The following is a 143,215-nucleotide window of genomic DNA, read 5'->3' on the forward strand; positions in this document are numbered from 1 at the left end:
AAAGGAGTTCTGGAGAGCAACATTCCCTCTCCCTTTCAGAACCTACTCACCCAACAGACAATACCTCTATTAAGAAGATAAACCATTTTAACAGGTATAACTTGAGTATTTTTGTGAAAAAAGATTCAACAATTAAAAAGATAAATGCTTTCTGTTATATTTAAACTTGGAAGAATTAGATTTTTTGGTACATGTTGGTTTCATGATTAAAACATGACCATTTAGATCATTAATATTGCTACTATTGGACAATTGCAACAAATCTTGTACAAAAGTATGTCATATAGCGTGTCAATGGAAAAGTTACAATCTATCAAATATAATTATCCTATTTGTATTCATGTACATGCTTGTGTCTAAAGTTATGAATATTAACTATGTACCAGTATTTCAAATGTTTGCTCACTCCTGGGGTAACATTCCCAAGGTAATTTACATCCAGTCTGGCCAGCACATTGTGAATGGACTATTCAAGTTGATGACCCGTTAAAGGACACTTAGCTCACACAACAGACTATAGAAGAAGCTTATCCCTGCCCAGTGAGCCTTCCTGTGGACGTTTTAGCGGAATATGGGTAATGACTGCTCCTACAACTCAAAGCACGCAAGGGCATATGACCTGTTCATGTGACTCTGGACTACATTTTATCCCTGTAATTTTCCACAAACTAAGACTGAGACCATCCCTCTACATGGGAGAAGGCATAAAAAACCCTGGAAGCATCTCTATTTTGCCTGTTTCCTGCTCTGATTTTTCTGGACTATGGACTTATACTAAAAGGAGCATTCCAGCCACTGACCCGATGACCTCCCAATCTTTTGAAAGTTACCAAAATTTACAGGCCAGCAGTTTATTCCATCACTGCTGCAAACCTAGTACAAGAACTTTGCACAGAGTGTATGTATTTGTTTCCCTTGACCATTTAACTCTCTTCTTTCTTTTCTCTTATAAACAAACATTTAGATATTAGATACTAAAGGATTAGCAACAGAGTGATTATTGGGTAAGATATGAGTTGTATATTGACCTGACTCCGTGGCTGATATCTTGGGATTAAAAGAACCCTTTGTTTGATTAGATTAGTTTTAAAAAAAACACTCATAGAATCTAGGTTTCAGAGTAGCAGCAATGTTCATCTGTATCCACAAAAAGAACTGGAGTACTTGTGGCACCTTAAGACTAACAAATTTATTTGAGCATAAGCTTTCATGGGCTACAGCCCACTTCATCGGATGCATGCAGTGGAAAATACAGGAGGACAATTTTATATACACAGAGAACATGAAACAATGGGTGTAACCATGCACACTATAATGAGAGTGATCACTTAAGGTGAGCTATTACCAGCAGGAGAGGAAAAAAAACCTTTTGTAGTGATAATCAACATGGGCCATTTCCAGCCACTGAGGAACAGTAAGGGGGGAAAAATAAACATGGGGAAATAGTTTTACTTTGTGTAATGACACATCCACTCCCAGTCTTTATTCAAGCCTAATTTAATGGTGTCCAGTTTGCAAATTAATTCCAATTCAGCAGTCTCTCATTGGAGTCTGTTTTTGAAGGTTTTTTTGTTGTAATATTGCAACTTTTAGGTCTGTAATCAAGTGACTGGAGAGACTGAAGTGTTCTCCAACTGGTTTTTGAATGTTATAATTCCTGACATCTGATTTGTGTCTATTTATTCTTTCACGTAGAGACTGTCCAGTTTGGTCAATGTACAAGGCATTGCTGGCATATATCACATTGGTAGATGTGCAGGTGAACGAGCCTCTGATAGTGTGGCTGATATGATTAGGTCCTATGATGGTGTCCCCTGAATAGATATGTGGGCACAGTTGGCAATGGGCTTTGTTGCAAGGATAAGTTCCTGGGTTAGTGTTTTTGTTGTGTGGTGTGTGGCTGCTGGTGAGTATTTGCTTCAAGTTGGGGGGGCTGACTGTAGGCAAGGACTGGCCTGTCTCCCAAGATCTGTGAGAGTGATGGGTCATCCTTTAGGATAGGCTGTAGATCCTTGATGATTCACTGGAGAGATTTTAGTTGGGGGATGAAGGTGACAGCTAGTGGCGTTCTGTTATTTTCTTTGTTGGGCCTGTCCTGTAGTAGGTAACTTCTAGGTACTCTTCTGGCTCCGTCAATCTGTTTCTTCACTTCTGCAGGTGGATACTGTAGTTGTAAGAACGCTTGATAGAGATCTTGAAGGTGTTTGTCTCTGTCTGAGGGGGTGGAGCAAATGTGGTTCTATCTTAGAGCTTGGCTGTAGACAATGGATCGTGTGGTGTGGTGAAACAAGGGCTAAGGAAACTGCATTTCTGACTTTTTGCTAACCAATGTGATGAGACAGAAGAAGTTTACTTTTGTTACTGTTTTTGGATATCTTAGACTAATCACTAGTTTGGGTGGGTCTGCCCCGTTTCTCAGCAGTTAGTCCTGAATCTGGTATTCTCAGCTGTGACCCACGGAGGCATCGTGACACCAATGAAAAAATATTTCCATTAATAATTGAAATTTACAGATAGGCAAAGTAAGAAAAATGCTTCTTGAGAACTTAGAGTTTGATTAAAGAATATTTACTTGGTGTAATTTAATATATTATGTTGACAATTTGTGTTTTAATGGCTATAAATCTTAACCTTTTGAATTTCAACATCTGTTTTCATTAAATAGTCTGAACCCCGCATAATTTCCACATGTGAAAATTTCAAAATGAATACAAATTGTAAAAAAGTTTAAAAACATCAATATCTGTCAATAGTATAAAAAATAAAATTCTATCAAACCCATTTATATTATTTGCCATTTAATGTATGAGATTTGTTGACTGAACAGAGCAGACATCTTGTCTTAGTATCTTTAATTAGGCCTGAGAAACACAGAAAAACAGGAAATGCCAAATACCAAGTTTCTTTATTTGCATGGGAAACAATGTACTACGCAACTCCACATTTCTACTCTTCCTTAAGCAATATTCTTGGTGCTGAAACACAGCATGAACAACACAATCCCTGAACTAATTTCATCTCTAGCTTTTTTCCTTGCGTTCAGGGGTAAAGTTAGAGGTTTTTCCCACACTGAAAATTTCAATTCAAATGAAGAAAATTGTCTTTTTTTGTTGAAATTTTCCATGAAAAAAATATGACTTTTAATTTAAAAATCACAATCCTGAAAACCAAACATTTTAGCCAGAAACCAAACATTTTTGTTTTTTCAATGAAAACTCAAAACTTTCCACAGAAAAACATGCTCTGCTGAACATTTAATTTAGTCACAACTCCTTGTTCTGTTGAAAGAACCAGTATAGATGGAAAAATTTCAACCAGCCCTAGTTAAAACTAACCTTTTCATTGGTCAAAACAGATAAAAATTCAGTCCATGGATGCAAATTGCTATATAGGACATGTTATTGCATTGGTAGCATACCATGGGTACAATATAACAACAAAAGTTGGTTCCCAGGAGGAGTAAAGTTACATTGTGACTTTTAAGCCACAGTCCTTCATAAGGTGCCACATGATTCATAGATACTAAGGTTCAGAAGGGACCATTATGATCATCTAGTCTGACCTCCTGCAAAATGCAGGCCACAGAATCTCACCCACCCACTCCTGCAAAAAACCTCTCACCTATGACTGAGCTATTGAAGTCCTCAAATCGTGGTTTAAAGACTTGAAGGAGCAGAGAATCCTCCAGCAAGTGACCCGTGCTCCATGCTACAGAGGAAGGCGAAAAACCCCCAGGGCCTCTTCCAATCTGCCCTGGAGGAAAATTCCTTCCCGACCCCAAATATGGCGATCAGCTAAACCCTGAGCATGTGGGCAAGATTCACCAGCCAGATACTACAGAAAACATAAATCCTGTAGAAAAGTGAACTTACTGAACAGAGTGCTAAAGTGGAAATCAGGCTGCTCAGTTAAATTTCATCACTGCCCTCATATGTGACATTGGACAAATCACTGACCCTCTGGTTGCTTCTTACAGACTTTAAGGCCAGAAGGGACCATTATGATCATCTAGTCTGACTTCCAGCACATTGTAGGCCACAGAACCTCACCAACCCATTCCTGTAATAGACCCCTAATCTCTGGCTGACTTACTGAAGGCCTCAAATCATGATTTAAAGACTTCAAGTTACAGAGAAACCACCATTAACACTAGTGTAAACCTGCAAGTGATCCGGGCCCCATGCTGCAGAGGAAGGCAATATACATCCAGGGTCTCTTTCCCCAATCTGACCTGGAGAAAAATTCATTCCCAACCCCAAATATCGTGATCAGTTATATCCTGAGCATGTGAGCAAGACCCATCAGCCAGACACCTGGGAAAGAATTCACTACTTAAACTGGCAAGAAAAAGCTAAATTTAGGTAAAATGATGTGTCTTTTGGCTTTTGTTAAAAGTAATGCTCTTCTCTGCTTGCAATGTTCCTTTGGATAACATTCCATTTCTGTTTTCTGTTATTTTGCTGTTCAAAACTCCCAGAGAAGATTCCATAACAAGTTGGACCTAATGGAGGTGCGTATGGTTGGCAAACAGGGCATACAAAATGGCCTGATGATCCAGCATAAAAGTGGGATGAAGCGCAGAGTTCCATTCTGGGAGAAGTGCTAGTGTAGGCATATCACTTGAACAACGCGCCAATGCAGAGATTGAAAGGGAGATCACAGGTGTAGCTCAACCCTGAACCATAACAGAAGGAAAGGTAGTGCATGTAATCATGAATGGGAGAGGAGGTTATGGAGAAGACTCTCTCTCTATTATGCTGTGGTCCATATGATGAAAAAGTTGTAAACCCTTGCCCGAGATACAGAACAACAGGCTTGCACAGGTCAATGAAACTGACCGCATAATTGGCCTGTAGAAAATTGATTGCTAAATTAATCTAAATTGACTTTCAGATCTCAGGGATGGCAAGTAGAAAAAAAACAAACATCATTTCAGTTGTGCTGTGAACTAATCTGAGTTAGCAGCCATAGAGATAATAAATATACAACCCCACAATATCCTTTTTAGCATCCTTTTCCAGAATATAACAGTATTTCAGTGTTCACTTAATTTCAGTTGTTAATGGTTAAAAAAGGTTGTTTTTTTTACACTAGGAAACATGGACAATTTTTTGCCACTCAAACTCTTTTGTTCAAACTATCCCCCTTCCTCCTCCTCCTCCTCTCCTTCCCCTCCCCCCCCATCACCCTCAAGTCACCTTCCTGCAGAGAGAAAGCATGGAACTTTTCAACATAAAGAGTGAAAGTTTCGAAAAGTTATGAACAACTGGAAATAGAAATACAACTTTAACTACAGTGGGTCATGGACAGCAATCTTCTACAATATGGAATGATACATAAGAAAATCAAACAGAACACATTATATTGCCACTTATCAGCTACTTATTATTATTTGAGATGCATAATTGGAAAGTTGTATTGCTTTTCAATGGGCCATGACAACTGAAAGCAACCATGGGTGAGTGTACATACTGAAACTTGCAACTACCAGACCTCTGCAACTTTTCCTAGATTCTCCAGACTAAAAGGAGATGAAGACATAAATGGGCTCAACTACTTTTCTTTATATGTCTTTGAAAAGTCTACACAATACACATACCTAGAAAAATCAACATATTTTACAAAAGCTACTGACAACTCACTTAGGCTATGTCTACACTACACTTTCAAAAAACACCCCTGACCGACAAAAGTTTTACCAATGAAAAGCACCAGTGTGGACAGTTAGCTCTTCCACCGACAAAGCTACTGCCTCTCATTGAGGGGTGGTTTCATTTTGTAGTCACGGGAACAGCTAAACTGCGTATCTTACAGCGGTACTGCTGTAGCAGCACAGCTATGCGGTTGTAAGGTGCGCAGTTTAGACATAGCCTTAGAAGAAACCTTAGAATAGATCAGTGTGCATTAGAGAGAAATATGGAAAGGATGCTTCACTACATTCCAACACTACCCAGATCGTTGAGTGGCATAAGTGCTCTTCTGCCTTCCTGCCCAACTCTCCACCTCAAACAAAGAACACACACAAAGCTCTAAATCTTCCTAGGTTGTTGTTGCTGTTTGAAGGAAGACAACCTGTAGCAGCAACCAGTCTTCTGTTTTAGCCCCTTCTCCCCCACCCCTGCCCAATTTTTAACACTGTAATTAACGTCAGCCATCTGGAGGAGTCTTCCTTCTTGAAACAGGAAGGAGAAAATATAATTAGTCAGGGCTCCCAAAGAGAATACAAGGCTTATATTGTCAAAAGAAATTAGTGATTTGGGGCATGTCAGCACTTGGGTGTTTAAAATGAGCTATCACAAAAGGCCCTGATTTTCAAAAGAAGGGGTTCGCACTTTCTGAAAGCCACCTTTAAGATGTCTGAAGTTGGGCAATCAAAGTGAGAGACCTAAAATCATTAGTCACTTCTGAAAGTTTAGGCCAGGTCATCAAATAAAGGAGTCGATTCTGTCCTTTTTAAAAAGTTCTAGTCAGCAGATAATTTATTCCAACGATCTAATTCAGGAGTTCTCAAATTTCATTGCACGGTGACCCCCTTCTGACAACAAAAATTACTACACGACCCTAGGGGGGAGGACCGAAGCCTGAGCCCTCCCAAACCCCACTACCCCAAGCAGGGAGGGCAAAGCCGAAGCCCAAGAAGTTCAGCCCTAAGTGGGAGGCCTGTAACCTGAGCCTTACTGCCCAGGGCTGAAGCCCCTGGCCCCAGGCCTCGGCCCCAGGCGGTGTGGCTCAGGATTCAGCCCCAGGCAGTCTAAGCCAGCCTTGGTGACTCCATTAAAATGGGGTCATGACCCACAGTTTGAGAACCACCTTTGGATTGTGAAATATTTCCTATTCTGAGGTTGTTCAGCGACACAACATGGTCACGCTAATGTTTGACATCAAAATATTGTAACGTTTCTGTTGTATTTTCAACAAGTACCAGCTACTCTATTACACAATACTGTTAGGATCACTCTATTTATGAAATAACATTGTGGCAACTTGAAGTGTTCTAGTGCTTGTGGGAAGGCTCCTCATTTTCTAGACAATTACATTGACTAGTAAAAAAGAAAAAAAAAGATTTTATTTTTATTCCAAACAATATCTTGTTGAACATGAATATTATCTTGAAAGTTTAACATAACCACAACTTGCATTTTTCTGTTAGTAGCAGGTTTTGACATCAACAAGAACCCAGTTCTGCCATCCTTACTCTCATTGAGTAATTCCTTACTCCTTGAGTAGTCCTACTGGACTGTCCAATACAAGCCAGGGTGACAGAATCAAATACTACATGTGCACATTCTCTTACAATTTTACCTCTCAAGAGAATATTTAATTTTTAAAACTTGTAAAATATGTATTTGGTCTAAAACTTCAGTGTCACCAGGGAAACGCCATTAGTGTGAGGTTGTTTCTTTTGCTTCAGTTAACCAGATCATCCAATTTAGCAGCCAGCAAATATTTCCCTGTGGATGTGATCTTGTTAAAGTTTCTAGAAATATTTCTTGCATCCTCACCTGTACTAATTTTGTATTCCACTTCTAAAATTCTCTTATCTTTTTGATCCATGTATTCAAATATTTCCTCCTGTGCTTTTTAAATTAACTCTGTGGATTATGCATATTAGGTTTTTTTATTGCCCTAGATAATTAGTTTTAACTGCAGGCTTCTGTTGTTTTCCCAAGAGTCCAATTTCTTGAGATTACCATTTTTCTAGGTAGTGCTGCCAGTTAAAATGGATGAACATGAACATTTATCACTTCGCGGTCCTTGAAAAGTTAGAATATGAAAGATGAACTCTGATTATTTCAGTGTATTTCCATCACTACTTTAAAGATAATCAGTCATTATCTCCCCTTATTATTGAGATTGGTATCAAGTCTTGCAGAGAAAAAATGATATTGTGCTGATGGATTAATTAGGATTGGAATCAATTGTTTCAAAAACAACAGGTAAGTCTTCAAATTTTGCAATGAGCCTCATTTAAGGAGCATTTTTGTATGCAATGTTCATAAGCCACTTTTCCTTTACCTTCCACATTGTTCAATCTGTTTTTAATAAAGTAACTGTCTTCTGCAAATTAGATAAGTTTTCTGCACATTCCTCATTAAGATCTAACACCATTCTGCTCACCATCAGCTCATTAAACACTATGTGTAAATCAATGACTCTGGTATTTACTGTGAAAAATGTTCTGTGGGTTTACAGAAGGATATGCTACATAGTCATGAAAGCCTTTATGTAAGGGAATATGGATGCCAGAAGATGGGCACACTACTATTATATCAATTGTCCTGTCTCATCCTTGTCAATCAACATTTCTCTCTGTATCATATCTATTTAGTGGCAGCACTTACAGAATTACGTCTTTCCAGTAAGTAATGAAGATAAAGTTACTATGAGGGTGAAAGGGACTGTATTCCTCTGGGGTCAGTGGCCCACAGATCACTAGTTGGCTAATTAGACCCACCCGCTGCAACTGGGAAAAGTCCAGCAACTTAACTGGCTGACCCTTATAAAAGGAGCAGCAGGAAATGGAAGAGGAGGGCTACAAAACCTACCTGAGGCTGTTGGACAAAAGGAGACTGGGGAATGTCCTGTTATCATAAAAAAGGCTCTGAGGTAAGAGACAGGAACTTTGGTTGATGAACTCATGGCATGATGGAAAGACTTGAAGAAAGGGACTTAACCTATACAGACTTTGCAGGGAAAGGTTATGAAGTGTTGATCCTGGTTTTTGTTAAGTCTTGAAACGAAATCCACAGCAATTCATCTGACCGGAAACTACCCTCCCTGTATTCTGTGAAAAGGCCGTAGGCAAGATTTTCCCAGGGAGGGGGCTGGCTCTGCAGGCACAAGCCTAGGTCCAGCCAGAAGAGAGCACTATAAGGTAGGCCACAATCCCTTACAGTTACATACAGTTAAATTGTATCCTTGTTTCATAAGCAGAACTCCCATTGAACTCAGTAGGAGAGTCATGCAAAAATCAAGGCTATATCCAACCCATTTGTGTCTATGTATCTCAGGAGACCTCCTTCTTGCTTAGATAGAAAAGCTTCCTTTGGTTGCTTTCTTTTTCTGAATGCTACTCCAGAAGGGTGTTTTCTTCTTTCACTCAGGACTGCTGTTCTGTGCCAGTTATAGTGGTAGCAGGGCCTGAGTGAGGGAAGAGATCAGCGTCTTAAGGGCCTAACTGGCTCCTACTACTTCAGTCGATTGCCTGTTCTCCTCAAGTGGGTTCAGGGAAACAGCAAGAAACAGGAAGCTCCTTGAGAAGCTGGTGTTAATCAATCCAAGCTCCTGGGGGTGCTAGAGAGGTACATAAGAGGCTCCTCCTCCTCTCTCTCCCTGCAGCTCCTGCTGCTGTTATTCCCTCTCACCTTTTCTCCTGCCTGCCTGTTATGTCTCTTGTGCCCTCCTTCCTCCAGCACATCACTCCACCATCTCTCGGCATCTAGAGTAGAGAGAATACATATGCATCAGCAGCAGACACAATTTTCTACACTCTGGGTCACTGTGGCGTCCCCACACAGTCTGGCACCTGAGGTGGCCGCCTCAGTTTGCCTCATGGTAAGGCCAGCCCTGATGCATGAATGTGGAAGTAACTTGTATAAAAATACGAAAAGCCAGTCTAGCGCACCCAAGAATGTATTGTAGATGCCACACAGGGTGTTCCACACTTTAAAGAGATTTTACAACTGCTACTATAGCTCATTAAGTCCCAGTCCCAATCACACTGAAGTCTATTGGTGACTTGCTATTGACTTCATTAGGGAACGGGATCAGGCTCCAAAAATATAATAATATAAGTTGGCTAAAGGTGGAGAGGAAGCATGTTTTTCTCACTGTTTTCCTGTTCTCCATTTACAGAAGACACTTGCACTGTATAATTCACTCCTTTCATAAAAATCTCTGGAAAGAAATATCAAAATATTGTCAAAGGGTTGTTCAAATATTTACTAATTTTACATGTCATTTGATTTTTTCTGTGCATGCATTTTTAAACATGTTTAAAATATTAAATCTGTAATAACTGAGATCAGTAATTTGAATCCTAACTTAATAATGAAAGCAATAGAAACATAGTATTTAGCAAGGGGTTTCCTTTTCCTACCTGTTAGGAAATTTGAAATAAGGTGGTAGTGGTTTTTTACATAATATTGGAGCTATGCCTGGGGAATGTTTAATATGCCACATCTTCAGATTTGAGTGATGCAATATAAAATGTATATTATTCAATTACAGTAAAAGACTGAATTATTTCTTGCCACAGAAATACAAAGTTTGTTTTAAAACATAAAATATCAGCTTAGACTACAGAAAAAAAAGAGTATTAAAATTGATAGTTAGATATTGCTGATTGTGATTGAAAATTACTTCATTAAATTAGAGTACAGAGGAATGAAGGACATCTTGTAGAAATGGTTGCAGATTTAATTAAAACATTAAATTATTGTTTGAATAAAGGTCATAATCATAAATGTAATTGAAGGGAGTACATTAGCATGTACCCTAAGGTATCCTTTCTATTTCAAAATATATATTACATATTTGACATTTAAAGAGGAAATGGGTACCATTTTATCTGGATGGATGAACTAAGATGATAAGAATGGTTATACAATTTAAGAGCCCAATTTTTCAAAAATTAATTTGCTCTTTGCATAGGTGCAACATACTAAGTTTATGTCTCCAAATAAGAACATTCAGCTTCTTATTTATTGAACATCATGGACCTGCACAAAGAGCATGGCATTGTACTGTATACGAAGACTCTCTCTCTCTGGCAAATGTATAACTTATGCCCCTGACTTAAGAGTACTGTATTGTTGTCAGCACATAGCATTTATCACTGCACTTCTCTCCCTTACTGCAGATTAAGGGAAGCAAACAGTACATAGTAATGACAAGACAGAAAGCTGCAACAGAATATATATCCAGGCACTGTTGCTCACCAGACTGATAATGCTGCCACAAGATCTCTGGCACCACTGGTGCTCTTACTATGGATTTCTTTTTTAAGCAGATATAGAAGTGAAAGAACTTTGAAGGTTTCTTCTCTCCTCTTTTCCAAATAGACAGCTATATTCAATATAGTTGGGAACTTAGACTTCATACATTAGGCTAAATTTTTATTTGGAGGTGGAGAGGATGCTTTTGTGCTGAATCATCTCTTGGGGAAAAATCAGAGATTAATACATGCTGGAAATTTGAAAAACAGGAGATTCGGGTTTCAGTAACAGATATGTTGATGAATTAATAATAAGGGGTGAAAGGCTTCATTCATGTGTCTATACTAATTCAGTTGATTTCTGCTGTTCTCTGACTACATGAGAAATGGTGTAATGGGAAGGGTTAGTTTTTACAGGACACGCCCTGTCCAGAAGAAAACATCCATAGCTTTCCAGAAGAGGCCATTATGGATGCTTGATTTGTGGAAGCTACAGATGTGTGATGTGCTACAGACTATGTGTGCACGCACGCACGCACACACACACGAGCTTCTAAAGAGACCGTCTTTTTATCATTACAATTCAATCTTCCCGGTATCTATAAATAGCATACATGTAACTGCAATATCTTTTCTATACATTAAAAGTCATTATTCCTTTACTCATTAAAAATACTTATCACATCATATTTATAATATACATATGTTAAGTCTGCATGCCAGGGAGTTTCATATCAGCTGGAGTGAGTGGAGAAAGTAAATTCTCTACCTTTCCCCTTCTCCCACAGCAGTTGCTACTGGTTCCATGCAGCAATGGAATTTCCTACCTCCTTTAAGCAGAATTTACACCAGTGACAGAGGTCCTGACTGGCCTGTGGACCAGTTTAAAAAAAATTTCCTGGGGCCAAATCTTTTACCTAGGACACATATAAATGAACAGGATGTGCAATATGGAGATCTGTAGAGGCTGGAGACAGGACAACAAAAGAATACTCACAGGCTGCAAAGTGGCTAAAGAACCATTCTATGGCAATTCTCTCTCTCCCTGCCTTCATACACACACACAAAACCTGGATGGGTTCTATTTCATATTGGGCCTTCTTCAGCCCTGATTTGGGCAACAGAATGTAACCATGGGCATAGGGGGACAGCTGTAGAACGTGTGAGAACCTCCTTTGTGCAACCCTAACTTTAACACCTCAACAGCTCTATTTTCTTTATCTAATATCAAGTCATGAGCGTTTGAGGGCTACTAGCTCAGCACATCTAAGTTGCTAGTCTGATGTTAGATCTGGAGCTTCTTTGAGATTGCTTGCTTAGACTCTGGCTTATTGGTTTAATGGAAAGGAACAGTTCTCTGATCATGTTTTTGCAGCTCTAGTTTGCTAAGCTGACATCAAAACTCAGGCTCAATACATCTCTTGGTAGGCTGATGTCAAGGGACAGGTTTGCCTGATGTCACTAACTCAGATGCTCTACCTTGCTGACCAGATGCCTACATACAGGTTTCTGGGGTTTCTCAGTTTAGGTTAGCAGGCCTCTGGGGTCACTGCTTAGTATCTCCAGCTTACAGACCTGATGTGAGGACAGAGGCCCCTGATGTTAATGGCTCAGCAGGATTTTGCATTAACATCACACCAGTTCAAATTACAGCTTCCAAGGTACCCTGTTAATTAGGATGTTTTTATATTGAATAGCTGATGTTTCTATATTTTGTAAAGGATGTTTGAGTAAAATGTTTTTGTTCTGTTAGTAATTTTGTAGTATTTATTAGTGGTCATAGTAGTTGCATAAATACTTGCTCTGTGTAAAGCATGGATATTCTACTAAGTGCAAAACTGTCCCTTTTGTTTAGCATATATGCAGAGTTATGTCTTCTTTGGGGGGGCTTCAGATGAATAAATTCCCCCCACACATACATCCAAGATAAAACTGTAGCATGGATCCCAGGAGCATCCATACATGGGCAATTTTGTGCAATATAGCATGCAAGATGGTGCATTCCAACAGCACGTTCTGTCAGAATGATCTTTAAGAAGTAGGGAGAAAAGCTATTCTTGGCAACATTCAGAAAAGAGTTAGCTCTGTCAGGGTAGGGTGGGAAAGGTTGGGAAATCCCTCTCCTCTTGCCCTGTTAATTAATTTGCTGTTTTAGCTATGGACGATTGATTTGTGTTAGCAAATGGAATCCTATTCTTTAAATACACCTTAGTAAAAATTTTGTCAACAGTTCTTTTTCCTTTCAAGTGCAGTACAATGAAAAAATGACTTTAGACACAACATTGAGAGGTTCCAAGTTTATTAGGTCTCACTGGTCCTATACCAAATTTGCTCATTTAATCTTCTCAGGCTAACTTCACACTTGAGGGTAAGTATTTTGTCCTAGTGATGGAGACAGCAGGGGGATTCACTCAGCTCCGCACCGTGGGTGGTGGGGGCCCCAGAACTCCCAGCTACCCTGCAACTGCCCAGGCCCTTCCCATTTTATAATGGATATTTTTAGTAAAAAAAGTCAGGGAGAGATCACGGGCGATAAAGAAAAATTCACCGAAGCCTGTGACCTGTTTAACTTTGACTAAAAATATCCATGACAAAATCTTAGCTTAATTATGACTGAGTATAGGAACGGTTTTATAGTAATAGATAAATTAATGATGGCTAAATGAATTAAGTTGGACACTTTTCAAGACATTCTTTCAGGAGTTTCAGGTATCATGGTTACTTTCTGTAAATGTGTGTTGAAAATTCAGACAATTTCTTACAATGCATAAGTAGGTCTTGCCAGATCAATGTATTATACATACTGTGATGTTTATTGATTCACATTTGCATCATTTAAAGATCCTATCTTCTTGTCTTGTAATTCATTGCATAGCCTGCTATTCTTCTTTTGGTATAACGTGTTTTCCTGTTAGTCTTCCATTTGAAAACAGTTCTTTAGTTTACTAAGAAAATTAAATAAATAAATGCAAATTTTTTAGAAAGGAAAAAGGAAGACTAAACAGATATTCAGAATGGTAGAAATTAGAGTACTTCATCTAACAAATTGTCAGATGGACTAATGGAGGTGCTCAGACAATAGATTTCAAGATCCATACTGCACCCTGGCCATCATTTTCATATACATGCCTCCTGAAACTATCAACATCCCTCAAAACCTCAGTACTTTGTGTCAAGAGCATCATAAAACCTAGATTTCACACAGCTTGATGCAGGGTCTCTGACAACACATCTGAATGCCCATAAGAGACCCTTCTCTTTTACAGGGTGAGGATCTTCAAGAATGAGGATGTAAAACTTAGAAGTCTGGCAATTATGGTAAATGGCTCTTTTCTCAAAAGCATCTGTAGGTGTCAGTAATAACCCATTGATTTACTGGGGAGATAAATCTAAGACCAGGACACCTTTTCTAGGATGGTCTTTCATCTCAGCTGTCCTACAAGTAGTGCCTCTTTTAAATATATTTTCAGCACTACTGGTGTTACGATGAAGGGCAACAGAATATCCTTACTGTCAAAAGAAAAATCCCACAACCTGTTTCTGTATTCTTACAAAAAAAAAGCTATGGGATGAGACCTAGAGGGTAAGGAGGACACAACACTGATCTTGTCTTAAACTCCAGAGATGAAAGCAATGTTTGCTGAGCCTTCTCTTATACCTGTTATAGAGGACTGGTGCTCACAAAAGGTTTCATCTTGCAGTATATTATAGTAATGTTCTAAATTAACATACTTTGGGAAAAGGTTCTTTATAAACATTGAAAAAATGTGATATTGGAAAAATAATTTAAAATATTCTTTACAAAAGTAGATGTCCTTTATCTGTTAAACACAATTATTACCAGATGTTACTTTAAACTTATAGTTTTTTGCAGAAGATAGACATTGGCCAAAATGGCCAAACATTTAGGTTTTAAGAATACATTATCTTGAACTAGTGCATTGATGTTATTCCTCCTGAGATAAGAAGGGAACGAACCTTGTTATAATAAATAAGTTATCTGATGGTCCCATACTCTAGCTTTTCACAGGCACTGCCTTATGAAAAGCCAGAGAATGGGACCATCAGATAAACCTTATTGGTTTATTACTAATAAGATTTATCACCTTCCACTGCTTTTCTTAAGTTGCTTAAGACACTCCAGCAGAAAACATCTAATTAAATAAAGAGAAAGCTCTGATCATTCATTCTAGCTTCATTTTGAGAAAATACCTCAATCTGCAGTGGTTCCTAAGAACTTATGGAAATTTGAAGTCCTTTTGCATTTTCAGAAGACATCTCCCACAAACTACTGCTTCAGGAAGCTGTTCTAGAAATTGTGGGAAAGTTACCCAGATTATTATATATGACTGAAATGGCGGGGAGGGGAAAATGCACTGAAAGTGAATGGCTATCGTATCAATGGCACAGTGTTTTTTTTAACTTATCCTGATGCAATACCAATGATTAAATTACTAACAGGTCAATGTTCAAGTCCAGGTAGAGCCTCTCTGATACTTAGTCCACTAAACCAAGATGCCTTTCATGCTACCCACCTTTCCCATTTGTAAAATGGGACTATGTTGTTTCTCAGTAGAGTGGAATAGTTGGTTCAGTTATTAGAATTTACCTAAAATGTTTGTAGAAGTGCTAGCACCAATAGTGGCAATTGGTGGAAATTTATCACAGGTGTCTTGTGAACTTGTGGAAAGGGAGTTTCACGGGTCCAAAGGGTAGTAGTTCTTAATAGCTGTAGGGCCAGGGGATGGACTATCAGTAACCTGTGATCTTTTTGGAAGAATTAGTGACAAATGGGTACTTCACTATTTCTATTTCCAAGCTCTCTTTGGAGGGAAATGGCTAGAAACATTTTTAAAAAATCTTGAAACATATTTGTGCCCCAAATTCGGGACTCAATGGCAATGAATTTTGTGGACTGCAAAAATTAGCTATGTTTACTCCAGTGGATTTGAGTTCTAGCTACATTATCATACCTAGACACACTGCAGTCTAATGAAAAGCAGTGGGAGATCCAAGGGAAAACCTGTACATGTTTGTGGGGACTTGCATACAAGTCACTGAAAGTGAATGAATGAATAATGCATTCCTCCAAATCTCACCATGTGTTCTGTTGGGAGGAGGCACTCTAAAGAAGCCCCACCAGTGAAAGATTCCAGGGGATATTCTGCTAAAGCTGCAGCACATTACTTACCTAGCCTCCCACAACCCATGTGGGTCAATCTCTCATTCTGGAGCCTGTCCAGACTAGCTTTTGGCACCTCAGAGATGCTGGAATTATAGGCAGCTTGCACACCCTCTGCTCTGAACCTGACTGATTCAAGGTCATCTTTTGGAATCCAAGTGGCATATCTAGACCAATAACTAAAGTAAATGGACCAAAGCCTGCTGTCTTAATACATATAAGCAGTCTTACCAAAGTGACTAACACAAGATTTACTCTTCATTTTAACTGAAACAAACTCCTGCTTATTTTAAAATGTTAAGAAATATTTTTAAAACAACAGATGTAAATTGTAACTTTATAAATTGATACTTCTGTATTTAGATTTGAAACTACAATTGCCTGACTTAATTAGAGTTGACCAAGCTTCTGTTACAAAGTGGATAAGGAACCATCCACTTCCTTCTAATCACTGGACTGACCCTAATGTTAATAAAGTAGAGAGTTTTGATATCAATCCCTTGATTAGTATTCTAAATTCAGCCCCTAGGTCAGAAGGTTGATGTTGGTCAGGACAGAGATTGCTGCTTGATTTTTCCCAGTCATAACCATGCCCAGACTGTCTCATCATACCCTTAACCTTAGCTTAAGCACAGATTTCACCACTTTTCCTACAGAGATAAAGCATCTGCATATGTAGACATAATCTCCAATTACTGCACTAATTAGGATAGGTTTGTTTCCTGTATTAGTAGATAAGAATATTGATGTTTGTTTCAAATCACAGATTCCCTGAAATGCTCTCTCTGAATTGGTCCTTACAATTACTACTTCCCCGCTTCAAATCCAATGATTTATCTCTGACCCCACACCTGCAAAAACAAACATTTTTTTTTAAATCTGCCCATTAAAGATTGTAAGCCTGAAGTGCAGAGGGAGGTAGCAGATGATTACTGTCTGTTTACAATATTTTTTTAAAATGCACAAACATTGTATATGTTTGATTGTATCCTCTTCCCCCAGCCTTCATGTGACATTTTTCTTTTTAGATTCTCTTTTGGCAGGGACGATGTATTTGAACATGTTTGTACAGCACCTAGCACAATCAGTCCCATTCCTTGTTAGGGTTTCTGGGTGCTACCGCAACATAACTAAGTGTAAAAAAGTGTTAGAAATATGTTGGAAAGCAAGGTAAGTGGACAGAAAAAATTTCTTACTAGTGACCTTCTATGGGCTGCAACCACCAATCACCCTGCCACCCCAAAAACATGTACTAAGTTAAATTAAAGCGACAGTAGAAAACTATCCTTTTTGGATGATCCATAATTCAAATTCTGCTTATTGTCACCATAGGCCATGACTTGAGTGCAGGATTTTGCTGGGTAAATCAGGGCAGGATTTAAACCGTTCAATATGATTTTCATTTTTATGATCATGCCTATGGTCTGTAATGCTGTCACCTCAAGGAACGTGTACCTCTTATATTTTACAAATGCTGCTGCCTATACTATTGGCATTTAAGCATGGAACATACACTAGAAAGGAAAAATGAAGGAGCAAAAATTGTGAGTGCTAGGATATCACAAGCAAAAATGATGTCCACTAAAGTGAGAGAGAGTATTTTTATATATATATAAAAAATTGTTTATTTATATATATATATATATATATATATACACACACATATAGCAACCTTGTTAGAAGTCAGCCTCTTTTCCCTTCTTGTTCGTGAAGGAAGAGGGGTACTTTAAATAATTATTTTGTTGAGTACCCTTGTAAAGATGAGACAGATTTGGATAACTAGGTAGTTAAAGTTAAAATAATATTCCTTATTATTTGAATCAGCATTTCTCAAACCGGGGGTCCCGACCAAAAAGAGGGTCGCACAGCTATTGTAGTGGAGTCACAAGATCAAAAAATTATTGCTGGAGCAAGGGAGAGCTGGAGCCAACGCTCCTTGCTCACCAGGCTCTGAAGGCGGTGCCACCACCACCAGTAACGCAGAAGTATTGGTGGCAATACCGTGAGTAGGCACAATAATTTGCTATCACCTTTTTAAAGGGGGGAGTCATCACAGCCTGAAATATTTTTAAGGGGGGGGTGCAGCAAAAAAAGTTTGATGGTTCAAATCAGGGGTTCTTGTACACAAGTAGTGTAGGAAAGCGGATATTAGTAATAGGCCATTTCTGAGCATCGCTAAATGGATGAACATGCAAACCATACTGAAATGATACTTTTGAAGCCCAGTTTGAAGATCCATTCAGAGGCATGGCCACTGGAGTAAAGAGGAAGTTGAAAGAGAAACAAACATGACAGAACAAAGAGGGTAAGAAGAAGAAAAATATGACAAATTAAGGATTGAAACAGCTAAAGGAGCATTGTATAAATCAGAGTATAGCAGGAAAATCAGAAGAGCATCAGAGAAGGTTATAGGTACCTCAGAAAGGGTTCTCAATTTGGGTCTTCATCAAATGTGAAACAAACAAGGATCTATATACTATTTTAATAGGTAATTAAATTATTTCTTAACTGTTTGGTATATCTCTAGTTTCTTCTTCACTAGATTTCTCAGTTACTAGCTCATTCATGACAGTGGTAATACATAGTATCCCTATCCCAGAGAGCTACAACAGAAATAGATGTATTCACAGATTCTAACCTCCTGTATAACTCAGGCCATGAAATTTCCCCAAAATAATTCAAAGAGCATATCTTTTAGAAAAAAGATCTACTCATGACTTGGGAGCCCATTTCCTGTTTGACCAGCGTGGCGAGCTTATCAGCACAGGTGACCATGCAGTCCCAGAATCGCAAAAGAGCTCCAGCATGGACCAAACGAGAGGTACTGGATCGGATTACTGTATGGGGATATGAATCCGCGCTATCAGAACTCCATTCCAAAAGATGAAATGCCAATATTTTTGAAAAAAATCTCCTAGGGCATGATGGACAGAGGCTATAACAGGGACCCACAGCAGTGCCGTGTGAAAATTAAGGAGCTAAGGCAAGCCTACCAAAGAGGCAAACGGCCGCTCCGGGTCAGGGCCCCAGACATGCCGCTTTTGTGATGAGCTGCATGCAATTCTAAGGGGTGCCCCTACCACTACTCCACCCCTGTCTGGACACCCATAAAGGGGAAGTCTCACACAACAGGAATGAGGATTTTGGGGATAAGGAAAATGAGGAGGAGGAGGATAGCGCACAACAGGCAAGCGGAGAAAACATTCTCCCCAATAGCCAGGAACTGTTTATCACCCTGGAGCCAATACCCTCCCAAGGCGGGCTCCTGGACCACGAAGCTGGAGAAAGCACCTCTAGTGATTGTACCTTTGTAAATATAATACATGGTTTAAAAGCAAGCGTGTTTAATGATTAATTTGCCCTGAAGACTTGGGGTGCATTTGCGGCCAATAGTTCCATTTTCCAACTACTAGAAAAGTCTGTTAACGTGTCTGGGGATGGAGCGGAAATCCTCCAGGGACATTATTAAGGGGACATTCAGAGGTGGCCGTTCCTGCTGGGCTGTTTGCCTGTGGCTAAAAAGAAATCATCCCCGCTTTTAGCCATACAGTGCGGGAGGGGTTGCGTTCACGCTGAGCTGTTAGCGTTTGGCTGGCAGGGATCTTCCTGGATAAGTCACACAGTGGGAAGAGGGGTGAAGTGATCATCCCAGAGAATTGGGGGGGGGGTAGTTGGGTTTGTGCTGCACGTTAACCCAAAAGACGCAGCCCCTCCTTTTAAATGGCCAACCCAATGGATGCTTCGTATGGGAAAGGAGGGTGCTGCTATTTGAAACCATTCCCACATTATGAAGATTGAAGAAGCCAAAAGACTGGCTTACCATGGCTGCCTGCAAGCAGAAATCTGTTGCCCAGCCCTGCACGTGTGATCTCTCATACCAAACCGGCAGGCCCTCAATATAAGAGGCAAAATGCGACCTTGTACTGAAAGCACATGTGCTATGTAATGTTAACAGCTTGGTTCACCATGAAAGAGTCTACCCATTGTTCTCTAACGTGTCTTTTTAAATACTACTCTCCCTCTTTTTCCCTCCCACAGGTGCAAATGTTTCAATGCCCCCTATCATCTCCGTCCCAGAGGCTAGAGCAGATAAAGCAGAAAAAACACACTCACGATAAAATGTTCTCTGAGCTCATGCAGTCCTCCCGCAGTGAAAGAGCTCAGCAGAATGCATGGAGACAAACAATGGCAGAGTCCAGGAAAGCAGAAAACAAACGCAAGGACGAGCAAGATGAGGTTGCGGGAGCAAGAGGAGAGGTGTCAGCAGCACGATGAGAGGAGGCAGGATGCAACGCTGTGGCTACTGGGGGATCAAACTGATATGCTCCGGCATCCAGTGGAGCTGCAGAAAAGGCAGCAGGAACACAAACCACTGCTGCAGCCCCTGTGTAACCACCCGCCCTCCTCCCCAAGTTCCATAGCCTTCTCACCCAGATGCCCAAGAACGAGAGTGGGGGCACTCCAGGCACCCAACCACTCCACCCCAGAGGACTGCCCAAGCAACAGAAGGCTGACATTCAGTAAGTTTTGAAGTGCAGTATGGCCTTGTCTTTCCCTTCTCCACCAGCCCACCCGGTGCTTCCCTCCTCCCCACCCCTCCCGGGCTACCTTGGCAGCTATCCCCCTATTTGTATGATGAATTAATAAAGAATGCATGGTTTTGAAACAACAATGACTTTATTGCCTCTGCAAGCAGTGATCGAAGGCGGGAGGGCGGTTGGCTTACAGGGAAGTAGAGTGAACCAAGGGGGCGAGTTTTCATCAAGGAGAAACAAACAAACAGAACTCTCACACCATAGCCTGGCCAGTCATGAAACTGGTTTTCAAAGCTTCTCTGATGTGCAGCACGCCCTGCTGCACTCTAACTGCCCTGGTGTCTGGCTGCTTGTAATCAGCGGCCAGGCAATTTGCCTCAACTTCCCACCCCGCCATAAGCTTCTCCCCTTTACTCTCACAGATATCATGGAGCACACAGCAAGTAGCAATAACAATGGAAATATTGGTTTCACTGTGGTCTAACCGAGTCAGTAAACTGCACCAGCACGCTTTTAAACGTCCAAATACACATTTTGCCACCATTCTGCACTTGCTCACCATATAGTTCAACAGCTCCTTACTACTGTGCAGGGTGCCTGTGTATGGCTTCATGAGCCATGTCATTAAGGGATAGGCTGGATCCCCAAGGATATCTATAGGCATTTCAACATTCCCAACAGTTATTTTCTGGTCTGGGAAGTAACTCCCTTCCTGCAGCTGTTTAAACAGACCAGAGTTCCTGAAGATGCGATTGTCATGTACCTTTCCTGACCATCCCACGTTGATGTTGGTGAAATGTCCCTTGCAATCCACCAGTACTTGCAGCACCATTGAAAAGTACCCCTTGCGGTTTATATACTGGCTGCCAAGGTGCTCCGGTCCCAAGATAGGGCTATGCATTCTATCGCCCACCACAGTTAGGGAATCCCATTGCAGCAAAGCTATCCACTATGACCTGTACATTTTCCAGAGCCACTACCCTTGAGAGCAGCAGCTCAGTGATTGCGTTGGCTACTTGGATCACAGCAGCCCCCACAGTAGATTTGCCCACTCCAAATTGATTCCCGACTGACCGGTAGCTGTCTGGCATTGCAAGCTTCCAGAGGGCTATCGCCACTCGTTTGTGAGCTGTGAGGGCTGCACTTATCTTGGTATTCTTGCGCTTCAGGGCAGGGGAAAGCAAGTCACAAAGTTCCATGCATCCAAAAGTTTCGCAGCCACTGGAAATCATCCCAGACCTGCAACACTATGCGATCCAACCAGTCTGTGCTGGTTTCCCGGGCCCAGAATCGGTGTTCCATGGCATGAGCCTGCCCCATTGCCACCAGGATGTCCAAATTGCCAGGGCCCGTACTTTGAGAGAAGTCTGTGTCCATATCCTCATCACCACACTGCCAGCGCCGCCTTGCCTGCTTTTGCGGGTTCTGGTTCTGCACATACTGCACGATAAAGTGCAAGGTGTTTACAATGCTCGTAACTGCCGTGGTGAGCTGAGTGGGCTTCATGCTTGCCATGGTATGGCGTCTGCAGGAGAGCAGAGTTGAAATGGCTGACGACGGATGCCACGAGAATAGATATTTATAGATAATGAGAGGACCTGCAAGGTGGATTCATGAGAGCAGGAGACCAGAATTGCAGCAGAAGCAGTGGAGGACGACAGTTAGCACCAGGCACATTTCCTGAGGAAGAACACACGTACCCGGGAGCCCATGACACACAACATGGAGAAATTTGCTATTGAGACAATAGCAACAGAGCAGAGTTGCAGCGGAAGTGATGGATGACAACAGTTAGCAGTCCTACTGCACAGTCTGCTGCAAGCAGTATGGCATCCGGATGGAAAAAAGGCGCGAAATGATTGTCTGCCATTGCTTTCATGGAGGGAGGGGCAACTGACTACATGTACGACACCTGTAAACCACCTGCAACAATGGTTTTGCCCCATCAGGCATTGGGAGCTTAACCCAGAATTCCAGTGGGTGGCAGAGACTGCGGGAACGGTGGGATAGCTACCCACAGTGAACCGCTCCATAAGTCGATGCGAGCCACAGTAGTGAGGACGCACTCTGCCGACTTAATGCACTTAGTGTGGACATATGCAATTGACTGTATAAAATTGATTTCTAAAAATAGACTTCTATAATATCGACCTAATTTCGTAGTGTAGACATACCCTTAGGTACTCAGGAACCTAAGTTTCATTAAAAGTCAACAGGATTTAGGCACTTTTGAAAATGTTACCCTTAAACTTCTTTAACTCAGTTTTCCAGCTGTTGGACAGGGATAACAATTTCTCTCCCTCCCTTTGATTGTTTTGTCCACTTCAATTCCAAGCTTTGCAGAGCAGGGAATGTATCTTTCCATATATTTAGATAGCGTTGGGCACAATAGGGCCCTGATTTGGAGCCTCAGGGCAGTACTATGATATACATAATGTAGGTTTGACCGTTTATAAAAGTGCTTTCATTGATTTTTTTTAAACATGCATAGAAACATTCATATATTATTCTTATGCTGATTGTTGGATGAAACTTTGCTGAGGCTTCTGGGCTTAACAGGCATCCTTTGTTCAAAATAAATGTAAAGAGCAATTTCTTTATGGAACAGATTGTTGAAACAACAGGAGCCATCATCCAAACACAGGCCACATGCACAGTCGGAGAAGGAGTTGAGCCTCTAGTCTGAGGGGATATTCCCTGGGTCTGAATGCAAACTCTTGGGGGACTGATATTGTTTGAGGGAGCTATGTGCCTGAGAAGAGCAGAAACACCACAGAAGCTCATGGAGAAGGCAGCAAAGAACTCCCAAGAATAGCCAGACAACATGACCCTAAAAACAATTCAAGCTTTTTTGGCCCAGAGTGCTAGCTGAAAAGAACTGTGCTGAAAAGAAAAGTTTCAGTGTGCTGGAACTGTGAGCAAAGAAAGAAACTGTCTTCTGTTGTTTCATTCATACTGCATTCTGAGAAACAGGACTTTGTATAGTCTTTACAAATAAACAGGGTTCTATCAAAGAAATACCTGAATTCATTAGTTTCTCTTTCTCAAAGAAACAACCTGCAAGACCCCAAATATTGGCTAACTGCTCAGTCCAAAACCTAAATAAACCTAAACCTAGCCTATCTTTACAAAACATTAATTTTGGTTACACTATCCCTTTTAGTGAATGTCTTACCAACTCGGTGAGGTGTCATTTGTACATAAAAGTAACAGGATTCTAGGTGGAGTGAATTTCACCCTAAATGCAGTCACTTGGGTTCAGGACTCAGCACAAGACCCTCTGCATCATTTGACTAGAGTCCTGCCCAGATACAAAATTTGTATCCGCATCTGAGCCAGGATCTGCAAACGTGGTCCACAGATACCCATGGATATAAAGCAGATATCTGCAGATTTGCAGGGCTCTACACTTGACTCTGAATATGGACCTTGCACGGCATCTGCTTGCCGAAAGGACCCTTGCTTAGGCTAATCTCGGAGATCACAACAGAGGCTGGTGCAGGATTCATGTTTATGAGGATCCCAATAATCCGCACAATGGGATGTAAAGGCTGCGATCACTATTACAGACCTGAACTATGGCCCCAGGTTTGGAAGTAGATTCCAGCTACCTAAGGCTATGCCTACATTAGCACTTTTGTTGGTATGACTTAAGTTGCTCGAGGGTGTGAAAAAATACCCCTCTGAGCAACATAAATTGCACCGACAAAAGCGCCGGTATGGAAAGCGCTACGTCGGCAGGAGATGCTCTCTTGCTGATGTAGCTACCACTGTTCATTAGGGGTGGTTTAATTATTGGTACAGCTTTGCCACTAAGTTTGCCAGTATAAAAATGGCCTTAAAAAGCCTTGCACTTTTATCCACATAAAGCCTTATTACCCAGGTTTAAGAAGACACAGTGAATTTCACCCTTAGTGCAACAGTTTAATGTAATTTTCTAGACCATATTTTCCTTTTTACACTTTTCTGTGGAACGATAGTACATTATATTCTGACTGACAGATGGAGCAGATGGTTTACACAGAATTAAATTAAATCTGTTTTCTTCCTACATTTTATAGATTCTGCATTCCTATAGATCCGAGGTTAGAGGATGGTAAAAATGGGTGGTGTTTGAAAATCATGTTTTACGGTTTTGGTTCCAAACAAAGTTTACTTATTCTTATGGAAAAGGGAAAAAATAGTTTCTGAGGGAATGCAGTACCTATTATTTTAGTTCTATTCTCTTATAAATTGCTTACTATTAATTATAACCTTGCCTGTTACTTTGAAAACAATAAAAAATGCTACTTTTTGTATTCTGTTTTGAAACCAGGGATGCCCACTTAGAAGAAATGTACAATCACATTCTGCTTTCCAGCCCCAATTCAGTAAGGTGCTTAAGGACATGCCAAACTTTAAGTCCATGAGTAGTCTCACTTTTGGGATTGGCTTGCTTAAGCACTTCGCTGAATTAGTGTCTGAAACATTACTGCCAGTTGATCATACTGCCTGTCAAATAAGGGACACACCTGATTTAATAAAGGGTGAAGCTAGCACCTCTGAAAATCAGGCCTCTTCTTATTTGGATGGCTAAAGATACATTTAAATGCATAGGTTTAGACATCCACATTTGGGAGTGTTGCCCATAGTTAAATTAAATGCCAAATTTCACCTTAGGGTCTCAATGAAATCAATGGCAAAATTCCCACTGACGTTAATGGAATGAGACTTTTATTTCTAAATATTTAGCCTCATTTAGCCTTTATTCTATCTTTTAAGATAGCTTGCTAAAAGCATAAACAGTCAAAGCATATCCGATATGAATCTTAATCAGCTTCTTTTGTTACCTTCTGGTGACTGGGCAACAAAATGGCAGATGAAATTCAAAACTGATAACTGAAAAGTAATGCACATTAGAAAAAAAGAATCCCAACTACACGTATATACTGATGGATTCTAAAACAGCTGTTACCATTCAAGAAAGAGAACTTGGAGTCACCATGGATAGTTCTGGAAAAACTTCAGCTCAATGCACAGCAGCAATCAAATATGCTTAGATGTGTTAGGAACTATTAGGCTAAAGATAGAAAATATCATAATGCCACTATACAAATCCATGGTGTGCTCTACAGTTCTGGTCACCTCATCTGAAAAAGGTGGTAGAAGAACTGGTAAAGGTTGAGAAAAGGGCATCAAAGATGATCAAAGGTATGGAATGGCTTCCATATGAGGAGAGACTAGAAAGATGAGGGCTGTTCTGCTTAGAAAAGAGATGATTAAGGGGGAATATGATAGAAGTATAAAAGATCATGAATGGTGTGGAAAGAGTGAAGAGAAAAGTGTTATTTACCCTTTCTCACAATACAAAAAAACAAGGGGTCACACAATGAAATGAATAGGCAGCAGGTGAAATACAAACAAGAAGTACTTTAACACCACACAGAATTAACCCGTGGAACTCATTGCCATGGGATTTTGTGATAGTTGAAAGTATACTAGGTTCAAAAGAGAACTAGATAAGTTAATGGAGTAGATACCTGTCAAGGTTCCTTTCCCCTCTGAACTCTAGGGTACAGATGTGGGGACCTGCATGAAAGACCCCCTAAGCTTATTCTTACCAGCTTAGGTTAAAAATTTCCCCAAGATACAAACTTTGCCTTGTCCTTGAACCCTATGCGGCCACCACCAAGCGTATTAAACAAAGAACAGGGAAAGAGCCCACTTGGAGATGTCTTCCCCCCCCAAAAAAAAACCCCAAGCCCTACCCCCCCTTTCCTGGGGAAGGCTTGATAAAAATCCTCACCAATTTGAATAGGTGAGCACAGACTCAAACCCTTGGATCTTAAGAACAATGAAAAAACAATAAGGTTCCTAAAAGAAAAGAAAAAGTAAAAAAATCACCTCTGTAAAATCAGGATGGTAAATACCTTACAGGGTAATCAGATTCAAAACAGAGAATCCCTCTAGGCAAAACCTTAAGTTACAAAGAGACACAAAAACAGGAATATACATTCCATTCAGCACAGCTATTTTACCAGCCATTAAACAAAAGAAAATCTAACGCATTTATAGCTAGATTATTTACTAACTTTTTACAGGAGTTCTGAAGAGCATTCCTGATCTGTTCCCAGCAAGAGCATCACACAGACAGACAGACCCTTTGTTTCCCCCGCCCCAGCTTTGAAAGCATCTTGTCGTCTCATTGGTCATTTTGCTCAAGTGCCAGCAAGGTTATCTTAGCTTCTTAACCCTTTACAGGTGAAGGGCTTTTGCCTCTGGCCAGGAGGGATTTTATAGTTCTGTATACAGTTTCCTTTATATTTATGACAAGACCCATCAATGGCTATCAGCCAAGATGGATAAGGATACCCCTAAACCTCTGACTCCAAAAGCTGGGAGGGGAAGAGAGGGGTGAATCTCTCCAAAATTGCCCAATTCTGCACACTCCCACTGAAGCTCTGGTACTGCCCACTCCTGGAGACAGATATTGGGCTGGACAGACTAGACATAAGAACTGCCATACTGGGTCAGACCTATGTTTAATAGTCCAAACAGCATTGAAAGAATAGCAATGGGTAGCAGAAGAATATGTATCACTACCATGAAATAAACAGTGTTTTTTTCTCCACGTACCCAGGAATTCAAGCAGCAACCTAAGGATGTTTTTAAAAGAAAAAAAAAAAACACAACCTACCACTGTATTATAACCCCCTCTGAAATCTTAAAAACAAATAAGCTCCTTCTAGCACATTATTAATGCTTCCTCCTCATTTGGGAGAGACCAAAAAAAAAAATCAATAGACTGCTGCTACCAAGTTCTAAAGTGCAAAGTTATCAAAGATATTATGTGTTGCCAGGTGAACCTGTAAAGTAATATGACCTTACAGGTTGCTAGGATTTTATTCCTTCCTGCATATAACTGTCAGCAAAACTATTGGCATATGAATAAAGTTACATTCAAAATGTAATTCAAAACTCATTTTAAGCAGCCTGATATTATAATGGAAACATTTACAGCCCTACAGTAAAATCTTTAGTCAGCATTTCCATTATGAACTCTGGCCTCTGGGTTTATAATGTGGTCCCGAGTATTTGTGCAGAGCTCAAGCAGTTGAAATAAAATACAGAATATATTTAACTTAGCCAAAAAGCTGGAGAGCAAAGCAAACAGTTTTCTGGTTTCCAATGCATTTGTGTACACACACACGCACACAAACACACATGTAACTAAAACATAGCTCTTCTATTTGAATAAAATGTTGAAGGCAGTTTGTTCAGAATAAAGACAAATCTCTAATATAAACCAAATATGATGTTTGTGTATTGCCATTGTAATAGGTCTATATAAAATTAATGCTTTTATTTATGGTCATTGAGAATAAAATAGCTTTACTGAACAAGATCTGTACAGGGAACTTCTCCCCCATCCCCCAAGCATTTCTGCATGGAATATATATGGTAAGAGAGCCTGCAAAGCAGTCCATGATCTTTAGGTGGTGAAAATAAGTACAGCTCCACTGACTCCCACGGAACTATGCCAATTTATAGCAATCAAGGATCAGTCCCTAACTTAATTTTTTGTAATACTTATCACCATATTACAGCACAGAGAGAAGTACTGAGGAGAGCTGATAGAGATGCCACTAGATCAATCCCTATATGGATGCAATGTCTGAGGACCCCCAAGCAGAACGAAAAGGTCACCATTCTAACCCATTAATTGAATTAGCAATCACAAGGCCACAGAAGAACAGTGTCCCATTGTCTGGTTTGTGAGTGATGAATTTTACTTGGATATACACCATAAAAATCAAGAGGAATAAAAACTCAACCCAAATGATCCATTTGGCAAAACATGCTGAGATAAAAATACATGCCATGTCTCCACTCATCCAGCCTCTATAAAAGATGATGTTAAGCTGTTTTTAAGGGAAAATTCAGATGCTTTTCCAAAATTTTTCTGAACATTTCCAGAGCAAAGAGGTTTGGAAATATCACAAGAACAGGGGCTTGTAAATTTTCCTGTAACAACCTCTGCAATTACAGCTTAGTTATGATATTTCCAGTTTCACTCCTTGCTAAAACAAAAAAAATTTCAATGGTGAATGGAGATATTCTATGAAATGACACTGTCTTCACAATAGACATAATATTTTCAGTATTGTCAACTCTCACAATTTGGTGTATTTCTAAAAGCCCCTACTCCTGGAGACATGAGAACTCAGATTCTCACAATCACATTGAAAAGAAAAAGGTTGCTAGCCCTCATGGTTGCAGAGAAAAGCTTGAAAATGTGACCTTTCAATCCTCAATAACAGAAAGAATCCAACTTTTTTTTTTTTTTTTTAAGAGCCTCATGATTTTCATCCCATCTTGTAATTTGTGTGTGTGAGAGAGAGAGAGAGAGGCTGGCAATATTTTCATCAAAGAATTATCAGTATAAGAAAGGCTCACCCTGCACACCCAATCCTTGCGCTGGTATCCATACAGGAACAGTGCAAGTACAATGTATGTATAAACAAGGCTTCAGTTGTACTTAATTATCCATATGCGCTGTGTAATTTAACTTTCAATAATTTTCCTTATCATTTTAATGGAATAAAAGGACCCTGATTCTTAGTCTACATAAGACCTCTACTTGTGAGAACAAGTTTCCCAGTGTAGGATTCTTTAGGAGCAATTTTCTTTTTAGTTGAATGCACAGATACAATACATTTGTCAGAACATCAGAGCAGCATATACTGTAGAATTTTCAGGCTGCACAGTAATATGGAAAACTACATAAAAGTGGGCTTGAATTATGCAGATTACACTGACAAGGAAGGGAAGGCACCAGGGCCTGTAGGTAACTGTGCCCATAAATTTACATAGCAAAATTAAATTAATGGCACCCACAATGATATTCCAAAGGCTAAAGTTACGATTTCTGGTCACAAAGGCCTTCATGACAGAATTTAGAAATCACATAAGGTCAGCTCTAGCCTTAAAAATTTATAGCAATGTACTATTTCAATAGTAATTGAGAATGAAATCTTACAGACACAGACAACCCAACCCAAGACAAGACAATTCTGCTTATGCTACATAGGAAGCAGTCAGGAATTAAGGCTGTTTCTGTGGAAAGCATGTAGGGAAATATTTGAGGGCGAACATCATTGTGGTGAAGGTGTGGTTAGTGGGTCTGTGAAATGAGTATATTCACTGCCCATTGGCTACAAAACCATGGTTTTGGGTTGGCAAAACACACTGTTGTCATTGCTATCACTATGGAATGCAGTAGTGGCATATCCCAGCTAACCAGTTTTCCCACACCCTACTTCAAAGTTGTGGGGGGAGGATTCTTCCTTTAGCTACCCCTGCATTGTAAGCAGGAGTGCCCGGAGATCTTTAGGAGATCAGCTGATAAAAGCTAAGCCACATAATAAAAAAAAGAAAAAGAATGTGGGGATAACTTTAATATAAAGCGTGAACAGTTCCATCTCAATTAGCGTGTGCTTTTACGAAACAAGATGCGTGCTCAGAAATTACATACTGACCACAGTTTGCAAAGCTGTATTTCTGCCCTGCTGATCCTTATTTAAATTTTTTCCCTGTCATTTAGGCCCTATGTTGGCCTTGCCCGAGCATTCTGATAGTCTTAGGTGTCAGTTAAGTCCTTGGGACCAAATTGTGGTCCCACTAAACTCAATGGGAATTTTGCTATAGACTTCGATGGGACCACAATTAGTCTTCTATGGCAAGATTTATGTGGTTTTAGGCAGTGCAGAGAGTATATGGCATGTCCCAGCTCCCAGTGAAGAAAATGGAAAGGCTCCCACTGACTCAAGGAGAGTTGGATCAGCCATCTAGAAGTACTGTCTGTAGGTGAGTTTTTACCCTTTGTGCCTTCTCTATCACTTTTCCTTAATTCATGCTCTTCTCCAGCTCCTCCAATCCTCTCTGCAATGACCTTCTGCCACTTTCCTCTCTGTAGGCAGTGTAGTTGTAGCCATGTCAGTCCCAGGATATTAGACGGACAAGGTGGGTGAGGTAAAATCTTTTATTGGACCAATTTCTGTTGGTCAGAGACAAGCTTTTGGGCCACACAGAGCTGACCTTGTCCCTTTCCTCTCTCCTCAGTACTATACTTTGTATTTGTGGATTGTTCACTCTCTTTTCACCGTGCTACCGATTCTTCACTTGTTCTCTGGCGATGAACATGTTGAGAGGACAGTGAGAAGCTTCAAAGGAAAAAAATGGTAACTCTGCTTACCCTGACAGAATACTATAGGTCAATCAAAATGTAAAAGAAAATATCTTCTGTTTTCAGATCAATCCACAATCAGATCCTCTATATTATAATATGAGCAAAGATGTAAACCCCAAGGGAAGTGTTGACATAATGTAATCTATTCCTCACTTTGTTTAACAGGCAGAAAATCATTATGTATACTGTGTTCTCCAACTCATGAAGAAACAGCACACTGAATACAGCTGTAGGATGGGACAACAATAATTTTCTTGCTCACAAATAAAAATGATTTGTTTTTTTACATTCTGCCTATCCAATGTGCATCTTAGAATTTAATTTTCAGCAGTGCTAATAAATATGCAACATGCAATCAAGTTCTTCCTGTAGCAAAATCTTGAAGTTCCTCATCACTCAGAACTCCCACTGATTTAGCATTCCTTACCAGTTCTCTACAATCAGGTGTTCGACGTGCAAGAATCAGAAAGCATGTAAAACTCTTCCACATTCTATCTTTAGTGTTTTTGAAATCCATTCGTAGTTACTGAAAATTGCGGATGAAGCACTGCTTGACGTTAGAGAATTTATCCAGCTTATTGTATTATTATGGTGGTTATTTGAGAAACCACTAGGGAAAACAAGAATTCTGTGTGTGCGCGCAAGATTGTGGCCTAAGAAATCACCTCTTAAGAGTATATAAGAAGAAAGCAGTGGCCAATTTAGCACTATGTACCCAGTGTCTCTGACAAGCAATTGGGGGACTAGCCCCTCCTGCCACTTGTGCTGCCATAGCTACACTTTATTTTTAGCTTGCTAGATCAATCTGAGTTAGCACAAGTTATGTCTTTTCGAGCTGGCAATCACACCCCCAGGTCCAAATGTAGACATACACACTCTGTGATGAATGATTTTTTTCCGACAGGAGAAAATGATCTGAGGCTCTGTGTGTCTGTTCCCTAAAAAAAAAAAAAATAAAATAAAATAAAATAAAATAAAAAATCGGGCTGATAATACTTACCTATTTGCTTCGTCGGTTTGTGAGTGTGTTTTTAATGGAATTTTCAATGATTTTATTTATAATTTCAAAGTGTTAAAAATCAATTACTGTGACTAAAAAAACCTCTGACACGTATATTCTATGAATTGTCAAGTCAATAATTAAAACAACAAATAAATAAAATAAACTTGTTTCCAAAGGCCTGATCCAAAGTCCACGAGAATCACTGGAAGATTCCCACTGACAGTCAATGGCTTTAAATCAGGGTTAAAGCCCTTAGAAACCTGAAGTAATTAGTACCTATTATATAGGACAACTACAATAATTTTATTTCAGCCTATAAGACTTTTAACACACACTAAGGTGAAACTGTATTTTTAATCAAATTCCAGCTCAATTGGATGCGAATGGAGAACAAAACAAAACAAAAACAAACACCAACAACAGAGGCCTACAAAATGAAGGTGGAGCTCCCATAAAATTATATGATCTGGAGAATTTTTTATTTAATTAACACACACGAATATCAATAAGGAAATAAGTCAACATTTCTTTTCTAGTCACCAAATTATTAAGTGAAAATACGACAAAATGAGGACCCTACTGACATAAGTAAATACAACAGTATTGCTTGCTAAATTAAAACATTTTAAAACAAATATCAGTAGAAAACTAAGTTGCATCTATTTCTGACAGTTAAATTCAAAATCATTGCATCAGGTTATTCACCAAGAAAGAGAAACATGCCACATTCCAGATCAGAGTTTCAATGCAAAAATCAACTGAATAAAAATAAATTTCATTCAGTTTTGGAAAAAAAAAATCAAATCAACTACTTGATTTTCATCTGAATAATTTGACTGATCAGCAGACACCTCCCACCATGACTATTCAAAAGTTGTACCAGTTTTGCATAAATCATAAAAGCAATACTTTTTTGAATGCTTAACAAGAGAAAGATTCGCTTGCAAAGTAGTTGAAAGCAAGTAGTCATGGAGGAAACTTCTCGGAGAACAAGAATTGTAATTCTTTTTAGCTTGTCAGATTGAAGCCTTTTTTCAGCAAAGCAGTTAAGCATACAACTTTAAGCATATGAACAGTACTACTAGAGTTAATAAGACTATCCCTGTGCTTGAAGTTATTAATGTGCTTAAGTGCCTTGCCAAATAAGGATCATATCTGAGAAACTAAACATAGAATCACTTACTATTATAAAATTATAGGAAATCATCTTTTTTATTATCCAGTCTGTGTTGATCATGATTATGGATGATTTATTTTGCCCAGAGAGTTGAGCATTGTACTAGCTTCTGGACAAACAGACAATCCCTCCTGACATTCAGCTTCTACTGCTAGAGATTGCCATGTGTCAGGTTCTGACAATAATAAACACACTGGGATTAACAGCTCAATTGCACCATGAAAGGAAAATGTATAACTATCTGTGTACATACCTGCATAACATTTCTACTCAGGGCTGCCACCAGCCTGTCTGCAAATTTGTGCCCCTCTCTTGTGCACAAAGTCTTCAACATTTTGTACTCCAAAATGTATAAGAAGGTTGCTCCAAGGAAAGGCAGGGAAAAATATAGTTTAGTCTATGTGGGTTTCTTTCCAACCCAAATCTGGTTATCAGTTTAACCCTGAGTGAGTTGAATATCAGTTTGAATGACCTTGAGGCCTCAATAGTAATTACCACACAAAACTGCATAAAAGCTCTGCTTATGTTCACACAGGAAAAAAAAAAAGATCCCTCTGCAAGCTAGTGGATGGGCAGTACTTCAGGACACCATCAAGAATGGCTCCTTCTCCCAGTGATAGCTAATTTTAACCCTTGCTACAATACAGATGGGCTATGTGAGTTTCAGTGCCAACTCCTCCATGACCACGGAAGTCCAGGCCAGTCACAAAAGTCAACCTCCCTCTCATGGCAAAATGAACATGACATAAGAGAGGAAGACAGGTCAGGTACAACTATTCAATTTGGGCTTCCCAGATCAATTCATGGGTTACAGGAAAGTTAAAGATAAGGATTCTTATGTAAGTAAGAAAATGAGTAGGATTCTTGCTTGATGATGATGACGATAATGTTCAGTAGTCAAACAATTTTACTGATCTCTTCTCAAGAGGCACAATTTCATAACAGAATTTGGTGGGAGAGGGAATAGGAGAATAAATGATTTACTCATCAGTATTTTCTTTCACTGAATACTAAAGGAACTTTATAATGGAAGGTTCAAGCTTGCCAGATTTCACATTCCCTGAGCTGTTGAGCTTCTTTCTATTGTTTGGTTTCAGAGTAACAGCCGTGTTAGTCTGTATTCGCAAAAAGAAAAAGGAGTACTTGTGGCACCTTAGAGACTAACCAATTTGAGCATAAGCTTTCGTGAGCTACACGATGAAGTGAGCTCATGAAAGTTTATGCTCAAATAAATTGGTTAGTCTCTAAGGTGCCACAAGTCCTCCTTTTCTTTTTTCTATTGTTTGTGTATGTTTAGCTTTTGTAAGTCAGAAACACATCCTTTGTGCATATAGCCACTATATGTAATTAAACATTCAATGGCATTTTTGTATGAAAAGTACTGGAAATTACACTCTTTAGGAATCATAGTCGTTTCAGATGCTGCACACTGCTCCAAAGTTTACAACTTTTAAAACATCATCACTGAAAAATATAAGACTATTCAAGCAATAGCATATTCTATTTCAGTGGTAACCAAACTTGTTGCACTGCTTGTGCAGGGAAAGCCCCTGGCAGGCCTGCCGGTTTGTTTACCTGCCGCGTCTGCAAGTTTGGCCAATCACGGCTCCCACTGGCCGCAGTTCGCTGTTCCAGGCCAATGGGAGCTGCTAGAAGCGGCAGCCAGTACATCACTCGACCCGCGCCACTTCTAGCAGCTCCCATTGACCTGGAGCAGCGAACCGCGGCCAGTGCGAGCCGCGACTGGCCAAACCTGCAGACGTGGAAGGTAAACAAACCAGCAGGCCCGCCAGGGGCTTTCCCTGCACAAGCAGTGCAACAAGTTTGGTTACCACTGAAATAGAATATGCTATTGTTGCAACGTCACAGTTTTCTCTAAGCTGATTGTAAGGCCAAACAATTTTGATGCTTCAATTAAGTGATCTATGATGCACTAGAGATTTCCCTGTGCGTGTGCTAGGAGGGCACAATCATCTGCAAAGAATGCTTCTTTGAGTAGTTCTGATACTTTTGTTTTTGCTTTAAGCCTTATAAGATTGAAGACTGAGCCATCGTCTCTGTATCTGATGTATATGCCTCTGTTGAGCCCATTTATGGCATGGTTGAGAACTTGGGTGAAGAAGAGGTTGAACAGTACAGGGGAAAGGATACAGCCTTGTTTGACTCCATTTGAAATGGGAAAGGAGTCAGTGAGATCTCTATTAAAAAGTGTCTGACCTTGCATCCCCTCATGAAATAAACGAATGATCTTTACCATTTTGGTTTTGGTGGGCAACCAAGTTTGCTGATGATCATCCATAATCCTTCTCTATTGACGGTATCAAATGTTTTTGTCAGATCAATGAAGACACTAAACAGATCCATGTTTTGTTCGATACCTTTTTTTTTGTATTTGCTGGATATTAAAAATCATGTCTATGGTGCTACAACCAGGTCTGAATCCACACCGAGTCTCAGTGGACTTGGCTTTTGAGACAGATGAAATCAGACGGTTCAGGAGGACATGAACAAAGATTTTTCCCAGTGACAGATAGGAGCGAGATCCCACAGTAGATATCACAGACCATTTTGCTGCCTTTATTTTTAAATAAAGGAATAATTGTGGCATCTTTGAAGTCCTGTGGCATTTCTTCTTTGCCCCAGATGGCATTAAGGATCTTCTGGAGTGCTGTTACCACCTTTGGACCTGCAGATTTATATATTTCTGCCAGTATTCCACCTCTGCCCGAGGACTTTCCTGAGCTCATCATACTGATTGCCTTTTCTATTTCTTCAAGTGAGAGGGGCAAGTCAAGGTGGTGCTGAATAGACTTTTGAGGTATCTGATTAATAGCACTTGTTTCAATTGAGGATGGTCCATTCAGAACGTGGCTGAAATGTTCAGCCCATCTCTGTTCCATGCGATATTTGTCTTTGATGACTGTCCTGCCATTCAGCCATCATGAGTGAACCTGTGTCCACCTTTGAAGGTCCATAGACTAGCATCAAGGAATCAAAGAACTTCTTTGTCTCCGAATACATTCTGAATACATTTGAATGTCTTCTGATACCTTCTCCCACCATTTCTCTTGTATTACGTGTAGTTGTCTTTGTGCCTTGCTTTGCAGGTGTTTGAATCGGTCTCTCTCTGAGGTGGACTGAATATCATGTTGCCAGATTTGGAAAGCCTCATTTTTTTTCTTTCAAGTGTACTGGGATTTCCTCATCATTTTCATCAAACCAGTCATGGTGAGCCTTTTTCTTCCGTCCGAGGACATCAGTTGCAGTTTTTTGTACTGGATCTCTGAATTCCTCCCATGAGACAGGGTTATCACCAAGACTGGTTTCTAGTGCACTTTGTAGCTTGTCTCGATAGGATGCATGGTTTAGTTTAGCAATATCGGGGGACATCTTGATTGTTTTGGGGCATTTCTGGTGCATGGGTACAATGTATAAATGCTGGTAAACTGTAGATGCTGGTATAAATCATAGTCATGCATATTCAATATTGCTTGATGGATCTACAAGTCAGGTTGGAAGGTCTGGAGTTTAGACTATGACTCCTAGGATCTGATCCTGCAGTCTTTACTCACACATTAATTCAATGGATTACTGTCATGAGTAAGAGTTGTAAAATCAAGCCACGTTGGTATCTTCCTCAGTGAATATTGCTGTTACTAATTCATATTTACCTACTGAAAATCATCATAAAGGACAAACTTACCTTTTTATGGGTCTTCATGGCCTATCACTTATAAACCATCAAGATGCCCATCCCTACAAACACTCTTCTAATGAAGCCAACATTGATTGCCATTTGCAAATTTTTCAACAAGCATCTTTGCATTTTTTCCTGTACTATACCTACTGGACAGGGCCTACCCGGTGTAAAAATCCCAAAAGCTATTCACTATCCTCTTAAAATAATTTAAATCCTACCTATGCCACGTTAATTTGTTAGATCAAGTGGCAGAGTTCTGGGTGGTGGAGCTAAAGGTTCTAACCTTGCTGATACCCTTGTCGATGTCAGCAAAGGGGCCACATGGTGGAATTTCCATATTTTCAGTCACTTTTTTTTAAAACCTAGTCAATTATGTACACTAAAATATGTTAAAAGAACATTACAGTTGCAAAGGGAAGCAGTGAAAAGTTAGGAAATGCCACTATTAAGTTTGCATGTGCAACCTTATTTCAGCCCCTTTGTGCATATGCATTATGATACAGCCATTAATTACATGATGACATACTATTTTTATTACAGGACCCCTGACTAATCCAGTGTACAGATGATGCCCAATTTTTTCTCATTAGTTCATTGTGTGGACCCATGCCTTATTTACTAAATAAAATTCAAACCCTAACCTTAAGAAAGAATTTCCTCATGGGCATTTCTATGGTACTCATCACTATAGTATTTGAATACTTCACACACATTAGTTAATTTATTTCCACAACAGCCCTGTTGTCACAGGAAGGCTGTGTACCCAAAACATGAACACAAAATTAATGGCTATCTGTGAAAAGTTTGGTTTAAGCGACTTGCCCAACATCACAATTCTGTGGCCAAGTCCAATTTCCAGGGCAGCATTCAACTAACATAACATGAGACCATCCTTTCTCTTCCTGCAATCCTGCCTCATTCATTAAATTCACCTCATTCATCACCTTTCAACTTCTGCAACAAATGAGGTAGGGGATCCTTCAGACAACACTGATTCTCCCCAGAGTAGGTCTATTCTGTGCACAGAATAAAGAAAGGGGCCTCATTGCAGTAGGGTGAGAACTGGATTTTATTTTCAGCTTCTTTTCCCATTTCAAAATGTAATGAAAACAAAACACTTCAAAATTTCCCAGAAAAATTAAATTAAAAAAAATTGTTCTGGGCTGATCAAAATATTTTAATACAATTTAAATATTTTTTCTGATTTTGAATTTTTAAGCTTCAAAAAAGCATATATAAAACCAATTTTTTTGAAAAGTTGTTTCAAAACAAAAAAGTGAGATGTTACATTCTGAAAATGTTGAAAGGGATAGTTTGATATTAAAGTATTTCATTTTTTCTGAATTAAATTTTGTGAAATCAACATTGCTAAACATCAATTTTGACATAAACAGCATTTCTCATTGAGAAACTATTTCAACAAAAAAAATTCCAGCCAGCTCTAGTCCTGAGGAAAATAAGTAGTATATGATCAGCTAATTAAAAACTGTATCATAATACATACTTATACAAAAAGAGGGCCAAATTAAGCTTGCATAGGTACTGGTAGTTTAATTTACTTCCATTTTGCTTTCTTTAACCTATTCTATTGTTTTCTCATTCTGTTTTAGTATTTTTACTTCTCTTCCGCTCTCTTCCCCCCTTCACTTTCTCCAGAACCAATTCCTCTGTCTGTTGCTCACATATCCTTCTGTCCGGCTCCTTCCTCGTCCTTGTCTGGGTTTTCCTCTTATTTCTTCCCCGGGAGACACCATAACCTCTCTCTCTTTCTGATTCACTTAGCTTAGGGAGGCAAACTGTGACAGCGTTTGAGAACCCCTGCCCTCGAAGAACAGCCATAAAGTGTAGGTAGTAACAAGAAGCTACACCAAAATGGTTGCAACGTGGCCAAGCCACTGTTTCTGGTGAGAGAATAGGAGCACAGAGGTAGAGGCTGCCTGTAGGAAAGTCTCAAACTCCACAGGGCTGTGATTCCTACTAGGTTCCTGATCCTATATGGAGAACTGTGACAGCATGGAAGTACAGGATGCATTAGCTTGAAGACCCACTGATTTCATTGGGGTTCCATGAAGGCATGTGCCTGGAGGGTCCTCAATTCAGGATTGGGGCCTGACTTTCCAGGCCCACCCTTTTCTATACTGCATTCCCACTGATAAGTTGGTGACAATGCGATAGGGGTAGAATAACCCATCAAGTATGTTTGACTTCATGGGACTACTGACATGGGTAAAGTTAAAGCACATTTGTGTTTGCAGGCTCAGGGCTATAAAATTCTCAACCAAATCACCTCTTCCTTCCAGTTTACACATCTGTAATACATACATAATAAATACTTTAGTCCAAACCCTGAAATCAATTAGAGTTAGATACCTAAATACCTTTGAGGATCTGGGCCTTCCTTCCTTCCACTGATTGTTTGCTCAATTTTTTTTTGATCTCTGAATGAGAGCTGCTCTTAAATTGTAAAGTATTGTTATTACTCAGGTTGTGATATTAGTAAATCATTTAGATCTATCCCTTACAACTGATATAAATGTTTAGCTGACATTTACTCAGCTATTTATATCTTTCAAAGATACTGTTTGTAACAGACAATGAAAAGGGTTGCATGTTATAAGGCTTCTGAAATATATTTTTCTGCTCATTTCCACAGCAATGAAAGTATAAAATTCCATTATGCAAACTCAATTTAACTAAAGAGGCTCAAAGGAGAAAAGTACTTAACTGAGCATGCAGGTGATATAAAATCATGGAAGATTAGGGTGGGAAGACACCTCAGGAGGTCATCTAGTCCAATCCCCTGCTCAAAGCAGGGCCAACCCCAACTAAATCATCCCAGCAAAGGTTGTGTCAAGTCGGGCCTTAAAAACCTCTAAGGATGGAGATTCCACCACCTCCCTAGATAACCCATTCCAGTACTTCACTACCCTCCTGGTGAAAGACTGTTTTCTAATATCCAACCTAGACCTCCCCCACTGCAACTTGAGACCATTGCTTCTTGTTTGGTCATCTGCCACCACTAAGAACAGCCGAGCTACAACCTCTTTGGACCCCCCCTTCAGGTAGTTGAAGGCTGCTATCAAATGCCCCCTCGTTCTTCTCTTCTGCAGACTAAACCAGCCCAGTCCCCTCAGCCTCTTCTTGCAAGTCATGTGCCCAAGCCCCCTGATCATTTCCATTGCCCTTCGCTGGACTCTCTCCAATTTGTCCACATCCTTTCTGTATTGAGGGGACCAAAACTGGATGCAATACTCCAGATGTGGCCTCACCAGTGCCAAACAGAGGGGAATAATCACTTCCCTAGATCTGCTAGCAATGCTCCTACTAATACAGCCCAATATGCCATTAGCCTTCTTGGCAACAAGGGCACACTGCTGACTCATATCCAGCTTCTCGTTCCCTGTAATTCCCATGTTGCCGGCACCCAGTGCCGAGAGGCTGAACAACAGCTTGAGTGGTTCGTTACCCGGTGTGCTACACCCAATAATCACAACGGGGTGGAGAAGCAGAAAAGTTTATTTGCAGCTGCAAAAAGGTACAGGGAGAATAAAATCTCAAATCCTGCACAACAGAGCAGGAAGTTACACAGGCTTTTATACATCCTTTTTCCCAGCATACTTATCCAATAGCAAGCTGCTCCAAGTATCCATATAGCCAGCCAATCCAGTTCCCAGCTAGTTCCCTGATTCTCTGTATCATTTGTTAAACTATACATAAAGCTGCTTTATTCAGCATTGTTCTTCCATATCTGTCCTGTTTGGCCTTGCTTAGTTTCAGGCAGTCTGACTCTGCAACATACTGTTGCAGATTCTCAGCATAACTGCTGTGTGCGCCTCCAGGCGGGGGGGCCAAGGACACTTGGGCCTAGTACGCAGAGCTGCTGCGAGTGCCTCCAGGCAGGAGGGGGGGCCAAGGACACCGGGGCCTAGTGCGAGGGGGCTTCATCGACACTCGTGGTCTTCCATCCCCTCGAGTTACCTAGTGGCCATACCCCAGTGTTCCCAACAACTCCCCCCTTTGAGAACACTCAACAGCCTTGGCTCTGAGTTTTCTCACTTGGGCTTGCTACATTGGAGATATTAACTGGACGGCAAGTTACATTTTCAAGCCCCTTTTTTGTGGTAAGATTATTTGTAAGTGTTTCCCTAAAAGGGGAGGAACCATTACACCCACATTGCTGGCCTCGCCTTTTGGTCTTTATCCAATACCCATCAGCCCACTGTGTAATAACACAGGAGCTCTTTCCCACAAGATGCCCATAGGGATCAGATTGGTTTCGGGTAAAACATAACACTCCCTCAGTGAGTACTGCAACTGAATACTCCTGGTCCTGATAGGTGGCCTGCTGTAAAGAGGTCTTGTTCCAGAACGGTGAATCCGTTCTTTCCTGCTCTTTGGTGGTGGCTAATTCTGCTAGGGTCAAGGGCAGCATGTCAAGGGGCATTCCCGTTTTGGGGGATAGTGGAGTTGGAGCACACACCCAGCAATCAGTCTGGTTTGTTAAAGTAGCACCATGGTGCGCAAGCAAAACAAAGGAGTTATGCTCCCGATATGCACCATTTGGAAATACCAATACAAAGAATAACAATGTTACCCAATTAATTATTACCAGAGTCTTCCCAACCCAGGGTCTCCAGTACCTGGGTGGGCCCATTTTAGCATTAAGGTGCCCGCTATTTGTGTCTTTTAAACAGTAGCTTTAGCCCGAGATCGTCACTAGATGAGGAGTCAGCAGGTTGGACGGTCCACTGTTCTGCTGACGAGGGGGCGGGTACTGCCTTCAGACGAGAGTGATGGATCCAGTTCTTCTGTCCCTCGATCTTTGCCGCTGTATGGGAGATCAGCAGGACGGTATAGGGTCCTTTCCACTTTTCCTGGAGAGGCTCGTCTTTCCAGGTGCGAACAAGCACGGAGTCACCAGGCTGTAAGGAGTGAACGGGAGAGTCCAAGGGGAGAGGCTGGGAATCCTTGGTATACCTGTGAAGAGACAAGAGAACAGCAGACAGGGAACACATATACTGTGACAAAAAACCATTACCCAACTCCCATTCCCCTGACAGAACCGGGGTGCCATTCATGGGCCATGCCCTTCCAAACATAATTTCAAAGGGACTGAGCCCTAATCTACCCTTTGGGAGAACGCGGATACGGAGTAGGACGAGGGGCAAAGCATCAGGCCATCGCAGTGAGGCTTCTTGGCACACTTTTGAGAGATGCCGTTTAAGGGTCTGATTGGTACGCTCCACTACACCACTGGCTTGCGGTCTCCAGGGCGTATGGAGTTTCCAGGGGATCTGTGAGGCATGTGAGATGCTTTGAATGATTTTTGACGTGAAGTGTGTCCCGTTGTCAGATTCCATCCACAGGGGGAGTCCAAAGCGAGGAATGAGCTCCTTAACAAACTTAAGGGCCACTGTCCTGGCAGTGCAGTTACGGCATGGGATGGCTTCTGGCCATCCGCTGAACCGATCCACTATAACAAGGAGATATTTGAACCCTTGGGTTCGGGGAAACTCAGTAAAGTCTATTTGCCACACTTGTCCGGGGCCCGGAGTGGGTTCTAGGGCAGCTGGTGGCACAGGATGTCCCGGTCGGGGGTTATTCTTTTGGCAGACTAAGCAGTCCGCTTGTACCTGGGCAGCCAGGGGTCGGAGTCCGGAAGTGATAAAGTATTTTCCCATTAGTTGGATAAGTGCTTCCCTGCCAGCATGAGTGGTTTGATGTAGTTTCTGCAGCACTGGCCGGATTAGGCCCTTTGGTAAGAGGACCTTCCCTTCTGGGGAATGGAGCCATCCCTCCTTTTCCCGGAGACTGAGTTTGTCAGTTAGCTGTCTCTCCTCCCCAGAGTACTGAGGGGTTGGAAGCTCCCCTACTGATGGGATAAGGGCATGCATATGGGCGTTCTCAGCCTGAGGGGATGGCAGGGTGGCAGCATGCTTAGCCTCTCTATCTGCCCGGGCGTTACCTCTGGCCACATCTTGATCCTCCCTTTGATGGGCTTTACAGTGTACCACCGCCACTTCCGAGGGGAGTTGTACAGCTTCTAGGAGCTGGAGGATTTGGGGCCCGTACTTGACTGGGGAGCCTTGGGCTGTCAGCATTCCCCTTTGCTTCCATAGGCCAGCAGGAGCATGCAGCACACCAAAAGCATACTTTGAATCAGTAAAAATGTTGACCCGCTTTCCTTTTGACAGTTCAAGTGCACGGGTCAGGGCTATTAGTTCGGCAAGCTGGGCAGAGGTCCCAGCAGGCAAACCTTCAGCTTCCACAGTGTCATGGAGGGTCACAACAGCATAACCCGCCCTCCTTTGCCCATCTATTACAGTACTGCTACCATCAGTGTACCACTCATAATCTGCATTTGGGAGAGGTACATCCTTTAAATCCGGACGGCTGGAGTACTGGACATCTATGATCTCTAAACAGTCATGTTTCTGTTCCTCTGTTTCTGGCAAGAGAGTGGCTGGGTTAAGGGAGGGGCAAGGCTGTAGGGTGACTTCAGAGTTCTCTAACAGCTTAGCCTGGTACCGAGCAATCCGAGCCTGGGTGAGCCAAAGCCCTCCCTTTGCATCCAATAAGGCTCGGACCATATGGGGAGTATAGATTTGCATAACCCCTCCCAATGTTAGCTTCTCGGCTTCCTCAAGCAATAGGGCAGTAGCTGCGACCGCCCGTAAACATGCCGGCCAACCCTTTGCAACCTGATCCAGTTGCTTAGAAAAATAAGCCACAGGACGCTTCCATGCTCCTAACAGCTGTGTAAGCACTCCTAGCGCCACCCCCCTTCGTTCATGTACATACAACTGAAACGGCTGAGAGAGATCTGGCAGGCCCAGAGCCGGGGCTTCCATCAATTTTCTTTTCAGGATTTTAAATGCCCTATCAGCCTCTGGGGTCCAATAGAAGGGGTCATGATCTGCTCCTTTTACACAGTCGTACAGGGGTTTAGCCCACAGTCCAAACTCTGGGATCCATATCCTGCAAAAGCCTGCCATACCCAGAAATGCCCTGAGCCGCTTACGGTTACTTGGGGTAGGAACTTGACAGATAGCTTCCTTTCTTTTGCTTGAAAGCTGACGCTCCCCTTGCCTTAGCTGTAACCTGATCCCTCTCCACCTCAGACAACAGGGTTCTCAGGAGGACGTTACAATCATCCCAGTCCGGCTTGTGACTACTGAGGCACCCCTCAAAGACTGATATAAACCTGCTTGGGTTGGTGGAAAACTCTCCTGCCTGTGCTTTGAAAGCTGCTAAATCTATTGGATTGAATGGCACATGGATGTAAACTTGCATAGTGGTAGCCTGACGTCCATCTGCCCCTGGGCAAGCCACAACAGTCTCGGTAAGCAAAGGATAGAGTCCCACCGAGGGGGCAATCTCTGTAACCCGAGGCATCCTACCCTTATAAGGTGGGGGTGTGGGGGCCGAAGGGGACACCGGCTCTGCCATTACAGTGGGGGTGGGGGTCTGGGGACTAACATTAGCTGCTACCGAACCAGTTGGAGTCAGATTACAGCGCTGTAAAATATCTGGTCGAGTACATAAAGTCAGAAACAAATGCGCATACATATGTTCATTCCATTTCCTTGTTCTCTGACAGAACAGGAGTAACTGAAGGATCGTGTTGTAATTAATTGACCCTCCTGGTGGCCACCACTCCTGGTCCTCTAGTTGATATTGAGGCCAGTCAACTGTACAGAATCGTTTTAATTGGCTCTTAGTCATCGGATCCGCACCAAATACCTTCCAGTTTGCTAGAATGCACTCTAGGGGCGTACACCGTGCCCTAACCTCTGAGCTCTGTCCCTGTCCCATACCTACAGGGTAACTCTGGGCGTCCCCAGGTTCCAACAGAGCATATAATCCGGATTTTAAAAGGATCCTACCTTATCCAAGGGACCGGTTCTTCACCGCCGTCCTGTAGCTGCTGCTCCCCCACGTCTAAGGGACCGGTTCTTCACCGCCGTCCACAACAGCTTCTCCACTATATGAGTGCGTTGCACCGTTGTGCCCTCTGGGGTCGATCAAATCGCGTCTCCTCCGAGGCCCCCGATGAACTCACCGGTGCGCGCTGGGCGTCGGTTCTTGTCGCAATCCTCGACCTCCAGGAGGTGTCCGGGCAAGGCTAAATTGCAGCCTCGTCGCCCACCCAGGGACGCCAAAAGCTGTTGCCGGCACCCAGTGCCGAGAGGCTGAACAACAGCTTGAGTGGTTCGTTACCCGGTGTGCTACACCCAATAATCACAACGGGGTGGAGAAGCAGAAAAGTTTATTTGCAGCTGCAAAAAGGTACAGGGAGAATAAAATCTCAAATCCTGCACAACAGAGTAGGAAGTTACACAGGCTTTTATACATCCTTTTTCCCAGCATACTTATCCAATAGCAAGCTGCTCCAAGTATCCATATAGCCAGCCAATCCAGTTCCCAGCTAGTTCCCTGATTCTCTGTATCATTTGTGAAACTATACATAAAGCTGCTTTATTCAGCATTGTTCTTCCATATCTGTCCTGTTTGGCCTTGCTTAGTTTCAGGCAGTCTGACTCTGCAACATACTGTTGCAGATTCTCAGCATAACTGCTGTGTGTGCCTCCAGGCAGGGGGGCCAAGGACACTTGGGCCTAGTACGCAGAGCTGCTGCGAGTGCCTCCAGGCAGGAGGGGGGCCAAGGACACCGGGGCCTAGTGCGAGGGGGCTTCATCGACACTCGTGGTCTTCCATCCCCTCGAGTTACCTAGTGGCCATGCCCCAGTGTTCCCAACAACTCCCCCCTTTGAGAACACTCAACAGCCTTGGCTCTGAGTTTTCTCACTTGGGCTTGCTACATTGGAGATATTAACTGGACGGCAAGTTACATTTTCAAACCCCTTTTTTGTGGTAAGATTATTTGTAAGTGTTTCCCTAAAAGGGGAGGAACCATTACACCCACATTGCTGGCCTCGCCTTTTGGTCTTTATCCAATACCCATCAGCCCACTGTGTAATAACACAGGAGCTCTTTCCCACAGGATGCCCATAGGGATCAGATTGGTTTCGGGTAAAACATAACACTCCCTCAGTGAGTACTGCAACTGAATACTCCTGGTCCTGATAGGTGGCCTGCTGTAAAGAGGTCTTGTTCCAGAACGGTGAGTCCGTTCTTTCCTGCTCTTTGGTGGTGGCTCATTCTGCTAGGGTCAAGGGCAGCATGTCAAGGGGCATTCCCGTTTTGGGGGATAGTGGAGTTGGAGCACACACCCAGCAATCAGTCTGGTTTGTTAAAGTAGCACCATGGTGCGCAAGCAAAACAAAGGAGTTATGCTCCCGATATGCACCATTTGGAAATACCAATACAAAGAATAACAATGTTACCCAATTAATTATTACCAGAGTCTTCCCAACCCAGGGTCTCCAGTACCTGGGTGGGCCCATTTTAGCATTAAGGTGCCCGCTATTTGTGTCTTTTAAACAGTAGCTTTAGCCCGAGATCGTCACTAGATGAGGAGTCAGCAGGTTGGACGGTCCACTGTTCTGCTGACGAGGGGGCGGGTACTGCCTTCAGACGAGAGTGATGGATCCAGTTCTTCTGTCCCTCGATCTTTGCCGCTGTATGGGAGATCAGCAGGACGGTATAGGGTCCTTTCCACTTTTCCTGGAGAGGCTCGTCTTTCCAGGTGCGAACAAGCACGGAGTCACCAGGCTGTAAGGAGTGAACGGGAGAGTCCAAGGGGAGAGGCTGGGAATCCTTGGTATACCTGTGAAGAGACAAGAGAACAGCAGACAGGGAACACATATACTGTGACAAAAAACCATTACCCAACTCCCATTCCCCTGACAGAACCGGGGTGCCATTCATGGGCCATGCCCTTCCAAACATAATTTCAAAGGGACTGAGCCCTAATCTACCCTTTGGGAGAACGCGGATACGGAGTAGGACGAGGGGCAAAGCATCAGGCCATCGCAGTGAGGCTTCTTGGCACACTTTTGAGAGATGCCGTTTAAGGGTCTGATTGGTACGCTCCACTACACCACTGGCTTGCGGTCTCCAGGGCGTATGGAGTTTCCAGGGGATCTGTAAGGCATGTGAGATGCTTTGAATGATTTTTGACGTGAAGTGTGTCCCGTTGTCAGATTCCATCCACAGGGGGAGTCCAAAGCGAGGAATGAGCTCCTTAACAAACTTAAGGGCCACTGTCCTGGCAGTGCAGTTACGGCATGGGATGGCTTCTGGCCATCCGCTGAACCGATCCACTATAACAAGGAGATATTTGAACCCTTGGGTTCGGGGAAACTCAGTAAAGTCTATTTGCCACACTTGTCCGGGGCCCGGAGTGGGTTCTAGGGCAGCTGGTGGCACAGGATGTCCCGGTCGGGGGTTATTCTTTTGGCAGACTAAGCAGTCCGCTTGTACCTGGGCAGCCAGGGGTCGGAGTCCGGAAGTGATAAAGTATTTTCCCATTAGTTGGATAAGTGCTTCCCTGCCAGCATGAGTGGTTTGATGTAGTTTCTGCAGCACTGGCCGGATTAGGCCCTTTGGTAAGAGGACCTTCCCTTCTGGGGAATGGAGCCATCCCTCCTTTTCCCGGAGACTGAGTTTGTCAGTTAGCTGTCTCTCCTCCCCAGAGTACTGAGGGGTTGGAAGCTCCCCTACTGATGGGATAAGGGCATGCATATGGGCGTTCTCAGCCTGAGGGGATGGCAGGGTGGCAGCATGCTTAGCCTCTCTATCTGCCCGGGCGTTACCTCTGGCCACATCTTGATCCTCCCTTTGATGGGCTTTACAGTGTACCACCGCCACTTCCGAGGGGAGTTGTACAGCTTCTAGGAGCTGGAGGATTTGGGGCCCGTACTTGACTGGGGAGCCTTGGGCTGTCAGCATTCCCCTTTGCTTCCATAGGCCAGCAGGAGCATGCAGCACACCAAAAGCATACTTTGAATCAGTAAAAATGTTGACCCGCTTTCCTTTTGACAGTTCAAGTGCACGGGTCAGGGCTATTAGTTCGGCAAGCTGGGCAGAGGTCCCAGCAGGCAAACCTTCAGCTTCCACAGTGTCATGGAGGGTCACAACAGCATAACCCGCCCTCCTTTGCCCATCTATTACAGTACTGCTACCATCAGTGTACCACTCATAATCTGCATTTGGGAGAGGTACATCCTTTAAATCCGGACGGCTGGAGTACTGGACATCTATGATCTCTAAACAGTCATGTTTCTGTTCCTCTGTTTCTGGCAAGAGAGTGGCTGGGTTAAGGGAGGGGCAAGGCTGTAGGGTGACTTCAGAGTTCTCTAACAGCTTAGCCTGGTACCGAGCAATCCGAGCCTGGGTGAGCCAAAGCCCTCCCTTTGCATCCAATAAGGCTCGGACCATATGGGGAGTATAGATTTGCATAACCCCTCCCAATGTTAGCTTCTCGGCTTCCTCAAGCAATAGGGCAGTAGCTGCGACCGCCCGTAAACATGCCGGCCAACCCTTTGCAACCTGATCCAGTTGCTTAGAAAAATAAGCCACAGGACGCTTCCATGCTCCTAACAGCTGTGTAAGCACTCCTAGCGCCACCCCCCTTCGTTCATGTACATACAACTGAAACGGCTGAGAGAGATCTGGCAGGCCCAGAGCCGGGGCTTCCATCAATTTTCTTTTCAGGATTTTAAATGCCCTATCAGCCTCTGGGGTCCAATAGAAGGGGTCATGATCTGCTCCTTTTACACAGTCGTACAGGGGTTTAGCCCACAGTCCAAACTCTGGGATCCATATCCTGCAAAAGCCTGCCATACCCAGAAATGCCCTGAGCCGCTTACGGTTACTTGGGGTAGGAACTTGACAGATAGCTTCCTTTCTTTTGCTTGAAAGCTGACGCTCCCCTTGCCTTAGCTGTAACCTGATCCCTCTCCACCTCAGACAACAGGGTTCTCAGGAGGACGTTACAATCATCCCAGTCCGGCTTGTGACTACTGAGGCACCCCTCAAAGACTGATATAAACCTGCTTGGGTTGGTGGAAAACTCTCCTGCCTGTGCTTTGAAAGCTGCTAAATCTATTGGATTGAATGGCACATGGATGTAAACTTGCATAGTGGTAGCCTGACGTCCATCTGCCCCTGGGCAAGCCACAACAGTCTCGGTAAGCAAAGGATAGAGTCCCACCGAGGGGGCAATCTCTGTAACCCGAGGCATCCTACCCTTATAAGGTGGGGGTGTGGGGGCCGAAGGGGACACCGGCTCTGCCATTACAGTGGGGGTGGGGGTCTGGGGACTAACATTAGCTGCTACCGAACCAGTTGGAGTCAGATTACAGCGCTGTAAAATATCTGGTCGAGTACATAAAGTCAGAAACAAATGCGCATACATATGTTCATTCCATTTCCTTGTTCTCTGACAGAACAGGAGTAACTGAAGGATCGTGTTGTAATTAATTGACCCTCCTGGTGGCCACCACTCCTGGTCCTCTAGTTGATATTGAGGCCAGTCAACTGTACAGAATCGTTTTAATTGGCTCTTAGTCATCGGATCCGCACCAAATACCTTCCAGTTTGCTAGAATGCACTCTAGGGGCGTACACCGTGCCCTAACCTCTGAGCTCTGTCCCTGTCCCATACCTACAGGGTAACTCTGGGCGTCCCCAGGTTCCAACAGAGCATATAATCCGGATTTTAAAAGGATCCTACCTTATCCAAGGGACCGGTTCTTCACCGCCGTCCTGTAGCTGCTGCTCCCCCACGTCTAAGGGACCGGTTCTTCACCGCCGTCCACAACAGCTTCTCCACTATATGAGTGCGTTGCACCGTTGTGCCCTCTGGGGTCGATCAAATCGCGTCTCCTCCGAGGCCCCCGATGAACTCACCGGTGCGCGCTGGGCGTCGGTTCTTGTCGCAATCCTCGACCTCCAGGAGGTGTCCGGGCAAGGCTAAATTGCAGCCTCGTCGCCCACCCAGGGACGCCAAAAGCTGTTGCCGGCACCCAGTGCCGAGAGGCTGAACAACAGCTTGAGTGGTTCGTTACCCGGTGTGCTACACCCAATAATCACAACGGGGTGGAGAAGCAGAAAAGTTTATTTGCAGCTGCAAAAAGGTACAGGGAGAATAAAATCTCAAATCCTGCACAACAGAGTAGGAAGTTACACAGGCTTTTATACATCCTTTTTCCCAGCATACTTATCCAATAGCAAGCTGCTCCAAGTATCCATATAGCCAGCCAATCCAGTTCCCAGCTAGTTCCCTGATTCTCTGTATCATTTGTGAAACTATACATAAAGCTGCTTTATTCAGCATTGTTCTTCCATATCTGTCCTGTTTGGCCTTGCTTAGTTTCAGGCAGTCTGACTCTGCAACATACTGTTGCAGATTCTCAGCATAACTGCTGTGTGTGCCTCCAGGCAGGGGGGCCAAGGACACTTGGGCCTAGTACGCAGAGCTGCTGCGAGTGCCTCCAGGCAGGAGGGGGGCCAAGGACACCGGGGCCTAGTGCGAGGGGGCTTCATCGACACTCGTGGTCTTCCATCCCCTCGAGTTACCTAGTGGCCATGCCCCAGTGTTCCCAACAACTCCCCCCTTTGAGAACACTCAACAGCCTTGGCTCTGAGTTTTCTCACTTGGGCTTGCTACATTGGAGATATTAACTGGACGGCAAGTTACATTTTCAAACCCCTTTTTTGTGGTAAGATTATTTGTAAGTGTTTCCCTAAAAGGGGAGGAACCATTACACCCACATTGCTGGCCTCGCCTTTTGGTCTTTATCCAATACCCATCAGCCCACTGTGTAATAACACAGGAGCTCTTTCCCACAGGATGCCCATAGGGATCAGATTGGTTTCGGGTAAAACATAACACTCCCTCAGTGAGTACTGCAACTGAATACTCCTGGTCCTGATAGGTGGCCTGCTGTAAAGAGGTCTTGTTCCAGAACGGTGAGTCCGTTCTTTCCTGCTCTTTGGTGGTGGCTCATTCTGCTAGGGTCAAGGGCAGCATGTCAAGGGGCATTCCCGTTTTGGGGGATAGTGGAGTTGGAGCACACACCCAGCAATCAGTCTGGTTTGTTAAAGTAGCACCATGGTGCGCAAGCAAAACAAAGGAGTTATGCTCCCGATATGCACCATTTGGAAATACCAATACAAAGAATAACAATGTTACCCAATTAATTATTACCAGAGTCTTCCCAACCCAGGGTCTCCAGTACCTGGGTGGGCCCATTTTAGCATTAAGGTGCCCGCTATTTGTGTCTTTTAAACAGTAGCTTTAGCCCGAGATCGTCACTAGATGAGGAGTCAGCAGGTTGGACGGTCCACTGTTCTGCTGACGAGGGGGCGGGTACTGCCTTCAGACGAGAGTGATGGATCCAGTTCTTCTGTCCCTCGATCTTTGCCGCTGTATGGGAGATCAGCAGGACGGTATAGGGTCCTTTCCACTTTTCCTGGAGAGGCTCGTCTTTCCAGGTGCGAACAAGCACGGAGTCACCAGGCTGTAAGGAGTGAACGGGAGAGTCCAAGGGGAGAGGCTGGGAATCCTTGGTATACCTGTGAAGAGACAAGAGAACAGCAGACAGGGAACACATATACTGTGACAAAAAACCATTACCCAACTCCCATTCCCCTGACAGAACCGGGGTGCCATTCATGGGCCATGCCCTTCCAAACATAATTTCAAAGGGACTGAGCCCTAATCTACCCTTTGGGAGAACGCGGATACGGAGTAGGACGAGGGGCAAAGCATCAGGCCATCGCAGTGAGGCTTCTTGGCACACTTTTGAGAGATGCCGTTTGAGGGTCTGATTGGTACGCTCCACTACCCCACTGGCTTGCGGTCTCCAGGGCGTATGGAGTTTCCAGGGGATCTGTGAGGCATGTGAGATGCTTTGAATGATTTTTGACGTGAAGTGTGTCCCGTTGTCAGATTCCATCCACAGGGGGAGTCCAAAGCGAGGAATGAGCTCCTTAACAAACTTGAGGGCCACTGTCCTGGCAGTGCAGTTACGGCATGGGAAGGCTTCTGGCCATCCGCTGAACCGATCCACTATAACAAGGAGATATTTGAACCCTTGGGTTCGGGGAAACTCAGTAAAGTCTATTTGCCACACTTGTCCGGGGCCCGGAGTGGGTTCTAGGGCAGCTGGTGGCACAGGATGTCCCGGTCGGGGGTTATTCTTTTGGCAGACTAAGCAGTCCGCTTGTACCTGGGCAGCCAGGGGTCGGAGTCCGGAAGTGATAAAGTATTTTCCCATTAGTTGGATAAGTGCTTCCCTGCCAGCATGAGTGGTTTGATGTAGTTTCTGCAGCACTGGCCGGATTAGGCCCTTTGGTAAGAGGACCTTCCCTTCTGGGGAATGGAGCCATCCCTCCTTTTCCCGGAGACTGAGTTTGTCAGTTAGCTGTCTCTCCTCCCCAGAGTACTGAGGGGTTGGAAGCTCCCCTACTGATGGGATAAGGGCATGCATATGGGCGTTCTCAGCCTGAGGGGATGGCAGGGTGGCAGCATGCTTAGCCTCTCTATCTGCCCGGGCGTTACCTCTGGCCACATCTTGATCCTCCCTTTGATGGGCTTTACAGTGTACCACCGCCACTTCCGAGGGGAGTTGTACAGCTTCTAGGAGCTGGAGGATTTGGGGCCCGTACTTGACTGGGGAGCCTTGGGCTGTCAGCATTCCCCTTTGCTTCCATAGGCCAGCAGGAGCATGCAGCACACCAAAAGCATACTTTGAATCAGTAAAAATGTTGACCCGCTTTCCTTTTGACAGTTCAAGTGCACGGGTCAGGGCTATTAGTTCGGCAAGCTGGGCAGAGGTCCCAGCAGGCAAACCTTCAGCTTCCACAGTGTCATGGAGGGTCACAACAGCATAACCCGCCCTCCTTTGCCCATCTATTACAGTACTGCTACCATCAGTGTACCACTCATAATCTGCATTTGGGAGAGGTACATCCTTTAAATCCGGACGGCTGGAGTACTGGACATCTATGATCTCTAAACAGTCATGTTTCTGTTCCTCTGTTTCTGGCAAGAGAGTGGCTGGGTTAAGGGAGGGGCAAGGCTGTAGGGTGACTTCAGAGTTCTCTAACAGCTTAGCCTGGTACCGAGCAATCCGAGCCTGGGTGAGCCAAAGCCCTCCCTTTGCATCCAATAAGGCTCGGACCATATGGGGAGTATAGATTTGCATAACCCCTCCCAATGTTAGCTTCTCGGCTTCCTCAAGCAATAGGGCAGTAGCTGCGACCGCCCGTAAACATGCCGGCCAACCCTTTGCAACCTGATCCAGTTGCTTAGAAAAATAAGCCACAGGACGCTTCCATGCTCCTAACAGCTGTGTAAGCACTCCTAGCGCCACCCCCCTTCGTTCATGTACATACAACTGAAACGGCTGAGAGAGATCTGGCAGGCCCAGAGCTGGGGCTTCCATCAATTTTCTTTTCAGGATTTTAAATGCCCTATCAGCCTCTGGGGTCCAATAGAAGGGGTCATGATCTGCTCCTTTTACACAGTCGTACAGGGGTTTAGCCCACAGTCCAAACTCTGGGATCCATATCCTGCAAAAGCCTGCCATACCCAGAAATGCCCTGAGCCGCTTACGGTTACTTGGGGTAGGAACTTGACAGATAGCTTCCTTTCTTTTGCTTGAAAGCTGACGCTCCCCTTGCCTTAGCTGTAACCTGATCCCTCTCCACCTCAGACAACAGGGTTCTCAGGAGGACGTTACAATCATCCCAGTCCGGCTTGTGACTACTGAGGCACCCCTCAAAGACTGATATAAACCTGCTTGGGTTGGTGGAAAACTCTCCTGCCTGTGCTTTGAAAGCTGCTAAGTCTATTGGATTGAATGGCACATGGATGTAAACTTGCATAGTGGTAGCCTGACGTCCATCTGCCCCTGGGCAAGCCACAACAGTCTCGGTAAGCAAAGGATAGAGTCCCACCGAGGGGGCAATCTCTGTAACCCGAGGCATCCTACCCTTATAAGGTGGGGATGTGGGGGCCGAAGGGGACACCGGCTCTGCCATTACAGTGGGGGTGGGGGTCTGGGGACTAACATTAGCTGCTACCGAACCAGTTGGAGTCAGATTACAGCGCTGTAAAATATCTGGTCGAGCACATAAAGTCAGAAACAAATGCGCATACATATGTTCATTCCATTTCCTTGTTCTCTGACAGAACAGGAGTAACTGAAGGATCGTGTTGTAATTAATTGACCCTCCTGGTGGCCACCACTCCTGGTCCTCTAGTTGATATTGAGGCCAGTCAACTGTACAGAATCGTTTTAATTGGCTCTTAGTCATCGGATCCGCACCAAATACCTTCCAGTTTGCTAGAATGCACTCTAGGGGCGTACACCGTGCCCTAACCTCTGAGCTCTGTCCCTGTCCCATACCTACAGGGTAACTCTGGGCGTCCCCAGGTTCCAACAGAGCATATAATCCGGATTTTAAAAGGATCCTACCTTATCCAAGGGACCGGTTCTTCACCGCCGTCCTGTAGCTGCTGCTCCCCCACGTCTAAGGGACCGGTTCTTCACCGCCGTCCACAACAGCTTCTCCACTATATGAGTGCGTTGCACCGTTGTGCCCTCTGGGGTCGATCAAATCGCGTCTCCTCCGAGGCCCCCGATGAACTCACCGGTGCGTGCTGGGCGTCGGTTCTTGTCGCAATCCTCGACCTCCAGGAGGGGTCCGGGCAAGGCTAAATTGCAGCCTCGTCGCCCACCCAGGGACGCCAAAAGCTGTTGCCGGCACCCAGTGCCGAGAGGCTGAACAACAGCTTGAGTGGTTCGTTACCCGGTGTGCTACACCCAATAATCACAACGGGGTGGAGAAGCAGAAAAGTTTATTTGCAGCTGCAAAAAGGTACAGGGAGAATAAAATCTCAAATCCTGCACAACAGAGTAGGAAGTTACACAGGCTTTTATACATCCTTTTTCCCAGCATACTTATCCAATAGCAAGCTGCTCCAAGTATCCATATAGCCAGCCAATCCAGTTCCCAGCTAGTTCCCTGATTCTCTGTATCATTTGTGAAACTATACATAAAGCTGCTTTATTCAGCATTGTTCTTCCATATCTGTCCTGTTTGGCCTTGCTTAGTTTCAGGCAGTCTGACTCTGCAACATACTGTTGCAGATTCTCAGCATAACTGCTGTGTGTGCCTCCAGGCAGGGGGGCCAAGGACACTTGGGCCTAGTACGCAGAGCTGCTGCGAGTGCCTCCAGGCAGGAGGGGGGCCAAGGACACCGGGGCCTAGTGCGAGGGGGCTTCATCGACACTCGTGGTCTTCCATCCCCTCGAGTTACCTAGTGGCCATGCCCCAGTGTTCCCAACAACTCCCCCCTTTGAGAACACTCAACAGCCTTGGCTCTGAGTTTTCTCACTTGGGCTTGCTACATTGGAGATATTAACTGGACGGCAAGTTACATTTTCAAACCCCTTTTTTGTGGTAAGATTATTTGTAAGTGTTTCCCTAAAAGGGGAGGAACCATTACACCCACATTGCTGGCCTCGCCTTTTGGTCTTTATCCAATACCCATCAGCCCACTGTGTAATAACACAGGAGCTCTTTCCCACAGGATGCCCATAGGGATCAGATTGGTTTCGGGTAAAACATAACACTCCCTCAGTGAGTACTGCAACTGAATACTCCTGGTCCTGATAGGTGGCCTGCTGTAAAGAGGTCTTGTTCCAGAACGGTGAGTCCGTTCTTTCCTGCTCTTTGGTGGTGGCTCATTCTGCTAGGGTCAAGGGCAGCATGTCAAGGGGCATTCCCGTTTTGGGGGATAGTGGAGTTGGAGCACACACCCAGCAATCAGTCTGGTTTGTTAAAGTAGCACCATGGTGCGCAAGCAAAACAAAGGAGTTATGCTCCCGATATGCACCATTTGGAAATACCAATACAAAGAATAACAATGTTACCCAATTAATTATTACCAGAGTCTTCCCAACCCAGGGTCTCCAGTACCTGGGTGGGCCCATTTTAGCATTAAGGTGCCCGCTATTTGTGTCTTTTAAACAGTAGCTTTAGCCCGAGATCGTCACTAGATGAGGAGTCAGCAGGTTGGACGGTCCACTGTTCTGCTGACGAGGGGGCGGGTACTGCCTTCAGACGAGAGTGATGGATCCAGTTCTTCTGTCCCTCGATCTTTGCCGCTGTATGGGAGATCAGCAGGACGGTATAGGGTCCTTTCCACTTTTCCTGGAGAGGCTCGTCTTTCCAGGTGCGAACAAGCACGGAGTCACCAGGCTGTAAGGAGTGAACGGGAGAGTCCAAGGGGAGAGGCTGGGAATCCTTGGTATACCTGTGAAGAGACAAGAGAACAGCAGACAGGGAACACATATACTGTGACAAAAAACCATTACCCAACTCCCATTCCCCTGACAGAACCGGGGTGCCATTCATGGGCCATGCCCTTCCAAACATAATTTCAAAGGGACTGAGCCCTAATCTACCCTTTGGGAGAACGCGGATACGGAGTAGGACGAGGGGCAAAGCATCAGGCCATCGCAGTGAGGCTTCTTGGCACACTTTTGAGAGATGCCGTTTGAGGGTCTGATTGGTACGCTCCACTACCCCACTGGCTTGCGGTCTCCAGGGCGTATGGAGTTTCCAGGGGATCTGTGAGGCATGTGAGATGCTTTGAATGATTTTTGACGTGAAGTGTGTCCCGTTGTCAGATTCCATCCACAGGGGGAGTCCAAAGCGAGGAATGAGCTCCTTAACAAACTTGAGGGCCACTGTCCTGGCAGTGCAGTTACGGCATGGGAAGGCTTCTGGCCATCCGCTGAACCGATCCACTATAACAAGGAGATATTTGAACCCTTGGGTTCGGGGAAACTCAGTAAAGTCTATTTGCCACACTTGTCCGGGGCCCGGAGTGGGTTCTAGGGCAGCTGGTGGCACAGGATGTCCCGGTCGGGGGTTATTCTTTTGGCAGACTAAGCAGTCCGCTTGTACCTGGGCAGCCAGGGGTCGGAGTCCGGAAGTGATAAAGTATTTTCCCATTAGTTGGATAAGTGCTTCCCTGCCAGCATGAGTGGTTTGATGTAGTTTCTGCAGCACTGGCCGGATTAGGCCCTTTGGTAAGAGGACCTTCCCTTCTGGGGAATGGAGCCATCCCTCCTTTTCCCGGAGACTGAGTTTGTCAGTTAGCTGTCTCTCCTCCCCAGAGTACTGAGGGGTTGGAAGCTCCCCTACTGATGGGATAAGGGCATGCATATGGGCGTTCTCAGCCTGAGGGGATGGCAGGGTGGCAGCATGCTTAGCCTCTCTATCTGCCCGGGCGTTACCTCTGGCCACATCTTGATCCTCCCTTTGATGGGCTTTACAGTGTACCACCGCCACTTCCGAGGGGAGTTGTACAGCTTCTAGGAGCTGGAGGATTTGGGGCCCGTACTTGACTGGGGAGCCTTGGGCTGTCAGCATTCCCCTTTGCTTCCATAGGCCAGCAGGAGCATGCAGCACACCAAAAGCATACTTTGAATCAGTAAAAATGTTGACCCGCTTTCCTTTTGACAGTTCAAGTGCACGGGTCAGGGCTATTAGTTCGGCAAGCTGGGCAGAGGTCCCAGCAGGCAAACCTTCAGCTTCCACAGTGTCATGGAGGGTCACAACAGCATAACCCGCCCTCCTTTGCCCATCTATTACAGTACTGCTACCATCAGTGTACCACTCATAATCTGCATTTGGGAGAGGTACATCCTTTAAATCCGGACGGCTGGAGTACTGGACATCTATGATCTCTAAACAGTCATGTTTCTGTTCCTCTGTTTCTGGCAAGAGAGTGGCTGGGTTAAGGGAGGGGCAAGGCTGTAGGGTGACTTCAGAGTTCTCTAACAGCTTAGCCTGGTACCGAGCAATCCGAGCCTGGGTGAGCCAAAGCCCTCCCTTTGCATCCAATAAGGCTCGGACCATATGGGGAGTATAGATTTGCATAACCCCTCCCAATGTTAGCTTCTCGGCTTCCTCAAGCAATAGGGCAGTAGCTGCGACCGCCCGTAAACATGCCGGCCAACCCTTTGCAACCTGATCCAGTTGCTTAGAAAAATAAGCCACAGGACGCTTCCATGCTCCTAACAGCTGTGTAAGCACTCCTAGCGCCACCCCCCTTCGTTCATGTACATACAACTGAAACGGCTGAGAGAGATCTGGCAGGCCCAGAGCCGGGGCTTCCATCAATTTTCTTTTCAGGATTTTAAATGCCCTATCAGCCTCTGGGGTCCAATAGAAGGGGTCATGATCTGCTCCTTTTACACAGTCGTACAGGGGTTTAGCCCACAGTCCAAACTCTGGGATCCATATCCTGCAAAAGCCTGCCATACCCAGAAATGCCCTGAGCCGCTTACGGTTACTTGGGGTAGGAACTTGACAGATAGCTTCCTTTCTTTTGCTTGAAAGCTGACGCTCCCCTTGCCTTAGCTGTAACCTGATCCCTCTCCACCTCAGACAACAGGGTTCTCAGGAGGACGTTACAATCATCCCAGTCCGGCTTGTGACTACTGAGGCACCCCTCAAAGACTGATATAAACCTGCTTGGGTTGGTGGAAAACTCTCCTGCCTGTGCTTTGAAAGCTGCTAAGTCTATTGGATTGAATGGCACATGGATGTAAACTTGCATAGTGGTAGCCTGACGTCCATCTGCCCCTGGGCAAGCCACAACAGTCTCGGTAAGCAAAGGATAGAGTCCCACCGAGGGGGCAATCTCTGTAACCCGAGGCATCCTACCCTTATAAGGTGGGGATGTGGGGGCCGAAGGGGACACCGGCTCTGCCATTACAGTGGGGGTGGGGGTCTGGGGACTAACATTAGCTGCTACCGAACCAGTTGGAGTCAGATTACAGCGCTGTAAAATATCTGGTCGAGTACATAAAGTCAGAAACAAATGCGCATACATATGTTCATTCCATTTCCTTGTTCTCTGACAGAACAGGAGTAACTGAAGGATCGTGTTGTAATTAATTGACCCTCCTGGTGGCCACCACTCCTGGTCCTCTAGTTGATATTGAGGCCAGTCAACTGTACAGAATCGTTTTAATTGGCTCTTAGTCATCGGATCCGCACCAAATACCTTCCAGTTTGCTAGAATGCACTCTAGGGGCGTACACCGTGCCCTAACCTCTGAGCTCTGTCCCTGTCCCATACCTACAGGGTAACTCTGGGCGTCCCCAGGTTCCAACAGAGCATATAATCCGGATTTTAAAAGGATCCTACCTTATCCAAGGGACCGGTTCTTCACCGCCGTCCTGTAGCTGCTGCTCCCCCACGTCTAAGGGACCGGTTCTTCACCGCCGTCCACAACAGCTTCTCCACTATATGAGTGCGTTGCACCGTTGTGCCCTCTGGGGTCGATCAAATCGCGTCTCCTCCGAGGCCCCCGATGAACTCACCGGTGCGCGCTGGGCGTCGGTTCTTGTCGCAATCCTCGACCTCCAGGAGGTGTCCGGGCAAGGCTAAATTGCAGCCTCGTCGCCCACCCAGGGACGCCAAAAGCTGTTGCCGGCACCCAGTGCCGAGAGGCTGAACAACAGCTTGAGTGGTTCGTTACCCGGTGTGCTACACCCAATAATCACAACGGGGTGGAGAAGCAGAAAAGTTTATTTGCAGCTGCAAAAAGGTACAGGGAGAATAAAATCTCAAATCCTGCACAACAGAGTAGGAAGTTACACAGGCTTTTATACATCCTTTTTCCCAGCATACTTATCCAATAGCAAGCTGCTCCAAGTATCCATATAGCCAGCCAATCCAGTTCCCAGCTAGTTCCCTGATTCTCTGTATCATTTGTGAAACTATACATAAAGCTGCTTTATTCAGCATTGTTCTTCCATATCTGTCCTGTTTGGCCTTGCTTAGTTTCAGGCAGTCTGACTCTGCAACATACTGTTGCAGATTCTCAGCATAACTGCTGTGTGTGCCTCCAGGCAGGGGGGCCAAGGACACTTGGGCCTAGTACGCAGAGCTGCTGCGAGTGCCTCCAGGCAGGAGGGGGGCCAAGGACACCGGGGCCTAGTGCGAGGGGGCTTCATCGACACTCGTGGTCTTCCATCCCCTCGAGTTACCTAGTGGCCATGCCCCAGTGTTCCCAACAACTCCCCCCTTTGAGAACACTCAACAGCCTTGGCTCTGAGTTTTCTCACTTGGGCTTGCTACATTGGAGATATTAACTGGACGGCAAGTTACATTTTCAAACCCCTTTTTTGTGGTAAGATTATTTGTAAGTGTTTCCCTAAAAGGGGAGGAACCATTACACCCACATTGCTGGCCTCGCCTTTTGGTCTTTATCCAATACCCATCAGCCCACTGTGTAATAACACAGGAGCTCTTTCCCACAGGATGCCCATAGGGATCAGATTGGTTTCGGGTAAAACATAACACTCCCTCAGTGAGTACTGCAACTGAATACTCCTGGTCCTGATAGGTGGCCTGCTGTAAAGAGGTCTTGTTCCAGAACGGTGAGTCCGTTCTTTCCTGCTCTTTGGTGGTGGCTCATTCTGCTAGGGTCAAGGGCAGCATGTCAAGGGGCATTCCCGTTTTGGGGGATAGTGGAGTTGGAGCACACACCCAGCAATCAGTCTGGTTTGTTAAAGTAGCACCATGGTGCGCAAGCAAAACAAAGGAGTTATGCTCCCGATATGCACCATTTGGAAATACCAATACAAAGAATAACAATGTTACCCAATTAATTATTACCAGAGTCTTCCCAACCCAGGGTCTCCAGTACCTGGGTGGGCCCATTTTAGCATTAAGGTGCCCGCTATTTGTGTCTTTTAAACAGTAGCTTTAGCCCGAGATCGTCACTAGATGAGGAGTCAGCAGGTTGGACGGTCCACTGTTCTGCTGACGAGGGGGCGGGTACTGCCTTCAGACGAGAGTGATGGATCCAGTTCTTCTGTCCCTCGATCTTTGCCGCTGTATGGGAGATCAGCAGGACGGTATAGGGTCCTTTCCACTTTTCCTGGAGAGGCTCGTCTTTCCAGGTGCGAACAAGCACGGAGTCACCAGGCTGTAAGGAGTGAACGGGAGAGTCCAAGGGGAGAGGCTGGGAATCCTTGGTATACCTGTGAAGAGACAAGAGAACAGCAGACAGGGAACACATATACTGTGACAAAAAACCATTACCCAACTCCCATTCCCCTGACAGAACCGGGGTGCCATTCATGGGCCATGCCCTTCCAAACATAATTTCAAAGGGACTGAGCCCTAATCTACCCTTTGGGAGAACGCGGATACGGAGTAGGACGAGGGGCAAAGCATCAGGCCATCGCAGTGAGGCTTCTTGGCACACTTTTGAGAGATGCCGTTTGAGGGTCTGATTGGTACGCTCCACTACCCCACTGGCTTGCGGTCTCCAGGGCGTATGGAGTTTCCAGGGGATCTGTGAGGCATGTGAGATGCTTTGAATGATTTTTGACGTGAAGTGTGTCCCGTTGTCAGATTCCATCCACAGGGGGAGTCCAAAGCGAGGAATGAGCTCCTTAACAAACTTGAGGGCCACTGTCCTGGCAGTGCAGTTACGGCATGGGAAGGCTTCTGGCCATCCGCTGAACCGATCCACTATAACAAGGAGATATTTGAACCCTTGGGTTCGGGGAAACTCAGTAAAGTCTATTTGCCACACTTGTCCGGGGCCCGGAGTGGGTTCTAGGGCAGCTGGTGGCACAGGATGTCCCGGTCGGGGGTTATTCTTTTGGCAGACTAAGCAGTCCGCTTGTACCTGGGCAGCCAGGGGTCGGAGTCCGGAAGTGATAAAGTATTTTCCCATTAGTTGGATAAGTGCTTCCCTGCCAGCATGAGTGGTTTGATGTAGTTTCTGCAGCACTGGCCGGATTAGGCCCTTTGGTAAGAGGACCTTCCCTTCTGGGGAATGGAGCCATCCCTCCTTTTCCCGGAGACTGAGTTTGTCAGTTAGCTGTCTCTCCTCCCCAGAGTACTGAGGGGTTGGAAGCTCCCCTACTGATGGGATAAGGGCATGCATATGGGCGTTCTCAGCCTGAGGGGATGGCAGGGTGGCAGCATGCTTAGCCTCTCTATCTGCCCGGGCGTTACCTCTGGCCACATCTTGATCCTCCCTTTGATGGGCTTTACAGTGTACCACCGCCACTTCCGAGGGGAGTTGTACAGCTTCTAGGAGCTGGAGGATTTGGGGCCCGTACTTGACTGGGGAGCCTTGGGCTGTCAGCATTCCCCTTTGCTTCCATAGGCCAGCAGGAGCATGCAGCACACCAAAAGCATACTTTGAATCAGTAAAAATGTTGACCCGCTTTCCTTTTGACAGTTCAAGTGCACGGGTCAGGGCTATTAGTTCGGCAAGCTGGGCAGAGGTCCCAGCAGGCAAACCTTCAGCTTCCACAGTGTCATGGAGGGTCACAACAGCATAACCCGCCCTCCTTTGCCCATCTATTACAGTACTGCTACCATCAGTGTACCACTCATAATCTGCATTTGGGAGAGGTACATCCTTTAAATCCGGACGGCTGGAGTACTGGACATCTATGATCTCTAAACAGTCATGTTTCTGTTCCTCTGTTTCTGGCAAGAGAGTGGCTGGGTTAAGGGAGGGGCAAGGCTGTAGGGTGACTTCAGAGTTCTCTAACAGCTTAGCCTGGTACCGAGCAATCCGAGCCTGGGTGAGCCAAAGCCCTCCCTTTGCATCCAATAAGGCTCGGACCATATGGGGAGTATAGATTTGCATAACCCCTCCCAATGTTAGCTTCTCGGCTTCCTCAAGCAATAGGGCAGTAGCTGCGACCGCCCGTAAACATGCCGGCCAACCCTTTGCAACCTGATCCAGTTGCTTAGAAAAATAAGCCACAGGACGCTTCCATGCTCCTAACAGCTGTGTAAGCACTCCTAGCGCCACCCCCCTTCGTTCATGTACATACAACTGAAACGGCTGAGAGAGATCTGGCAGGCCCAGAGCCGGGGCTTCCATCAATTTTCTTTTCAGGATTTTAAATGCCCTATCAGCCTCTGGGGTCCAATAGAAGGGGTCATGATCTGCTCCTTTTACACAGTCGTACAGGGGTTTAGCCCACAGTCCAAACTCTGGGATCCATATCCTGCAAAAGCCTGCCATACCCAGAAATGCCCTGAGCCGCTTACGGTTACTTGGGGTAGGAACTTGACAGATAGCTTCCTTTCTTTTGCTTGAAAGCTGACGCTCCCCTTGCCTTAGCTGTAACCTGATCCCTCTCCACCTCAGACAACAGGGTTCTCAGGAGGACGTTACAATCATCCCAGTCCGGCTTGTGACTACTGAGGCACCCCTCAAAGACTGATATAAACCTGCTTGGGTTGGTGGAAAACTCTCCTGCCTGTGCTTTGAAAGCTGCTAAGTCTATTGGATTGAATGGCACATGGATGTAAACTTGCATAGTGGTAGCCTGACGTCCATCTGCCCCTGGGCAAGCCACAACAGTCTCGGTAAGCAAAGGATAGAGTCCCACCGAGGGGGCAATCTCTGTAACCCGAGGCATCCTACCCTTATAAGGTGGGGATGTGGGGGCCGAAGGGGACACCGGCTCTGCCATTACAGTGGGGGTGGGGGTCTGGGGACTAACATTAGCTGCTACCGAACCAGTTGGAGTCAGATTACAGCGCTGTAAAATATCTGGTCGAGTACATAAAGTCAGAAACAAATGCGCATACATATGTTCATTCCATTTCCTTGTTCTCTGACAGAACAGGAGTAACTGAAGGATCGTGTTGTAATTAATTGACCCTCCTGGTGGCCACCACTCCTGGTCCTCTAGTTGATATTGAGGCCAGTCAACTGTACAGAATCGTTTTAATTGGCTCTTAGTCATCGGATCCGCACCAAATACCTTCCAGTTTGCTAGAATGCACTCTAGGGGCGTACACCGTGCCCTAACCTCTGAGCTCTGTCCCTGTCCCATACCTACAGGGTAACTCTGGGCGTCCCCAGGTTCCAACAGAGCATATAATCCGGATTTTAAAAGGATCCTACCTTATCCAAGGGACCGGTTCTTCACCGCCGTCCTGTAGCTGCTGCTCCCCCACGTCTAAGGGACCGGTTCTTCACCGCCGTCCACAACAGCTTCTCCACTATATGAGTGCGTTGCACCGTTGTGCCCTCTGGGGTCGATCAAATCGCGTCTCCTCCGAGGCCCCCGATGAACTCACCGGTGCGCGCTGGGCGTCGGTTCTTGTCGCAATCCTCGACCTCCAGGAGGTGTCCGGGCAAGGCTAAATTGCAGCCTCGTCGCCCACCCAGGGACGCCAAAAGCTGTTGCCGGCACCCAGTGCCGAGAGGCTGAACAACAGCTTGAGTGGTTCGTTACCCGGTGTGCTACACCCAATAATCACAACGGGGTGGAGAAGCAGAAAAGTTTATTTGCAGCTGCAAAAAGGTACAGGGAGAATAAAATCTCAAATCCTGCACAACAGAGTAGGAAGTTACACAGGCTTTTATACATCCTTTTTCCCAGCATACTTATCCAATAGCAAGCTGCTCCAAGTATCCATATAGCCAGCCAATCCAGTTCCCAGCTAGTTCCCTGATTCTCTGTATCATTTGTGAAACTATACATAAAGCTGCTTTATTCAGCATTGTTCTTCCATATCTGTCCTGTTTGGCCTTGCTTAGTTTCAGGCAGTCTGACTCTGCAACATACTGTTGCAGATTCTCAGCATAACTGCTGTGTGTGCCTCCAGGCAGGGGGGCCAAGGACACTTGGGCCTAGTACGCAGAGCTGCTGCGAGTGCCTCCAGGCAGGAGGGGGGCCAAGGACACCGGGGCCTAGTGCGAGGGGGCTTCATCGACACTCGTGGTCTTCCATCCCCTCGAGTTACCTAGTGGCCATGCCCCAGTGTTCCCAACAACTCCCCCCTTTGAGAACACTCAACAGCCTTGGCTCTGAGTTTTCTCACTTGGGCTTGCTACATTGGAGATATTAACTGGACGGCAAGTTACATTTTCAAACCCCTTTTTTGTGGTAAGATTATTTGTAAGTGTTTCCCTAAAAGGGGAGGAACCATTACACCCACATTGCTGGCCTCGCCTTTTGGTCTTTATCCAATACCCATCAACCCACTGTGTAATAACACAGGAGCTCTTTCCCACAGGATGCCCATAGGGATCAGATTGGTTTCGGGTAAAACATAACACTCCCTCAGTGAGTACTGCAACTGAATACTCCTGGTCCTGATAGGTGGCCTGCTGTAAAGAGGTCTTGTTCCAGAACGGTGAGTCCGTTCTTTCCTGCTCTTTGGTGGTGGCTCATTCTGCTAGGGTCAAGGGCAGCATGTCAAGGGGCATTCCCGTTTTGGGGGATAGTGGAGTTGGAGCACACACCCAGCAATCAGTCTGGTTTGTTAAAGTAGCACCATGGTGCGCAAGCAAAACAAAGGAGTTATGCTCCCGATATGCACCATTTGGAAATACCAATACAAAGAATAACAATGTTACCCAATTAATTATTACCAGAGTCTTCCCAACCCAGGGTCTCCAGTACCTGGGTGGGCCCATTTTAGCATTAAGGTGCCCGCTATTTGTGTCTTTTAAACAGTAGCTTTAGCCCGAGATCGTCACTAGATGAGGAGTCAGCAGGTTGGACGGTCCACTGTTCTGCTGACGAGGGGGCGGGTACTGCCTTCAGACGAGAGTGATGGATCCAGTTCTTCTGTCCCTCGATCTTTGCCGCTGTATGGGAGATCAGCAGGACGGTATAGGGTCCTTTCCACTTTTCCTGGAGAGGCTCGTCTTTCCAGGTGCGAACAAGCACGGAGTCACCAGGCTGTAAGGAGTGAACGGGAGAGTCCAAGGGGAGAGGCTGGGAATCCTTGGTATACCTGTGAAGAGACAAGAGAACAGCAGACAGGGAACACATATACTGTGACAAAAAACCATTACCCAACTCCCATTCCCCTGACAGAACCGGGGTGCCATTCATGGGCCATGCCCTTCCAAACATAATTTCAAAGGGACTGAGCCCTAATCTACCCTTTGGGAGAACGCGGATACGGAGTAGGACGAGGGGCAAAGCATCAGGCCATCGCAGTGAGGCTTCTTGGCACACTTTTGAGAGATGCCGTTTGAGGGTCTGATTGGTACGCTCCACTACCCCACTGGCTTGCGGTCTCCAGGGCGTATGGAGTTTCCAGGGGATCTGTGAGGCATGTGAGATGCTTTGAATGATTTTTGACGTGAAGTGTGTCCCGTTGTCAGATTCCATCCACAGGGGGAGTCCAAAGCGAGGAATGAGCTCCTTAACAAACTTGAGGGCCACTGTCCTGGCAGTGCAGTTACGGCATGGGAAGGCTTCTGGCCATCCGCTGAACCGATCCACTATAACAAGGAGATATTTGAACCCTTGGGTTCGGGGAAACTCAGTAAAGTCTATTTGCCACACTTGTCCGGGGCCCGGAGTGGGTTCTAGGGCAGCTGGTGGCACAGGATGTCCCGGTCGGGGGTTATTCTTTTGGCAGACTAAGCAGTCCGCTTGTACCTGGGCAGCCAGGGGTCGGAGTCCGGAAGTGATAAAGTATTTTCCCATTAGTTGGATAAGTGCTTCCCTGCCAGCATGAGTGGTTTGATGTAGTTTCTGCAGCACTGGCCGGATTAGGCCCTTTGGTAAGAGGACCTTCCCTTCTGGGGAATGGAGCCATCCCTCCTTTTCCCGGAGACTGAGTTTGTCAGTTAGCTGTCTCTCCTCCCCAGAGTACTGAGGGGTTGGAAGCTCCCCTACTGATGGGATAAGGGCATGCATATGGGCGTTCTCAGCCTGAGGGGATGGCAGGGTGGCAGCATGCTTAGCCTCTCTATCTGCCCGGGCGTTACCTCTGGCCACATCTTGATCCTCCCTTTGATGGGCTTTACAGTGTACCACCGCCACTTCCGAGGGGAGTTGTACAGCTTCTAGGAGCTGGAGGATTTGGGGCCCGTACTTGACTGGGGAGCCTTGGGCTGTCAGCATTCCCCTTTGCTTCCATAGGCCAGCAGGAGCATGCAGCACACCAAAAGCATACTTTGAATCAGTAAAAATGTTGACCCGCTTTCCTTTTGACAGTTCAAGTGCACGGGTCAGGGCTATTAGTTCGGCAAGCTGGGCAGAGGTCCCAGCAGGCAAACCTTCAGCTTCCACAGTGTCATGGAGGGTCACAACAGCATAACCCGCCCTCCTTTGCCCATCTATTACAGTACTGCTACCATCAGTGTACCACTCATAATCTGCATTTGGGAGAGGTACATCCTTTAAATCCGGACGGCTGGAGTACTGGACATCTATGATCTCTAAACAGTCATGTTTCTGTTCCTCTGTTTCTGGCAAGAGAGTGGCTGGGTTAAGGGAGGGGCAAGGCTGTAGGGTGACTTCAGAGTTCTCTAACAGCTTAGCCTGGTACCGAGCAATCCGAGCCTGGGTGAGCCAAAGCCCTCCCTTTGCATCCAATAAGGCTCGGACCATATGGGGAGTATAGATTTGCATAACCCCTCCCAATGTTAGCTTCTCGGCTTCCTCAAGCAATAGGGCAGTAGCTGCGACCGCCCGTAAACATGCCGGCCAACCCTTTGCAACCTGATCCAGTTGCTTAGAAAAATAAGCCACAGGACGCTTCCATGCTCCTAACAGCTGTGTAAGCACTCCTAGCGCCACCCCCCTTCGTTCATGTACATACAACTGAAACGGCTGAGAGAGATCTGGCAGGCCCAGAGCCGGGGCTTCCATCAATTTTCTTTTCAGGATTTTAAATGCCCTATCAGCCTCTGGGGTCCAATAGAAGGGGTCATGATCTGCTCCTTTTACACAGTCGTACAGGGGTTTAGCCCACAGTCCAAACTCTGGGATCCATATCCTGCAAAAGCCTGCCATACCCAGAAATGCCCTGAGCCGCTTACGGTTACTTGGGGTAGGAACTTGACAGATAGCTTCCTTTCTTTTGCTTGAAAGCTGACGCTCCCCTTGCCTTAGCTGTAACCTGATCCCTCTCCACCTCAGACAACAGGGTTCTCAGGAGGACGTTACAATCATCCCAGTCCGGCTTGTGACTACTGAGGCACCCCTCAAAGACTGATATAAACCTGCTTGGGTTGGTGGAAAACTCTCCTGCCTGTGCTTTGAAAGCTGCTAAGTCTATTGGATTGAATGGCACATGGATGTAAACTTGCATAGTGGTAGCCTGACGTCCATCTGCCCCTGGGCAAGCCACAACAGTCTCGGTAAGCAAAGGATAGAGTCCCACCGAGGGGGCAATCTCTGTAACCCGAGGCATCCTACCCTTATAAGGTGGGGATGTGGGGGCCGAAGGGGACACCGGCTCTGCCATTACAGTGGGGGTGGGGGTCTGGGGACTAACATTAGCTGCTACCGAACCAGTTGGAGTCAGATTACAGCGCTGTAAAATATCTGGTCGAGTACATAAAGTCAGAAACAAATGCGCATACATATGTTCATTCCATTTCCTTGTTCTCTGACAGAACAGGAGTAACTGAAGGATCGTGTTGTAATTAATTGACCCTCCTGGTGGCCACCACTCCTGGTCCTCTAGTTGATATTGAGGCCAGTCAACTGTACAGAATCGTTTTAATTGGCTCTTAGTCATCGGATCCGCACCAAATACCTTCCAGTTTGCTAGAATGCACTCTAGGGGCGTACACCGTGCCCTAACCTCTGAGCTCTGTCCCTGTCCCATACCTACAGGGTAACTCTGGGCGTCCCCAGGTTCCAACAGAGCATATAATCCGGATTTTAAAAGGATCCTACCTTATCCAAGGGACCGGTTCTTCACCGCCGTCCTGTAGCTGCTGCTCCCCCACGTCTAAGGGACCGGTTCTTCACCGCCGTCCACAACAGCTTCTCCACTATATGAGTGCGTTGCACCGTTGTGCCCTCTGGGGTCGATCAAATCGCGTCTCCTCCGAGGCCCCCGATGAACTCACCGGTGCGCGCTGGGCGTCGGTTCTTGTCGCAATCCTCGACCTCCAGGAGGGGTCCGGGCAAGGCTAAATTGCAGCCTCGTCGCCCACCCAGGGACGCCAAAAGCTGTTGCCGGCACCCAGTGCCGAGAGGCTGAACAACAGCTTGAGTGGTTCGTTACCCGGTGTGCTACACCCAATAATCACAACGGGGTGGAGAAGCAGAAAAGTTTATTTGCAGCTGCAAAAAGGTACAGGGAGAATAAAATCTCAAATCCTGCACAACAGAGTAGGAAGTTACACAGGCTTTTATACATCCTTTTTCCCAGCATACTTATCCAATAGCAAGCTGCTCCAAGTATCCATATAGCCAGCCAATCCAGTTCCCAGCTAGTTCCCTGATTCTCTGTATCATTTGTGAAACTATACATAAAGCTGCTTTATTCAGCATTGTTCTTCCATATCTGTCCTGTTTGGCCTTGCTTAGTTTCAGGCAGTCTGACTCTGCAACATACTGTTGCAGATTCTCAGCATAACTGCTGTGTGTGCCTCCAGGCAGGGGGGCCAAGGACACTTGGGCCTAGTACGCAGAGCTGCTGCGAGTGCCTCCAGGCAGGAGGGGGGCCAAGGACACCGGGGCCTAGTGCGAGGGGGCTTCATCGACACTCGTGGTCTTCCATCCCCTCGAGTTACCTAGTGGCCATGCCCCAGTGTTCCCAACAACTCCCCCCTTTGAGAACACTCAACAGCCTTGGCTCTGAGTTTTCTCACTTGGGCTTGCTACATTGGAGATATTAACTGGACGGCAAGTTACATTTTCAAACCCCTTTTTTGTGGTAAGATTATTTGTAAGTGTTTCCCTAAAAGGGGAGGAACCATTACACCCACATTGCTGGCCTCGCCTTTTGGTCTTTATCCAATACCCATCAGCCCACTGTGTAATAACACAGGAGCTCTTTCCCACAGGATGCCCATAGGGATCAGATTGGTTTCGGGTAAAACATAACACTCCCTCAGTGAGTACTGCAACTGAATACTCCTGGTCCTGATAGGTGGCCTGCTGTAAAGAGGTCTTGTTCCAGAACGGTGAGTCCGTTCTTTCCTGCTCTTTGGTGGTGGCTCATTCTGCTAGGGTCAAGGGCAGCATGTCAAGGGGCATTCCCGTTTTGGGGGATAGTGGAGTTGGAGCACACACCCAGCAATCAGTCTGGTTTGTTAAAGTAGCACCATGGTGCGCAAGCAAAACAAAGGAGTTATGCTCCCGATATGCACCATTTGGAAATACCAATACAAAGAATAACAATGTTACCCAATTAATTATTACCAGAGTCTTCCCAACCCAGGGTCTCCAGTACCTGGGTGGGCCCATTTTAGCATTAAGGTGCCCGCTATTTGTGTCTTTTAAACAGTAGCTTTAGCCCGAGATCGTCACTAGATGAGGAGTCAGCAGGTTGGACGGTCCACTGTTCTGCTGACGAGGGGGCGGGTACTGCCTTCAGACGAGAGTGATGGATCCAGTTCTTCTGTCCCTCGATCTTTGCCGCTGTATGGGAGATCAGCAGGACGGTATAGGGTCCTTTCCACTTTTCCTGGAGAGGCTCGTCTTTCCAGGTGCGAACAAGCACGGAGTCACCAGGCTGTAAGGAGTGAACGGGAGAGTCCAAGGGGAGAGGCTGGGAATCCTTGGTATACCTGTGAAGAGACAAGAGAACAGCAGACAGGGAACACATATACTGTGACAAAAAACCATTACCCAACTCCCATTCCCCTGACAGAACCGGGGTGCCATTCATGGGCCATGCCCTTCCAAACATAATTTCAAAGGGACTGAGCCCTAATCTACCCTTTGGGAGAACGCGGATACGGAGTAGGACGAGGGGCAAAGCATCAGGCCATCGCAGTGAGGCTTCTTGGCACACTTTTGAGAGATGCCGTTTGAGGGTCTGATTGGTACGCTCCACTACCCCACTGGCTTGCGGTCTCCAGGGCGTATGGAGTTTCCAGGGGATCTGTGAGGCATGTGAGATGCTTTGAATGATTTTTGACGTGAAGTGTGTCCCGTTGTCAGATTCCATCCACAGGGGGAGTCCAAAGCGAGGAATGAGCTCCTTAACAAACTTGAGGGCCACTGTCCTGGCAGTGCAGTTACGGCATGGGAAGGCTTCTGGCCATCCGCTGAACCGATCCACTATAACAAGGAGATATTTGAACCCTTGGGTTCGGGGAAACTCAGTAAAGTCTATTTGCCACACTTGTCCGGGGCCCGGAGTGGGTTCTAGGGCAGCTGGTGGCACAGGATGTCCCGGTCGGGGGTTATTCTTTTGGCAGACTAAGCAGTCCGCTTGTACCTGGGCAGCCAGGGGTCGGAGTCCGGAAGTGATAAAGTATTTTCCCATTAGTTGGATAAGTGCTTCCCTGCCAGCATGAGTGGTTTGATGTAGTTTCTGCAGCACTGGCCGGATTAGGCCCTTTGGTAAGAGGACCTTCCCTTCTGGGGAATGGAGCCATCCCTCCTTTTCCCGGAGACTGAGTTTGTCAGTTAGCTGTCTCTCCTCCCCAGAGTACTGAGGGGTTGGAAGCTCCCCTACTGATGGGATAAGGGCATGCATATGGGCGTTCTCAGCCTGAGGGGATGGCAGGGTGGCAGCATGCTTAGCCTCTCTATCTGCCCGGGCGTTACCTCTGGCCACATCTTGATCCTCCCTTTGATGGGCTTTACAGTGTACCACCGCCACTTCCGAGGGGAGTTGTACAGCTTCTAGGAGCTGGAGGATTTGGGGCCCGTACTTGACTGGGGAGCCTTGGGCTGTCAGCATTCCCCTTTGCTTCCATAGGCCAGCAGGAGCATGCAGCACACCAAAAGCATACTTTGAATCAGTAAAAATGTTGACCCGCTTTCCTTTTGACAGTTCAAGTGCACGGGTCAGGGCTATTAGTTCGGCAAGCTGGGCAGAGGTCCCAGCAGGCAAACCTTCAGCTTCCACAGTGTCATGGAGGGTCACAACAGCATAACCCGCCCTCCTTTGCCCATCTATTACAGTACTGCTACCATCAGTGTACCACTCATAATCTGCATTTGGGAGAGGTACATCCTTTAAATCCGGACGGCTGGAGTACTGGACATCTATGATCTCTAAACAGTCATGTTTCTGTTCCTCTGTTTCTGGCAAGAGAGTGGCTGGGTTAAGGGAGGGGCAAGGCTGTAGGGTGACTTCAGAGTTCTCTAACAGCTTAGCCTGGTACCGAGCAATCCGAGCCTGGGTGAGCCAAAGCCCTCCCTTTGCATCCAATAAGGCTCGGACCATATGGGGAGTATAGATTTGCATAACCCCTCCCAATGTTAGCTTCTCGGCTTCCTCAAGCAATAGGGCAGTAGCTGCGACCGCCCGTAAACATGCCGGCCAACCCTTTGCAACCTGATCCAGTTGCTTAGAAAAATAAGCCACAGGACGCTTCCATGCTCCTAACAGCTGTGTAAGCACTCCTAGCGCCACCCCCCTTCGTTCATGTACATACAACTGAAACGGCTGAGAGAGATCTGGCAGGCCCAGAGCCGGGGCTTCCATCAATTTTCTTTTCAGGATTTTAAATGCCCTATCAGCCTCTGGGGTCCAATAGAAGGGGTCATGATCTGCTCCTTTTACACAGTCGTACAGGGGTTTAGCCCACAGTCCAAACTCTGGGATCCATATCCTGCAAAAGCCTGCCATACCCAGAAATGCCCTGAGCCGCTTACAGTTACTTGGGGTAGGAACTTGACAGATAGCTTCCTTTCTTTTGCTTGAAAGCTGACGCTCCCCTTGCCTTAGCTGTAACCTGATCCCTCTCCACCTCAGACAACAGGGTTCTCAGGAGGACGTTACAATCATCCCAGTCCGGCTTGTGACTACTGAGGCACCCCTCAAAGACTGATATAAACCTGCTTGGGTTGGTGGAAAACTCTCCTGCCTGTGCTTTGAAAGCTGCTAAATCTATTGGATTGAATGGCACATGGATGTAAACTTGCATAGTGGTAGCCTGACGTCCATCTGCCCCTGGGCAAGCCACAACAGTCTCGGTAAGCAAAGGATAGAGTCCCACCGAGGGGGCAATCTCTGTAACCCGAGGCATCCTACCCTTATAAGGTGGGGGTGTGGGGGCCGAAGGGGACACCGGCTCTGCCATTACAGTGGGGGTGGGGGTCTGGGGACTAACATTAGCTGCTACCGAACCAGTTGGAGTCAGATTACAGCGCTGTAAAATATCTGGTCGAGTACATAAAGTCAGAAACAAATGCGCATACATATGTTCATTCCATTTCCTTGTTCTCTGACAGAACAGGAGTAACTGAAGGATCGTGTTGTAATTAATTGACCCTCCTGGTGGCCACCACTCCTGGTCCTCTAGTTGATATTGAGGCCAGTCAACTGTACAGAATCGTTTTAATTGGCTCTTAGTCATCGGATCCGCACCAAATACCTTCCAGTTTGCTAGAATGCACTCTAGGGGCGTACACCGTGCCCTAACCTCTGAGCTCTGTCCCTGTCCCATACCTACAGGGTAACTCTGGGCGTCCCCAGGTTCCAACAGAGCATATAATCCGGATTTTAAAAGGATCCTACCTTATCCAAGGGACCGGTTCTTCACCGCCGTCCTGTAGCTGCTGCTCCCCCACGTCTAAGGGACCGGTTCTTCACCGCCGTCCACAACAGCTTCTCCACTATATGAGTGCGTTGCACCGTTGTGCCCTCTGGGGTCGATCAAATCGCGTCTCCTCCGAGGCCCCCGATGAACTCACCGGTGCGCGCTGGGCGTCGGTTCTTGTCGCAATCCTCGACCTCCAGGAGGGGTCCGGGCAAGGCTAAATTGCAGCCTCGTCGCCCACCCAGGGACGCCAAAAGCTGTTGCCGGCACCCAGTGCCGAGAGGCTGAACAACAGCTTGAGTGGTTCGTTACCCGGTGTGCTACACCCAATAATCACAACGGGGTGGAGAAGCAGAAAAGTTTATTTGCAGCTGCAAAAAGGTACAGGGAGAATAAAATCTCAAATCCTGCACAACAGAGTAGGAAGTTACACAGGCTTTTATACATCCTTTTTCCCAGCATACTTATCCAATAGCAAGCTGCTCCAAGTATCCATATAGCCAGCCAATCCAGTTCCCAGCTAGTTCCCTGATTCTCTGTATCATTTGTGAAACTATACATAAAGCTGCTTTATTCAGCATTGTTCTTCCATATCTGTCCTGTTTGGCCTTGCTTAGTTTCAGGCAGTCTGACTCTGCAACATACTGTTGCAGATTCTCAGCATAACTGCTGTGTGTGCCTCCAGGCAGGGGGGCCAAGGACACTTGGGCCTAGTACGCAGAGCTGCTGCGAGTGCCTCCAGGCAGGAGGGGGGCCAAGGACACCGGGGCCTAGTGCGAGGGGGCTTCATCGACACTCGTGGTCTTCCATCCCCTCGAGTTACCTAGTGGCCATGCCCCAGTGTTCCCAACAACTCCCCCCTTTGAGAACACTCAACAGCCTTGGCTCTGAGTTTTCTCACTTGGGCTTGCTACATTGGAGATATTAACTGGACAGCAAGTTACATTTTCAAACCCCTTTTTTGTGGTAAGATTATTTGTAAGTGTTTCCCTAAAAGGGGAGGAACCATTACACCCACATTGCTGGCCTCGCCTTTTGGTCTTTATCCAATACCCATCAGCCCACTGTGTAATAACACAGGAGCTCTTTCCCACAGGATGCCCATAGGGATCAGATTGGTTTCGGGTAAAACATAACACTCCCTCAGTGAGTACTGCAACTGAATACTCCTGGTCCTGATAGGTGGCCTGCTGTAAAGAGGTCTTGTTCCAGAACGGTGAGTCCGTTCTTTCCTGCTCTTTGGTGGTGGCTCATTCTGCTAGGGTCAAGGGCAGCATGTCAAGGGGCATTCCCGTTTTGGGGGATAGTGGAGTTGGAGCACACACCCAGCAATCAGTCTGGTTTGTTAAAGTAGCACCATGGTGCGCAAGCAAAACAAAGGAGTTATGCTCCCGATATGCACCATTTGGAAATACCAATACAAAGAATAACAATGTTACCCAATTAATTATTACCAGAGTCTTCCCAACCCAGGGTCTCCAGTACCTGGGTGGGCCCATTTTAGCATTAAGGTGCCCGCTATTTGTGTCTTTTAAACAGTAGCTTTAGCCCGAGATCGTCACTAGATGAGGAGTCAGCAGGTTGGACGGTCCACTGTTCTGCTGACGAGGGGGCGGGTACTGCCTTCAGACGAGAGTGATGGATCCAGTTCTTCTGTCCCTCGATCTTTGCCGCTGTATGGGAGATCAGCAGGACGGTATAGGGTCCTTTCCACTTTTCCTGGAGAGGCTCGTCTTTCCAGGTGCGAACAAGCACGGAGTCACCAGGCTGTAAGGAGTGAACGGGAGAGTCCAAGGGGAGAGGCTGGGAATCCTTGGTATACCTGTGAAGAGACAAGAGAACAGCAGACAGGGAACACATATACTGTGACAAAAAACCATTACCCAACTCCCATTCCCCTGACAGAACCGGGGTGCCATTCATGGGCCATGCCCTTCCAAACATAATTTCAAAGGGACTGAGCCCTAATCTACCCTTTGGGAGAACGCGGATACGGAGTAGGACGAGGGGCAAAGCATCAGGCCATCGCAGTGAGGCTTCTTGGCACACTTTTGAGAGATGCCGTTTGAGGGTCTGATTGGTACGCTCCACTACCCCACTGGCTTGCGGTCTCCAGGGCGTATGGAGTTTCCAGGGGATCTGTGAGGCATGTGAGATGCTTTGAATGATTTTTGACGTGAAGTGTGTCCCGTTGTCAGATTCCATCCACAGGGGGAGTCCAAAGCGAGGAATGAGCTCCTTAACAAACTTGAGGGCCACTGTCCTGGCAGTGCAGTTACGGCATGGGAAGGCTTCTGGCCATCCGCTGAACCGATCCACTATAACAAGGAGATATTTGAACCCTTGGGTTCGGGGAAACTCAGTAAAGTCTATTTGCCACACTTGTCCGGGGCCCGGAGTGGGTTCTAGGGCAGCTGGTGGCACAGGATGTCCCGGTCGGGGGTTATTCTTTTGGCAGACTAAGCAGTCCGCTTGTACCTGGGCAGCCAGGGGTCGGAGTCCGGAAGTGATAAAGTATTTTCCCATTAGTTGGATAAGTGCTTCCCTGCCAGCATGAGTGGTTTGATGTAGTTTCTGCAGCACTGGCCGGATTAGGCCCTTTGGTAAGAGGACCTTCCCTTCTGGGGAATGGAGCCATCCCTCCTTTTCCCGGAGACTGAGTTTGTCAGTTAGCTGTCTCTCCTCCCCAGAGTACTGAGGGGTTGGAAGCTCCCCTACTGATGGGATAAGGGCATGCATATGGGCGTTCTCAGCCTGAGGGGATGGCAGGGTGGCAGCATGCTTAGCCTCTCTATCTGCCCGGGCGTTACCTCTGGCCACATCTTGATCCTCCCTTTGATGGGCTTTACAGTGTACCACCGCCACTTCCGAGGGGAGTTGTACAGCTTCTAGGAGCTGGAGGATTTGGGGCCCGTACTTGACTGGGGAGCCTTGGGCTGTCAGCATTCCCCTTTGCTTCCATAGGCCAGCAGGAGCATGCAGCACACCAAAAGCATACTTTGAATCAGTAAAAATGTTGACCCGCTTTCCTTTTGACAGTTCAAGTGCACGGGTCAGGGCTATTAGTTCGGCAAGCTGGGCAGAGGTCCCAGCAGGCAAACCTTCAGCTTCCACAGTGTCATGGAGGGTCACAACAGCATAACCCGCCCTCCTTTGCCCATCTATTACAGTACTGCTACCATCAGTGTACCACTCATAATCTGCATTTGGGAGAGGTACATCCTTTAAATCCGGACGGCTGGAGTACTGGACATCTATGATCTCTAAACAGTCATGTTTCTGTTCCTCTGTTTCTGGCAAGAGAGTGGCTGGGTTAAGGGAGGGGCAAGGCTGTAGGGTGACTTCAGAGTTCTCTAACAGCTTAGCCTGGTACCGAGCAATCCGAGCCTGGGTGAGCCAAAGCCCTCCCTTTGCATCCAATAAGGCTCGGACCATATGGGGAGTATAGATTTGCATAACCCCTCCCAATGTTAGCTTCTCGGCTTCCTCAAGCAATAGGGCAGTAGCTGCGACCGCCCGTAAACATGCCGGCCAACCCTTTGCAACCTGATCCAGTTGCTTAGAAAAATAAGCCACAGGACGCTTCCATGCTCCTAACAGCTGTGTAAGCACTCCTAGCGCCACCCCCCTTCGTTCATGTACATACAACTGAAACGGCTGAGAGAGATCTGGCAGGCCCAGAGCCGGGGCTTCCATCAATTTTCTTTTCAGGATTTTAAATGCCCTATCAGCCTCTGGGGTCCAATAGAAGGGGTCATGATCTGCTCCTTTTACACAGTCGTACAGGGGTTTAGCCCACAGTCCAAACTCTGGGATCCATATCCTGCAAAAGCCTGCCATACCCAGAAATGCCCTGAGCCGCTTACGGTTACTTGGGGTAGGAACTTGACAGATAGCTTCCTTTCTTTTGCTTGAAAGCTGACGCTCCCCTTGCCTTAGCTGTAACCTGATCCCTCTCCACCTCAGACAACAGGGTTCTCAGGAGGACGTTACAATCATCCCAGTCCGGCTTGTGACTACTGAGGCACCCCTCAAAGACTGATATAAACCTGCTTGGGTTGGTGGAAAACTCTCCTGCCTGTGCTTTGAAAGCTGCTAAGTCTATTGGATTGAATGGCACATGGATGTAAACTTGCATAGTGGTAGCCTGACGTCCATCTGCCCCTGGGCAAGCCACAACAGTCTCGGTAAGCAAAGGATAGAGTCCCACCGAGGGGGCAATCTCTGTAACCCGAGGCATCCTACCCTTATAAGGTGGGGATGTGGGGGCCGAAGGGGACACCGGCTCTGCCATTACAGTGGGGGTGGGGGTCTGGGGACTAACATTAGCTGCTACCGAACCAGTTGGAGTCAGATTACAGCGCTGTAAAATATCTGGTCGAGTACATAAAGTCAGAAACAAATGCGCATACATATGTTCATTCCATTTCCTTGTTCTCTGACAGAACAGGAGTAACTGAAGGATCGTGTTGTAATTAATTGACCCTCCTGGTGGCCACCACTCCTGGTCCTCTAGTTGATATTGAGGCCAGTCAACTGTACAGAATCGTTTTAATTGGCTCTTAGTCATCGGATCCGCACCAAATACCTTCCAGTTTGCTAGAATGCACTCTAGGGGCGTACACCGTGCCCTAACCTCTGAGCTCTGTCCCTGTCCCATACCTACAGGGTAACTCTGGGCGTCCCCAGGTTCCAACAGAGCATATAATCCGGATTTTAAAAGGATCCTACCTTATCCAAGGGACCGGTTCTTCACCGCCGTCCTGTAGCTGCTGCTCCCCCACGTCTAAGGGACCGGTTCTTCACCGCCGTCCACAACAGCTTCTCCACTATATGAGTGCGTTGCACCGTTGTGCCCTCTGGGGTCGATCAAATCGCGTCTCCTCCGAGGCCCCCGATGAACTCACCGGTGCGCGCTGGGCGTCGGTTCTTGTCGCAATCCTCGACCTCCAGGAGGTGTCCGGGCAAGGCTAAATTGCAGCCTCGTCGCCCACCCAGGGACGCCAAAAGCTGTTGCCGGCACCCAGTGCCGAGAGGCTGAACAACAGCTTGAGTGGTTCGTTACCCGGTGTGCTACACCCAATAATCACAACGGGGTGGAGAAGCAGAAAAGTTTATTTGCAGCTGCAAAAAGGTACAGGGAGAATAAAATCTCAAATCCTGCACAACAGAGTAGGAAGTTACACAGGCTTTTATACATCCTTTTTCCCAGCATACTTATCCAATAGCAAGCTGCTCCAAGTATCCATATAGCCAGCCAATCCAGTTCCCAGCTAGTTCCCTGATTCTCTGTATCATTTGTGAAACTATACATAAAGCTGCTTTATTCAGCATTGTTCTTCCATATCTGTCCTGTTTGGCCTTGCTTAGTTTCAGGCAGTCTGACTCTGCAACATACTGTTGCAGATTCTCAGCATAACTGCTGTGTGTGCCTCCAGGCAGGGGGGCCAAGGACACTTGGGCCTAGTACGCAGAGCTGCTGCGAGTGCCTCCAGGCAGGAGGGGGGCCAAGGACACCGGGGCCTAGTGCGAGGGGGCTTCATCGACACTCGTGGTCTTCCATCCCCTCGAGTTACCTAGTGGCCATGCCCCAGTGTTCCCAACAACTCCCCCCTTTGAGAACACTCAACAGCCTTGGCTCTGAGTTTTCTCACTTGGGCTTGCTACATTGGAGATATTAACTGGACGGCAAGTTACATTTTCAAACCCCTTTTTTGTGGTAAGATTATTTGTAAGTGTTTCCCTAAAAGGGGAGGAACCATTACACCCACATTGCTGGCCTCGCCTTTTGGTCTTTATCCAATACCCATCAGCCCACTGTGTAATAACACAGGAGCTCTTTCCCACAGGATGCCCATAGGGATCAGATTGGTTTCGGGTAAAACATAACACTCCCTCAGTGAGTACTGCAACTGAATACTCCTGGTCCTGATAGGTGGCCTGCTGTAAAGAGGTCTTGTTCCAGAACGGTGAGTCCGTTCTTTCCTGCTCTTTGGTGGTGGCTCATTCTGCTAGGGTCAAGGGCAGCATGTCAAGGGGCATTCCCGTTTTGGGGGATAGTGGAGTTGGAGCACACACCCAGCAATCAGTCTGGTTTGTTAAAGTAGCACCATGGTGCGCAAGCAAAACAAAGGAGTTATGCTCCCGATATGCACCATTTGGAAATACCAATACAAAGAATAACAATGTTACCCAATTAATTATTACCAGAGTCTTCCCAACCCAGGGTCTCCAGTACCTGGGTGGGCCCATTTTAGCATTAAGGTGCCCGCTATTTGTGTCTTTTAAACAGTAGCTTTAGCCCGAGATCGTCACTAGATGAGGAGTCAGCAGGTTGGACGGTCCACTGTTCTGCTGACGAGGGGGCGGGTACTGCCTTCAGACGAGAGTGATGGATCCAGTTCTTCTGTCCCTCGATCTTTGCCGCTGTATGGGAGATCAGCAGGACGGTATAGGGTCCTTTCCACTTTTCCTGGAGAGGCTCGTCTTTCCAGGTGCGAACAAGCACGGAGTCACCAGGCTGTAAGGAGTGAACGGGAGAGTCCAAGGGGAGAGGCTGGGAATCCTTGGTATACCTGTGAAGAGACAAGAGAACAGCAGACAGGGAACACATATACTGTGACAAAAAACCATTACCCAACTCCCATTCCCCTGACAGAACCGGGGTGCCATTCATGGGCCATGCCCTTCCAAACATAATTTCAAAGGGACTGAGCCCTAATCTACCCTTTGGGAGAACGCGGATATGGAGTAGGACGAGGGGCAAAGCATCAGGCCATCGCAGTGAGGCTTCTTGGCACACTTTTGAGAGATGCCGTTTGAGGGTCTGATTGGTACGCTCCACTACCCCACTGGCTTGCGGTCTCCAGGGCGTATGGAGTTTCCAGGGGATCTGTGAGGCATGTGAGATGCTTTGAATGATTTTTGACGTGAAGTGTGTCCCGTTGTCAGATTCCATCCACAGGGGGAGTCCAAAGCGAGGAATGAGCTCCTTAACAAACTTGAGGGCCACTGTCCTGGCAGTGCAGTTACGGCATGGGAAGGCTTCTGGCCATCCGCTGAACCGATCCACTATAACAAGGAGATATTTGAACCCTTGGGTTCGGGGAAACTCAGTAAAGTCTATTTGCCACACTTGTCCGGGGCCCGGAGTGGGTTCTAGGGCAGCTGGTGGCACAGGATGTCCCGGTCGGGGGTTATTCTTTTGGCAGACTAAGCAGTCCGCTTGTACCTGGGCAGCCAGGGGTCGGAGTCCGGAAGTGATAAAGTATTTTCCCATTAGTTGGATAAGTGCTTCCCTGCCAGCATGAGTGGTTTGATGTAGTTTCTGCAGCACTGGCCGGATTAGGCCCTTTGGTAAGAGGACCTTCCCTTCTGGGGAATGGAGCCATCCCTCCTTTTCCCGGAGACTGAGTTTGTCAGTTAGCTGTCTCTCCTCCCCAGAGTACTGAGGGGTTGGAAGCTCCCCTACTGATGGGATAAGGGCATGCATATGGGCGTTCTCAGCCTGAGGGGATGGCAGGGTGGCAGCATGCTTAGCCTCTCTATCTGCCCGGGCGTTACCTCTGGCCACATCTTGATCCTCCCTTTGATGGGCTTTACAGTGTACCACCGCCACTTCCGAGGGGAGTTGTACAGCTTCTAGGAGCTGGAGGATTTGGGGCCCGTACTTGACTGGGGAGCCTTGGGCTGTCAGCATTCCCCTTTGCTTCCATAGGCCAGCAGGAGCATGCAGCACACCAAAAGCATACTTTGAATCAGTAAAAATGTTGACCCGCTTTCCTTTTGACAGTTCAAGTGCACGGGTCAGGGCTATTAGTTCGGCAAGCTGGGCAGAGGTCCCAGCAGGCAAACCTTCAGCTTCCACAGTGTCATGGAGGGTCACAACAGCATAACCCGCCCTCCTTTGCCCATCTATTACAGTACTGCTACCATCAGTGTACCACTCATAATCTGCATTTGGGAGAGGTACATCCTTTAAATCCGGACGGCTGGAGTACTGGACATCTATGATCTCTAAACAGTCATGTTTCTGTTCCTCTGTTTCTGGCAAGAGAGTGGCTGGGTTAAGGGAGGGGCAAGGCTGTAGGGTGACTTCAGAGTTCTCTAACAGCTTAGCCTGGTACCGAGCAATCCGAGCCTGGGTGAGCCAAAGCCCTCCCTTTGCATCCAATAAGGCTCGGACCATATGGGGAGTATAGATTTGCATAACCCCTCCCAATGTTAGCTTCTCGGCTTCCTCAAGCAATAGGGCAGTAGCTGCGACCGCCCGTAAACATGCCGGCCAACCCTTTGCAACCTGATCCAGTTGCTTAGAAAAATAAGCCACAGGACGCTTCCATGCTCCTAACAGCTGTGTAAGCACTCCTAGCGCCACCCCCCTTCGTTCATGTACATACAACTGAAACGGCTGAGAGAGATCTGGCAGGCCCAGAGCCGGGGCTTCCATCAATTTTCTTTTCAGGATTTTAAATGCCCTATCAGCCTCTGGGGTCCAATAGAAGGGGTCATGATCTGCTCCTTTTACACAGTCGTACAGGGGTTTAGCCCACAGTCCAAACTCTGGGATCCATATCCTGCAAAAGCCTGCCATACCCAGAAATGCCCTGAGCCGCTTACGGTTACTTGGGGTAGGAACTTGACAGATAGCTTCCTTTCTTTTGCTTGAAAGCTGACGCTCCCCTTGCCTTAGCTGTAACCTGATCCCTCTCCACCTCAGACAACAGGGTTCTCAGGAGGACGTTACAATCATCCCAGTCCGGCTTGTGACTACTGAGGCACCCCTCAAAGACTGATATAAACCTGCTTGGGTTGGTGGAAAACTCTCCTGCCTGTGCTTTGAAAGCTGCTAAATCTATTGGATTGAATGGCACATGGATGTAAACTTGCATAGTGGTAGCCTGACGTCCATCTGCCCCTGGGCAAGCCACAACAGTCTCGGTAAGCAAAGGATAGAGTCCCACCGAGGGGGCAATCTCTGTAACCCGAGGCATCCTACCCTTATAAGGTGGGGGTGTGGGGGCCGAAGGGGACACCGGCTCTGCCATTACAGTGGGGGTGGGGGTCTGGGGACTAACATTAGCTGCTACCGAACCAGTTGGAGTCAGATTACAGCGCTGTAAAATATCTGGTCGAGTACATAAAGTCAGAAACAAATGCGCATACATATGTTCATTCCATTTCCTTGTTCTCTGACAGAACAGGAGTAACTGAAGGATCGTGTTGTAATTAATTGACCCTCCTGGTGGCCACCACTCCTGGTCCTCTAGTTGATATTGAGGCCAGTCAACTGTACAGAATCGTTTTAATTGGCTCTTAGTCATCGGATCCGCACCAAATACCTTCCAGTTTGCTAGAATGCACTCTAGGGGCGTACACCGTGCCCTAACCTCTGAGCTCTGTCCCTGTCCCATACCTACAGGGTAACTCTGGGCGTCCCCAGGTTCCAACAGAGCATATAATCCGGATTTTAAAAGGATCCTACCTTATCCAAGGGACCGGTTCTTCACCGCCGTCCTGTAGCTGCTGCTCCCCCACGTCTAAGGGACCGGTTCTTCACCGCCGTCCACAACAGCTTCTCCACTATATGAGTGCGTTGCACCGTTGTGCCCTCTGGGGTCGATCAAATCGCGTCTCCTCCGAGGCCCCCGATGAACTCACCGGTGCGCGCTGGGCGTCGGTTCTTGTCGCAATCCTCGACCTCCAGGAGGTGTCCGGGCAAGGCTAAATTGCAGCCTCGTCGCCCACCCAGGGACGCCAAAAGCTGTTGCCGGCACCCAGTGCCGAGAGGCTGAACAACAGCTTGAGTGGTTCGTTACCCGGTGTGCTACACCCAATAATCACAACGGGGTGGAGAAGCAGAAAAGTTTATTTGCAGCTGCAAAAAGGTACAGGGAGAATAAAATCTCAAATCCTGCACAACAGAGTAGGAAGTTACACAGGCTTTTATACATCCTTTTTCCCAGCATACTTATCCAATAGCAAGCTGCTCCAAGTATCCATATAGCCAGCCAATCCAGTTCCCAGCTAGTTCCCTGATTCTCTGTATCATTTGTGAAACTATACATAAAGCTGCTTTATTCAGCATTGTTCTTCCATATCTGTCCTGTTTGGCCTTGCTTAGTTTCAGGCAGTCTGACTCTGCAACATACTGTTGCAGATTCTCAGCATAACTGCTGTGTGTGCCTCCAGGCAGGGGGGCCAAGGACACTTGGGCCTAGTACGCAGAGCTGCTGCGAGTGCCTCCAGGCAGGAGGGGGGCCAAGGACACCGGGGCCTAGTGCGAGGGGGCTTCATCGACACTCGTGGTCTTCCATCCCCTCGAGTTACCTAGTGGCCATGCCCCAGTGTTCCCAACAACTCCCCCCTTTGAGAACACTCAACAGCCTTGGCTCTGAGTTTTCTCACTTGGGCTTGCTACATTGGAGATATTAACTGGACGGCAAGTTACATTTTCAAACCCCTTTTTTGTGGTAAGATTATTTGTAAGTGTTTCCCTAAAAGGGGAGGAACCATTACACCCACATTGCTGGCCTCGCCTTTTGGTCTTTATCCAATACCCATCAGCCCACTGTGTAATAACACAGGAGCTCTTTCCCACAGGATGCCCATAGGGATCAGATTGGTTTCGGGTAAAACATAACACTCCCTCAGTGAGTACTGCAACTGAATACTCCTGGTCCTGATAGGTGGCCTGCTGTAAAGAGGTCTTGTTCCAGAACGGTGAGTCCGTTCTTTCCTGCTCTTTGGTGGTGGCTCATTCTGCTAGGGTCAAGGGCAGCATGTCAAGGGGCATTCCCGTTTTGGGGGATAGTGGAGTTGGAGCACACACCCAGCAATCAGTCTGGTTTGTTAAAGTAGCACCATGGTGCGCAAGCAAAACAAAGGAGTTATGCTCCCGATATGCACCATTTGGAAATACCAATACAAAGAATAACAATGTTACCCAATTAATTATTACCAGAGTCTTCCCAACCCAGGGTCTCCAGTACCTGGGTGGGCCCATTTTAGCATTAAGGTGCCCGCTATTTGTGTCTTTTAAACAGTAGCTTTAGCCCGAGATCGTCACTAGATGAGGAGTCAGCAGGTTGGACGGTCCACTGTTCTGCTGACGAGGGGGCGGGTACTGCCTTCAGACGAGAGTGATGGATCCAGTTCTTCTGTCCCTCGATCTTTGCCGCTGTATGGGAGATCAGCAGGACGGTATAGGGTCCTTTCCACTTTTCCTGGAGAGGCTCGTCTTTCCAGGTGCGAACAAGCACGGAGTCACCAGGCTGTAAGGAGTGAACGGGAGAGTCCAAGGGGAGAGGCTGGGAATCCTTGGTATACCTGTGAAGAGACAAGAGAACAGCAGACAGGGAACACATATACTGTGACAAAAAACCATTACCCAACTCCCATTCCCCTGACAGAACCGGGGTGCCATTCATGGGCCATGCCCTTCCAAACATAATTTCAAAGGGACTGAGCCCTAATCTACCCTTTGGGAGAACGCGGATACGGAGTAGGACGAGGGGCAAAGCATCAGGCCATCGCAGTGAGGCTTCTTGGCACACTTTTGAGAGATGCCGTTTGAGGGTCTGATTGGTACGCTCCACTACCCCACTGGCTTGCGGTCTCCAGGGCGTATGGAGTTTCCAGGGGATCTGTGAGGCATGTGAGATGCTTTGAATGATTTTTGACGTGAAGTGTGTCCCGTTGTCAGATTCCATCCACAGGGGGAGTCCAAAGCGAGGAATGAGCTCCTTAACAAACTTGAGGGCCACTGTCCTGGCAGTGCAGTTACGGCATGGGAAGGCTTCTGGCCATCCGCTGAACCGATCCACTATAACAAGGAGATATTTGAACCCTTGGGTTCGGGGAAACTCAGTAAAGTCTATTTGCCACACTTGTCCGGGGCCCGGAGTGGGTTCTAGGGCAGCTGGTGGCACAGGATGTCCCGGTCGGGGGTTATTCTTTTGGCAGACTAAGCAGTCCGCTTGTACCTGGGCAGCCAGGGGTCGGAGTCCGGAAGTGATAAAGTATTTTCCCATTAGTTGGATAAGTGCTTCCCTGCCAGCATGAGTGGTTTGATGTAGTTTCTGCAGCACTGGCCGGATTAGGCCCTTTGGTAAGAGGACCTTCCCTTCTGGGGAATGGAGCCATCCCTCCTTTTCCCGGAGACTGAGTTTGTCAGTTAGCTGTCTCTCCTCCCCAGAGTACTGAGGGGTTGGAAGCTCCCCTACTGATGGGATAAGGGCATGCATATGGGCGTTCTCAGCCTGAGGGGATGGCAGGGTGGCAGCATGCTTAGCCTCTCTATCTGCCCGGGCGTTACCTCTGGCCACATCTTGATCCTCCCTTTGATGGGCTTTACAGTGTACCACCGCCACTTCCGAGGGGAGTTGTACAGCTTCTAGGAGCTGGAGGATTTGGGGCCCGTACTTGACTGGGGAGCCTTGGGCTGTCAGCATTCCCCTTTGCTTCCATAGGCCAGCAGGAGCATGCAGCACACCAAAAGCATACTTTGAATCAGTAAAAATGTTGACCCGCTTTCCTTTTGACAGTTCAAGTGCACGGGTCAGGGCTATTAGTTCGGCAAGCTGGGCAGAGGTCCCAGCAGGCAAACCTTCAGCTTCCACAGTGTCATGGAGGGTCACAACAGCATAACCCGCCCTCCTTTGCCCATCTATTACAGTACTGCTACCATCAGTGTACCACTCATAATCTGCATTTGGGAGAGGTACATCCTTTAAATCCGGACGGCTGGAGTACTGGACATCTATGATCTCTAAACAGTCATGTTTCTGTTCCTCTGTTTCTGGCAAGAGAGTGGCTGGGTTAAGGGAGGGGCAAGGCTGTAGGGTGACTTCAGAGTTCTCTAACAGCTTAGCCTGGTACCGAGCAATCCGAGCCTGGGTGAGCCAAAGCCCTCCCTTTGCATCCAATAAGGCTCGGACCATATGGGGAGTATAGATTTGCATAACCCCTCCCAATGTTAGCTTCTCGGCTTCCTCAAGCAATAGGGCAGTAGCTGCGACCGCCCGTAAACATGCCGGCCAACCCTTTGCAACCTGATCCAGTTGCTTAGAAAAATAAGCCACAGGACGCTTCCATGCTCCTAACAGCTGTGTAAGCACTCCTAGCGCCACCCCCCTTCGTTCATGTACATACAACTGAAACGGCTGAGAGAGATCTGGCAGGCCCAGAGCCGGGGCTTCCATCAATTTTCTTTTCAGGATTTTAAATGCCCTATCAGCCTCTGGGGTCCAATAGAAGGGGTCATGATCTGCTCCTTTTACACAGTCGTACAGGGGTTTAGCCCACAGTCCAAACTCTGGGATCCATATCCTGCAAAAGCCTGCCATACCCAGAAATGCCCTGAGCCGCTTACGGTTACTTGGGGTAGGAACTTGACAGATAGCTTCCTTTCTTTTGCTTGAAAGCTGACGCTCCCCTTGCCTTAGCTGTAACCTGATCCCTCTCCACCTCAGACAACAGGGTTCTCAGGAGGACGTTACAATCATCCCAGTCCGGCTTGTGACTACTGAGGCACCCCTCAAAGACTGATATAAACCTGCTTGGGTTGGTGGAAAACTCTCCTGCCTGTGCTTTGAAAGCTGCTAAGTCTATTGGATTGAATGGCACATGGATGTAAACTTGCATAGTGGTAGCCTGACGTCCATCTGCCCCTGGGCAAGCCACAACAGTCTCGGTAAGCAAAGGATAGAGTCCCACCGAGGGGGCAATCTCTGTAACCCGAGGCATCCTACCCTTATAAGGTGGGGATGTGGGGGCCGAAGGGGACACCGGCTCTGCCATTACAGTGGGGGTGGGGGTCTGGGGACTAACATTAGCTGCTACCGAACCAGTTGGAGTCAGATTACAGCGCTGTAAAATATCTGGTCGAGTACATAAAGTCAGAAACAAATGCGCATACATATGTTCATTCCATTTCCTTGTTCTCTGACAGAACAGGAGTAACTGAAGGATCGTGTTGTAATTAATTGACCCTCCTGGTGGCCACCACTCCTGGTCCTCTAGTTGATATTGAGGCCAGTCAACTGTACAGAATCGTTTTAATTGGCTCTTAGTCATCGGATCCGCACCAAATACCTTCCAGTTTGCTAGAATGCACTCTAGGGGCGTACACCGTGCCCTAACCTCTGAGCTCTGTCCCTGTCCCATACCTACAGGGTAACTCTGGGCGTCCCCAGGTTCCAACAGAGCATATAATCCGGATTTTAAAAGGATCCTACCTTATCCAAGGGACCGGTTCTTCACCGCCGTCCTGTAGCTGCTGCTCCCCCACGTCTAAGGGACCGGTTCTTCACCGCCGTCCACAACAGCTTCTCCACTATATGAGTGCGTTGCACCGTTGTGCCCTCTGGGGTCGATCAAATCGCGTCTCCTCCGAGGCCCCCGATGAACTCACCGGTGCGCGCTGGGCGTCGGTTCTTGTCGCAATCCTCGACCTCCAGGAGGGGTCCGGGCAAGGCTAAATTGCAGCCTCGTCGCCCACCCAGGGACGCCAAAAGCTGTTGCCGGCACCCAGTGCCGAGAGGCTGAACAACAGCTTGAGTGGTTCGTTACCCGGTGTGCTACACCCAATAATCACAACAGGGTGGAGAAGCAGAAAAGTTTATTTGCAGCTGCAAAAAGGTACAGGGAGAATAAAATCTCAAATCCTGCACAACAGAGCAGGAAGTTACACAGGCTTTTATACATCCTTTTTCCCAGCATACTTATCCAATAGCAAGCTGCTCCAAGTATCCATATAGCCAGCCAATCCAGTTCCCAGCTAGTTCCCTGATTCTCTGTATCATTTGTGAAACTATACATAAAGCTGCTTTATTCAGCATTGTTCTTCCATATCTGTCCTGTTTGGCCTTGCTTAGTTTCAGGCAGTCTGACTCTGCAACATACTGTTGCAGATTCTCAGCATAACTGCTGTGTGCGCCTCCAGGCAGGGGGGCCAAGGACACTTGGGCCTAGTACGCAGAGCTGCTGCGAGTGCCTCCAGGCAGGAGGGGGGCCAAGGACACCGGGGCCTAGTGCGAGGGGGCTTCATCGACACTCGTGGTCTTCCATCCCCTCGAGTTACCTAGTGGCCATGCCCCAGTGTTCCCAACAACTCCCCCCTTTGAGAACACTCAACAGCCTTGGCTCTGAGTTTTCTCACTTGGGCTTGCTACATTGGAGATATTAACTGGACGGCAAGTTACATTTTCAAACCCCTTTTTTGTGGTAAGATTATTTCTAAGTGTTTCCCTAAAAGGGGAGGAACCATTACACCCACATTGCTGGCCTCGCCTTTTGGTCTTTATCCAATACCCATCAGCCCACTGTGTAATAACACAGGAGCTCTTTCCCACAGGATGCCCATAGGGATCAGATTGGTTTCGGGTAAAACATAACACTCCCTCAGTGAGTACTGCAACTGAATACTCCTGGTCCTGATAGGTGGCCTGCTGTAAAGAGGTCTTGTTCCAGAACGGTGAGTCCGTTCTTTCCTGCTCTTTGGTGGTGGCTAATTCTGCTAGGGTCAAGGGCAGCATGTCAAGGGGCATTCCCGTTTTGGGGGATAGTGGAGTTGGAGCACACACCCAGCAATCAGTCTGGTTTGTTAAAGTAGCAACATGGTGCGCAAGCAAAACAAAGGAGTTATGCTCCCGATATGCACCATTTGGAAATACCAATACAAAGAATAACAATGTTACCCAATTAATTATTACCAGAGTCTTCCCAACCCATGGTCTCCAGTACCTGGGTGGGCCCATTTTAGCATTAAGGTGCCCGCTATTTGTGTCTTTTAAACAGTAGCTTTAGCCCGAGATCGTCACTAGATGAGGAGTCAGCAGGTTGGACGGTCCACTGTTCTGCTGACGAGGGGGCGGGTACTGCCTTCAGACGAGAGTGATGGATCCAGTTCTTCTGTCCCTCGATCTTTGCCGCTGTATGGGAGATCAGCAGGACGGTATAGGGTCCTTTCCACTTTTCCTGGAGAGGCTCGTCTTTCCAGGTGCGAACAAGCACGGAGTCACCGGGCTGTAAGGAGTGAACGGGAGAGTCCAAGGGGAGAGGCTGGGAATCCTTGGTATACCTGTGAAGAGACAAGAGAACAGCAGACAGGGAACACATATACTGTGACAAAAAACCATTACCCAACTCCCATTCCCCTGACAGAACCGGGGTGCCATTCATGGGCCATGCCCTTCCAAACATAATTTCAAAGGGACTGAGCCCTAATCTACCCTTTGGGAGAACGCAGATACGGAGTAGGACGAGGGGCAAAGCATCAGGCCATCGCAGTGAGGCTTCTTGGCACACTTTTGAGAGATGCCGTTTGAGGGTCTGATTGGTACGCTCCACTACCCCACTGGCTTGCGGTCTCCAGGGCGTATGGAGTTTCCAGGGGATCTGTGAGGCATGTGAGATGCTTTGAATGATTTTTGACGTGAAGTGTGTCCCGTTGTCAGATTCCATCCACAGGGGGAGTCCAAAGCGAGGAATGAGCTCCTTAACAAACTTGAGGGCCACTGTCCTGGCAGTGCAGTTACGGCATGGGAAGGCTTCTGGCCATCCGCTGAACCGATCCACTATAACAAGGAGATATTTGAACCCTTGGGTTCGGGGAAACTCAGTAAAGTCTATTTGCCACACTTGTCCGGGGCCCGGAGTGGGTTCTAGGGCAGCTGGTGGCACAGGATGTCCCGGTCGGGGGTTATTCTTTTGGCAGACTAAGCAGTCCGCTTGTACCTGGGCAGCCAGGGGTCGGAGTCCGGAAGTGATAAAGTATTTTCCCATTAGTTGGATAAGTGCTTCCCTGCCAGCATGAGTGGTTTGATGTAGTTTCTGCAGCACTGGCCGGATTAGGCCCTTTGGTAAGAGGACCTTCCCTTCTGGGGAATGGAGCCATCCCTCCTTTTCCCGGAGACTGAGTTTGTCAGTTAGCTGTCTCTCCTCCCCAGAGTACTGAGGGGTTGGAAGCTCCCCTACTGATGGGATAAGGGCATGCATATGGGCGTTCTCAGCCTGAGGGGATGGCAGGGTGGCAGCATGCTTAGCCTCTCTATCTGCCCGGGCGTTACCTCTGGCCACATCTTGATCCTCCCTTTGATGGGCTTTACAGTGTACCACCGCCACTTCCGAGGGGAGTTGTACAGCTTCTAGGAGCTGGAGGATTTGGGGCCCGTACTTGACTGGGGAGCCTTGGGCTGTCAGCATTCCCCTTTGCTTCCATAGGCCAGCAGGAGCATGCAGCACACCAAAAGCATACTTTGAATCAGTAAAAATGTTGACCCGCTTTCCTTTTGACAGTTCAAGTGCACGGGTCAGGGCTATTAGTTCGGCAAGCTGGGCAGAGGTCCCAGCAGGCAAACCTTCAGCTTCCACAGTGTCATGGAGGGTCACAACAGCATAACCCGCCCTCCTTTGCCCATCTATTACAGTACTGCTACCATCAGTGTACCACTCATAATCTGCATTTGGGAGAGGTACATCCTTTAAATCCGGACGGCTGGAGTACTGGACATCTATGATCTCTAAACAGTCATGTTTCTGTTCCTCTGTTTCTGGCAAGAGAGTGGCTGGGTTAAGGGAGGGGCAAGGCTGTAGGGTGACTTCAGAGTTCTCTAACAGCTTAGCCTGGTACCGAGCAATCCGAGCCTGGGTGAGCCAAAGCCCTCCCTTTGCATCCAATAAGGCTCGGACCATATGGGGAGTATAGATTTGCATAACCCCTCCCAATGTTAGCTTCTCGGCTTCCTCAAGCAATAGGGCAGTAGCTGCGACCGCCCGTAAACATGCCGGCCAACCCTTTGCAACCTGATCCAGTTGCTTAGAAAAATAAGCCACAGGACGCTTCCATGCTCCTAACAGCTGTGTAAGCACTCCTAGCGCCACCCCCCTTCGTTCATGTACATACAACTGAAACGGCTGAGAGAGATCTGGCAGGCCCAGAGCCGGGGCTTCCATCAATTTTCTTTTCAGGATTTTAAATGCCCTATCAGCCTCTGGGGTCCAATAGAAGGGGTCATGATCTGCTCCTTTTACACAGTCGTACAGGGGTTTAGCCCACAGTCCAAACTCTGGGATCCATATCCTGCAAAAGCCTGCCATACCCAGAAATGCCCTGAGCCGCTTACGGTTACTTGGGGTAGGAACTTGACAGATAGCTTCCTTTCTTTTGCTTGAAAGCTGACGCTCCCCTTGCCTTAGCTGTAACCTGATCCCTCTCCACCTCAGACAACAGGGTTCTCAGGAGGACGTTACAATCATCCCAGTCCGGCTTGTGACTACTGAGGCACCCCTCAAAGACTGATATAAACCTGCTTGGGTTGGTGGAAAACTCTCCTGCCTGTGCTTTGAAAGCTGCTAAGTCTATTGGATTGAATGGCACATGGATGTAAACTTGCATAGTGGTAGCCTGACGTCCATCTGCCCCTGGGCAAGCCACAACAGTCTCGGTAAGCAAAGGATAGAGTCCCACCGAGGGGGCAATCTCTGTAACCCGAGGCATCCTACCCTTATAAGGTGGGGATGTGGGGGCCGAAGGGGACACCGGCTCTGCCATTACAGTGGGGGTGGGGGTCTGGGGACTAACATTAGCTGCTACCGAACCAGTTGGAGTCAGATTACAGCGCTGTAAAATATCTGGTCGAGCACATAAAGTCAGAAACAAATGCGCATACATATGTTCATTCCATTTCCTTGTTCTCTGACAGAACAGGAGTAACTGAAGGATCGTGTTGTAATTAATTGACCCTCCTGGTGGCCACCACTCCTGGTCCTCTAGTTGATATTGAGGCCAGTCAACTGTACAGAATCGTTTTAATTGGCTCTTAGTCATCGGATCCGCACCAAATACCTTCCAGTTTGCTAGAATGCACTCTAGGGGCGTACACCGTGCCCTAACCTCTGAGCTCTGTCCCTGTCCCATACCTACAGGGTAACTCTGGGCGTCCCCAGGTTCCAACAGAGCATATAATCCGGATTTTAAAAGGATCCTACCTTATCCAAGGGACCGGTTCTTCACCGCCGTCCTGTAGCTGCTGCTCCCCCACGTCTAAGGGACCGGTTCTTCACCGCCGTCCACAACAGCTTCTCCACTATATGAGTGCGTTGCACCGTTGTGCCCTCTGGGGTCGATCAAATCGCGTCTCCTCCGAGGCCCCCGATGAACTCACCGGTGCGTGCTGGGCGTCGGTTCTTGTCGCAATCCTCGACCTCCAGGAGGGGTCCGGGCAAGGCTAAATTGCAGCCTCGTCGCCCACCCAGGGACGCCAAAAGCTGTTGCCGGCACCCAGTGCCGAGAGGCTGAACAACAGCTTGAGTGGTTCGTTACCCGGTGTGCTACACCCAATAATCACAACGGGGTGGAGAAGCAGAAAAGTTTATTTGCAGCTGCAAAAAGGTACAGGGAGAATAAAATCTCAAATCCTGCACAACAGAGTAGGAAGTTACACAGGCTTTTATACATCCTTTTTCCCAGCATACTTATCCAATAGCAAGCTGCTCCAAGTATCCATATAGCCAGCCAATCCAGTTCCCAGCTAGTTCCCTGATTCTCTGTATCATTTGTGAAACTATACATAAAGCTGCTTTATTCAGCATTGTTCTTCCATATCTGTCCTGTTTGGCCTTGCTTAGTTTCAGGCAGTCTGACTCTGCAACATACTGTTGCAGATTCTCAGCATAACTGCTGTGTGTGCCTCCAGGCAGGGGGGCCAAGGACACTTGGGCCTAGTACGCAGAGCTGCTGCGAGTGCCTCCAGGCAGGAGGGGGGCCAAGGACACCGGGGCCTAGTGCGAGGGGGCTTCATCGACACTCGTGGTCTTCCATCCCCTCGAGTTACCTAGTGGCCATGCCCCAGTGTTCCCAACAACTCCCCCCTTTGAGAACACTCAACAGCCTTGGCTCTGAGTTTTCTCACTTGGGCTTGCTACATTGGAGATATTAACTGGACGGCAAGTTACATTTTCAAACCCCTTTTTTGTGGTAAGATTATTTGTAAGTGTTTCCCTAAAAGGGGAGGAACCATTACACCCACATTGCTGGCCTCGCCTTTTGGTCTTTATCCAATACCCATCAGCCCACTGTGTAATAACACAGGAGCTCTTTCCCACAGGATGCCCATAGGGATCAGATTGGTTTCGGGTAAAACATAACACTCCCTCAGTGAGTACTGCAACTGAATACTCCTGGTCCTGATAGGTGGCCTGCTGTAAAGAGGTCTTGTTCCAGAACGGTGAGTCCGTTCTTTCCTGCTCTTTGGTGGTGGCTCATTCTGCTAGGGTCAAGGGCAGCATGTCAAGGGGCATTCCCGTTTTGGGGGATAGTGGAGTTGGAGCACACACCCAGCAATCAGTCTGGTTTGTTAAAGTAGCACCATGGTGCGCAAGCAAAACAAAGGAGTTATGCTCCCGATATGCACCATTTGGAAATACCAATACAAAGAATAACAATGTTACCCAATTAATTATTACCAGAGTCTTCCCAACCCAGGGTCTCCAGTACCTGGGTGGGCCCATTTTAGCATTAAGGTGCCCGCTATTTGTGTCTTTTAAACAGTAGCTTTAGCCCGAGATCGTCACTAGATGAGGAGTCAGCAGGTTGGACGGTCCACTGTTCTGCTGACGAGGGGGCGGGTACTGCCTTCAGACGAGAGTGATGGATCCAGTTCTTCTGTCCCTCGATCTTTGCCGCTGTATGGGAGATCAGCAGGACGGTATAGGGTCCTTTCCACTTTTCCTGGAGAGGCTCGTCTTTCCAGGTGCGAACAAGCACGGAGTCACCAGGCTGTAAGGAGTGAACGGGAGAGTCCAAGGGGAGAGGCTGGGAATCCTTGGTATACCTGTGAAGAGACAAGAGAACAGCAGACAGGGAACACATATACTGTGACAAAAAACCATTACCCAACTCCCATTCCCCTGACAGAACCGGGGTGCCATTCATGGGCCATGCCCTTCCAAACATAATTTCAAAGGGACTGAGCCCTAATCTACCCTTTGGGAGAACGCGGATACGGAGTAGGACGAGGGGCAAAGCATCAGGCCATCGCAGTGAGGCTTCTTGGCACACTTTTGAGAGATGCCGTTTGAGGGTCTGATTGGTACGCTCCACTACCCCACTGGCTTGCGGTCTCCAGGGCGTATGGAGTTTCCAGGGGATCTGTGAGGCATGTGAGATGCTTTGAATGATTTTTGACGTGAAGTGTGTCCCGTTGTCAGATTCCATCCACAGGGGGAGTCCAAAGCGAGGAATGAGCTCCTTAACAAACTTGAGGGCCACTGTCCTGGCAGTGCAGTTACGGCATGGGAAGGCTTCTGGCCATCCGCTGAACCGATCCACTATAACAAGGAGATATTTGAACCCTTGGGTTCGGGGAAACTCAGTAAAGTCTATTTGCCACACTTGTCCGGGGCCCGGAGTGGGTTCTAGGGCAGCTGGTGGCACAGGATGTCCCGGTCGGGGGTTATTCTTTTGGCAGACTAAGCAGTCCGCTTGTACCTGGGCAGCCAGGGGTCGGAGTCCGGAAGTGATAAAGTATTTTCCCATTAGTTGGATAAGTGCTTCCCTGCCAGCATGAGTGGTTTGATGTAGTTTCTGCAGCACTGGCCGGATTAGGCCCTTTGGTAAGAGGACCTTCCCTTCTGGGGAATGGAGCCATCCCTCCTTTTCCCGGAGACTGAGTTTGTCAGTTAGCTGTCTCTCCTCCCCAGAGTACTGAGGGGTTGGAAGCTCCCCTACTGATGGGATAAGGGCATGCATATGGGCGTTCTCAGCCTGAGGGGATGGCAGGGTGGCAGCATGCTTAGCCTCTCTATCTGCCCGGGCGTTACCTCTGGCCACATCTTGATCCTCCCTTTGATGGGCTTTACAGTGTACCACCGCCACTTCCGAGGGGAGTTGTACAGCTTCTAGGAGCTGGAGGATTTGGGGCCCGTACTTGACTGGGGAGCCTTGGGCTGTCAGCATTCCCCTTTGCTTCCATAGGCCAGCAGGAGCATGCAGCACACCAAAAGCATACTTTGAATCAGTAAAAATGTTGACCCGCTTTCCTTTTGACAGTTCAAGTGCACGGGTCAGGGCTATTAGTTCGGCAAGCTGGGCAGAGGTCCCAGCAGGCAAACCTTCAGCTTCCACAGTGTCATGGAGGGTCACAACAGCATAACCCGCCCTCCTTTGCCCATCTATTACAGTACTGCTACCATCAGTGTACCACTCATAATCTGCATTTGGGAGAGGTACATCCTTTAAATCCGGACGGCTGGAGTACTGGACATCTATGATCTCTAAACAGTCATGTTTCTGTTCCTCTGTTTCTGGCAAGAGAGTGGCTGGGTTAAGGGAGGGGCAAGGCTGTAGGGTGACTTCAGAGTTCTCTAACAGCTTAGCCTGGTACCGAGCAATCCGAGCCTGGGTGAGCCAAAGCCCTCCCTTTGCATCCAATAAGGCTCGGACCATATGGGGAGTATAGATTTGCATAACCCCTCCCAATGTTAGCTTCTCGGCTTCCTCAAGCAATAGGGCAGTAGCTGCGACCGCCCGTAAACATGCCGGCCAACCCTTTGCAACCTGATCCAGTTGCTTAGAAAAATAAGCCACAGGACGCTTCCATGCTCCTAACAGCTGTGTAAGCACTCCTAGCGCCACCCCCCTTCGTTCATGTACATACAACTGAAACGGCTGAGAGAGATCTGGCAGGCCCAGAGCCGGGGCTTCCATCAATTTTCTTTTCAGGATTTTAAATGCCCTATCAGCCTCTGGGGTCCAATAGAAGGGGTCATGATCTGCTCCTTTTACACAGTCGTACAGGGGTTTAGCCCACAGTCCAAACTCTGGGATCCATATCCTGCAAAAGCCTGCCATACCCAGAAATGCCCTGAGCCGCTTACGGTTACTTGGGGTAGGAACTTGACAGATAGCTTCCTTTCTTTTGCTTGAAAGCTGACGCTCCCCTTGCCTTAGCTGTAACCTGATCCCTCTCCACCTCAGACAACAGGGTTCTCAGGAGGACGTTACAATCATCCCAGTCCGGCTTGTGACTACTGAGGCACCCCTCAAAGACTGATATAAACCTGCTTGGGTTGGTGGAAAACTCTCCTGCCTGTGCTTTGAAAGCTGCTAAGTCTATTGGATTGAATGGCACATGGATGTAAACTTGCATAGTGGTAGCCTGACGTCCATCTGCCCCTGGGCAAGCCACAACAGTCTCGGTAAGCAAAGGATAGAGTCCCACCGAGGGGGCAATCTCTGTAACCCGAGGCATCCTACCCTTATAAGGTGGGGATGTGGGGGCCGAAGGGGACACCGGCTCTGCCATTACAGTGGGGGTGGGGGTCTGGGGACTAACATTAGCTGCTACCGAACCAGTTGGAGTCAGATTACAGCGCTGTAAAATATCTGGTCGAGTACATAAAGTCAGAAACAAATGCGCATACATATGTTCATTCCATTTCCTTGTTCTCTGACAGAACAGGAGTAACTGAAGGATCGTGTTGTAATTAATTGACCCTCCTGGTGGCCACCACTCCTGGTCCTCTAGTTGATATTGAGGCCAGTCAACTGTACAGAATCGTTTTAATTGGCTCTTAGTCATCGGATCCGCACCAAATACCTTCCAGTTTGCTAGAATGCACTCTAGGGGCGTACACCGTGCCCTAACCTCTGAGCTCGGTCCCTGTCCCATACCTACAGGGTAACTCTGGGCGTCCCCAGGTTCCAACAGAGCATATAATCCGGATTTTAAAAGGATCCTACCTTATCCAAGGGACCGGTTCTTCACCGCCGTCCTGTAGCTGCTGCTCCCCCACGTCTAAGGGACCGGTTCTTCACCGCCGTCCACAACAGCTTCTCCACTATATGAGTGCGTTGCACCGTTGTGCCCTCTGGGGTCGATCAAATCGCGTCTCCTCCGAGGCCCCCGATGAACTCACCGGTGCGCGCTGGGCGTCGGTTCTTGTCGCAATCCTCGACCTCCAGGAGGGGTCCGGGCAAGGCTAAATTGCAGCCTCGTCGCCCACCCAGGGACGCCAAAAGCTGTTGCCGGCACCCAGTGCCGAGAGGCTGAACAACAGCTTGAGTGGTTCATTACCCGGTGTGCTACACCCAATAATCACAACAGGGTGGAGAAGCAGAAAAGTTTATTTGCAGCTGCAAAAAGGTACAGGGAGAATAAAATCTCAAATCCTGCACAACAGAGCAGGAAGTTACACAGGCTTTTATACATCCTTTTTCCCAGCATACTTATCCAATAGCAAGCTGCTCCAAGTATCCATATAGCCAGCCAATCCAGTTCCCAGCTAGTTCCCTGATTCTCTGTATCATTTGTGAAACTATACATAAAGCTGCTTTATTCAGCATTGTTCTTCCATATCTGTCCTGTTTGGCCTTGCTTAGTTTCAGGCAGTCTGACTCTGCAACATACTGTTGCAGATTCTCAGCATAACTGCTGTGTGCGCCTCCAGGCAGGGGGGCCAAGGACACTTGGGCCTAGTACGCAGAGCTGCTGCGAGTGCCTCCAGGCAGGAGGGGGGCCAAGGACACCGGGGCCTAGTGCGAGGGGGCTTCATCGACACTCGTGGTCTTCCATCCCCTCGAGTTACCTAGTGGCCATGCCCCAGTGTTCCCAACAACTCCCCCCTTTGAGAACACTCAACAGCCTTGGCTCTGAGTTTTCTCACTTGGGCTTGCTACATTGGAGATATTAACTGGACGGCAAGTTACATTTTCAAACCCCTTTTTTGTGGTAAGATTATTTCTAAGTGTTTCCCTAAAAGGGGAGGAACCATTACACCCACATTGCTGGCCTCGCCTTTTGGTCTTTATCCAATACCCATCAGCCCACTGTGTAATAACACAGGAGCTCTTTCCCACAGGATGCCCATAGGGATCAGATTGGTTTCGGGTAAAACATAACACTCCCTCAGTGAGTACTGCAACTGAATACTCCTGGTCCTGATAGGTGGCCTGCTGTAAAGAGGTCTTGTTCCAGAACGGTGAGTCCGTTCTTTCCTGCTCTTTGGTGGTGGCTAATTCTGCTAGGGTCAAGGGCAGCATGTCAAGGGGCATTCCCGTTTTGGGGGATAGTGGAGTTGGAGCACACACCCAGCAATCAGTCTGGTTTGTTAAAGTAGCAACATGGTGCGCAAGCAAAACAAAGGAGTTATGCTCCCGATATGCACCATTTGGAAATACCAATACAAAGAATAACAATGTTACCCAATTAATTATTACCAGAGTCTTCCCAACCCATGGTCTCCAGTACCTGGGTGGGCCCATTTTAGCATTAAGGTGCCCGCTATTTGTGTCTTTTAAACAGTAGCTTTAGCCCGAGATCGTCACTAGATGAGGAGTCAGCAGGTTGGACGGTCCACTGTTCTGCTGACGAGGGGGCGGGTACTGCCTTCAGACGAGAGTGATGGATCCAGTTCTTCTGTCCCTCGATCTTTGCCGCTGTATGGGAGATCAGCAGGACGGTATAGGGTCCTTTCCACTTTTCCTGGAGAGGCTCGTCTTTCCAGGTGCGAACAAGCACGGAGTCACCGGGCTGTAAGGAGTGAACGGGAGAGTCCAAGGGGAGAGGCTGGGAATCCTTGGTATACCTGTGAAGAGACAAGAGAACAGCAGACAGGGAACACATATACTGTGACAAAAAACCATTACCCAACTCCCATTCCCCTGACAGAACCGGGGTGCCATTCATGGGCCATGCCCTTCCAAACATAATTTCAAAGGGACTGAGCCCTAATCTACCCTTTGGGAGAACGCAGATACGGAGTAGGACGAGGGGCAAAGCATCAGGCCATCGCAGTGAGGCTTCTTGGCACACTTTTGAGAGATGCCGTTTGAGGGTCTGATTGGTACGCTCCACTACCCCACTGGCTTGCGGTCTCCAGGGCGTATGGAGTTTCCAGGGGATCTGTGAGGCATGTGAGATGCTTTGAATGATTTTTGACGTGAAGTGTGTCCCGTTGTCAGATTCCATCCACAGGGGGAGTCCAAAGCGAGGAATGAGCTCCTTAACAAACTTGAGGGCCACTGTCCTGGCAGTGCAGTTACGGCATGGGAAGGCTTCTGGCCATCCGCTGAACCGATCCACTATAACAAGGAGATATTTGAACCCTTGGGTTCGGGGAAACTCAGTAAAGTCTATTTGCCACACTTGTCCGGGGCCCGGAGTGGGTTCTAGGGCAGCTGGTGGCACAGGATGTCCCGGTCGGGGGTTATTCTTTTGGCAGACTAAGCAGTCCGCTTGTACCTGGGCAGCCAGGGGTCGGAGTCCGGAAGTGATAAAGTATTTTCCCATTAGTTGGATAAGTGCTTCCCTGCCAGCATGAGTGGTTTGATGTAGTTTCTGCAGCACTGGCCGGATTAGGCCCTTTGGTAAGAGGACCTTCCCTTCTGGGGAATGGAGCCATCCCTCCTTTTCCCGGAGACTGAGTTTGTCAGTTAGCTGTCTCTCCTCCCCAGAGTACTGAGGGGTTGGAAGCTCCCCTACTGATGGGATAAGGGCATGCATATGGGCGTTCTCAGCCTGAGGGGATGGCAGGGTGGCAGCATGCTTAGCCTCTCTATCTGCCCGGGCGTTACCTCTGGCCACATCTTGATCCTCCCTTTGATGGGCTTTACAGTGTACCACCGCCACTTCCGAGGGGAGTTGTACAGCTTCTAGGAGCTGGAGGATTTGGGGCCCGTACTTGACTGGGGAGCCTTGGGCTGTCAGCATTCCCCTTTGCTTCCATAGGCCAGCATGAGCATGCAGCACACCAAAAGCATACTTTGAATCAGTAAAAATGTTGACCCGCTTTCCTTTTGACAGTTCAAGTGCACGGGTCAGGGCTATTAGTTCGGCAAGCTGGGCAGAGGTCCCAGCAGGCAAACCTTCAGCTTCCATAGTGTCATGGAGGGTCACAACAGCATAACCCGCCCTCCTTTGCCCATCTATTACAGTACTGCTACCATCAGTGTACCACTCATAATCTGCATTTGGGAGAGGTACATCCTTTAAATCCGGACGGCTGGAGTACTGGACATCTATGATCTCTAAACAGTCATGTTTCTGTTCCTCTGTTTCTGGCAAGAGAGTGGCTGGGTTAAGGGAGGGGCAAGGCTGTAGGGTGACTTCAGAGTTCTCTAACAGCTTAGCCTGGTACCGAGCAATCCGAGCCTGGGTGAGCCAAAGCCCTCCCTTTGCATCCAATAAGGCTCGGACCATATGGGGAGTATAGATTTGCATAACCCCTCCCAATGTTAGCTTCTCGGCTTCCTCAAGCAATAGGGCAGTAGCTGCGACCGCCCGTAAACATGCCGGCCAACCCTTTGCAACCTGATCCAGTTGCTTAGAAAAATAAGCCACAGGACGCTTCCATGCTCCTAACAGCTCTGTAAGCACTCCTAGCGCCACCCCCCTTCGTTCATGTACATACAACTGAAACGGCTGAGAGAGATCTGGCAGGCCCAGAGCCGGGGCTTCCATCAATTTTCTTTTCAGGATTTTAAATGCCCTATCAGCCTCTGGGGTCCAATAGAAGGGGTCATGATCTGCTCCTTTTACACAGTCGTACAGGGGTTTAGCCCACAGTCCAAACTCTGGGATCCATATCCTGCAAAAGCCTGCCATACCCAGAAATGCCCTGAGCCGCTTACGGTTACTTGGGGTAGGAACTTGACAGATAGCTTCCTTTCTTTTGCTTGAAAGCTGACGCTCCCCTTGCCTTAGCTGTAACCTGATCCCTCTCCACCTCAGACAACAGGGTTCTCAGGAGGACGTTACAATCATCCCAGTCCGGCTTGTGACTACTGAGGCACCCCTCAAAGACTGATATAAACCTGCTTGGGTTGGTGGAAAACTCTCCTGCCTGTGCTTTGAAAGCTGCTAAGTCTATTGGATTGAATGGCACATGGATGTAAACTTGCATAGTGGTAGCCTGACGTCCATCTGCCCCTGGGCAAGCCACAACAGTCTCGGTAAGCAAAGGATAGAGTCCCACCGAGGGGGCAATCTCTGTAACCCGAGGCATCCTACCCTTATAAGGTGGGGATGTGGGGGCCGAAGGGGACACCGGCTCTGCCATTACAGTGGGGGTGGGGGTCTGGGGACTAACATTAGCTGCTACCGAACCAGTTGGAGTCAGATTACAGCGCTGTAAAATATCTGGTCGAGTACATAAAGTCAGAAACAAATGCGCATACATATGTTCATTCCATTTCCTTGTTCTCTGACAGAACAGGAGTAACTGAAGGATCGTGTTGTAATTAATTGACCCTCCTGGTGGCCACCACTCCTGGTCCTCTAGTTGATATTGAGGCCAGTCAACTGTACAGAATCGTTTTAATTGGCTCTTAGTCATCGGATCCGCACCAAATACCTTCCAGTTTGCTAGAATGCACTCTAGGGGCGTACACCGTGCCCTAACCTCTGAGCTCGGTCCCTGTCCCATACCTACAGGGTAACTCTGGGCGTCCCCAGGTTCCAACAGAGCATATAATCCGGATTTTAAAAGGATCCTACCTTATCCAAGGGACCGGTTCTTCACCGCCGTCCTGTAGCTGCTGCTCCCCCACGTCTAAGGGACCGGTTCTTCACCGCCGTCCACAACAGCTTCTCCACTATATGAGTGCGTTGCACCGTTGTGCCCTCTGGGGTCGATCAAATCGCGTCTCCTCCGAGGCCCCCGATGAACTCACCGGTGCGCGCTGGGCGTCGGTTCTTGTCGCAATCCTCGACCTCCAGGAGGGGTCCGGGCAAGGCTAAATTGCAGCCTCGTCGCCCACCCAGGGACGCCAAAAGCTGTTGCCGGCACCCAGTGCCGAGAGGCTGAACAACAGCTTGAGTGGTTCGTTACCCGGTGTGCTACACCCAATAATCACAACGGGGTGGAGAAGCAGAAAAGTTTATTTGCAGCTGCAAAAAGGTACAGGGAGAATAAAATCTCAAATCCTGCACAACAGAGCAGGAAGTTACACAGGCTTTTATACATCCTTTTTCCCAGCATACTTATCCAATAGCAAGCTGCTCCAAGTATCCATATAGCCAGCCAATCCAGTTCCCAGCTAGTTCCCTGATTCTCTGTATCATTTGTTAAACTATACATAAAGCTGCTTTATTCAGCATTGTTCTTCCATATCTGTCCTGTTTGGCCTTGCTTAGTTTCAGGCAGTCTGACTCTGCAACATACTGTTGCAGATTCTCAGCATAACTGCTGTGTGCGCCTCCAGGCGGGGGGGCCAAGGACACTTGGGCCTAGTACGCAGAGCTGCTGCGAGTGCCTCCAGGCAGGAGGGGGGCCAAGGACACCGGGGCCTAGTGCGAGGGGGCTTCATCGACACTCGTGGTCTTCCATCCCCTCGAGTTACCTAGTGGCCATGCCCCAGTGTTCCCAACACCCAGGTCCATTTCTGCAGAACTACTGCTTAGCCAGTCAGTCCCCATAGTGTAGTGGTGCATGGGATTCTTACATCCTAAGTGCAGAGTCCTGCACTTGTACTTGTTGAACCTCATTAGATTTCTTTTGGTCCAATCCTCCAATTTGTCTCGGTCACTCTGGACCCTATTCCTACTCTACAGCGTATCTACCTCTCCTCCCCCCAGCTTAGTGTCTTCCGCAAACTTGCTGAGGGTGCAATTCATCCCGTCATCCAGATCATAAATAAAGATGTTGAACAAAACCAGCCCCAGGACTAACCCCTGGGGCACTCCGCTTGATACTGGCTGCCAACTAGACATCCAGTCGTTGATCACTACCCGTTGAGCCCAACAATCTAGCCAGCTTTCTATCCACCCATCTTTATGTTGCACAATTCAAAGAGACAAACAGAAATTTCATAGATTAACACAAGAATGCAAGTGATTTTCTCTACTGTGGCATCACGGCTAAGTAATCCTGAGAAAAGCGAACTCTGCAGCCCAGATATTTAATCAGCTTCTGGGCAGCTCGCTACTAACCAACACATTGCTGCAAAATGGAACCTGAAAGGAAAAAAGGAAAAAGCAATCCCAAACATTTCTGAAGCCACTGATTTCTAAAAACCAATTCAAATCCAAATCAATTCAAACTCAAATCAAATGGATTTACATGACAACAGGTTCACTTTTCTTCATTCATAATGCACCCTGCTAACAATTTTTGACAAATTGGATAGATTTTTATCCAAAAGGTATAAACAAGTGATTTATCATTTCATTCCTCAAATAAAGTGTTGTGGATATAAGGATTTAAATTTTAACTTTCATTTATTTTAAGCAGACCCTTTAACATTCTGATTAAAAATAAACAAACAAAAAAAAACCCTTGCATTTGAACTTCTCACTTATCACCTTTTAATATCTTAAAAACCACTTGTAGAAATCTAGATTACCAACAGCCTGGCCTTATGGTAGAAAACTCAGGTTTTGATATTCTAATCTCCAATACTATTGTCCATTTCTAATTAGTCTCCGATTAAGGCCTTAATCCCACAAAACCCCTTAACTTTACAGCTGTCAGCAGTACTATCAAAGTGAGTGGAACTACTCAGAGAGTCTAAAGTTAAAGCACGTGCACTCCGTATTCCCTCACCAAAAACAGTGGCTTGGCCAAGTTGCAGCCATGTTGGTATTAGCTTCTTGCCAGCTCCTCCATCATATGCCCAGTCTCCTAGGGCAGGGGCCGCTTTCAAACTTGGTCCTAGCGGGCATCCCTCAGCTAAGAAAAAAATAAAAACAGTGGTGCTGCTCCCGACACAAGGACCTAGAAATGCGCTACTTTGCAAGAATAGGAGTAATGGAGTAGAATGGCTGTGATCAATCTGAAACGTACAAGAAACACACACGTGGGGGCTCCTCCTCCCTTTTACTTCTTATTCGTGGGGGAAAGACCCTTCCCTCAACACCTTCCCCTACCCATGCTCCTGTGCAGCCCCCACCCAGGGGCCTCACTACAGCTCCTCCGTCTTCGCTCTGCCCCCTGCCCTACTTTAGCTCTCTCCCGCCCAGGGTGCAGCCCCTGCCCAGCTCCCACCCCGGAGCGCTGTCTGTTCCCGGCAACGGGCTCAACCTTTTGCACAGCTCTCCCCTCCCAGGACGCTGCCCCCTGCCGCTGCCCAGCTCCCTCTCCAGCAGGCTGCTCCGTCTGCCCCCAGCGCAGGGGCGCCCACGCACCCAGCTCCCTGCCCTTCGCCCCGCCTCACCTCTGTCTCCCCCGTTCCCTGGTGCCGGGGGACACGGAAAGGGGCGAGCAACTGCTGCCTCGAGCTGCTGCACCGTTTACACGGGCTCCGCCCCCCCCCTCCTCTCTCTCTCTCTCTCTCTCTCTCTCTCTCTCTCCAGGAGTCCGCTGCAAGCCCTGAAGCGACCTTTAGGGCGGGTAGTAGCAGCCCCGGCAGGCCTATGATATCAATACAGTATAGCTCAGCCACACCCACTGCGCGGCCAGGGTGGGGAAACGGATAAACAACGCCGCCTCTGTTTGACAGCGGCCGTTGTAGGGGTTGCGGAGCGTGGGGCGACACATAATGGTGCTTGGGGCAGCATGCACTTTTGGCCTTCTTGCTGTATCAATACTTTGGTGTCACCTGTTAAGCAGCTTTTAAGGGAACGCTGCTCTACTGTTCCTATTCTTCTGCCTTTGCTCTCCAACCTAGTGCAGCGATGCAACCGTAGTGAGCCCTCCAAAGGTCCATTTCTCAATGTAAAACCATTGGGTTCCCTGAACCATAGGCTTCCTTTGTAACCTGGCTCCCCCTACCCTAGACCCCCCCAACCCAGAAACCTCTTCTCAGCCATGATCTCCTAGGTAGTGTTGCCGGCACCCAGTGCGGAGAGGCTGAACAACAGCTTGAGTGGTTCGTTACCCGGTGTGCTACACCCAATAATCACAAGGGGGTGGAGAAGCAGAAAAGTTTATTTGCAGCTGCAAAAAGGTACAGGGAGAATAAAATCTCAAATCCTGCACAACAGAGCAGGAAGTTACACAGGCTTTTATACATCCTTTTATCCAGCATACTTGTCCAATAGCAAGCTGCCCCAAGTATCCATATAGCGAGCCAATTCAGTTCCCAGCTAGTTCCCTGATTATCTGTATCATTTGTTAAGCTATACATAAAGCTGCTTTATTCAGCATTGTTCTTCCATATCTCCCCTGTTTCGCCTTGCTTAGTTTCAGGCAGTCTGACTCTGCAACATATTGTTGCAGATTCTCAGCATAACTGCTGTGTGTGCCTTAGCTGTAACCTGATCCCTCTCCACCTCAGACAACAGGGTTTTCAGGAGGATATTACAGTGGTCTCAATCGGCTTGTGACTACTGAGGCACCCCTCAAAGACTGAAATAAACCTGCTTGCATTCGTTGAGAATTCCCCAGTCTGTGTTTTAAAAGCTGCTAAGTCTATTGGATTGAACGGCACACGGGTGTAAACTTGCATAGTGGTAGCCTGACGTCCATCTGCCCCTGGGCAAGCCACAACAGTCTCGGTAAGCAAAGGATAGAGGGGGCAATCTCTATAACCCGAGGCATCCTACCCTCATACGGTGGGGGTGTGGGGGCCGAAGGGGACACCGGCTCTGCCATTACAGTGGGGGTGGGAGTCTGGGGACTAACATTAGCTGCTACCGAACCAGTCGGAGTCAGATTACAGTGCTGTAAAATATCTGGTCGAGTACATAAAGTCAGAAACAAATGCGCATACATATGTTAATTCCATTTACCCATTCACTGACAAAACAAAACTAATTGGAGGATCGTGTTGTAATTAATTGACCCTCCTGGTGGCCACCACTCCTGGTCCTCTAGTTGATATTGAGGCCAGTCAACTGTACAGAATCGTTTTAATTGGCTCTTAGTCATCGGATCCACACCAAATACCTTCCAGTTAGCTAGAATGCACTCTAGGGGCGTACACCGTGCCCTAACCTCTGAGCTCTGTCCCTGTCCCATACCTACAGGGTAACTCTGGGCGTCCCCAGGTTCCAACAGAGCATATAATCCGGATTTTAAAAGGTTCCTACCTTATCCAAAGGACCGGTTCTTCACCGTGGCCTGCAGCTGCTCCTCCCCCATGTCTAAGGGACCGGTTCTTCACCGCCGTCCACAACAGCTTCTCCACTATATGAGTGTGTTGCACCGTTGTGCCCTCTGGGGTCGATCAAATCGCGTCTCTTCCGAGGCCCCCGATGAACTCACCAGTGCGCGCTGGGCGTCGGTTCTCGCTGCAATCCTCGACCTCCAGGAGGGGCCCGGGCAAGGCTAAATTGCAGCCTCGTCGCCCACCCAGGGACGCCAAAAGCTGTTGCAGGCACCCAGTGCCGAGAGGCTGAACAACAGCTTGAGTGGTTCGTTACCCGGTGTGCTACACCCAATAATCACAACGGGGTGGAGAAGCAGAAAAGTTTATTTGCAGCTGCAAAAAGGTACAGGGAGAATAAAATCTCCAACAGAGCAGGAAGTTACACAGGCTTTTATACATCCTTTTTTTCCAGCACACTTGTCCAATAGCAAGCTGCCCCAAGTATCCATATAGCCAGCCAATCCAGTTCCCAGCTAGTTCCCTGATTATCTGTATCATTTGTTAAACTATACATAAAGCTGCTTTATTCAGCATTGTTCTTCCATATCTCCCCTGTTTGGCCTTGCTTAGTTTCAGGCAGTCTGACTCTGCAACATATTGTTGCAGATTCTCAGCATAACTGCTGTGTGTGCCTCCAGGTGGGGGGGAGGGAGGGAGGGGAAGGACACTTTGGCCTAGTACGCAGAGCTGCTGCGAGTGCCTCCAGGCAGGAGGGGGGGGGGCAAGGACACCGGGGCCTAGTGCGAGGGGGCTTCATCGACACTCGTGGTCTTCCATCCCCTCGAGTTACCTAGTGGCCATGCCCCAGTGTTCCCAACAGTAGCCTCTCTCAGCCTCTTTCCACTTATCTCCACCAGCCCCCCACTCGCTCCGCCTCTCTCTCCACCCGCCTGAAATCATTAAAGGGTGAAACAGAGAGATTATAAAAACCAACAAGGAGTCCTCATGGGATTTTAAAGACTAACAGGTTTATTTGGACATAAACGTTCCTGGGTAGAAAAAACACTTCTTCAGATGTTTTTGTGGATACAAACTAACACGGCTACCCCCGATACTTGACACCAGGCACAGGGATTATAATTTCACTTTAAGTGCAAATTTCAATGCAACCTTAAATATAGTATCACCAAGAATACCTGCATAATGTTCCACCCCTAACAAAATAAGTAACCTGGCCTGCTATTGCCTGGGACATTTAATAACTTCTGAAATGAGAATTAATTATATAAAGTTATGGTCAGGGCATTAGATCTCCACTAGAGAAATACAGTGAAATAGGCTTTATCTCTTTCCCTTTTCATGGATTATTATTTATTATTATTTTGTTTTATTTTATTATTGGTAGGAAGTGGAAAAAATGTTAGAAAAAGGTTGAAGCCCTCTTCAACATGTATGTTTTCAAATTGTCGTAGTTCAAGAACCTATTTAGTTCACTTCAGATTGGTAGAACAATTCTACCTCAGCCCCTCATCTAAATTTAGTAAATTTCTGATGCTAACATGATCTTCTATGTGTATTTTAGAGGGAAGGCTAAAATTATGATTGAAAATCAGTTCAAACCTTAACTATAAAGTGAATTCTGCAAATGTAAAATGAACATTCAGGAGTACAAGCTTCCTTTTTTTTTCTTTTCTTTTTTATTCCTAGTTTGTTTGGGCTTTTTTTTTGTTTGATTGTTTGGTTTTGTTTGTTTGTTGTTTTTTAATAAGGATTTCCCCCCAACTGATTGTCCCTTAAAGGAAAAATAAACAAACCAATACATTTTCCTAAATAGTCCCTGGCATCAAATCAAGTCCTAATATGCTGCTTGTTAACCCTGCCTCCTAACACCTGTGCTGCTTAGCCTCTTTAAAAGGCTTGCATTCTGGTATTGTTTAAGTAGCATTTTATCCCCCTTTTCCCCCCAGTGTTAGTGCAGGTAAGGCCTCTTACAAGTGTAGAAAAGGAAGTGGCAAATTTATTTTTAAAGATTTCTATAAAGCTTAACAACTTTTTCTTAAAGTAGGACCCTGGTGTGAGAAAGAAGATCATTCCTCAGGGAAAGAAACGTGAAAGTTTGCTGATTAGTAGCAAAGGAGCAGAGGTAAGAAAAACCAGAAATCACATTAGCTACCAACTGCTCTCAGGTTATTAGGTCCTCTTTAATTTTTTTTCCCTTATGGACTGTTGGTCACTTCATTATAGTAACATCTCTAAATACCTGCAGATCTAGCTTATTTAGAATAAAACACATTTTTGGTGTCTACCTGTGGGTCCTGGGTGTCCTTGCCATCAATTTAAACAGACACTGATACAATACCAGGGAAGCTATATGCTGATTTTACTGTGAGTTTTGTGGTATTATGAGGGATGGTCACTTGATCATGGCTTTCTCTCTTCTTAAAAAGTAAGTTTCTAGATCTCATGGGTCTGAGAAAAGACTGAAGATGTTTTGAGCCTTTAAGGTTTTACCAGTAGTAAAGGAGATAAGTTGTTTCTGGTAATATCCTGTGCAGTTGATAACCTGTGTTAATGGCCAATAATATAAAGAAACCACATGGGAACAGCTGAGTTGTACATAACCATACTCCCCATGTATATGCCTGCAAGGCTGAGACAGGCTGTAAGTCTAGCTTGTTTCTAAAACATAAAAAAGTGAGCCATACGAGGGGGCTCACAGGATAGTGCATAGGAAGGAAAATAATATACTAGTAGAGTGATAGTTTACAAAAATCCTGTATTATTTCTTTGTTCTGGCTGTGTATGTAGTTTAGGAATAGATATTTTAAATAAAAAGAAGGGAGAGGAGACATGAGGGATAGGGCAGGGGAGAAGAGGTAGGAAAGGAAGGGAGGCTGGTGGAGTGAGAATGAGGGTGGTTGTTGAAGTAACATAATCAGAAGAGAATATCTAGAGTAAAACTATAAAAAGCAGCTTGAAGGCATTTTCAGCAGGGACTGTCTAAGACTCCTGAGCCTCTTGCTACCAGCTTGAAGTTTGTTTGTGGGGTATGGTAGGGGTTTTTCCCTTCCCCTGACCTTTGGAGATGCCTTACACACACAGAGGGTGTACATGTACCTACACACAATATGCCCTCTTTTCTCTTCTCCCCATCCTGCATGTGCCCTAGAGAGCGGGTGAGGATACCTCCTTCCTTTTGAAACCCTCTAAAGAGCACTGAAGTATTTCCTAGTCCAAGGTGGACTAATGAGAGGAGTAAGGCAAAGAATGATTTTTTTTTCCTCTTTTGGCTTTCTGGCAGTTCTGAGAAGGTAATGGGTTTTTTTTTTAAAACCCAAAACAACACACTGACTCTGCTCTCCACAGATGCAAATTAATGTCTTGATAGTCTCTGGATATCTATCTATATTGTACAACTTATTTTAATGTGATTGACTGTCTTTGTTCAGGGCACTTGATGATCAAAAATAGTTGGAGTTATTGTGGGATGGGACCGACAGAGCTGGTGCTAACCCATTGGAAGCCTCAAGCAGAAATATTCCCCTTCTCCAAACAAATAACTAAGGAAGTTGTTCGAATAAATGAATGGAGGGCGGGGGGCCCCTTGAGCTGCTTGGGGCCCTAAGCAATTGCTTTGTCTGCTTATGCCTAGCACCGGCTCTAGGGATTGACATTGACAAGATTTTATTTAGTTCTTACAGTGACAGAAATGGCTTCTGTAACTGAATGAGTTTCAGGATAGAGATTAAACTTTAACTGGTAATGCTGAAAACCAAGTAAGGCACTAATACCATACCTACTTTTTAATGATGGTTCCTCATTAAGCTGCAGTACTCTACATCTCCTTGGTAGGGTTGTCATAACTCAATGAGTATCTTCAATAATAAATTTGTAAGGTTGAATCTTATTATAGCTAAATGTAACACTTACCTGAGACCACATAGCTTAGTCTTGTACTAAAACTTCCATAGGGCTGCCCTGGGTAAGCCAATGTGTCTGAGCTTCCCATGAAGAATTGTGTTCATGAACAGTTGCTTTTTTCTGAATTACTGTTAATGTGAGGAGTTATAATTTGGCCCAGACACTTGGCCGAGACACTTTTTTTTTAAAAAAAAAACTGGCATCAAATGGCCATCTTTCATTTTATAGCACAGCTGTAGTAATGCTATCTAAAGGAAATGAATAGTCAGTTAACCATAGGGTCTTGTAAAAATTCACCTTACTTATAATTTTGTTTTTCTTGCATATTTGTGAACAGTAAATTGCTTCTGAGGAAACATCTCAAATTCATTAATCAGCTTGCTGAGTTAATGTACTGACATACTAAAAATAGTCTTCCCATGGGAAAACTACTTTAAACGGGTCTGTCTTTTTTTTATTATTAAAGCACCACTGCTTAAATGGAGCAGCTGTCAACTTCTTGTTAATTTCTACTCCTTTTTCCTTGGGGGGGAAAAATTATTGCCCTGCTGTATAAAATCCTTAAATAGCACCCACTTTCAGGACAGCTTGAAACTTCAAGGATCATAGACTGGACTCTTCTGGTAACCTCTACCTGCTTACTGCTTCTAGTATAAGATTGCTAGAAAGTTTAGCGTCTCTCATGTATGATAAATAAGAGAACAGGGACTAGAACCTGGTGGTGGCAGTGGCACTCTTCCAAAAGCTCTGATCCTAAATAGCGCCCACTCTGCTGGGTGCTGGACAAACACAAATAGAAATATGCAGCTCTTGATTTGGAGAGCAGATGCTCTTGAGATAGGATGCACTGAGTGAATATTTAATAAAATTAACAAAAATTACCTAAGAGAGAGGACATTTTCTTGAAACATCCCCCTCGCCCCCACCAAAACCCTCCGTCCCCTTGTTTCAAAATTTGAGGTACCCGTCGTCCTCTAGAAATAAAGGTGTGAACATCTGTTTACATGAGGTAGCTATTTCTACCACTTGGTGGCTCATTTGTTGTCATTGATGGCTAGATTGTTAAACTTCTTATGGGTGTTGCATCAGAAGTGGGCCTTGAGGAATTTGAAGGAAAGGGTAGGGTTTTTATATCCATTCAAGAGGGGAATAAGAGCTGGGGAACCGGTGTGTCATAAATATAAAGGGAAGGGTAAACCCCTTTGAAATCCCTCCTGGCCAGGGGAAAGCTCCTCTCACCTGTAAAGGTTAAGAAGCTAAAGGTAACCTTGCTGGCACATGACCAATGAGGAGACAAGATACTTTCAAAAGCTGGGAGGAGGGAGAGAAACAAAGGGTCTGTGTGTCTGTCTTTGCCGGGGATAGACCAGGAATGGAGTCTTAGAACTTTTAGTAAGTAATCTAGCTAGGTACATGTTAGATTATGATTTCTTTAAATGGCTGAGAAAAGAATTGTGCTGAATAGAATAACTATTTCTGTCTGTGTATCTTTTTTGTAACTTAAGGTTTTGCCTAGAGGGGTTCTCTATTAGTTTTTGAATCTAATTACCCTGTAAGATATCTACCATCCTGATTTTACAGGGGGGATTTCTTTATTTCTATTTACTTCTATTTTTTATTAAGTCTTCTTGTAAAAAACTGAATGCTTTTTCATTGCTCTCAGATCCAAGGGTTTGGGTCTGTGGTCACCTATGCAAATTGGTGAGGCTTTTTATCCAACATTTCCCAGGAAAGGGGGGGGTGCAAGTGTTGGGAGGATTGTTCATTGTTCTTAAGATCCAAGGGTCTAGGTCTGTAGTCACCTAGGCAAATTGGTGAGGCTTTTTACCAAACCTTGTCCAGGAAGTGGGGTGCAAGGTTTTGGGAAGTATTTTGGGGGGGAAAGACGCATCCAAACAGCTCTTCCCCAGTAACCAGTATTAGTTTGGTGGTGGTAGTGGCAAGTCCAAGGACAACGGGTGGAATATGTTGTACCTTGGGGAAGTTTTGACCTAAGCTGGTAAAGATAAGCTTAGGAGGTTTTTCATGCAGGTCCCCACATCTGTACCCTAGAGTTCAGAGTGGGGGAGGAACCTTGACACGGTGAATGGACCTAAGGGCTTTCAAAGCTTGCAGAATGGGGTAGAGGCAACATGATATGTACAGAGGGGCACAGTTGTGAAGAGCTTTGAAATCAAAGACAAGCTCAAATTTGATGGGGATGGAAAAGGGGAGCTAGTTGAGGTTAGTGTGACTTGGTCAGAACGCTAGGCAGCAAAAAGTGTCTTGGCCGATGTCTGCTATGGTTCAGAAGAGGGCTCTGATTGTCATTCACGATTATCATGGAGAATTAGGAAGCTGCACTCCTCTGTATAACAGAGATGGGGCCTGAACAAGCGTTTTAGTGGCATAGACAGTCTCTTTAAGGCTCTTCAGGAAGAAGAAGTGGGAGGAAGAAGTGACAGGAGTAGCACATAAGCTGGATGTGAGGTTGGGGGGGGGGGGGAGATAGGAATAACATACATGGTAGTGGTCCCACAGGCTAGGGCATTGGGATAAACTGTTCAAAGGAAGATATTCCATAAGTGACAGTCTACCACGGGGTTCTTCCTCAGTATATCTAGTACTGACTGATGGATGGGATGCTGGACTAGAAGGTCATGCTTGATGAAGCCAGTGGTCCATTTTTACTTTCCTATGGAAGTTTTTTTTAAGGAAAGACAACTTTGGGATCCGTACATGGGGATCTTTTTCTAAAGAAGCATCATGGGCAAAACTGACACACTTTCTTTCTTTTCAGACTGCACTTCTTCACCCACACTTGAGAGCCATGGCCACTTGGAAATCCTACATTGACCACCTGATGGCTGATGGGACATGCCAGGATGCTGCCATTGTTGGTTACAAGGATGTTCCTTCTGTGTGGGCTGCTGTCCCTGGCAAGGTCTTTGTGGGCATCTCTCCTGTGGAGATGAATGTGTTACTGGGGAAGGATCGCTCTCTGCTATTAGTCAATGGACTGACGCTGGGAGGCCAGAAGTGCTCAGTGATCAGAGACAATCTGATGGATGGAGAGTTCACCATAGATCTGAGAACAAAGAGCATTAAAGGAGAACCCACTTTCAACATTACAGTCTCCCAAACAGCCAGAACTTTGGTTGTGCTAATGGGCAAAGAAGGAACCCATGGAGGAAATGTTAACATGAAATGTTTTGAGATGGCTTGCTACTTAAGAAGTGCAGGGTATTGATGCTCCAGCTGTCCACTGTGGTTCTACTGATTAAGAGAATGCAACCCTTATCTTGCACAAAGGAAAATAGATCTTTCTGCTGCGAACTCTTGCTTTACCAGTTGGCTTTTCAAAACTAGTGTGTAATATGAAAATGGGAAAAATAAAAAATTAAAATAAATGCTATGGTGGCTTGTTACAAAGGGGGAAGAGATGAGTAGTGTTCCCAAACTAGTGGGGTCACAAATGTAATAGCTAGAGCTGGCTGGCTTCTCAGATCCAAACACCTTGAGACAATGAATCAGGTTCATTCAAGCAAACTTTTGGTCAAATTGCAGGGAGGTTCTATTAGAAGTCTGCCTGGTTCCCTTCCAGCTTGCCTCATGGGCTTCTGGAGAGTCTGGACTTCCAGTGATCCTGGGCCAGGACTGCCCATCAGACAGGAACATCAGGGTCCACACCTCTCCAGCAGCCTTGCCATGTCAGCTGTCTGGGGTTTCTAGAGTCTGGCTCCAAAACAGTCCTGCCAATGCAGGGCTTCCAAAATCTAGACTCCAAGTAGTTCAGCAGGCAGCCTGGGAACTCTGGATCAAGCCTGGACCCCTGGGGCATTCAGGCTTCCTGGTGTCCAGTCAGGAGGCTGGAGGACCTGGGATGGGCTACAAGTGTGTGATGTGGGGGCATCCCTGCCAGCTGTCTGAAAGCTCTGGGATCCCCAGCCCTGGAGTATCCTGAATGGTACAGTTATTCCAGAGCTGCAAACCCTGGAAGGCCAGAAAGCTGCTAAGCAAACGGTGGGTGGGGGTTTTTTTGGTGTGTAGTTTTTTTGTTTGGATTTCCACTCTGAGAGAAAGCTGAAAGACCAATTTAGTGCTAAATAAGAACAAAAACAAATGTTGACACCCTGTTTCTCACAAGCCAGGAATCCTGAGTTTCAGCAAATTCTAGTACATAATCCTTTCTCAGTAAAATTACTCTGGGGCTGCTAGACATACAGGTATTTCTAATTTTAAACTTAAATGCATGCAGAATTCATGTTTACATTTCCTTTTCTTTGAATGGTGGCTAGTCTTCTGTGACGTTCCACATTCATGCTATTGGAGAGAACGCTGCCAAATGGTATACGCTTAGTACTAGATTATCATGAAGGAATTGGAAAAGGGGAAACATCCCTGTGGAACCTCACAAGAAAAACTCACTGGATCTGTTGGGCCAGTACTTATCTATTATTGCAAAAGACAGAAATATGACAACTAAAATTATTACTGAAGTTTGGGGAGTGGAAGAGTGAAGTAGTAAATAGAGGTAGAGAGAGCTCTACTAAAACAGTATCAAATTGTCAACTAAAACGAAGCTTTTGTCAAAACTGATAATGTTCAGTGAAAGATTTCTTAGGTCCAGAATGAAACTTCTACTCAAATGAGAGAGGACTGAGAGACCAACATCCTCCCCCGCACCCACCCCCACAATTAGCCAATAGCCTGGTGGTAAGGATACACATCTTGGACAGGGGTTTCCCCCATGTTCACACATCTGCTTTGCCATTCTTCTGTGTGCCTAAACTATCAATTCATGGCTGGTCTGGGGTGGGTCACTGTTCAATGTATCAAGTGAAAAGGCCTCTTCTCCTAATGTAGGAGAAGAATCTCAAGTGGGTTTTTTGTTTTTTGGCAGGACTAGGAATTTTTTTTTTTTTAGTCAGCCCTAGTAGATGATGATGACGACAAGACAATTGAGAGTTATTAAGATGAGCTCCTATGAACATGCACTCAATACAGCTAAATAAAAGGTCAGTCAAGGAACAAAGGAGGTATATCACACTTACAGGGTGGAGGACTATCTTGGAAAGTACTAACCAGGCAAGGACAAGGAAAGCATGGTGGATACCAAACAGAACATGCAATGTAACCTCTAAGAGTAGATGTAATGCTTGGAAATAGAGGTAGTATTACTGTACAGCATTAGTGATTTCATAAAGGAATACCATGGCCAGTTCTGGTGATTAAGGAATTCCTTATGAAGTTCTCTGGCCTGTGTTACACAGGAAGGACTAGATCATTATGGTTCCTTTTAGCTGTTACGTAAGAATAATACATTCATTTCACTACCACTAAAGTGCAGAAACAGGACACTTAGTTATTGGAGGGGGTTTCTACCAAATTTTCAGACAAACTGTCAAAGTTCCTTTTATAAAGCAGTGCTAGGCTTGCCTGTCCGTTAACAAGAGTTAAAGCTTTCTTCCTCAAACTAGTGAAATCTCACCAGTTATCTCCAAGTTTTCCTAGTCTAGGTAAAAGATGGTGGTGGTTTTTTGTTTTTGTTTTTTTTTTTGCGCATAAGCATTGACCTATATAGTCCCCCTGCCACTCCACTTCCTGCTCCTATGGGGGTAGGTCACACCCCCAAGCTGAGCTGCAGCAGGAAGTCACTGCCTGGTTCTATAGCCCTTAAAGGGGCACATACCTTTTCCAGCAAGCCAGACAATGGGCTCCCATTGCTTAATGTGTAGTGAGGTCACCTGTAGACCACTTCAGGCTAGCAAGCTTGTTTTGTTTTGTTTTTTTTATATGTGCATAAATCAGATTCAATTCAAGAAGAACAACTTTCAACAGCAAAATAATGATTGGGGGTGTGGGGGGAGAGATTGTATTAGCATTCCCATGGACCAGGATGCACAGAAGGTGCATAACATGGTGCAATAGAGTATGACTTTTGAGCTATCCTAACCTTGGTGTAGTCATTAATGTTTTGTATAATCTTGCTTGGGCTAGATCCCATGATATTTGGAACCTTCTTTGCATTTTATCGCACCCATAAGGGACTGAAACACACTAATGTGGGTCTCTGCATCAACACTGCTAGCCTCTGTCAACATACAAAGGAGCAGGTACAGAATGTAACACTTACCTTACAGCTCAGATCACAGTATTGTAGGTCTTTCTTTTCCACTAATGCAGGAGAGGAGACTAGTCCATAATTTGCAAACTGGCATTTGCACTGACTACTGTTCAGCGGCCAGTCCCCCAACAAGGGGGCCCTACTGGCTTTGCAGGAATATACCGTGGCATCACAACATCCAAACATGGAATGAATAGTGCTAAAGTTGGACTTGCTTTGTGAGGTATAAAAGCTAATTAGACAAAAATACTCCTTTGCTAGAGACTTCTAAAATCTTGCTGAAGAATGGCATTTTGATAGCTTATTGGAGGAACTATATTTTTTTGAGATAAATCTGACTCAAGTGGATTAAAAGGAAAATTATGTAAATTATATAACTTTAAAGATAATTCCTTTCACTAGTAAAGGTGCCTACTAAGCTCTAAAATCATGTGTGTTTATTTTTTAACTGTGGGGGGAAAACTAATCACCTAGAACCTGTCAACTTTACATGTTCAGGGCCAGTTGACATAGACTACTGTTGCCAAATTTAGAAGGCACCTAACACTGATCAAACTGAACTAATACAGAAAAATACCACTGAGACAGGTGCACAGAAGCCATAAAGGGACAGTCCCTGTCATCTCTTTATTATACAGCAATAATGGAAGTACTTGCCTCAGTGTCATTAAATACAGACTTGTTTACTGTTAGCCCAACAATTCGGCCTTCAAAGAGCAGATTGATACATCTCCATTCAAGTTTTAATTACCTCTCTTGGTGAAAGGCTAGACTATAAAGTCTCAAAATTGTTGACAACAGGAACCCCTTCTACCACCACTGAAATTGAACTTTACTGGCTCCCTGTGGAGCAGATTACTGTCATACCAGTGAAAAAGGTCCACAGTAATTATCTTCAATGCACAGCCATTTCAGAAAGAATTAGACAAGTGGTAAAGGGTTACATTAAGAGCTATACATTCCTCTTAATGAGTCTCTTTCACAAACATACACCCACATGCTTGGCAAACAGAGAAGGTAGTTACCAATTTTATAGATGACTTCTTCCCTCCAGCTCTGTTCTTCTCAGCCCTCTGGTCTGTCTCAGATTCCTGTGAGGCAAGGCCTCAGTTGCCTTGAGGCCCCTCTGGTTCACCATCGTACTTAAGCCCATTGAGCAGAGTTTTGGCTACTCTGTCTAGCAGTGTTACTTCTTTAAGGATCAATTAAGGAATCCCAACCACAGAAATGTACTGTGCTTGATTCTTATACTCCTTTTTTTCCCCCTCAAAGAGTCACATGTCTTAAAAGCATGCTCAGTGGGCATGTACTTATTAATTTTACCTGATTAGTATTTTAGAAAGGGCTGGGGGTGGGGAGGTACCAAATGAAGATCACCCCACATTTACTCGCTCATCAATTATTCACTCTGGCTCTCTGCATGGTGTCCTTGCTGTAAGGTCACTATAACCAGATTGACCTGTGCTCCATGCTAGAACTTTATACATGTGATATTTACTTTTGCATGCGCCCATCTTTGCCAACCAATAGGTTCAATATCAATCACACACACAGCCTTTGCCAGTCCTTTATCAAATCTGCTTCTGCTTAAAGGACCCTGTTCCCAGGATCCTCTGCAGCCCTTCAGCCATGTTTAAGTCATGTCAAGTTATGCTCATACCATTCATTCAGTATGGCCACACCAATTTAGCACCATCCCTAATGGCAATGCCACTCATCAATTTAAGTTTAGACCCCTTCATGGGGCTATTTTTCCGATTGTATTGAAGATAATCTTTACTTAACATTACTAAAATCAAACTACTTAAGTTAATGGCGCTATCTTCTATTTTAGTTAGCACATCAGTAGCTGAAGTTTAAGATGACAGAAGAGGAAGTAACATCTCAAAAAGGATAAATAGAGCTGATCAAAAAACTAAGCCAAACTAATGACTTCACATGCAGTTTTGTTTACCTAACTTTGTCTTCTGTTTGAAAATGGAAAATGTTCAGTCTGAAAAATATTCTAGCATGTAACTATGATGGCTAATCAAAATCAACTAGCTGTGTGTTGGGTAAGATGTCCACAAGGCAAGGGCAAAGGCTAAATATTCATATTGTTCAAACTACTGGTAATCTGTAACAGGGTACTCCCTGACTACCGTTGTCCACCTACCCTATCTCTCCTGCGTTCAAAGTCTCTTAATCCACCTTCACAATTTCTGTATAAATAAAACCACCTTAAATTTGTAGACCAGTAGCATTCCCCTCCTCCGCCCAAAAAGTGAGAAAAGCTATTTGTGTCTAGTATAGTCTTGGGATCTCATCTGGCTTCCATTGACGTGAAAGTTAAATGTTCCCTGTTTCAGTGGAAGCGGGATTTGACTAAAAGCATACTGCCCTCCATTAGCTGTGGTGTAAAGAACATAAGTGGCATTCCACTGTACTGTGGCTACTGTAGACCTGCTAACTGCCAGTCCGGGGGCTGCATCAGGTCCATGTCAGCAAATTTCCTGAGCACAGAAATGGCCCTAGTGAATCAGATGTCTTCTAGCAGCCCCTGGCACAGGGGCAGGTTGGTGTTGGCTGAGGACGCATGGTGGTGACAGTCCTGCAATCACTGATGTGGGACACCTATAATGTCCCCGCAGAAGGGCTGCCACAGGATTCTAACCAGCTCATGTTCCCCAGAGTACCCCTCCAAAATTCTTGGTGATATAGAACACTGCATAATGTATTAAAAAATAATACATTTGAGAGTTAGATCATGCAACTAATAATCCTTATACTGGCTTCTTTCGTTAGACACATAAGCATGCTGTATCACTCCGGTGGGCAAAGAGATGCTTTAAAGTTAACTCAAGAATGGTTACACCAACTTAGAGGAAGGTCAGCAAACACTGTGCTTACTTAACTGCAAAAACACTAATTGATTTCTAATTCTTGAACCTGTGATAGGTAGAAATAGAGCACTCCCAAGTTCTATCCCAGCAAAGTATATTCCATTAGCTTTCCAAACAAGTTAATTTCCTTCTCAGAGTGCAGCTTTATTTCTTAACTAGATGGAAAAGAACGTCCAGAATTCCTAACTCATTCCTTCCTCTGTAAAGTGTATTCAGGAGTGATCTCTATTCTCCATTCTTAATTCAGATAAAGATTTTACTGGTGACAAAAGGAGATGTATAACTCTATTTGGTCATATTATTTAGAAAGGGAAATATTTTAAATATAGCCAATTCAAAGCTACTATGTTAACCTCCTATTCCACCTATCTCTCAAATGAGAAAATAAAATTAATCGGAATGACCATGGACATATTTCTGCTAAATTTCCTGTGATTGACCTTATTGGACCAAATAATTCCTGCTGTAACTCTCTGGAGTCTTAGTGGAGTAATATCAGTGACTAATTTGTGCTACCTTCTAACATTCGTTATACAGTGTGTGTATATGATTGTTTTATCATGTTCTAATATCCCCACACAATGTGAGCTCAGCCATATCTGATAAAGACATTAACTACTCAACCACTATAAATGTTTTCAAAATACACAATAAAATACAGATTCAAAAACTTCAGTCTGAGCTGTCCAGTTCACTACACAGTATCAAATACCATAGAACTCAGAGTGCCCTGAGCAGGTTGCAGAAGATGTTGTTTGTCCAACATCAAGCACTGTTACAAGCAATGCAGAGGTACTGGTAACACTGAGATACTTCATAATCATTAAATCACATGCCTGAGATTCTCTGAAGCCTGGGCAGTGACACCTCCCTCTAGTTGCATAGACTGGAAGCTGAAGAAGTCATGCAGGGTGCTTAGTTTCTTTGGTGGCCTGGTGCAACTGAAATCAGATGGAACATAGATGGAGAATGAGATTGTGCTCTGACTTATGGGTTGGGTATGTGCATGAGATGAGTAGGTTCTTGGGCTGTCAAACAGGCCTAGCTTCATATGAAGATTTGGTTTTGGGTGATATGTGATGAGATCAAAAAATCACATTGTTCTGGAATCAAATACCATGAGAGAGAGTGTTTAAATCAAGCAATTTCCCAGACTAGTTATGATCAAGAATCCCATCACTTATCCTTATATTTACAGCCCATATAATTCTGGTATCTGACTGACATTTAAAGCATGTTCTATCCACAAATGAATGGTTTATTTAAAATATGGGGAAATCCTTCAATGGGAAAACTCATTATTTTAAGAAAAAAGGAACGTTATGTATATTTTAAAAACACATGTTTGATTTCTTCATTATACAAGGAAAATCAAAATATGTATAAACTTAATTCATTATCCAACTACTCATCCTGTTAACAATCTTCCACTAACAGTGAGATTTTTTTTTCATATTCCCTGAACAATCAGGCATTATACACAAAGTGTACAAGTTATTTTAACAGTTTATAGTAATGAAAAAGATTTAAAGACAAAAATGTAAAGTACAAAATTGAAGATTACATAACTTGCTGTGCTTTGCAATCTAGCATTTTCTAATTATTCCACATTCTCCATCATCTAGCAAATAATTTAATTAATGGATATTTTACAGTAGCAGATCAGAAATACAATATTAATTTTAATTGTACATGCATTGTTTTCCATGACAACCTTTTCATTTTTCTTCTGAGTATACTGTTCTGTTCAAAAGAGCTTTTAATGATCAAAGTATTTCAGAAATAGAGTTTAAGCCATTTTTAAAGAACTTGTCATGGACAGTCTGTGATCATCTAAAAAAAATCCATTAAGATTGCATATTTGATAGCTGCCTCCTTGGTGGACACCTAAGGGATCAAACCAAGGTCCTCCCACGCTAGCAGCATAAGCTGTTACAACTGGAACGAACGAGCCATACCTCCTTTGCTGAGGCCAAAACAGATTCTCATCCTCTCCTGATTGGCACAGAGTGCAACCTGTGACACACATACACTGGTGTGCTACACAAGCATGCACTAACCAGACTTTAAGGCCTGATCCTGCAAGTCGGGATGCATGGGTGGACTTGTGCAACAACATAGAGCACTCACTGACTTCAGAAGGGCTCCATAAATTGCAGAGGTCTGCCCACATGTTGTAACTGGCAGCATCGAGGTCTAAACGAGAACTAGTTTACTATACTGCAGAGTACTCCTGGATCACTGTTTAGTGAGTAAACCGACAATTACATGTACAGTGTCCTTCAAACCGTGTTTTGTTACCTCTGAGAACCAGCAGGCCTTGTGAAAATGTTCTTTAAAAGCAGGAATTCCCTTTGACTTCCATTTCTACCCCTTAAATTGACATTATTGAAAGAGAGAGAATTCAGACTATACACTGATTTCCTTTCCCTTGGATTATCTCTCTCTCTCTCTGCTTGCTTGCTTGCTCGCTTGCTTGCTTGTTGGTGGTGCTGATCCAAAGCCAACTGAGGTCAGCTGGAGTCAATGGAAAGACTCATGTACTCTGGGTCAGGTCCTTAGTTAATCACAATTGTTAGAAAACAGATTGACAGAAAATATGATCTGTGCTGCTTGTGATTTGGGATCATCCACATACTCTATCGTGCTTTGCCTGCTTCTTGTGTTTAACTGTACCATGGCTACCGATAAGGAAAAGAGCCAAGTGCTATGTGAATTAGAATTGTGAACAATGACTGCATGTTATTGGCATAGGTAGTATTACTGTATAATCAGTTTATTTTAACTTCACAATTAAAATAATTAGCATATTTAGACAATGGGGATACGTCTTCTTGCGCAGACTATTTCTTTTTTCTTGCAGCCTCTGAAACATTTAAAAATAACAGAGAAAGAACGGGCACATTTGGGTGGGGAAGAAAAATCCCCAAGACATTCTGCATATTCAGAAAGTAACCTCTTAATGAAACTAATGTTAAAGAGATGGCCGTGTTTGAAAAGCAGATTTTAAAAGAGAAAAGTTTGCATTAAACTAAAAAAGTACTTTTTGTTAACTCTCAGGAGCTAGAAACAAGACAGGATTTCCTGATACTAACTGGTGATAGCAAATGGATTATCATGTCATGCTGCTAAATCCTGCCTGCTGGTGTCAAGGGGATTAAATGAAAGTAAAGAGCCTGAGGTGTTAAATTCTGGATTATGGGATTTTTTTTTTAAATTGTCACTTTGCTCAGTGCAGAGAAGAAAATAAAATGAAGTTTGCTACTGTACATTAGAAAAATAGCACACAGATGATAACGAGAGAGAAACAGAAGGAACTGTACCAGTTACAAAGGGGCAGAAATGTATCCCTTCTGCTTTCCCACCCTGAAAATAAATTAAAAAAAATCTTAGGGAAGACAAAAGCAGGTGGCTGACATAGCAGTAGCTTGTTCTTACATTATTGTACAATGTGCAAACTTAAAGCAAGTAATGGAGCTCAGGTGGCTATCAAAATCCATCTCTTTCCTTCCCTGCTTAATATGCTGACTAGTGACATGGCCACAGACTGGGATATACAGGAGCAAAGCCAAAGATTGCTTGCAGTAATGAACAAGAGAAGAAATTAGTAACAGACTTCACAGATAAAAACTGTTCTGGGCCTCCACATTAGGGTATGTCAGAGTTACTTCTGCATCCATGTGCCACAACGCTGGCCCCTTTTCCCATCCACCATTATGGGGACGATACACTGGTATGCCCACCCTCTTTCTGATCTGAGACTACCCATGCAAATCCGCTCAACCCTCAGATTCTGGTGTAACTCAGCAGCCTAAAATGTGTACCCTCCAGGTGAGTTGCTGGGAGTCATTTTAAGCCTCAGTTGTACCATCACCAAATGCTGAGACGAGCTCATGTTCTCTTCAGCTGGGGGTTAACTAAGTTACCACATTGTGGCTCCTGGGCAGAACCCTGGATCCTGAGCCTTGGGCAGTCTGCTGACTTATACCTTATCCTCTTTCAGATATAATATCTCATAACCCTGGGATCTCTTTGCGGTGGTCTGCTTGGGTTAGCTGCTCCCTCCAGTTTGGGTTTTCTCCCCACCTCTGGAGAATCTATGGCTCAACCCCATTATGGGATCCAGACTTGGGCCAGTATCCCTTAGGTTTTATCTCAGAATAAGACCTACTATCCATATATTTATCTGCTGATGGCTTGCAGAACACAGGTCCTTTTCAGTCCACTAGCCACAATATAAGGTTGTGTGGGCTCACCTCACAGAATTGTTCTAACCCTCTAGGTCATGCAAGGCATTCAGGGTAGTGACTCCTGTACCTTTGCTCCATTTGCAGAGATATTCTCCCATCTGGGTTGTATTACCTTACAATTACATTGAAAAAACCAGACATTATAGTCATAAGAATTTAGGGGTTTGAAAACTAGTTTTCACAATTCCAAACTACATACAAGAGTTGTTTGTTTTTGTTTTTATAAAAATAATACTAGGCTTGCCTGGGGAAGAAAGATTGAACTCTTGTTAATGCACGAATTAGTGCAATCTCACCAATTAACTCAAAGTTAACCTCTTTTATAGGCAGCTTCAGGACAGGAACTTTGATTAGTATCATTTTATTATAGTCTCCTGAATCAGTCCTATCTGACTCTCTGCTTCTATAGCTTTGAGTCCCAGAAATGGACTGAGACAGTAGAGTCTGCAGGGCAAGCCTGATTCAAATTTCAAACTTTTTCAAAGGCAGTAAGATAGGCATCTATATCTACTGCTTGGCTCGCTCAGCTCAGTACTCTCCTTTTCAAAGTCAACCAGCGTCTGATGCTCCAGTTCCAACTTCTGTTTCTCCACCTGAAGCCTCTGCGCTCCCAGCTATAGATTTTAACCTTCCAGTTCTTGAGTTGGGAAACTGGGTCTTGAGGATGCCCTGACTCTGCTCCAGCTGCTGCAGACACTGTGGTTGTCCTCTTCGGACTCACCTGGCACCACTGAAACATCTGGGTCTCCATCTCCCCTGCCCTGACCGACGCAGATGAACTGGGCTGTCCTCATGGAACCTCATCTGGGACTGGACTTTGTTTCTTTGCCAGGTCATTTTCATATAGTAGGTCAATCATTTGTAAGTTGGTGAATTTTTTAAATTTTAAACCTTTAAACCACTGTAATCTGCTTTTTAGGAAGCTGATTGATCGTACTTCATTTTCCTTACCTATCTTTTCCTTCCCACTACCCAAAATATTAAACCACTTTTCCCTTACTATTTTCCCTGACTACGCCTGTTACTGCTGTCATCACAAAACACTGATGTGGTATTCAGAATCCCACTAGTTTAGTACATATGCATAGGGTGTGCTATGCCTCCAGCCTTTAAATAGCCCTGCTGGGAGTGTATCCTTCTTAATGATAGGCATTGGGCCTCCACTCCGCTCATGGACAGGGGGCTATCTTGCAGCTTTGCTACACTGAGACTGGGGTCCCAAGCTTCTGCACCTCTGTTTCTCACTGTGGCTCCTTCAGCAGGTCCAAATGACCTTGGAGACTTACCCTCTTGGGAGCTATGTGACCATGAGATGTTTCCAACAACACAGGATAGCCTTTTCAAGATGACATTTATTAATCAACTGAAATACAGTATTTAGGGAGATTTGGTTAAAATGATAAAGTAAAGCCTAAATACATTTCTCATCTTAATAATCCATTCATATCAATCCAGACACATCTATGATCAATTGATTGTTTTATTGCCTGTCTTTGGAAAGAGATTAACCCTTTCATGCCAAGTAGGCAGCAAAACAAAAGTGAGTGGGGAAACTGAGTGAGGCATACTGTTCATAAAAATACAGAAAATTCCCACATTCTTCACAGATGTACACAACTACAAACAGTTTGCTAGTTTGGGGTGAAGGAGGGGCGGGCAGGGGAATAAAGAGTGCTGCCCAGTCTCTTGCAGTTAATGTAACAAAGTTATCTCTGCCTGTGCTTTAAATTAGTGTGTCAAACATGGCAAAGTCACTGCATCTTTAGAGGAAGCAGGTACTTTATTCTGCAGAACAGAGCTTTTGCACCCTCTTGATATGGAAGTAGAGGCAGAGCTGGCTGGCTAACAATAGTCACATACATTTATAGTAAGAGCCACTTTAAAAAATCTACTCAGTGTTGCATTTATATCAAAGATTGTAAGAAGCAGTAGAGAATTACTTGAGTGACTAAGTTTTAGACACTCTTAACTGTATTTGCCAATCCTGGAATGGGAAACTAAAATTCTGGTATTTTCTCCTTGACTGATTCCCCAATGTTTGTGTCAAGGTTCCTCCCCCACTCTGAACTCTAGGGTACAGATGTGGGGACCTGCATGAAAAACCTCCTAAAACCTTATCTTTACCAGCTTAGGTCAAAACTTCCCCAAGGTACAAAATATTCCACCTGTCGTCCTTGAATTGGCCGCTACCACCACCAAACTAATTCTGGTTACTGGGGAAGAGCTGTTTGGACGCGTCTTTCCCCCCCAAAATACTTCCCAAAACCTTGCACCCCACTTCCTGGACAAGGTTTGGTAAAAAGCCTCACCAATTTGCCTAGGTGACTACAGACCCAGACCCTTGGATCTTAAGAACAATGAACAATCCTCCCAACACTTGCACCCCCCCTTTCCTGGGAAATGTTGGATAAAAAGCCTCACCAATTTGCATAGGTGACCACAGACCCAAACCCTTGGATCTGAGAACAATGAAAAAGCATTCAGTTTTCTTACAAGAAGACTTTTAATAAAAATAGAAGTAAATAGAAATAAAGAAATCCCCCCTGTAAAATCAGGATGGTAGATATCTTACAGGGTAATTAGATTCAAAAACATAGAGAACCCCTCTAGGCAAAACCTTAAGTTACAAAAAAGATACACAGACAGAAATAGTTATTCTATTCAGCACAATTCTTTTCTCAGCCATTTAAAGAAATCATAATCTAACATGTACCTAGCTAGATTTCTTACTAAAAGTTTTAAGGCTCCATTCCTGGTCTATCCCCGACAAAGACAGACTATAGACAGACACACAGACCCTTTGTTTCTCTCCCTCCTCCCAGCTTTTGAAAGTATCTTGTCTCCTCATTGGTCATTTTGGTCAGGTGCCAGCGAGGTTACCTTTAGCTTCTTAACCCTTTACAGGTGAGAGGAGCTTTCCCCTGGCCAGGAGGGATTTCAAAGGGGTTTACCCTTCCCTTTATATTTATGACAGTCTGTATTTTTTTCAGCCATGTACACTGCATAAGTAATCTTCAGATGCTCAGCTGATAAGAACCTGTGGAAGAAGAATCAGGAGAGAGAGAAGCAGAGGTGGTATAGCACTAGCATAGGTGTGGTAGGTTTCCCATTCTTCTCCATCCCCATTGCATATGTAATTGCAGTAACATTATGCAGTAACAGACAAGTATAAAAATTCATGAATTTTTGTAAGTGAAATTTGAGTCTTCTTTTTACAAAACCTGGTTCTATATATAAAACTGGTCTACCTGTACCAAATTTGTTATGTGGTTCAAAGTTACAAAAAACAACAGTAACCATCTAATATCTTTAAGCAAGAGAGTTGATTGTCCTTGAAGTTATACTCTTCATGCTCCCAACTACCTCAGCCAAGTTCCCTCTCTTTTCTTTTCCATCAGGGTTGGTATTATTATTTACAATTTATATTACAATAGCAGCCAGAGGCCCCTCTAAGATAAGGACTCCACTGTTCTAGGTGTTGTAAAACACATAGAAAAGAGAGTCTGATCTGAAGAGCTTATAAACTTAGCAGGTTTTCTTAACAGAGATTCCTGAAAATCACTTTGTCCATTTCAGTCCATGCTGGTTCACATCCCTTTTAGTCTAACCCAACAATTTAAAATGCATTTCGGTATTATAGGAGATTTTCACCTGGTTTCTGCTTAAATCTATTTCCAGGTTCACACAAGAGGTTCAAGAAAAAGGTTCAGCAAACACTTTAGGAACCTCCACTGGGTTTCTTCTTTATAACAAAACCTAAAACTAGGTGAGGCTTGTATGGTGTATTTCAAAAATAAAGTTTCACACAAATTTCTTTCCCATGCTAAATAATTCAAAATTATTATATTTAATTATATGTAAATCCTTCCTTTCCAATAATTTTTACATTCATACCAATGTGACCTCTGCTATACTTTTCTTAAAGTGAGGCAAACAAAACTGGACACTGAACTGAAAGTGAGGGGATGTCATTGGTCTATATATCTATATAACATGTTGCATATATTTTTAGTCACTTTGGCAATGCACTCAAGTATCTATGTAATTGATTTCATGACATTCATCAATAAGTAAATGTTTGTCAAGATTTTTCTTTCCTTAACAATAAATCCATGTGTTACTAAAGTTTTGTAGTATTTCTTCTAGAATATTTCAATGTTTAAATCCCAGATCTGTTGGGGGGAAGCATAGAGGAAAACTTTGTTTTGTATTCCTTTTGCAGAAATCATAGATGAGAGCAACGTGCCGTGTAAAATCCTACTTTGTTGAACAATGATTAGAATGTAACCATGTAAAACTGAAAGGGTGGTGTTTCTGTGGCACTGCATATTTTCATGGACTGATACCCTGCAAAGGCACATACAACCTCTTGCACTCACTGACTTACCAAAATCTGACATTAGCACAGGGAAGACAAAAACACCATCGCTATGGGAACATCTTTTTAAGTAACATACAGTTTTCCATCAGTTGTTGAGATGGGCAGAAGGAATTATTTGGTTCAGCTGCTCTATTGACTAGTTTTAAAAAACAGGGCTTATTAATATTTCATTTTGATTGTACTGTTTGACAAGCCTGTCATAATTTTCATACCTGCTCACCTGCCATCTATGACAAATCCGTGACACTAATTCCTAACTGCTAGAGAAAAATTAGCATTTGGCCTTTAGCAGCTCAGCTTAGGTGGATTCTAAATGCAAGTCAGTGTCCTAAAAGTACTGTAGCTGATCTTTTCTTGGCTGAGAATTCAAGCAGCCGTATAGTGAACCACCACCGGCTAGGCACAGTGAAACAGCTCAAATGCCTGCAACTTCAACACTATACTGCTGGCAAATATGTTAACCATACTGCATATTGCTCCAGAAAAAACTGACACTGTTTCACTGATGTTTAATTGGATAGAATCATAGCATATTTTATCTGTCTTTTAAATGGAGCACCCAACTCCCATTGAAGTTCAGGATGTGTGAAACTTCAGAGACTCAGGTGTGAACTGGGTCAAATTAGAACTGGGAAAAGGTTTAAGATTATAGAACAATCACAACAGAAAGACAGAGAGAGACTTTGTACAAACATTTCCCAATGCTTTTATGCAATTCTTCCAAGGGTTACAAATTTTGCTAAAGATGATCATCTTTACTGCTCTTGGCCAGCAAGTCCAAAGGACCAAAATAGGAGCAATGTGGCTATGATTTCACATGCTAATTCTGGGAAGGGATAAAATGGCTGAAATCAGGTGTCTCTACAGTTTTAAATAATGAAAATAATACTTAAAGATGCCTGGAAATAAATGAACTATGTGCAAACATTTGAAGAAGTTGGTCACCGTAAAAGGCAAATGTGCTCCATTAATAATGGTTTCTTAGATACTTCCTTTTAGTATGGTCTCATTTTTATTTATAAGAACATGGTTGTCCACTATCCCCCTGTTCAAGGGGCATCTTTCCTTTGACTTCTGTGGTCTTTGATTAAACAGTTGCTGCTGTCTTCAGTTTTTCCCTATTTTACTTCTAGGCTTGCTTATTCCTGCCCCAACAGAAAATTATTTACCCAGGATGTACCTTGCAGTACAGGATATGACTGTTGAAGAATATTTATGATAAGTAAAGCCATTGAGCCCATTATAATGGATTTAATGTCTTGATATGCTTATCCACTGACTACCTCTAGTGTGGTCGCATATATCTTTCCTTTACATCCTGACAGATTATTAGCAGTGCTCAGTTTACTCTACAGCAGAAAGTCAGGGTGCAAACGTGCACACACACATAACTATGGTTCATAACTGAAAATACTCAATGTAAAATTTTAATTGATTGTCAATTTCAACAATGATAATTTAAGAGCATGTTTTCTTTTCTATGCTGTCCAGGTGGCCTGGCTCTGCTCCTCAGGACTTGGCTCCCACAGTGTTGTCTAGGTGATCTGGCTCAGCACCGCTCTCATGTGCCAGGGACGTGAGAAGCTTGTAGCAAGCCTCAGATTCTCAGCTTCTCAAGCCTTTGTTGCTCTGCAGTTCTCCAGGTAGCCTAGCTCACTAGCCTATGCTTCTGGCTTCCCAACACCCTACAGCCTGGTTGTGTAGAATAGTGCAGTGAGCGTGCACTATAATCCTTGCAGGGAAAGCTAAAGGGCCAGAGGAATCTCTGGACAGTTCCTAGCAGGATAGTAAACTAATTGTCTGGCTAGAACAAAGTGATGAGCTCCATGCCAAAAATGCTGAATTTCATGGCATTGTGGAAATATGCCAAATTCTGAAGTCAAAGAATAATGTGCAAAGATAAAATACAGAAAATAGGAAAAAGATGGAGTAAGTGACATGACTAAATGTTAAGGTCAAGTTAATGTACTCTATCCTTTACGAATGCATCCGATGAAGTGAGCTGTAGCTCACGAAAGCTTATGCTCAAATAAATTTGTTAGTCTGTAAGGTGCCACAAGTATTCCTTTTCTATCCTTTATGATAAATCTTCTGATTAATTATGTCCTCTCTACTTGCATGTGTAAAACTAATCATTGAAACTATCAAACTTTTTGTACCGGAAGTATTGTACTTGTGAAAGTGAGAGATGTTAAAATTTAGAAATTTTCTTCCACTGGGTGCAGGTTTTCACTGTGAAAATGGTGACATTTTGCTTGAATTCTGAATTGTTTCATAAATTGTTCTGATATAGACTGGTCAGAAACAAAAAAAAAATTATTTTGGTGGCAACATTAGTATTTTCCATCTACATAAGGTCTTTTAAATAATGTGGAAAATTTGCAGCAAAAGCATAAAACGTTGTTGTTTTTTGCAAGCCAGGAAATTGTTATTTAATTAACAATGAAAAGTGTTTTTTTTTCAGACAGTTCTGCATAAAGGATAATATGAATGAAATAAAGTAAAGCCTGATCTTTCAAAAGCTTACTCATGTGAGTATTCCTTACACTTGTTTTACCACTCACTGAAGTCACTGAGTCTATTTGACTAAGTAATGATTGCTAATGTCAGCCAGGTTTTACAAGATTGGGTCCTATTTCCTTCTGAATATTTTATCAAGAATGTTTTCTCTATAGGCACTATTTCTGTTGTTCTGTGTATTCTGCAAACTTATTGAGTGTATTACAAATAAACAGCTAACTTACAAATATAACTGCTGCCATAAATGCTTTCGTCGCTAGCAAAATCAGACATGACACAAGCAAAATGACTCTATTGCATGACAAAAAATTTTCCATGTTCTTGTGCTCTGAAATTATTTTCCAGAGCCAAAAAGAATTGTATTTGCATTTTGTCTTTATAATAGAGTTCCGTATATTGCAGCTGTCTAGATAATAAATGTATTCAGCATAAGAAAAAATTGCTTGGTATACAATAGTTCATTTTGAGAAACCAGGAATAAAAATTTCTCTCATAAAATGTTTGAAAAAATTGTTTTGGGGGGGGGGGGGATAATAACTTTAGAAGCAAGAAAATGTTGTCCTGGTCACATTATTTTAATCGTGCTTTAGTGGGATAAATGTCAAATGATGGGTTTACCATTTTTTTTAACACTAATGGAATTCAGGTGCTTTGTAAATATAAACCAATTTAACATTAATACTCACTGACTACAGTTCTACCACAAATTCAGCTTTAATAAAATGCCTTTGTGCTGGCAGCTCTTTTGTCATTGGTGAAAATTTGATGCCCAAATCTATTGGTATGATAATACCAACAAAACCAAGTTACTTTTTATATTAAAAGTGCCCTACTATGTGCTATGCACCTCATGAACATGTTATTTCGAATAACTCCCCAAACACACCACAGTGAGAAGCAGATTTTTTCCCTTTCATCTGTTACCCTGTTTTGATGAAGTTAATGGTAATTCTGGTTTGCTCAAAATAAAATTGACATTGGCTAAATTGCCATAAACTTGATTACTTTAATAGAAAACTATTTCCCAAGCCCTGACCATCTATATGCTGACTATACTGCAATTTCTTCCTCTTTGATCTTGATGTCTGCAATTGTGCCCCCATAAAGTACACTCAAAACGTTGCTACACTCTCACTAGGCTACTCCCCTTTATAAGTTTCTCCCTTGGCTTCCCCTCTTCCACTGCATCAAACACAATCTTTTTGTCCTAATTTTCAAATCCTTCACAATCTAGCCTCACCCATCCTATTATTTTATCATGAGGCTCTTGCCTTCGTGCCACCAACAAGACCAACCTCAATTGCCTATTTGCCAGCTTCTCCCACAAGTACTTTAAATCAAACTAATTCCATTCCAAAATGCATCCAGTAAAGTGGGCTGTAGCCCATGAAAGCTTATGCTCAAATAAATTTGTTAGTCTCTAAGGTGCCACAAGTACTTCTGTTCTTTTTGCGGATACAGACTAGCATGACTGCTACTCTGAAACCTATTCTGATATATTGTCACTTCAGTTTCTACCTTTCTCCGGAGCCAGTGCCTCGAATTCACAGTGATGAAAACATCTTCATGCAGGTAATATTTAAATATATATAAAACTCTGATTTTGCTAGAAAGAACATAGGAATTCATTATCTGACATATCAAATCAGACCATTCATCTGACAATTACATGATTGCAAATAATAGTGTTAGCGAAGAAAATAGCAATGGCTTCAATGGAAGGTAACTCCACTTCACATATAGTATGCACCTAGCCAATTGTGAAATACTTGTACCTGTGGAAGGGGGCAATTTCTTCTTGACACCTAGAGCATGAGACTTCATAACCTTTGCATACATAATTCCTTTCAGAGGAGCAGCCATGTCCATTTCTTTTTTATAATTCCTTTCATAACCCTTTGCTCAGGATAGCTCCGAGATGATTCCCCTGCCACAGGGCCAGACAGGCATGTAGTGTTCACAACGAGCCAGTGTCTGTCAGATAACCGCCCTGTCCGTTTCAGCCTAAACTCATGCTGACTCTGTGGCTCATCAAATCTCACTTGGTGGAAAGCCCCTCCAACAAGGGTCATTTGCCATTGAAGGCTCGTAGTGGGCAAGCACTAATCACAACCTTGGTACCAGTGTAGAATGGACCGTAATGACAAATGGATGCTGGGGACCAAACCCCAAACAACATGTAAACCTGTCTTGGATAGGTCGTACCATCCTTTTTTTCTACATCTTGGTAACACTGGTCTAACTTGACATGCCAATAAAATCTCACTGAATTGAACTGGATATGATCTCACAAATACACCATCATCTAACATCCGCACATTAAATACCTTATAACCAAACAAAGCAGTAATGATCAGCTCCTTGTTACCAACTGCTGATCCCCTTAGGCACCACTCTTTATCTATTCTGTCATTTTAAGGAGTTCTTAGTACATGATGCACTCAATATTTATAATGTCCACAGGAGGCAGTCCGCTGCAAGTTACATCACCCACAGTAGCAAAACAAATGTTAAAAGGTACACTAGCTGGAAATAAAATCTGTAAATGATAGTCAAATCACAGGTCCTGGGAAGCATCCCAGTCCCCTAGACAGCGGTAGATTAGATTTTAACAGTTCTCCAAGGTTCTAATTAAAAGGTAGCCCAACAAAAAACAGATTCTACAAGTAGCACTCAATCTTTGGATTTTCCAGGTAGTTGTAAGACAGATGTTTATTCCTGCAACAGAAAAGAGAAATAATTCCAAAAAGTCTAAAATTAAAAGAGAAATTAAACATAAACTGAATGAAATTAGGTTTCTAATATATATTGTCTAACATATAGCTCTCCATATGACACCTGAGTAGCTGATATATGTAAGGAACACTCAGATACTGTATAACAGATTTTTGTAAGAGTTTTCCCTCTATAATTGTGTCTATAAATAGAAATACAATTTTAAATCCAATTTTGATTCAGGTTCCGGGGGCAGGGGGGCACATTTAAAACTGTCTGGAAATTTTGTGATTTTTTTCTGTGTGAGATTTTGTAGAATTTCACACAGAAGGTAATTTTGCTGTGGAAACACATGCTCTGTTTCACTATTTTCACTGTGAAAACACTTTCACCTGTAAATAAACCATTTGTGTGTAAACATTTTGCAAAACTGGTGCAGGTTTCAAATTTGAAACAAAATGGTTAAATGCTCAAGTTTTCAAACATTTTTATTTTCACTATGAATATTACATTCACACCTACAGTCTCATTTCCAAAATGGTGTTGACCAAGAATATCAAGTATAGAGCTCTTACATTATTCAGGTCTGAATCTATTATGGAGTACTGAGTTGTTAACTGCACACAAAGGAATTAAAGTTTTTCTGAATACCTGCACCAACCCAGAGGCTTGAGATGATGAAAATGGGTCAGGAGAGGAAAGATGATCTTGGAGTTAAGGCATTTGCATGAGAAACAGAATTTCTGGGCTCTCCAGTGCTTCCACAGGCTTCATATGTGGATTCTTGGGCAAGACAATTAGTCTTGTTTCATCTGTGAAAAGGGTATAACAATACTTTCTCTCTCCCACCCTTTGCCAAAAAAGGATCTATACAGATTTTAACCTCTTCAGGGCAAGGACTATCTCTCACTGAATTGGTACAATAGGGTTCTGATCTATTAAAGCAGAGAGAATAACAATTTTTTCAGCTCACTGGCAATTCCAACTTTTAAAAAAAATGTTTCAGGTCAAACCAAAAAATTGAATTTTCCAACATTTTTTAGCAAATCACAAAGTACAAAATACTTGTTCAGCTCAAACAAAACATTTTTTTCAACAAAACAGAAATGTTTCATTTATATTTTGACCATTTAAAAACATTTCTGATATTTTAAATGTAGAATGAAATGAAATTTTAAAACAAAAAGGCATTTTAAACTGAAAAATCAAAATGTTTTGTTTCAAAAAACAATTTTTTTACTTTTTTTCAGAAGTTATTTAGGGACTTTTTTTGTTTTGGTTACCAAAAAATACAGTGACACTAACATGAATTTTGGTGTTGTTGATTTTGCATTTTTCATTTTAAAAAGTTGTGTGAAAAACTTTGCCCAGCTCTAGCCTCTAGGGACTACTGAGATACAATAATGAATAATAACCATGATAAGACTTACTGACTCAAGGGAGTAGATTGGCCTATGCTGTAATTTTCCAAGGCACATGAGAATGGCAGTTATGTTTACATTGACCGTAGAATAATGTAAACATAACTCCCACCCTCAAGAACAATACAATTTTATATATTGTGGGAGTTGATGGTAAAACTCACCTTTGCACTCTCCAGAACCTAGGGTCCCTCTGTATGGGGCCTACTGCACAATTTTAAAAATGTATACCTACCTTTAGGTTTGACAGAACACAGATGTATGTCAAAAATACTGATATGGCATCTCAATGAAATTTAACTGTAGCATTACTATAACAGTCCACAAACCATATGCTTAACTGGCATAAATGGCATAGTTCCGTTGATTTCAAGGGAGGTATGCCCATGTACACCGGCTGTGGATTAGCCCCAGCACTTTCAGCTCACAAAAATAGATTAATTTAAGAACAAAATCCTAATTATCTCTTTTCCTAAAACTTTTACACTTCTATTGACATTCTTCATTATTAGCTACTAATCAGTTTGGGGTTTGCATAGCTGTGAGCCTCATTTGAATAAGTTCATTATTTTACTGCCAGAAGGAACAAAATTAAACTTAATTAGAGGTCATGGCACCTCTGGCTTCAGTTAATAAAGGGCCTAATCAAACCTTTTGGGAAACAATAGCTTGTTGGTGAAAAAATGGCAAGGGGTAAAAAAGCTTACTAAATCTAGACTATGGATATAATTTTTTTGCTTATGGTTTGTATGTTAGTTCCCTTCTCATGTTCTTTTTAAACATAAATAAATAAAGGAAGTATACATAAATAAATAAAGGAATAAATAAATACAGTATATTTAAGTATAAAAGTATACATAAATAAATAAAGGAATATAGCACCTATTACATCACATAATGTTCATCCCAAATACATGAGTTTGTCAGTTTTCCTCAGTTCAGTAGATGATGGGTATAGCTGGAAGGAAATGCATAGATCAAGACATATGCACATGCACGCATGCCAATAAATTTTAAAAAATGAAGGAAAAAAAAACTATTAAAAGCCAGATCCTTTTTCTACCCTTTCTCCATTTTGGAGAGAGATGAAAAACATCTGGTGTCTGACATAGTTTAACTACAAACTGAAATTAAAGACATGCTGTTTTCAAGAGAGGCATTGTGGTACAGTGGATAATGCATTGGTCTACACAAGTCATGAGACCCAGGTTTCCCAGTTCTAGCACCAACTTTCTGTGTGACCCTGTACATGCCCCTTCATCTCTTGGTGCCTTTGTTTCCTTCTGAGGCCTGATCTCAGTTGGGGCATAATCCATATAGTTAATAATCAGTGATTTATACTTGCATGCTTCTGGCTATTATTCAGAGACATACAGAGCAATATTTGAATTTTGACTATTTCTACATTGATAACATGTTTGAATAAATTTTATAATACAGTGACCATAATTATATTATATTTACACTACAACCATACTGTAATTACAATCTGTGAAATTTGATACCTTTAATTCTCACTAATTCTCCATTATTTTTCTAATTACTGATGTACTATTCTTTAAATAATCTATTTGTAATTATTGTAATTTTTTTATTGGTAAATATATTGCCAATAAAATTGATTATGCCCAGATTTTGCCACCATTACTCACAGTGAGCAGTGCCTTACTACGCAAATAATTCTCCCTGTCTGGGATATATGCCATCTTCTAGACAGGTGGCTATTCCCTATCCTTTACTTTTGGTGATACATAAAGTACAGGGCAACCTGCTTGTCACTGGATTTCTAACAAGGGCCTTATGTAACAGGGATGTACTCTTCACTTGAATTACCAGTTCAGGATCAGAATTAAAATGGTGTGCATAACCTGAAAATGGTCTGTTCATTAAAGACCCAATCCCACAAGATGACCACTGCACCCATGTGAAGCTCCTCTGACTTCTATGGCTTAGACTGCACACATGAGCTGGAAGAATCTGGGCCTGAGGGTCAGAATCAGAAAGCCTCACTCAGGTTATGAAGCACCTTTATTCCAAAAGTAATCATATTGTTTCATGGGTAGTTGTAAGAAAGCACTACTCCCAAGGAGCAAAGGTGGCAGAATTTGCTCATAAATAATGTTAGTGGTAATAACTGGTAATAACTGCCAGTCAGATTGTGACCCTCTTGCACTGGGGTACTCACATGGGGAAGTCTTCACCTGCGTCATCAGTCACAATCTGGCTCACAGTGGTAGTCAATAAATACAATGTCTCTGCCTTGTTCTCAAGTATTTAACTACCACTAAAATGAGCTAGGGCTAGATTTTGCTGTCCTTTCTCACACTGAATACTACCTTTGACTTTAGTGGGACTAATCGTGAGTAATTGCTTACCAATGCACTGGAAATGGGGTGTGTTTGGGGGGGGAATCACAACCTGACCCCATGCATGGAACATTGACCTTTCACACAAAATGCTTTAGATAAATAAAAATTCAAGCCTACAGCTGAACCCAAATCTGTTTGTGGGTGTGTATGTAGAGAGAGGTGTGGAATGGGTGTTCATTTTTGATAAAATGTTCTAGGTATTAAAAAGCACATAGTGTGTGTGTAATCTGTTCTTTTTAGGATATTTGTTATGACTGTTATTGATAGCCATAGGGTGTGAGGCTATTTTTATGAAGTCTGTATGTTTTTAAATGATCAATGGAAAAGTTTTTCAAAAGGTGCTTTTTAATAGGATTGCTGGCAGTGATGAATGACTCTAGAGTCTTTACAGAATCCTCATAACAGAATTGTCTGTCCTGCATTGCGTGAAGATGCAAAGCGTCAAAGGAGATAACTGTAATTCTGAGAACAATAGAAGGATCAGTATCCTAGATATTCTGCTACATGACACTGTTGTGGAACAGAGAAGAACAGTAACAGAGATGGGCTTCCAATTGCAGAGCACAGCAACAACCACCTTCTGTCTGAGCCTGAATGACAGTTTGCTTTCAAATAAAATAAGCAAACCTCACTAAATCCACCTAAGATATTCACCTATGCCATCATCCTGTGGCTCAAACAAATGGTCTAAGGACCAGACTGGGTCAAATTATTTTGGCCCAAATCCGCAAAGGTATTTAGGCTCCTAGCTGCCTAGCTGCCTAGCTGCCTAGCTCCTAGCTGATATTATTGTTGCATTAATATCAATGGAAGTTAGGAGCCTAAATACCTTTATGGACTTTGTGCTTTCTGCCAAACACAAATTGGGTAACAATTAAATAGCAGAGAATTGATTTGTAAGGAGGACTAGTGAACCCTAGAGGACTATAATAATGTTTTATATTACTAAATGTTTCATGTAAGGAATTGGGTTCAGATCAGGAATTTGTATGTTATTTGGACCTGTTCTTATTTCTTTCTAATGAGTTTGTTTATCCTTACTTGTAACATGGTCTCTGCTTTTGTACCGGTTTGTGATAAAATGTTTGAATGGCAAAGCGCTGTACAGCCATCTGTAGGGAGATATTGTATAGCACTAGCACAAAACATGCAATATCAGCTTGAGGCTGATTATTTCTATCCTCTAAATTAGAGGACAAATGTATATGCTGGTCTACTTTTGGAGCTAATGGACCTGACTAAGACCTCAGTTATGCCTGTGTAATCCATGACTTCATAGATTTAAATGAGATTAATACAGTTGTAACTGTGATCAAAGTCTGGACACATTAAATAAGAGTTCAGTTACCTTAGGAGCTAATCTGTCCCATGGAGTTAAATGCTATTTACCAGTAAACTCTGTTAAGTTACCATGCATGTATACTACACATACATTATAATGTTGGTTTATGCCTTAAAATTTAAAAAGTATCATAGCACAGGTCTCAATCATATACCTGAATAAAAACATATTTTCCTGGAGAAAAGGTGGTTCCCCCATTGTGCCCCACAGCATGGCAGACAGTTCAAGGTTCCCATATACAATATTCAAATTCTGTTAATAATACACATACACCATTTTCCCTTCTCCACAGTGTGGAGGACACAAAGTTGTTTCTTTCAGTTTTAGCTCAAGTTCTGTCTTCTAAAGCTAAAAGACGCATGGAAATATTAAGTGTTGGGGGAAAAAATAAGCAGCATTAAATAATAATAATGAAAATAAATATCCTATAGCATAAAGCAGTCCAGAAGATGTCAGGGGAACATGATATCAGCCATCGTTACTCAGAGGAATGGAATATATCAAGAACCATTATTTTGATGTGAGAACTCATAAGCTGCAACACCGTAGATATATGTATGGTGCTGGTTCTTTTACATTATTAGCAAGAACAGCACAAATGTTAACAATTTCTCTCCACCCACTGGCCTGCAACTGTAATTTATAGATCTGGATGAATTTTTTCACTGAAACAATTTATTGAATTCAGGATGATTTTCTGATCAAGGAATGTCTTTGTTCATTACCTCCATTTATCTTGGATGAAAGCTTTTAAATCTATAGCTTGCTCATGAATTGTTCACTGTAAGTCAGAGTCATAGAATTTAAGGCCAGAAGGGATCACCAGAGCTAGTCCAACCCGTATATCACAGATCACTATCAAGCTATGTCAAATTGGTCATGTACGTCTTCCCTGATGACAAGAACTCTTATAAAAAGGCCTTACACAAGTCAGAGTGTTCTCATCATTTTGGCTGCTTGGCCCCCATTCTCCCTATAGCTTTCACCTGCAGAACTGAACTGCCCTGTGAATCCTTATAGGAAAGCGGATGCACAGTGGGGTTTTCTGTGTACAAGATGTTAATTTCAATGTGTCAAGCTACAGGTGCATTATGTGGTGATTGTGCCTGAATGCTGGTTTCCCTGCCTGATGCATTTGAGGCATCTCATTACATTTCAATAACCTCAATGCAGCCAAGGTGGGGGATCATGCACAGTCTGTTGGTTTCACTCCTGATATTGGATACTGGAACATCCACCTCTTTTTTCTCATCCTCTCTTTGTTGCTCACCATAACTATGATCTGTGTATGTATCTATATGTATGTATATATATATATATATATATGTATATATGTGTGTGTTTACACACACAGTCTCTCTCTTTTTCTTGTTTCCTGTCTCCTACCTCCAACTGTCACTCCCAGACCCAAAAGGAACTATCTAAGAGGACACAAATATTTGTATATGTACAAACACTTTCTTTCTATGAACATTCTGCAAATGCATAAGGAAGCAAAACAGCACAGAAGCAATATGAATTATAACTCAGACAGCTGTTTGCAGAGCTGCTGCTGCTTTTTTTTTTTTTTTTTGCTATTTAGTCAGCTCTAGTCATTCATAGTAGCACACTGCATTCTCTCCCTGACAAACATAACCATTTTATCATTCATCTAGCTTATTTTGCAGAAAATATTTTCACTTTGGAGGAAGCTTTTGCAAATGTTGTGCAGTATTTAACCAAAAATAAATTGCACATGTGAAAACTTAAAATACTTCCTATGCATTTTGAGGAATTCAAACATTGTTGGTTTGATGGGAAAAATAAAGGAGCTTTCAAGACATATTGATCACAAAGAATCCAGCCCTACTCTGGCTGAAGTTGATGGAAGTTTTGGCATGACTCAGCTGACAGCTGAGTCAGTCTCTTAAGCAGCAATTATTAAGTATGGGTATTTCATGAGGATTAATGACCACTTGGGAGAATGTAATAAGGAATATTAAATACATCTAGTCATTTATCCCCAGTATACGCCTTGTACTTAGGCCAGTATTGCTGATATAACTGAAAATAACTCCCCTGAAAAACACACCTACAGATTTATTTTATGGATGACTCAGGCAGCTTCATTTGATATATAAAAACATTTTGAAAGTACTAATGTCTTGCACATTAGGCAAGTAGATTGCTTGTGCTGTCTCTAAACCTTCCATTCCATTTGCATATACAGTACAGCAAATAAAATACATTTAAAGAGTAAGAAAGCTGGTAATACCTAGGCCATATCACCCAGGGAGGTGAACCAGAAACTCCAGTTAAATAGTGGATGAGAGGCTGATTGGAGTTCAGCTGGCTCTGTCTGGTCTGAGATTGGACTTGACCTGAAAGCTGAGCCCCATTCAGACTGGAGCTCTGAATCAGTGTCTCCCCCGTGATGGAAAGACGAATCCCTTCCGTTTTTGAAGGAAACCCCTCTCTCTAAGGAGCATGAGAGAGGAGACTGATGCTTTGAGTATGTTTATAGGGAGCTCATGTGGGTAGTGAGTCATTCCGACAGTGAGTGCAAAACTGAGTATGGAGTGATTGTTTTAGTATCAGGGTCATGAGTGTAAGGGAGAATCATGAGTGGGGGGGGATTAAAAAAAGGAGGGAAAACTGAACAAACTCTACACAGTCAAGGAAGGCAAACAAATGGGATGGCTAGAAAGAAAGAAAATATGTACATGAGGAGAAAATAAGGTAAGGGCATGAAAGAAAAAGAGGGAGGAAAAGGTATACTAAGAGATGCAGTTAACATAAAAAGGAAAAATGCAAAGGACAAATTGACACCTCAGAGAATATAGTAACTGTAGAAAAAGGCTAGTGTAAGTGTAAATAAATCTTGACTTAATGGGAAGCTTACTCCCAAAATGTAAGAATAAATACACCTATAAAAAAGAGGTAAATCACCAGAGGGGAGAAAATATAGGACTGGAAAAGTGGGTGTGGAAATATATTGAAATTTGCCTATGGCAGCAAAATGCCTGAGTCTGGCCCCAACTCCATTCTCTTGTATTCTAGACATTTTAGTTTGTGTCCTCATTTTGCTTTTTTCTACAGTTACAAATAGAGTCTTGAGGGATTAAATTTTCTCTATCCACTGCTTCATTCCTGAACTGAAGGCAATTATTTTGTCTGTGATGGCTGCATTTAGCATTTCCCACAGGATTACTGGTGATACCTCTCCAGTGATATCAATTTAATTTTTTTTACAGTGAGGGTAATTAACCATTGGAACAATTTACTAAGGGTTGTGGTGGATGCTCCATCACTGGCCATTTTTAAATTAAGATTGGGTGTTTTTCTAAAAGATGTGCTCTAGGAATTTTTTCAGGGAAGTTCTATGGCCTGTGCTATACAGGAGGTCAGACTAGATAATCACAGTAGTCCCTCCATGAAATGGCTGCAATGTGACTCTCCCAATAGTAGCCTGTTAAGTTTGTAATGATGTCATGTACGGTCCAGAAGCATCTTGCAGTAATGGAGCTGAGGGGCAACACAGAGTGACCTGAAAGGGAGGAAGGTTTGTCCTGTGGTTAAAGTACTGGAATCTGCCTACTACTCAGCCCTTGTTTCCTCTTACTCTTCTTGTACACTAAACCATGCCAATTCTTCCGCTATTTTGTGAACAAAGTCTTCAGTACAGCATCTATTAGATCAGTGCAACATCTATATGGCATTCAAGATACAATTAAAATTCCCTCACAAAGATGGATATAGGGATATTGCTGGCGGTCTGTAGATAAAATTTTCAAAAACACTCATCTGATTTAGGAACTTAAGTCCCATTTTCAAGAGTGACTTAGGGAGTCCTGCAAAGAGACTTGGGCTTCTAAGTGCCTAAGTCACTTTAGAAAAAATGAGACTCTGGCTCCTAAATTACATAGGCACCTTTGAAAATGTTATCCAATGTCTGTTTAAAAGGAGGGGAAAATCTGTTGGATGCATATGCTGTTTAAAGAATTTTTTTCCTACCTTCAGTTTCTCAAAATACCAAATTCTTCTGCCCCAGTCAACTACCTGAGTAATATGTAATTGAAGAGGTGAATGACAGTTGCAACCTTCCTACTGCACTTGGGTTAAGTGAGAAGAGCAGAAAACGTGCCCTGCCCAACTCTTCTTTTACCTTTCTAATTTTCTTGTAAGTCAAGTCACAGGGGAGCATGAGCATGGAAGGTGTTCAAATGCTACCTCTTAGCATTGCCTGGGTTCCCCTCCCCCAGTCACAAGACTAAGAAAACAGGTGGGTAGAGCCAGGGCTGCTGTGGGAAGTCCAGGAGTGCGGCTTTCTATTTAGATTAGTGGGATCAGCTCAGGAGGCCTGTGGGAAAGGTCTGAGGAGGGGTGAAGGAAAAAACCTGGGGCAATATAATATGGGTGTGGGCTGAGGTCTGGTTTTGGGGTTCCAGCTAAGAGGCTTCGAGAGAAGGGGGAGGGAAGTCTGTACCAGCAGGGAGGAGAGCAGGGCACCAGCTGCCTAGTGAGGGAAGGGCTATTTTGTGAACCCTCAAATGATCAAGAAAGAGATTATTGGAGCCGAGGAATGGCTGAAGGACTGTGACCAAGGAAGGGTTGAAATTTACTTTTTTATCTGGATTCTTTGTTTACCTCAGAAGGAGAAGACTCATTGGGTTTGGCTCAAGAACTTAAATATTAAATTGTCCCTCCACCAGTGAGAGACTATGGATCAGAAGCCAGCTGGATACCAGAATGGGTGAGTGCCCCTATTATGTGGTGATATATTTCTTGTAACATGGTGATGGAACACTGTAGCTTTATTAGTTGGCTTTGTGTGTGTTTTTTTAATAGGGTTATCCAGCCCCCTTCATCTTTAGGATTATTATAAATTGCCTTGTCACTTATTTAACACACAGGTATCTCTAGTCAATTATTATTAAGGTGTTTCTTAATTAAGGTGAGTACTTTCAGTTCAGTTTTTATGTATGAAAATGTTGTCTGGATGTTTTAGGTATGCATATCTGTACTGTTGAATGTTTGGGATCTTTAATGTTTAATCTTCGCTCTGAATTTTCTGGGTTTCTGATGTTTGCTTTTTGATACACACTTCTATCCTTAATTAAAGTGTACTGAATCTTTTTTTGTCTGGAAATAATCATAATTCTTGCTATGGGCAG

At 45.1% G+C, this 143,215-nt stretch overlaps 8 protein-coding genes and 1 long non-coding RNA gene across 10 annotated transcripts; 1 reads left to right on the forward strand and 8 right to left on the reverse strand.

Annotated features, from left to right (window-relative positions):
• Window positions 1-41,667: 41,667 nt before the first annotated feature.
• Window positions 41,668-48,781, reverse strand: LOC144930484 (protein NYNRIN-like). Its single transcript, XM_078852462.1, has 2 exons — window positions 44,648-48,781; window positions 41,668-41,738 (listed from the first exon to the last, which is right to left on the reverse strand). The coding sequence occupies exon 1, from the start codon at window positions 48,507-48,509 to the stop codon at window positions 46,188-46,190; it is 2,322 nt and encodes a 773-aa protein (XP_078708588.1). The 5' UTR covers window positions 48,510-48,781; the 3' UTR covers window positions 41,668-41,738; window positions 44,648-46,187.
• On the reverse strand, window positions 46,421-54,326 carry LOC144930483 (protein NYNRIN-like). Its single transcript, XM_078852461.1, has 2 exons — window positions 49,401-54,326; window positions 46,421-46,491 (listed from the first exon to the last, which is right to left on the reverse strand). Exon 1 carries the CDS (start codon window positions 53,260-53,262, stop codon window positions 50,941-50,943), a length of 2,322 nt encoding a protein of 773 aa, XP_078708587.1. The 5' UTR covers window positions 53,263-54,326; the 3' UTR covers window positions 46,421-46,491; window positions 49,401-50,940.
• Window positions 54,327-54,354: 28 nt separating this feature from the next.
• LOC144930486 (protein NYNRIN-like) lies at window positions 54,355-58,913 on the reverse strand. Its single transcript, XM_078852466.1, has 2 exons — window positions 55,661-58,913; window positions 54,355-54,495 (listed from the first exon to the last, which is right to left on the reverse strand). Exon 1 carries the CDS (start codon window positions 58,013-58,015, stop codon window positions 55,694-55,696), a length of 2,322 nt encoding a protein of 773 aa, XP_078708592.1. The 5' UTR covers window positions 58,016-58,913; the 3' UTR covers window positions 54,355-54,495; window positions 55,661-55,693.
• A 9,372-nt stretch (window positions 58,914-68,285) lies between these two features.
• LOC140910325 (protein NYNRIN) lies at window positions 68,286-72,291 on the reverse strand. Its single transcript, XM_078852465.1, has 2 exons — window positions 69,920-72,291; window positions 68,286-68,754 (listed from the first exon to the last, which is right to left on the reverse strand). The coding sequence occupies exon 1, from the start codon at window positions 72,272-72,274 to the stop codon at window positions 69,953-69,955; it is 2,322 nt and encodes a 773-aa protein (XP_078708591.1). The 5' UTR covers window positions 72,275-72,291; the 3' UTR covers window positions 68,286-68,754; window positions 69,920-69,952.
• Window positions 70,186-77,925, reverse strand: LOC140910324 (protein NYNRIN-like). 2 transcript variants are annotated; one of them, XR_013635686.1, is made up of 3 exons: window positions 74,673-77,925; window positions 73,166-73,507; window positions 70,186-70,256 (listed from the first exon to the last, which is right to left on the reverse strand). XR_013635686.1 is itself a non-coding variant. In XM_078852463.1 (2 exons), exon 1 carries the CDS (start codon window positions 77,025-77,027, stop codon window positions 74,706-74,708), a length of 2,322 nt encoding a protein of 773 aa, XP_078708589.1. In that variant the 5' UTR covers window positions 77,028-77,925; the 3' UTR covers window positions 72,694-73,507; window positions 74,673-74,705. The 2 variants fall into 2 exon arrangements, 1 of the variants encoding a protein (XP_078708589.1); XM_078852463.1 differs by lacking the exon at window positions 70,186-70,256 and having other exon boundaries at window positions 72,694-73,507.
• A 1,766-nt stretch (window positions 77,926-79,691) lies between these two features.
• LOC144930485 (protein NYNRIN-like) lies at window positions 79,692-87,431 on the reverse strand. The gene is made up of 2 exons (XM_078852464.1): window positions 82,672-87,431; window positions 79,692-79,762 (listed from the first exon to the last, which is right to left on the reverse strand). Exon 1 carries the CDS (start codon window positions 86,531-86,533, stop codon window positions 84,212-84,214), a length of 2,322 nt encoding a protein of 773 aa, XP_078708590.1. The 5' UTR covers window positions 86,534-87,431; the 3' UTR covers window positions 79,692-79,762; window positions 82,672-84,211.
• A 4,947-nt stretch (window positions 87,432-92,378) lies between these two features.
• Window positions 92,379-97,254, reverse strand: LOC144930487 (protein NYNRIN-like). The gene is made up of 2 exons (XM_078852467.1): window positions 93,685-97,254; window positions 92,379-92,519 (listed from the first exon to the last, which is right to left on the reverse strand). The coding sequence occupies exon 1, from the start codon at window positions 96,037-96,039 to the stop codon at window positions 93,718-93,720; it is 2,322 nt and encodes a 773-aa protein (XP_078708593.1). The 5' UTR covers window positions 96,040-97,254; the 3' UTR covers window positions 92,379-92,519; window positions 93,685-93,717.
• A 3,311-nt stretch (window positions 97,255-100,565) lies between these two features.
• Window positions 100,566-104,479, reverse strand: LOC140910326 (uncharacterized). The gene is made up of 3 exons (XR_012158537.2): window positions 104,341-104,479; window positions 103,731-103,856; window positions 100,566-102,025 (listed from the first exon to the last, which is right to left on the reverse strand). It is a non-coding gene; the product is annotated as an uncharacterized LOC140910326 (long non-coding RNA).
• Window positions 104,480-112,885: 8,406 nt separating this feature from the next.
• On the forward strand, window positions 112,886-113,305 carry LOC140909954 (profilin-1). The gene has a single exon (XM_073340056.1). It carries the CDS (start codon window positions 112,886-112,888, stop codon window positions 113,303-113,305), a length of 420 nt encoding a protein of 139 aa, XP_073196157.1.
• The last annotated feature ends 29,910 nt before the right edge of the window (window positions 113,306-143,215 follow it).

The sequence above is a fragment of the Lepidochelys kempii genome, chromosome 4, assembly GCF_965140285.1.
Source record: "Lepidochelys kempii isolate rLepKem1 chromosome 4, rLepKem1.hap1, whole genome shotgun sequence".
NCBI lineage: Eukaryota > Metazoa > Chordata > Testudines > Cheloniidae > Lepidochelys > Lepidochelys kempii.

Bases quoted from the DNA above. Each gene is read 5' to 3' on its own strand.
- LOC144930486 (XM_078852466.1), bottom strand. From the start codon at position 58,015: ATGGCAGGCTTTTGCAGGATATGGATCCCAGAGTTTGGACTGTGGGCT.
- LOC140910325 (XM_078852465.1), bottom strand. From the start codon at position 72,274: ATGGCAGGCTTTTGCAGGATATGGATCCCAGAGTTTGGACTGTGGGCT.
- LOC140909954 (XM_073340056.1), top strand. From the start codon at position 112,886: ATGGCCACTTGGAAATCCTACATTGACCACCTGATGGCTGATGGGACA.
- LOC140910324 (XM_078852463.1), bottom strand. From the start codon at position 77,027: ATGGCAGGCTTTTGCAGGATATGGATCCCAGAGTTTGGACTGTGGGCT.
- LOC144930483 (XM_078852461.1), bottom strand. From the start codon at position 53,262: ATGGCAGGCTTTTGCAGGATATGGATCCCAGAGTTTGGACTGTGGGCT.
- LOC144930487 (XM_078852467.1), bottom strand. From the start codon at position 96,039: ATGGCAGGCTTTTGCAGGATATGGATCCCAGAGTTTGGACTGTGGGCT.
- LOC144930485 (XM_078852464.1), bottom strand. From the start codon at position 86,533: ATGGCAGGCTTTTGCAGGATATGGATCCCAGAGTTTGGACTGTGGGCT.
- LOC144930484 (XM_078852462.1), bottom strand. From the start codon at position 48,509: ATGGCAGGCTTTTGCAGGATATGGATCCCAGAGTTTGGACTGTGGGCT.